The sequence below is a fragment of the Drosophila grimshawi genome, unplaced genomic scaffold (assembly GCF_018153295.1).
Source record: "Drosophila grimshawi isolate 15287-2541.00 unplaced genomic scaffold, ASM1815329v1 contig_311, whole genome shotgun sequence".
Classification (NCBI taxonomy): domain Eukaryota; kingdom Metazoa; phylum Arthropoda; class Insecta; order Diptera; family Drosophilidae; genus Drosophila; species Drosophila grimshawi.
Genome location: NW_025063098.1, coordinates 909,328 through 1,051,918, shown reverse-complemented (window position 1 = coordinate 1,051,918; position 142,591 = coordinate 909,328). Strand labels below are relative to the sequence as shown.

The 142,591-nt window shown below is 37.7% G+C and overlaps 14 protein-coding genes and 4 non-coding genes across 26 annotated transcripts; 10 read left to right on the top strand and 8 right to left on the bottom strand.

Annotated features, from left to right (window-relative positions):
* Positions 1–54,761: 54,761 nt before the first annotated feature.
* Positions 54,762–59,809, bottom strand: LOC6563056 (insulin-like peptide receptor). Its single transcript, XM_001990676.3, has 7 exons — positions 58,967–59,809; positions 57,937–58,474; positions 57,726–57,873; positions 57,121–57,516; positions 56,835–57,051; positions 55,850–56,109; positions 54,762–55,784 (listed from the first exon to the last, which is right to left on the bottom strand). The coding sequence occupies exons 1-7, from the start codon at positions 59,483–59,485 to the stop codon at positions 55,199–55,201; spliced, it is 2,664 nt and encodes an 887-aa protein (XP_001990712.2). The 5' UTR covers positions 59,486–59,809; the 3' UTR covers positions 54,762–55,198.
* A 17,787-nt stretch (positions 59,810–77,596) lies between these two features.
* Positions 77,597–78,774, top strand: LOC116805444 (polycystin-2-like). The gene is made up of 4 exons (XM_032737395.1): positions 77,597–77,721; positions 77,783–78,155; positions 78,217–78,429; positions 78,495–78,774. The coding sequence occupies exons 1-4, from the start codon at positions 77,607–77,609 to the stop codon at positions 78,763–78,765; spliced, it is 972 nt and encodes a 323-aa protein (XP_032593286.1). The 5' UTR covers positions 77,597–77,606; the 3' UTR covers positions 78,766–78,774.
* Positions 78,775–78,880: 106 nt separating this feature from the next.
* Positions 78,881–80,446, top strand: LOC6563057 (polycystic kidney disease 2-like 2 protein). Its single transcript, XM_032737396.2, has 4 exons — positions 78,881–79,008; positions 79,683–79,925; positions 80,015–80,277; positions 80,339–80,446. Exons 1-4 carry the CDS (start codon positions 78,886–78,888, stop codon positions 80,442–80,444), a joined length of 735 nt encoding a protein of 244 aa, XP_032593287.1. The 5' UTR covers positions 78,881–78,885; the 3' UTR covers positions 80,445–80,446.
* A 1,400-nt stretch (positions 80,447–81,846) lies between these two features.
* On the top strand, positions 81,847–83,516 carry LOC6563058 (V-type proton ATPase 21 kDa proteolipid subunit). The gene is made up of 3 exons (XM_001990678.2): positions 81,847–81,972; positions 82,036–82,727; positions 82,802–83,516. Exon 2 carries the CDS (start codon positions 82,073–82,075, stop codon positions 82,709–82,711), a length of 639 nt encoding a protein of 212 aa, XP_001990714.1. The 5' UTR covers positions 81,847–81,972; positions 82,036–82,072; the 3' UTR covers positions 82,712–82,727; positions 82,802–83,516.
* Positions 83,517–83,806: 290 nt separating this feature from the next.
* Positions 83,807–84,989, top strand: LOC6563941 (40S ribosomal protein S5). 2 transcript variants are annotated; one of them, XM_032737224.2, is made up of 3 exons: positions 83,807–83,872; positions 83,927–84,505; positions 84,598–84,989. In XM_032737224.2, exons 2-3 carry the CDS (start codon positions 83,945–83,947, stop codon positions 84,763–84,765), a joined length of 729 nt encoding a protein of 242 aa, XP_032593115.1. In that variant the 5' UTR covers positions 83,807–83,872; positions 83,927–83,944; the 3' UTR covers positions 84,766–84,989. The 2 variants fall into 2 exon arrangements, with proteins under 2 accessions (XP_032593115.1, XP_001990715.1); XM_001990679.3 differs by having other exon boundaries at positions 83,815–84,505.
* A 50-nt stretch (positions 84,990–85,039) lies between these two features.
* LOC6563942 (V-type proton ATPase 21 kDa proteolipid subunit) lies at positions 85,040–85,816 on the top strand. Its single transcript, XM_001990680.2, has one exon. It carries the CDS (start codon positions 85,149–85,151, stop codon positions 85,770–85,772), a length of 624 nt encoding a protein of 207 aa, XP_001990716.1. The 5' UTR covers positions 85,040–85,148; the 3' UTR covers positions 85,773–85,816.
* On the bottom strand, positions 85,776–86,813 carry LOC6563943 (RRP15-like protein). The gene has a single exon (XM_001990681.2). The coding sequence runs from the start codon at positions 86,688–86,690 to the stop codon at positions 85,821–85,823; it is 870 nt and encodes a 289-aa protein (XP_001990717.1). The 5' UTR covers positions 86,691–86,813; the 3' UTR covers positions 85,776–85,820.
* A 630-nt stretch (positions 86,814–87,443) lies between these two features.
* On the bottom strand, positions 87,444–89,171 carry LOC6563944. Its single transcript, XM_001990682.2, has 6 exons — positions 88,888–89,171; positions 88,593–88,829; positions 88,388–88,528; positions 88,170–88,325; positions 87,655–88,110; positions 87,444–87,592 (listed from the first exon to the last, which is right to left on the bottom strand). The coding sequence occupies exons 1-6, from the start codon at positions 89,101–89,103 to the stop codon at positions 87,464–87,466; spliced, it is 1,335 nt and encodes a 444-aa protein (XP_001990718.1). The 5' UTR covers positions 89,104–89,171; the 3' UTR covers positions 87,444–87,463.
* A 296-nt stretch (positions 89,172–89,467) lies between these two features.
* Positions 89,468–90,545, top strand: LOC6563945 (RNA transcription, translation and transport factor protein). Of its 2 annotated transcripts, none has more exons than XM_001990683.3 (3): positions 89,468–89,622; positions 89,680–90,009; positions 90,086–90,545. In XM_001990683.3, exons 1-3 carry the CDS (start codon positions 89,562–89,564, stop codon positions 90,439–90,441), a joined length of 747 nt encoding a protein of 248 aa, XP_001990719.1. In that variant the 5' UTR covers positions 89,468–89,561; the 3' UTR covers positions 90,442–90,545. The 2 variants fall into 2 exon arrangements, with proteins under 2 accessions (XP_001990719.1, XP_032593628.1); XM_032737737.2 differs by having other exon boundaries at positions 89,524–89,622; positions 89,680–89,997.
* LOC6563946 lies at positions 90,455–90,977 on the bottom strand. Of its 2 annotated transcripts, none has more exons than XM_001990684.2 (2): positions 90,712–90,977; positions 90,455–90,642 (listed from the first exon to the last, which is right to left on the bottom strand). In XM_001990684.2, the coding sequence occupies exons 1-2, from the start codon at positions 90,884–90,886 to the stop codon at positions 90,527–90,529; spliced, it is 291 nt and encodes a 96-aa protein (XP_001990720.1). In that variant the 5' UTR covers positions 90,887–90,977; the 3' UTR covers positions 90,455–90,526. The 2 variants fall into 2 exon arrangements, with proteins under 2 accessions (XP_001990720.1, XP_032593629.1); XM_032737738.2 differs by having other exon boundaries at positions 90,455–90,663; positions 90,712–90,964.
* A 471-nt stretch (positions 90,978–91,448) lies between these two features.
* Positions 91,449–101,421, top strand: LOC6563947 (putative uncharacterized protein DDB_G0271606). Of its 6 annotated transcripts, none has more exons than XM_001990685.2 (6): positions 91,464–91,569; positions 96,831–98,963; positions 99,152–99,268; positions 100,241–100,765; positions 100,832–100,957; positions 101,029–101,421. In XM_001990685.2, the coding sequence occupies exons 2-6, from the start codon at positions 96,909–96,911 to the stop codon at positions 101,035–101,037; spliced, it is 2,832 nt and encodes a 943-aa protein (XP_001990721.1). In that variant the 5' UTR covers positions 91,464–91,569; positions 96,831–96,908; the 3' UTR covers positions 101,038–101,421. The 6 variants fall into 6 exon arrangements, with proteins under 6 accessions (XP_032593625.1, XP_001990721.1, XP_032593627.1 ...); XM_032737733.1 differs by lacking the exon at positions 91,464–91,569 and adding an exon at positions 91,867–91,916; XM_032737732.1 differs by lacking the exon at positions 91,464–91,569 and adding an exon at positions 95,253–95,328.
* A 1,119-nt stretch (positions 101,422–102,540) lies between these two features.
* LOC6563948 (dual specificity protein kinase TTK) lies at positions 102,541–104,867 on the bottom strand. The gene is made up of 5 exons (XM_001990686.3): positions 104,691–104,867; positions 104,539–104,628; positions 103,449–104,477; positions 102,819–103,374; positions 102,541–102,757 (listed from the first exon to the last, which is right to left on the bottom strand). The coding sequence occupies exons 1-5, from the start codon at positions 104,834–104,836 to the stop codon at positions 102,638–102,640; spliced, it is 1,941 nt and encodes a 646-aa protein (XP_001990722.1). The 5' UTR covers positions 104,837–104,867; the 3' UTR covers positions 102,541–102,637.
* Positions 104,868–105,126: 259 nt separating this feature from the next.
* LOC6563572 (transmembrane protein 192) lies at positions 105,127–106,387 on the top strand. Its single transcript, XM_001990687.2, has 4 exons — positions 105,127–105,390; positions 105,530–105,662; positions 105,753–106,029; positions 106,086–106,387. Exons 1-4 carry the CDS (start codon positions 105,254–105,256, stop codon positions 106,313–106,315), a joined length of 777 nt encoding a protein of 258 aa, XP_001990723.1. The 5' UTR covers positions 105,127–105,253; the 3' UTR covers positions 106,316–106,387.
* Positions 106,386–138,600, bottom strand: LOC6563573. Its single transcript, XM_032736893.2, has 8 exons — positions 138,050–138,600; positions 131,198–131,251; positions 118,506–118,527; positions 114,895–118,437; positions 114,709–114,828; positions 107,071–107,328; positions 106,809–107,000; positions 106,386–106,747 (listed from the first exon to the last, which is right to left on the bottom strand). The coding sequence occupies exons 1-8, from the start codon at positions 138,340–138,342 to the stop codon at positions 106,679–106,681; spliced, it is 4,551 nt and encodes a 1,516-aa protein (XP_032592784.2). The 5' UTR covers positions 138,343–138,600; the 3' UTR covers positions 106,386–106,678.
* On the bottom strand, positions 107,393–107,465 carry Trnaa-agc. The gene has a single exon. It is a non-coding gene; the product is annotated as a tRNA-Ala (tRNA).
* On the top strand, positions 122,283–122,355 carry Trnaa-agc. Its single transcript has one exon. It is a non-coding gene; the product is annotated as a tRNA-Ala (tRNA).
* Positions 123,136–123,208, bottom strand: Trnaa-agc. The gene has a single exon. It is a non-coding gene; the product is annotated as a tRNA-Ala (tRNA).
* A 788-nt stretch (positions 138,601–139,388) lies between the features above and the next one.
* Positions 139,389–139,461, top strand: Trnaa-agc. The gene has a single exon. It is a non-coding gene; the product is annotated as a tRNA-Ala (tRNA).
* Positions 139,462–142,591: the final 3,130 nt, after the last annotated feature.

Below are 142,591 nucleotides of genomic sequence, written 5' to 3'. Positions count from 1 at the left end.
TCACAGTGTACTTTCTTATAAATTACAAAATCCTTAGTTATGTATCCATTTTAAAAGTTTTTATATTTTTAATCCAGCGCAAGGAAAGAGGTTAATTTTTGCAATGCGTTCAATATCGCATTTTATTCGATCGACTTTATAATACAAACCGCCGAGCTTATAAGTTTCCATTAAAATATTTAAAAAAACAACACCAGCAAGTTTTGTTGCCTTGGCGCAATACAAAACCCTTGTAATTATATGCTTTGAAATGTAGCTGAATGCTTTTCCTTCATTCGAGGGACGCTGGTATTTGCGTCTTGTCAGCTTATGCTGTTTGTATTATGTGTCTGGCCTGAAAAGCAACCCCATGAATGGCGCACACGTGTGTTTTGTTTGTCTTTATGTCCTGCGCATCACCTCTTACAGCACCCATCCAGATGAGTGATAAATTATTCAGGAATTCATTACACGCGCACTGCCAATTTAAACTTTGGCCCCGCATATTGCTCTCGAGCGCTTTATGGGCTGAATTGTGCATCAAATTTAAGTGATTTAAATTGCACATGTAGCTAGTCAAGTTTGGCCACGATCTGCGGCCGCCTACCAGTGGCAACCTTCCGAGTGGCCAGTGCAACAAAGTGGCACGGCGACTGACTGGCCACAGAGTTTATTGCAACCGCAGGAAAAACATCATAAAATTATGGAAAATTAATTTAGCTGTGTCACCATCGATTGTGATGTGAATATGGATGAAAGTTGCGGCAACCGCAATTGGGAAATAATTGCATTTAGATTTGCAATGTAAGTGTGTGTGTGTGTGTGTGTGTGTGTGTTTGTGTTTGTTTCTCTTGTATGCTTGGTAGCTGTAATTAAAATAATGGAAATACTCTATAAAACACGTTTGCGGTCTAACCGTTAAAACTCGCCAAAACTAGCATAACGAATTTGGCAAATTTTTCAATTCAAATTTGCTTGTGGCAACAAAACAACTCACGGCGAAAACGCATTTCCATTTAAATACAAATAGCAAGCGGTTGAACATGAATTTATCTAATTTTCGTGTTAGTCACCATGAATGGGAGATTTACCATAAAATTAAAACATATTTTCAGTGATTAACGAAGTTGAAGTATTTATTTTTCGCCATTTTCGCTATGGTTTTATTGAGCTTATTTAGCTTAAATAAACTATAAAATAGATGACATTTTCATTAAAATGATAACAATGTTTAAGAGTGCTCGTAATAATGAAACTATATTCATATAAACCAGGATTATTCAGACTAACTGATTGATACAGACACAAGTTACCCAGGAGAAACCATTGGGTTATTGCAAAACTCAAATCAATTATAGACAGGCTTTGGCTTCTCATCTGATATGATTTTCTAAAAATGCCTGGGTCACTTGAATCACCTTTATTGACAAATCCAACTATTCCAGCTTTAAGAATTCTTATTCGGCCTTTGTGCGATTAATTTCAAACTCATATGCAAAGTGCTCAATTAGGATCTATTGAGCATGAGTTACGACGTTTTTCTATAATTTACGGCTAGGGTAGTGAGATGAGTTTGACAATGATGACAACAATATTTTATATGGCTTCATTTAATAAAATTTAATTTAACGCAAACGTCTATGCATACACACATAGCCACAAAAAATATATTATTTGAGGCTTATGCGTTTTAAAGCCACATAAAATATATTATTTGAGGTTTATGCGTTTTCAAGCCACATCCGCATTTTGTGGTAAAAACTAATTTATTAAGCCTGGATGCGTTGCTGTTTTTATTGGTCATGCGTTTTCACTTTTTTGTGCTACTACATACCACAACAATAAACAATAAACAGCGAGACAACTGCAACAATAGAAGCCCCCAAACACCAAACTTGTCGGCAGCATGATAATATTTCCCCTTTAGGTGGGGTGTCCGAAACAGAAAACAATGGCCAACCATATAAAGCGTACTGTAATAGTCGAACAGCAGCAACAACAACAACAAAAACAACAACCGCAGCTCCAAACTCAATTATCATTCATGGCAAAACTTGACGATGAGAATAATTGGATAGAAGACTGGTCTTCGAGGGCAAACCAGAAAACGGAAAATGACATGGAAAATTGTCAACGATATGGCATGCAAATTCCGAGCACTGTGAAATTGTATACGCTCTTCGAAAAACTCTGTGATAGGGCATGTATAATACAGAAAATCGGACTCCCTAACAATATGTCTTGTTAATACTTTAGCAGTCAATACCTTATTAGTGTTAGACAGCAGCTTCTACTTCGTAATCACAACATTAAGTCTAAGTCTTACAAATAAATGTGTCATTTTTACTGAAACTAATTAAATTGTTTATTTATAAATACAATATACTTTTCTTTTATTAATAACATAGCTGCATTTGTGCCGCAATCCCACTACCAATATTTTTTCCTCAAAGTTGTCGCTGTCTCTTTATAATCTAAAATTTAATATTTTAAATAATCTACCAAATTTCATTTCCTTATTGTTGAATACTATACAAATTTTTGTAGTTAATACGACTTGTTATTAGTGCATATCACATGTTTAATAAATTTTGTAAATGATAAATAAAGCGAATACTTTGCTTCATATTCGAAGTTGAGATGCAGCACACCAGAAGAACAAAACAAATTATAAGCGAAAGTAAAACAAACAAGCCTGAAGCTCGCAATGCTGCTGCTGTTGTTGAGTTTCTGCGCGTGGCAATGAAGGAGATTTCGAATTTTGCTTCAAATTGTGGCAAACGAGGGATGGGCCTGCTAGCAAGACGTTGTTATCATCCGCTCGCAACGCTTTGGGCTTCGCCTAAAACTAGACAACACTGGCGCATATGAAAAAAAATAAATTTTTCAATTCACAACAAATGTGCGTCGTAGCCCGTGGTTGTTTTTGTTTAATTTTGTTTTGCATACAGCCAGCACTGGCCATAAACAACAACAAAGCAAGCGGCTGATGAACGGGAGGGCATAACGCGGGGGATTGGAATGGGAAGTAATAACATCAAGAGTGGGAGAACAATTGGTACAGCACAGCACAGCACAGCACAGCACAGCACAGCATCAGCATCAGCATCTTCATCGTTGCCAGTCATAAAACAGCAGCACACACAGCAATGTACAGCATTTCCCACATGCCACACTCGGACAAGGATACCGAGTCGTGTTTTCTTGCTGTTGCTGTTGCTGCTGCTGTTGCTGTTGCTGTTCATGTTTTTTTGTGGTAAATGTCTTTCAACGTTTGATGTGGCACTGTTCTCACACAAACGTGAACATCTTCGTGCTGATCAAGCATTCGGGAAATAGCCGCAGCACTTGAAGAATGCAACCATCGTGCACTCAATTTTTGAAAGGCACTCTATATAAATATATATTTATATAATGGTGATTTTTATAAAACTGAGAAACATTGTATTTTTGTAAGAAATTATTATAAGTAAATGTACGTGAATAGTGTTTTGATCTATAGAAACTTCACCACTTATAAACAACTCAAATTATGTTATATAATTCGCTTTTTATATTGTTTATAAATACTTAAGATTTACTTAAAGCACAACATCAATTCAATACAAAAAACTAACTGCAATTGTTTGTAGTTCATGGCAACAATTAAAGAAGAATGACTTTTATCAGCAGTTGAAACAAAAACAATTAAGAACTAACAATATAAATGCAATCTGAATGAATTTATGTTGTTTGTAAGCATTTTTGTTTTTGATCAATTTTTCAATTTTTTAGTTGAAAACCACAAATTTGTTATCTCCTCTCAAATCCAGCATGTAAAATTCAATAATATTTTAATTGAAACCCATAAATAGATAAACAAACTCAGTTTATCAAACGTAAATAGAATAAAATATTTATTCTGTAAATTTATTTATTTCTAGTTTTGATAATCTACTTGAAGAATTTAATTGCACACAATCCTTAGTGAAATTGTGTGCTGAAAATAGTGTGGCTGCAACAATTCTATATAAATTTAGCCAATTATATTGAGGCATTCTTGCTTTTAGCCAGCAGCCAAGCCGCAACTGTGGATTGTTTAATTTTCTTAGCAACAGCGCCTGAAAAACTATTATGCAAAATAGTCACAAAAAAAATGACATCGAAAAGCATAACAATTTATGCAGTGGCAATCAGCTGCGACAGCGACAGACTCGGAGGCAGGCATCGCAGTTCTGAGCCAGCTGCTGCTCTGTATTTGAATTTGGCTTCCGGTGGCTGCTAAGCGCAACAGCAACTGTATAGCTTTGGGACAGGGAGTGGCACATAAGTAAGCAGCAACGTTGTATTGCCGATGCTTACTTTGAGCATAGTTTCCCGTTGAAGTGGGCGCCGCTTGCACTTACAAATCATTGAAAATTCAACACATTGCTAATACGACATGTTGTCGCAATTCTGGCAACACTGTTGTCATCTATGCATAGTTCTGTATGCTTTTCCGCGCGCGTGTGTGTGTGTGTGTGTGTGTGTGTGTGTGTGCGTGCGTGCGTGCGTGTTTGTGTGTGCCACATTGTGTTGCACTTGTTATTAAGTACATGTGATTTGCATGTTTAGCGAAATTAGCGCACTAACAACAGCTGCACACAACGTTGAATGGTGATCCACAATGTGTGTGCGAGAGAGAGAGAGAGATGGAGAGGTGAAGAGAGGGGGAGCGATATGGAGAGAGAGGGAGAGGGAACTTTCTGAATAGGTGCCATTGTCGTTGTTGTTGTTTGCATTTCAGTAACCTAACTGCAAGCTTACGACAAATACTGCACATACGCCATGTGTGCCACAAACACACACGCACACACGCACACCCTCACATGCCCAGGCACAAGCACATAAACCATTATTTATTTGTCGACAGTGCTGTGTGCACTTTTCGTACCCCTGGCCACTTTAAATTAACTTGAATGGCCGGCAATGTTAGCAGTGCGAAACCAATTCATTTGTCGAGTTACCTTTTCCTTAATAAGTCAATTATGTTGTTGCCATTTTTTCTTCTTTGGTTTTTGCCTAATGCTTTGAACTCTTTCCATCCACTTGGAAGTCGTTAACTCGTTTGTGTTTTACGAGATTTTCACAGTAGCTGAAAATATTAGGTTTATTTGCTGAGTGAAGTCTAGTCGCTGCAATTTGTGAATACATTATAAATTTATATTCTAGCCGAAATCACAGACAAGTTTACTCAGCATATTTCTCTATAAATAAAATATGTTCGCTATTTTGTAAGCAATTTCAATTTCGTTGCTGTTTTCTTCGGCTTTTCAAAGAAAAAGCATTTGCCTCGAATGCATTCATTTCCAAATAAGAAAAACGAAAAAAAAAAAAACTTAAAAAAGCAAGCGGCAATAAAAGAAATTATGAAGATTAATGACTTGAGATTATTTGCCTTTGTTTTCAACTCAAAAGTAATTTTTTCCTAAATAATGTAATGCGTTCTTTTATTTTTGTTCGCTTTCATGGGGCTTAAAGTGTAGATAGCCAAAGTGGCTTACTGAATTTAATGAATCGCAAATGCTAAAAGAATTCATTTATTAAGTAAACAAAGTTGCCACTGCGGCTGACCATCGTCAGTAAGTAAGCTGCTTAAAAGTTGCGAGAGTTATGAGTCTTGTGAATTACAGCTAAACAACATCAAACGATAAATAATACTTGTAGACTTTGCCGGGCAATAACTTAAATGGCACTAAAAGCAAAATGCTTGACATGGAGTTAAAAATCCACTCAGGGGCATGGCCCAAAGTCAACAAATTCCTTTGGCTTCCAGCTAGTAAATTAGCTTAGCTTGTTGAGCCAGCCCACACTATATACGCATACGGGTATCTTTCATCCTTATTCGCATAAAAGTCTGCTAAAAGCAATATTAATGAGCTGATGGCGTTATTGCATAAATTCATAATTTATTCTTAGCTTTATTACTTGTAACAAGTTGGTAAAGGCTTTACACTTTTCCGGATAAACAAACACTCAGTAATGAACAGCTCAATACGATCGCAGTAACTACCAGTTATGTGTAGGTGACATCTGTTAATTTTCGCAAAACAAAACATCCTCAGAATTCTCTTTACTTGTGATTGAAACTACTAAAATTAATTAGGTTAAGCCAAAATGCGTGTTTACAAGTTTAACACTCTATCATCAAATATTTGTGCTTGTGAAATCTTTAGAACTATTCAAAACTTCAACTTGCAACAAATCTCTTATCTCTAAAAGTATCAAAAGAAATTAATACAAAAATTCTGCCTTAAATAATTTGTGAATTTTCTTTCATAGTGTAGTGATGAGTTTAATATAAATTGAATTCAATAAATTACACTACAAATATACATTTCATAAATAGTTGAATACATATATAAATCACCTATAAAGTCAACAAAATATTAATTAACAATTTTCTGCTTGTTTGATATTTATCTATTTGGCATTAGAGCAAGCTAGAACGAAATATAATTTTCTTAACGATTTATTATAATATAGTTGGAGTAAAAGATTGAGATTTGCTTAATAGTTTTTTAGCTCGACTAAATGGGGTTTCATTAAAAAGTGCGACACATAAATTTAAGTTGTTTACTCAAGACAACTTTGAAAATATTTAAAACTTTTCATAAATTCCATGCGTGCCACAAAACTTTTTAGCGCTTGCAATTAAATTAGCTGCCTGAAAGCACACACTCCCACACAGGTATGTAGGTGTGACTCGTCTATATTTGTGTCTGTGCAATAACTTTTTGCGTTGTGTCATGTTGGCATAGTTACGTTTTTTAGTTTTATGTTTGTGTGTGTGTGTGTGTGTGTTTTGATGGTTTCCTTTATTTTTTTATGACAAAAGCTAACGATATTTTTTTATTTTTTTTTATTTGCAACGCAGAGTCAAGCGTCAAGATTAAAGCATTTCCTGTCATATTTATTTTACAGTTATGTCACCCTCACTTCCATTGCCCGAGTTGTGCACAAATTGATTAAAAATGCTGCCAACTCTTTGCTAGCAAAGCCGCTGCCCAACAAATATTTTAGTATGTTTAATGGCCACGCCCACTGTCAGCGAGGCCGCCCTATTTGTGTTGCCGCTTCCCATATGCATTTTAATTTGTAGCCCAGCCGCACAAGAATATTTTCCATTTTAATAATTGATTTTTCGCGTGCGTATACGGCAAAACTTTATCCATGGTTCGGTTACCCACGGCGTATGAGTAATGCCTATTATAGCAGCCAGCATGCACACTCGCTCACTCACTAACCACACACGGTTGATGGTTGAGTGTAGTACTCGTCTGTCGACACGTGCGCATTTTAATAAGTAATCCAGCAACAGACCCAAAGTCAAAGGCATATTTACTTATAAGCACAACCAGCACAGCCAGTGCAAAACTCTCGCATTGGCGAAGACTGAAATCTGAAATCTGAAATCTTGGCAAAGTTTTCCATCTAATACTATGTGGAAGCATAAAGCAAACTGGCTGCTACTGGCTGGCATGCGCTTTAATTTCACACAAGTCCATTCCAAAGCTGAATCCAAGAATAATGGCTTTGGGCGTATGCGCTGTCTGCGTCCTGTTTTCTACAAAGTACTTTTAATTCAATTTTGATTTCATGCAACACTGGCTTTTAAGCAAAAAAAAAACTTGAGGCTTTAATCGAAGGTAATACAGATTGAAAAATCTTCAATATTGTGAGTTTCTGTATTGTAATTAACTAGCAATTATGTTATATCAATTACAATTATTTTAATTACAAATCTTTTATTTAATTTTAGTTACATTTAGAAAAAAAAACTCATTTTTATGTTTACCTTTTAATCGGTTTATTTAAATATATAACTATCAGCCGTTTTGTCATTCAAATGTGCCAAAAAGTAATTTTTATAATAATAATAATATAAACCCAGCTGAAATCGTTCTGAAATACCCCTTGAGCCTTTTTAATTCCATCGCAAAAGTTTGTGAGACCCGCAGGGAAGTAAGAATGCTCATATTTGCAAGCATGTGGTTGGTGGCAAGGTTTGCCAACTGCATTGCTTTGTGTGTCCAAGTTGCCAACTTGCTTATCAAGTGATGAACACATGTAGTTTATTTTCGATTATATATATATATATATACATGCCGTGTATGTCGCTTGAGGCTCTGTATTTGGTCAGTTGCAAGAGTCTTCATAATCAGCTCTGGCAACTGCTGTGGCTGAACTTGACTCTACATGAAAGTGTAATTCTCTTATGTACATCTGTGTTTGAGTTGTCCATCGCTCCAGGCGGTGCACTTTTGCAATTACAAGCGTTACCTACATACTTGCTGCAAATAAAAGACATCAGCTCGATGCATGGCCCTTTTGATGGAAATGGCTACTTTTTGAACGGCTGGATATATGCAGTGCTATGCTGTGCTGTGCTACGCTGTGCTCCGGCCGGGCTTAAATCTGTGTGAAATAGGTCAAATGCACTCAATGGAAACCGACATGTGGCATGGCAGGCATGCCAGCTGCATGACTTTGCCCTTGCCTCCACCCATTCACCACTTATTCTGCTGTTTGATGGCACTTTAGTCCAAGCCGTTTTCGTTTTTTCCCTTTTTTTTTTCTTCTTTTAAATTTCCTCAACGCGCCATTTTTGATCAAGTGCATTTCAGCAGCAAAGCTAACGAAGTAGAAACTTAAGCTGCCGACTCTTTTCGACTGGACGCTGAGCCTTGCACTGCCCTGGGCAACAGCTGAAGCTCTCCATACTCTACTCAACTCGCAAGGGCATCACAACTGATGCATACGAAATGCGACACAATAATAATAATAATAAACATAAAATAACAATAAAAAACGAATATTGAATTGACATTTACCTGAAGCGAGGGTTATTTCCACCAATTTGTAAATACTTTTCATACGAAGAGTATGTTCAGTTCGTATATCAAAAGTCAGAGTTTTCACATCTGAGGACTTTAATATTTTTTGTATCACTAGGGTATAAGAGTCGTGTAGGCGTGACGCAAGTGGTAAGTGGGTCATTGAGCGCACATCATGTTGCTCTAGGATAAGAGCCAAATCTCTACAGTCTTCCATGCTGACTGGCAACATATTCGGTCGTATAATCAAAATGTGGCTAAGCGTATAATCCAACAAAACTATGGACACTAATTAATGAAAACAATTAGTAAATTAAGTTAGCTATTTCCGCTCGATGACAACGACAGGAATAATAATAACAATAATAATAATAATAGCAAGTATAACAGACAATTGACCAAACATAAGCGGCAAAATAACATAAACATAAAAACGCAAACGTTGGCAATAAACGGGCATACAAATGCCCAAAATTTATGCTAATTGGACTTGTTTACCAGTGCGTGTGGCTTAACGTGCATAAATCTAAATCCATACAACCACACTGGCTCTCTCTCTCTCTCTCTCTCTCTCTATATATATCTCTCTCTCTCTCTCTCTGTCATTCTGTACTCGGCTTTCTCTTTCGTTCTCTTTGTGTCTTTCCGTATTCATGTCTATTTTTGTTGGCTAATACATATATTGTATATATTTTCAGCATTTAGCTGACATCTTCAATTTCGTTTATTTGTGTCTGCAATGCCAAAGGCGGGTTTCCTGAGCTTAGACCACCACAATCTCCAGCTGAATCTCCCTCTCTCTCTCTCTTATCTCCTCCCCCCTCTCTCTCTCTCTCTCTTTCTCGCTCTCTCTTTCTACACATATATATATGTGTGCTTTGATTTCTTGTGTCAACGCGAAAACAACAAATAATAATTTTGCTATAACCAAATGTGCTCGATTGAGAGATGCTCTGTAACCCAGATGAAGAGTGCCGAGTACAAATTCATAAAAATACCGTGTGGGCCAGCAGAATTAATGAAAACTTTTAAAAGCAATCTAGCCCATATAAAATGTTAATCCTTTATATTATTTATTATGTATTTGAAATGAAAAGTTAATTCAAATTTTTCTTTAATAATTTAAGGGTTAACAGCTTACGCCTTAAAACTGTTGTGGGCATTATTGCGAAATATTAACTATCGACCATCTGTTGTAATAAGTAGTACTCAATTATACCCCATTTTCGACATTCTTACATACAGGGTGCTTAAAACAAAAACACACAGCAGACGAATGGGCAAATATTTGTTTCGAAGCCAAAGACAAGCGACAGCCGAGCCAAAAACAAAGACAATGCAAAATATTTGATTTGGAATTGTGTTTACCAAGTAGGAAAATGGGAAAAGAGCCGATTTGGCATTCAGATTTTCAACGCTGAGAATGCGCTTGCCACCGAAGTTCCCTGCGAATTCGAAGCATCGTCTTCGGCTTGGCCTATAACAAAATTGTATTTGCATGTCAATTGCGCTTGTTTATCTCGCGTTATTATTTTTGACATTGCCACAAGACATAAGCTGAGCGGGCAGACAGACTGATTTCGCTGATTCGATGTCTTGGATATAATGAAAATCTCTAGTCAAGTCATGTAGAGCACTTGGAAATCATAATTTGCATATTAAGCTGATTGTGTATAGGGTCTAAGAACTAAAGGCTGACGACGTCAATGTATTAATGAAATACCAGCTAAGAAAAGGCTAAGGCTAAGCAAATTCATATTCTCCATTACCGTAATAAGTTTTATACCGATTCACTCTTAGTGGCTTAAAATCTTCTTAAATATAATTATATACATAATTTTAATTAAAAATATCATAAAACACAAATTGATGGGTTTTAGTTTGGGCATCGTTTTATGAGTTTGTTAAAATACAATCGATAGCGATAACTGGGCCAAAGAATAATTAACTTACCCACTCTGAAGCGCATTTCGTTGAATACCCATCAAAGTGGTCGTAAAAAGGTCACTTGCCAATAAACCGAAATGCAATTAAGAGCCATACATCATAAAATCAAACGACTATCAACGATAAAGCATAGTAGTTTGATAAAGCGCAGTTTGAATAGATTGATGAAACTATTTACCACAAACTTTTCTTATATACCAGATACATATAAGGATGGCAGGGGACTGGGTTACTATAAGGATGGCAGGGGACTGGGTTACTTTTTTTCTTTTCACCGCATTCCTTTGTGTTGACGGCATGTTAATGATTGAAAAACTTAAACGCAAATAGCAGTAGCAATCTGCAGTCTGACTTCGGCAAAAAACCGCAAAACAATTAAAAAGTGATTTTAATTGAAAACCAGTTTAAAACAACAACAAATACGAGGAAAAATGGGTTGCATATCCGGCAAATGGCAGAAACCAATTAATAAATTTGAATGGAGCTATTATATCAAAATACATATTGCATATGTTAAGAACATCCAATGGCATATTTTTATATGAATGTATATAACACCCGTAAGTGAACTGATGTGGAGTTCGGCGAATATTCCATTAGTGGCAGTTGAAGGTGGCTCTTTAAGCTGCCAGCACGTACTGTACATAGATTTTTATATGCCTCATGTTTTCTAGCTTAGCATTCTACTTAATACGATGCCCGGCAGTAAGGTGAAGTCATAAATTGTCGGCCAAATCCACTGAAATTCGAACACCTGTTCTGCGAGCTAAGTATTATTGATAGGCATTAAAATCACACGCGTGTACAACAACAACACAACGAGTACTCAATAGCGCACTACGTGCATAACATACGCATAGGTGTTATACTTGATTTGATTAGTACAAGGCATTTGGCATATTGTATTGCTTAACAATGCCACAAACATCCACAATATACAAGCATTGCAATATACTTGGACTTGGATTTGTACAGAGAAACTTGTTCCCCGAACCGTTTCAGGATGAGCCTTGCAAAATGTTGATTTTATCCAGGAGCAACAACTTGAACCGAACAAAGTTGAAAGACAGCAAAAGTGCAACGAAAGCAAATGCAGATGCAAATTCAACTTTGTAATAACAAAATAATATTCATCACTTACCATAAATATACATTATATATTATGTACTGCATTTTTCATTTATTGAACAGTTTTGAAATTAAAAAGTGCTTCAATCTAGCAATCTGGGGTTAAATTAAAATTTATGCACTTTGCTAATTGTTCTTTTTTTAACATGTACAATTTATTAGTTATTTGAGAGGTTATCTCCTTAAAGAGTGCATAAGAGTGCTAAATCTGATTTATTTAGCTGCTAAAAATACCTAAATGAAACTCATGTTCATTTAGAAAACCATACATTTTTACAGAGCATATAGCAAATATATACATGAATAGAGCTGTCTTCAAAGTAAAAAGCAATAAATTGTATAATATTATTTAACCATTCGAATAGGTACAAAATAGTTGAATTGTTGTCACGTAAACGGAAAGTTGTCTAAAAATCAGTTGACCCCGTTTGTCAAATGGTCGACTGGCCACAATATCAATTTGCAAGACAATGCAGCTCGGTCCCTGGGCAATCCCAGCACAGAACTATCTCTCTCTCTCTCTCTCTCTCTCTCACTATCTCTCTCTGTGTCGTTAGTTAGCATATCTGGCGTCAATGCATTTTATTGCACAATTCTTTATGGAAAGGACCTTTTGGCCAGCTTGTCGGCTACTGGTGCACTTGTGTACTTGCTCTTTCAATTTCTCATCTTCATGTGGATACACACATATATACATATACATATATATATATTGTTATATAAATGTAGTTTATCTGATGACCACATTTTTTGTCCCAGTCCCGTTTGCACATTAGCATTCTTTTGTGAGTCTCTGGTCCACTTTTTATTGGCCCTTATGGCATTTGTGGCATAAACTGCTTTGGCATTTGGCTGGCAAGGCATATGGCTCGCCACTTGAACTTAACTGAATTTCCATCCTTTGATTTTCCTCCTCCTTCGCTCTACTAAATTGATTCTTTGTTCGTTCGCAACTTTATTTATTGATTTTGCGGCAGCAAAAATTTCGAATTTAAATTCCGCACGAAATGACAAATTGCAAACTATATCAGCAAAAAAAAAATCAGTAACTACTGGCATCATTTTTTTTTATATTTTTTTTTTACTGTGTATGTGATTTTGTGGTTGAGTGTGGTTGTGTGCTTGTGGTATCCAATTTTATACCTTTAATGGCCTTTATTACGCTTCACTTTTTGCAATCACTCATTCGGACATGCGGCGTTGCACAATTTGATTTAAATTAGTATAGTTCGGTTTAGTTAGACTGCATTCTCAATTGCAGCAAATATTTAAATAAAAAATAAATAGCATCTCACTTGCATTAACCACAACATGTAATTAAGCAATTAAATTTGGCTAAATATTTACTGAATGATATTTCCGCAATTTAGATTAGTATTGATTACAGAATCTAGCAAACTTTTAAATTGCAGTTTCCGATTAGACCATCAATACAGAGCCTTAATCTATCAAATAAAAAGTAATATTATAAATTAAATTATTAATTTATCGATGCGCATAAATAAATCCAATTTACTTCTTTTTACTCATCGCATCTATTAATTGAATGCCAAATGTAAAGCTCGAATTGAATGAATAAATAACATCTATGGCTATTTCCGAATAATATTCATGGGCTCAAAACATTTAACTGCCCTTAAGTGCACATTTATGCGGTTAACAAGTGCCAAATTTTGCATAGCGTTGCCATATTTTTAGGTGTGCCAATGCAATTATAGGGTTCCAAAGATTGCGTATACGCAGCACATGCCAAAAATCGTATATTCAATAAGAGCTGGCTGTGGTTTTATTACCCAGCCAAACGAGCTAACGGTTAACTGTATTCTTGCCAGCCACCTCCTCAAGTGGAATGGAAAATAATTAGACACTCAGCATTATTTGTAGGCAATCAAATTGAATTTAGTGTTGTCCAAAGGCACAGATCCAGGCGCTGGCACAGGCTCAGGCTCAGGCTCAGGCACTGGCGTTTGCCTGGCCACGCCCTCAACACACACGCATGCTTTTGTCTTTGGTGTGTGTGTGTGTGTGTGCACGTGGCTAAGTGTGTGTCCTTTTGGACACTTCTTTCTGCCTGACAAGCTGTTAATTCTCATCACGTTTAATGTAATGGCAGCACGTTAACTTTGAAGCGCTAAATTGGAATTCAATATGTTCGCTAGCAATAAATTGTGCGACTTTCTCGCGCCAACTTCCTCTCTCGCTCTGTCTCTCTCTTTCTCTCTCTCTCTCTCTCTCTTTCTCTCTCTCATTCGCATTCGCTTTGTCTGTCCATGTGTATCTTTCTATATTCGACTTTTGGCGAGCGAACTTTATCAGCCTTGACTCGTGAATGCGCACTGAATTATGGCCAAAAGCCAACCGAAACTTGAAAACTGCCAACAGTGTGTGTTTTCCCCAAAAGTCAAATTTCCACTGAGTCATCTCGATATTATAGATTATTATAATGAATATTTAATATGACTTTCCCCAGAATTTGAAACAAACAACAGAAATTACAACATGAGAATATTGTTCAATCAACTTATAGCGACTACAAAATGCCCTGAATCTGGATAAATGGCAACTTCCCGTTGCGCATTCACTTCCTGAGTTTTCTGGCTTTTTATTTAAGGAGTAATACAAATATCGTATCTGTTAATGTTGCTGTTGACTGTCAGCAACCCATCTGCGAGAATTGGTTGTCGTGAGTTTAACATCTGCGAGCTGGTATCCTCATTACGCATCTTAATTGTCTCATTTCAAGTGCCAGCATATAAAGCTTTTTAAATTGGTTCAGTATAATTTCATACACACTTCCAAAAGCTATCCCCACTAGGCTGCATAATGTGTGACTTTTGAAGTAATATGATATGATATGATATCTAACTGGTTATGTTTCCAATTAAAACTTAAATATATACACTTGGCTGACGAATTTTCAAGCAGTTTCTAAAATAGGCAGATTATTAGATTCTGTATATAGTATATATAAATAATATATTTATCTAAATATTTTAGATTTCAATAGATTTTGATTTACTTATAATACTTTTTAAGATGATCAAGTAAAAGTTGTCGTTACTTAATACTAATAGTACTATAACTTTGTAATCTTCACTGTTGGCTAGCTTTGTAACACATAGCAGGGTATCTACTAGTTGAGTGCGCTCATTCATTCTGCATTGGTTCTGGATGTGAGCAGATTACTTTATGTTAAGTGCAAGCAATTGGACAATTATAATGAATAGTCGTATCGTAAATTGCGAAACACGTTGACCGCCACACTGTGCCAAATATATATAAATAAGTTATTTAAAGCTTGAGCGCAATGACTTGCATGACTTTTGAGTTATTTGGTTTTTGCTTTATGTCAACCATTAAGTTCAACCGGGCCAACTGCTCATCTGCACTTAAACCACTCCACAATTCGGTACTCGGATGCCCGAACTAGTTGGACATTTCAACAGTTGGACACTTTAGATACTTGAGCGGTGTCCGAGGGCTTTCAGTGCGACACTGCATGTGACAGAAAGTAACTCTCCGTCTCCAGCTCCATCTCCGACTCCATCTCCATCTGCCATTATATACTTGACTATATATCATCTCATACTCGCACTCACACTCAGTTGGTGGCACTCTCGTCGCGTGCCAGACAGTCACACGGCACATTAATAAGTTCACTTACACTTCCAGTCCAGGCCACATTATTCATGCCTTCACGACATAATTACAATTTGAATTGCTTTTATTGCCACGAGCACGACTTTCATTTTTGGCGCTCTCCTTGCCCATTTTGTAACTGACAAATGAAAACATTTTGCTGACATTTACGTGGGCTTCAACAACTGCTGACCGGCTCATTGCCCGCACTTCACTCATGGTTAATTAACATTTTGCGATGTGCCAACAGCTAAATGCTTCGCCTGTCTCCGGTGCTCTCTTAAATCCACATTTCTCATACTTTCTTCAAGGCACGGAAAAATGGGCTCAAGGCAGTTTCATTTTGTCGGCTTTCCTTTTATCTTCGTATTATATTTAATTTTATTTTTTTTTCTTTGTGTTTCATAATATTTATGTAGAAATAACATTTCATGCCAGCTAATTACAAGATTTTCATTGAATTAGACTGTACCTGGCACAAGGCAAGACATTCGCTGCCTTAAATGGTTTTTCTCGCTTTTGGTATGACCTAAATGCCACTTACTAAAATATTTACATACTTACTTCGGGCCATTTTTACAATTAAATTCTAATTGAAACTTTTGGTTTTATTTCTCAGAATTATGTAAGCATTTATTTTAATGAGCTCACAATTTGGAGGGAAAACTGTTCAGCAGGGAAAACATATTATAAACAAATGAATCAACATTAATTCTCGGTTGATACCTCATTTCAAATTGATCGATATGTCAAAGTGTTTCCAGTTGGTTCTGTTTTTGACTGACAACTGAAGCGGTTTGAATCAGGACTCCACTTCAAGGTCAGTGATAATAATTGAACTTAAGTGCTCGAATTTAAGTCGCTTTGCCCAGAAGGCCCTGAAGAACTGTAAGCAGCAGCAACAGCAGCAACAGCAACAACAGCAACAACAACAACAACTGCAACATCATTAGCTGACGGTCGCATTTAGAGAACGCAAATAATATAAATAAACTTTAGGCTAAGCCCACTTGGCTCTCTTAAGCTGTTAGTGTTGCTTCTGCAAATGGAGGTGCTCCCCAAAGCATTCCGATAACCATTCGCACACAGCTAGGCCGGCCCACTTTCGGCCCCCCAATCGCTGCTGCTATTTGGCACAATTCGAAGCCATAGATTACAGCGCATTCTGACTGTCTGTGTACTGTTATATTTGCCGCTTCTTCTTTTATATTTATTACCCTTGCAGAGAGTATCATTGCTTAGCCATGCCATCTGTTACACTTTCGACACCTATATAATCTTGGCTATAATATTTATAACACCCTCAGTAATCTTGGTCAGTTCGGTGAAATTAAAAACGTTGTTGAAATATTTCTAAAAGTATATACCCATTAAAATAAAGTGTATAATATAGCTGTGACAGACAAACGCAGCAATCTCATTTAATCCAATATAAAAATACTCCTTAATGAAGATTTCCAATTATGCATTTCTCTCCTCTCATGAATTTAAGTAATCTTTCGTATATTAGGGTATTTACTATTCGAGCAAAGTGTTTATTAAGTCGTTTCTTGCTTGTTTTCAATTCCTTTAAAACGTTTATTATCATCATTGCCGTATCTGGCGCACAATCAAGATAAATCGCTGGCAATTGTGGATATTTTGCATTTATTTGTATTTTATGGACAAGTCGCCGCAATGACGCATTTATTGATTTTGTTAGTATTTTTTATTTTGTTAGTATATTGCAAGAAAACCAAAAAAAATAAACAATATAACAAATATACATAAGTGAAATAATATTTTCACATTTTACACTCGCAGCTTCCTTTCATTTCGAGGGTAGTTACAACAGCAATAAGACAAATCCCGACCGTTCTCAATTTAGAATATTTTCGAGAATTGTGTGGGGGGCGTGTGTTTTTTAGATTTGAATATTTAATTTGGCCGAAGGCGGAAAAGGAGGGGAATGAGCGTTGCTCTTAGTTACTTGTTCAAGCAAAAGCCAATTAATTAATAATGTCAATATTCACGGGTCATGGTCTGAAAATAAAAAACAAAACGGAAAATGGAAATATCGTGAAATGTTGAATGAAAAACCCCTGCCGAGCAAAAGAGAATTAATGAATAGAAGCAAATAAGGAAATGAAATAACCTTCAAGTGAGAAACAATAAAACATCCATTATGATTTAATGACTCCTTGGCGTCGAGGTGTATATAGGTGTTAATTGGTATTTTCATTGTCAGATTTCGTCCATTGAACTCAGTCCATTAAGATAATCAGTGTGCACCGGATTGAGGCCCTATAAGGTCGGGCTACCTTTGAAGTAATATTGAGATGTTGTTGAAGGAGAATTAGTTAGTTTGTTTAGGGTTCTGGTTTATAATTTGTATGGAATTAATACTCATTTCGAAAAAAAAAACACATTTTTGACTTACTGCAAGAATTTCATTGACATCTCTGTCGCTTAATTATTAATATCTTGACCAAACTCAACTAGAACAAATTTATATTAAATTCAAAATCGATTTATAAATAACAAATGAGACTGCTAAAGCTTAAAAGCCTAGTAATGAAAGTTTCCATTAACTTTATCTTTAAATTATACGATTGTTAACTATAGAAAACTTATAATTAGTTTGTAGTTGTTAAGCAAGTGCGCCATAATCAACTTGTAGTATATATTAAATGAAATTAAATTCGTGAAAAATAAATGTAAATTTGAGTAAAAATTAAACGAAAATGTTTCTAAGCCAGCGCTCTCGCTCTCTCATTTGCATACAGAACCATGTGAAATTCCATTTACCAAGCAGCCAACCGAGCTTAGCCGACTCGGCCACCAATTCTATGCAATTTTCACAATTACCCATACGCAGCGTATGCCCGCAAAGGTCATTACTTTACCTTGTGCCACTGCGACTGCGACTCCGACTGCGACTGCGTCTGTTGTTGGCCAACTACAAGTTGGCGAAAACACGAATAATTTCCATAAGCTACAAAATTTATGCTAAAATAAGCGTCACATAAAATGCAAATAGTTATTATTAAACTTTTTTCTCGACCGAGAACTGCAGGTAGATGGATGAAAAGGCTGTTGGGTGGCGGTGGCAGTGGAAGTGTAACTCACCTGTATTTAGTCTCGTTTCGCTGAGTTCCTCATAATTAAGTTATGGGGAACGTCTTTGCTGAAAGACGTAGAGGTTAGGTTACGGGGGCCAAACGCAGTACAACTGGGCCACACATAGTTCATTGCATGCCACACTCATTTTGGCCCTCGTTGGCTATATATAGTAAAATGTGGTACAACATGAGATTATGTTGATACTAATGTTAATGATGCTCCATGAGATACACATCTGGCGTATCTAAAAGGGCGTTGCTCCTGCTCTTCTACCTTAATGTTTAATGATAATGATACATTGCCGTACTTTATGGCTGTCTGTCAGAGTGTGCATGTATGTATCTATGTATGTAGGTGTGTGCTTTTGAGAAAATAATGAACATTACTGTGCGTATTAATTACTGCTATAATTAACAGGCGACAACAACTGTGCATGAGTCTGTATGTGGCACAATAATTTGCGTAGCTCGCTCATCGGGCAATTTATTATTTGTCATCTGTTATTATGTCATTAAGGGCTTTTTTATTGCCGTACATTTTTAATTATCATTTGATCAGTTTTTCTTTTTTTTTTTGTCGAGAATTGTGTTCATTTTAATACTGTTTTACACGGCAATTAAGTTGTAGAGCTGAGGCAGGTGGTGCCAATAAAATCGAATGGCCCATCAATTTGAATTGAAAATGGAGCAGTAATTGAGATTCACACAACGGCGGGGAAAGTATTTTTAACTAGTACTCGTTTCGAAGTGGCACAAAAGTGGACTAGTTTGTTAAACTTTTGATTTAGTGCAAAAACTTTCTAGGATAATTCCGATTTCTTTAATAATTAATAAGTGTGATTACACTTAATGCTTAATTAATATTGTCACTTTTAATTCAGGTAAAACAAATTAAATTTGCACATATCACTTTTACAATTTATATGCTCAGAATTTATTCAACTGTATTCGTGTTATTTACTTACTCAAAGTGATACAAAGTGTTGTCATTTGCTGGTTTATATTTCAACAAAAATTGTCAGCCTTGAAAAAGCCATACAAATAATAAATAAATTTCAAAGTGATACGTCGCATATGAAATTCAATTGAAAAAAAGTAATAATAATAATGAAAATATTCACGCATAAATCGAATTTAGCGGCAAACTGAAAAATTGTTATTGCTGTGGAAAAATAAAACAATTTAATTAAATGGTTAAAATTTTTCCAAAATAAATAACCAATTTATTCTTAATTTTAAATGAGTGTTGTCAAAAGAGCTTACGGTAAAATATATGTCGCATTTTTAATTAATATTAGAAGCAAAATAAAATAAATTCATGGAATATATATTCTGTATTTCACTCAGTTTAACAATGAAAATGCTATTCGAGTTGAAAAATAAATGACCAGTTCTGTCAACCTCAAATCACCTCGCCTCGTCTCGCCTCTTGCCCAGTGTGGTTCCGGCAACAATCGACTTTTCCGTTCATTAATATTTAATAGGGCAACCCGGTTGCAAAGTGCCCATCCAAATAAGAAGAGGTTTAAGACAATGTGCAGGTTTTTGTTTTCTGTTTTTCGACTTGCCCCAAAAATACACGCCATAGTGATTGTGTGTGTGTGCATACATAATTCATAATTTTGGAAGGTAATGGCTCTTTATATAACGACTCAAATAAAAAATAGCAAAAGCAGTAGTTACTGCTGCCACATAACTAAGATCAATTTGATGTTGCAACTATTAGCACATTAAAAACTATTTTCTGTCCATTATACTGCCAAGCCGATTCCGATTCCGATTCCATTCCCCATACTTTGGCATAATGTAACTTTTTCTTAATGTTTGGTAAATTTAACTTTGGGTTACACCCAGCTACTTACATAAGTGGGCGGGGGCAGAGGGAATCAAAATAAACATGTCATCACGCAAGAGAACTTTATTTTAATTTTAACATTGCATGTCAAACTCTGCCTCAGCTTTGGCTTGCCGATTTCCGTTGCCTACTTTTGTGCGCCTTCTTTTTTGCTTTGCTCGTAGCAAATAAATCAAAGGCAGTTTACTCTTTCGCTCTCTGCTCGGTTCGTTGTTTTCTTTTCTTTTTTTTTTTTTTTTGTTTTTAATAGCCACGAATCACGTGTTTGGGGCTATTTCATAATGGCGCGTGTGCCAGCCACGATAAGAAAATATTACATTGTCGGGTGCCGCTGTTCTTTTTTACTTCCTTTGACTTGAGGCATTTGGGCAAAAGTTTGCCAAGTGTGATAAGTGACCGCCTAATGGCATATTTGATTGTTTACGAAATGCATTTAGTGTGCCCCAGAAAAGGAAAAAAAAAATGATAAGATTCGAGTTCATTAATGCCTACCTTGGGGCGTGTCGTAAACTTATTATTTGCACAAATTCAAGGGAAACATGGAAAACAATTTGTTCGCCTGTCTCTCGTGCAAGCGTCAAAGTCGAAGCTAATCCATCACAAATGTCAGCCAATAACTTGAAACAAAAGTCATGACGGAAAGCACAATAAACACATTCACATATAATAAATGTTTATGTGTAAACAGGTGTTCATCATTGCATACACATATATTTATATTTCGTCAAGATTGATGCTATCATGGTTTTTGGGATTCGGTTGTTACATATCTATTGAGAATTTCCTTCTTTTCTCAATTTTTAATATGCAAGATTATTTGGCAAGTGTTCATTACTTTAAACAAAAACTTACACTTTAAAACTTCTCTTTAAGTTGCTATTTTTGTGCTCTAATTTAAATACATATAGTCTGCAGCTATGAGTATATGATGATTAGTTAAATATAATTTAAACAATTCTGAGATTATGTGAAGACAGCTCGTCTATTGTGTCTGATTACTGAAAACGATTCTGACCAAGTCCAAAAAGAAGTTGACGTCCGGTTAGGCAAGAAAATCCAAGCGAAATATTGGATTGTTGAGAGAACTATTGGAATATGTTCCACAAAATATTGTTTAATTTTTATGTAATTATACTCGAATGAAATCCTAACCTAAATTATTAATACAGAGCCCGATAAAGCGTGAGAGAGAAGATAAAGAAAACAAAGGCAAATCTCCAAGCATGTGAAGTGAGTTAAATTCACTTATCTTTTATCTATATCTTTTCATAACAACGAAAACAATAATAATAATAAGTGTAGCTCTCAATTATTTTTTTCCACATTCTGTTGTATCTCATTTATAGCACTTGTGTATCACAACAGCGAAATTAAGATACAAGTATGGGCCAATAATTGTGTTCGGATTTAAAAAGGTTTGGCCAAATTGAAAGGCTTGCGTGCTTTGGGACCGTCAATGCCAAACAAAGGAATACGAGTACAGAACAAAACAACAATAAACAACAAGAAATACACAATACAGTTCGTCATTATGGGTTAGCTTTGAGGATGGGTTGGGTAAGTCAACTGGTTGTCAAAATTTAGTTGCGCACTTGTGCAATTACCATAATGATGTCAGCCAGCGCACAAATCAAGCGACGTCGTTTATTACAAGTGCGAGAACTTAATTAAAATGCCAAAACAAAGGCGCGTAGATGGCTGGCAGGCGGGGTCAGAGTAGGATTGGATTGAAACGGAAAAGTGTGTGGCACATAAACTATGCACAATGCCAAGTGAAAGTGCCGCTGGTGATGACTGCTGCTGTTCAAGGACTTCCGCTGCTGCTGCTAAAACAACAAACGTGGAGGGGGTGATGGACGAGAGGCAGCAACGCTAAGTTGGTTGACTTTTATGATTGCTTGCTCTGGCATTGGCTGGGGCAAAATGAAAATGGCAAGTTGGCCATTGCCAGTGCCGAAACGCTGCGCTGAACACCAATGCGTCTTTTCACACAATTTCAAATCCCAACTCAATTTGAGTAATTTTGCAGTGAATCCTTTTGACTGCGGTTAGTGTGCGACTGCGGTGTCGTAGATGCCCGACCAATGGCATTTCGTCCACCAGCCAAACTCATCCCAACATCATTGCGATCATCATCATCACCATCGTCGTCAACATTGGCAGGCAATGCCATTGTCCAAGTTCGCCACGCAGGGCAAGTTGCTCGCTTCTGGTTATTGGTCGTCTGGTGGTCTCGTGGTCTGGTGTCCTGGCTTTGTTAATTTCGTTCACACATCCCCACACACCGTATTACACTATTCTCACACACACACACACACACACACACACACACACACAAACACACACATGCATCACAGCTTACCCGCTTTTGGCAAACGCATTTGGAACATTTGCTTCATTTACTGCGTCGTTTGCCGCATTTTAATTGCTTCTGCTCACACACAAATGGCAGAAGGACTTCACACACACACACACACACACACACAGACACATATATGGGCACAAAAGTTTGTCAATCTGCAATTTGAATTCGGAGCATCATCGGCGTCCGCTTCCTGCCATTTTCGCGGCTGCGTCTGTTTGACTCATAAACCTGCGCGCCATTAAATGAAATGAGTTTCTGACGAAATTATCTGCTCGACTGCTTATTGACGCAAAGAGGAACACAAAACCAAAAAAAAAAAAGAAAAAAAAAGAAAAAAGCGATATAATAAATTCAGTCTCGTTCGATTTTAATGTTTAATGATTAATTTCAGTCACATACACATATATATATTTATATATATATATATATATAGGCAGTTAAGTACATACATGTGAGCGCCCGCAAATTGTTTCATAACTCAGTTAACTAAGCAGTGAGGTGCCTGCAGCGCCAGCTGAAAGTTTAATTAAGTTACTTAGTAAATCAAATCAAATGAGAAGCTTGCGACATGGATTACTAGAACGCTTTCACTAGGCACCGCTTCAGGCTGCAGACAGCTCCAGCTTGTGTCCTTCATTTCGCCAGCAGGTGCTTAATCCTCTTGACTGGCAGCGTTTGCATCGCTCTCAAGTGGCATTATAACAAATTACAAGTAATTAAAGACTCAATTCTCATTAACGACGACTCTTGCCAGCAGTTGCACTTTTTGTTACAGTTTCTTTTCCTTCTGCTCTTTTGTTACACAGATCCTTCCAAAAAAAAAATGCACACTTTCTGTCATAATACAATAATGCAAGTGCATTTAAAAGTGCTTAGAACAATTTCCGCTTATTATTAAAAAATTCTGTGTTTTGCTGTTGCTATTCAAATAACTTTTATAGCACAGAATAAAAGATAAGAATATTGCTCAAAGGAAATATGTTTGTATATTAGCAATTAAATTTCTAAAATTTAATATTAATAAAGTTTATTTTATGCTTTTTCTGCTTGGCACAGTTTTTAAGACAAATAATTTGAAACTAGAACTCAATTTTTTTCAAAGCACTCAAAACTCTTAAAACTGAAAGCTGCAACAAATATAAAATTTAGTAAAATGCCAAAAATGTAGTTCAATTATTGGCAAATCCGGAAAAACTGCCAACTGATAGCACTCAAAGTCAATTTCATTTTGATTATTTGTCACAGTTAAGAAGTCTCACAGAAAAGCTCAACTCATCATCCCTCTCCTTATCAACGACTTTAAAGTGCTTACGCGCTTTGATTTATTGAGTTCATCGGTGGAAAAAACTCATTTGATAAATGATAAAAGTTTTTATTTGCTTATGGTAATTAAAAAATATTGTTTAATCGCTTTTTACTGTCATTGCTTACTGGCAACTCATCATTGACAATATTGCTTCATAAGTTGGGGTGAGAATGGATTTGCTTTAGACAAGATACCCAAAATGAATGGTATTTTATAGACTTAGAAATATAATATTGCTTCTAAAAAAAACATCTCACAAAATTATAGTATTTTTATAGTCTTTAATTAAAAAAAAACAAAGCAGAATTTCAAATACAGTTTTCTTCAAAGTCATTTCATGACTTAGTCAAGAAATGAAGGAACAAACAGAATAAATCGTAAACTTTTTTAATAGAAGATGTGAAATTATTATCCCGTTTTTATAATAAAAAGCTGAGTGACTGGAAAATTCCAATTAAAATTCCCTATTCATTTTGTATGCCAATTTATTTTTATCTTTTTACTTTTTATATTTTTATGTACGCATATGTTTACATCTGTCAAAAATATTTATTGCCGATTCATTTTTCAGCATTTTTCTGTTTACATGACCTGAACGACATTTAACACTATCACTTAATTTTTTGCCGCTTTTGCTAGCGTTTCACTCTCAAAAGCAATGACCCGAATATGCAATGCAATTCAATATTATCAGCAATTGGAAAAGAGAACAGAACTCAACAGCATAAAACAAGAAAAAACCTGCTTTGGCAATCGGATGGTTGCATAAACATGTAGCCCAGTTCTTCAGAGTGCTGCTTTTTCATTTGGCCCCTCCCACATTTTAAATGGCAGCGACCCGAAAATCAATTTGAATGCGAAGTCTTCTGGTGCTTGGCCCAAAGCCTGCTTAAGCGATTTGCTAATAATAGCCAAAAGCCGTAAGCTTTCGCCAACGATTTGTATCCAATATGTTTGCGGGCTGTGGGGCTAAACGGGCGGCCAGCAGCAGAGGGAAATCAGCTCTCATTAAATATGCATAAGTGTATATGTGTGTGTTATTGGGTGGGAGTGGGAGTGGGTGTTGTGACGCCCACTTCCTCACTTTAACAGCAAGCAATTACAAATGTTGTGCGTAACTGTATCTTCGGCTTGGCTCGTTTCGGATTCGACTGTCTGTCTGTTTGTCTGTTTGTCTGTCTGTCTGCCTGTCTGTCTCCGTTTGTCTGGGTGTATGCATATTTATATATGGATGTGTATGTTTGTGCGTAATCTATTATGCCGCTGAAAGTGGTAATTCCGGTTAGTAAATAACGTGCACGCCCAATGCCAACGAGTCACCCCATCGAGCTCGCTTTACATTCGGCATTCGAAGGCGTCGATTCGATTTTAAGCCACGTCTAGGCAAAAGTCAGAGAATGGCCGACGGGCAGTGGCAAATTTTGAAAGTTGTGTGTGGCAAGCAGCGGGAAAGGGGTAACGGGGATTATGGGGCGGCAACGAAGGACAGACAACAATAACGGTTTCGGGCACCAGGCTCAACCGTCTATAATTCCTGTGTTAAAACCCATAAATCTATTGGGCCCTACTTACGTATGCGCCATTTCACACCGTTACCGTTAGACGCACACGCAAACATTTACATATGTACATATACATACATACAGCCGGCCATATAGCCATCCATGTATATGGTAAGTGTAGCTCCCCATCAGCAACTATATAGTCGGTTATCGATAGAAATGGCGTGCACCTTTCAGCCAAATTGCTTTCCGGTCGATTTTACATACTTTTTCTGTTTCAAGTAGCGCTTTATCAATATTAAATTTATCCTCCTCTCTGGCATAAAAATGTTTTTCTTTTCGTTTTTGTTTCTGTTTTTTTGTTTCATTTTTTAGCTTCCATTTCACATTTTTAAGCTTGATTAATTTGTTTATTATTGGTGCCACCTTGTGCGAAATTTAATTGAGATCAGAAATAATTTCATTGCAATTTAATTAAAAGTGTTGCTGAATGCTGAGCATTGAACTGGTAAATTGCTTGTTACATTTTAAAAGTTGATTAATTTTAAAACTTCAAATTGTGTGAAATAAAATTAAAAAGCTGCAGCTGACTATATCCATTTAATACTCGTATAATACTTTGATTTATTTTTAAGGAACTACAATTATTTATATAATTTTGGATTTTATTTAAAGCGAATGATTAAAGTATTTATGAGTATTATTTGTAATCAAAACAAGAAGTAATTTGCAAAAATTATTTATTTTTATTTTTTTCACTGCTTCAAAGTGACAGACGAAATTTATTATCTCATTTTCTTAGCAAATTATTTGTTTTGTGAGAGCAAATGAAGTCCTTAGTGATATATAGTTTAGAAAGTAAACGTTAAGGGCCACGCTGAGAAAGCGTGTATAGATTTATCATTTCTGGCCTTAGACAAACTAATACCACTGCCTAAATAACTATTAAAGCTTGTGGCCAAAGCACACACAAAAGGCCACGTTAACAGTTTTGACAGCTTTTCAATTTGGTTGGCAGACAAATTAAAAATGGTTCGAGAACGACGACGACGACGACCAAGCGACGCCAGCTGAGGTTTCCAAAGACGAACAAACGCAATTGTTGTTGGCACAGTGAGACCCGGCCCGAGCAGGACAGTAGGGGCCGAGACGAGCCAAAGGAGGACGCACAGAACCTGCACGTTTGAAAGCGTGTTACGAATATTTGTCAATTTTGTCATTGGTTGCCCACAAAAAAAAAAAAAAAGAAGAAGACCGTGTGGCCTTGCGCTTGGGTGGACATTCTTAGAGCCTCTTTGACTTTGGTTCTAGGTCTAGGATCCGTCTGCCCCTGATGCCCTCGATACCCCGTCGCTTCAACAGACCCTGAGGCTTTACCAATTCGTGCGTTTTGTTTGGCTGTTTGTCTGCTTGTCGCTTGTCTGCTTGTCTGCTTGTCTGTATGCCTGTCATTTAAGTAGTTTTGGCTGCTGATTAGAATCACACACGCACACAATTCATACACATATGCCACAAGCACACACTCAGACACACATGCACACATTGAATGTTTTGTGCGAGGTGCACATCATAAACATAAAAGTGAAATGGCAAAAGTAGTGACAGCGACACATAAATACGCTTACATATATTATATATATATATATATATATATATATATTTGTAGGATACAAATCCTCTTTTTATTGTTATTTAATATTTTTTTTTGCGTTTTATGAAATTTTAGTTATACACGCATATGAACACACAACTGAGAAAATAGCTGCGCCACTTGGAATGCTTTTGCGTACAGCTGCGACGTCTTCCTTGTGCCCCCAGTCTTGTCTCCCGGTCCATGACATTATCGGGCACGCGTGTGTCAACTGCCGACGCTGCTGACGACAACGACAACGGCACTGGGGGTGGAGAGGTGGGGAGTGGTGCGGGGGAGTGGAGGACAACATCAGCGACATTTATACATACACAAATACACGAAAAGGTACAATAATAAAAACCAATAAAAATGACAAATAAAAAGATTTATGTGTTTTGTATATTTCTGTGTGAAACAACTTATTTTTTCTCTACTTTAAGATGGCTTTTTGTACACTTAAAAAAAACACTTATGAACAGACAAAAAATAAATAAATATATATATACATATATATGTATAAATGGATATAGATAGAGTTATTTGCATCTATGTCAAGCATACAGTATTAGAATGGGCTGTGGAACTGAAGTTCATTCAACCTTCTCTGCCTTGAATACATTCTTTTCTACAAAATTGTGTTTAAATATTCATTTAAGAAATAATTATAAATGTGTTTCATCAAAGTCAAAAACTTTTTGGTTAAATAACTTATTGCTTATATTATTGTGACAATTGTGACCTTGTCATTGAGACGAATAAACTGGTTGTGGGTAGGCTAGAAAATGTCTTTCTTGTCAATTTGCATATTTAATGGATGGGAAACAACACAGCGCAATTAATTGCCTATATGATTTATATATATTGTGTGTACTACAGACAATATTTTCCACGCAGTCTCGTTTGCTTTTATGCATTCCATTTAAAGCATTGCTTTGCGATGCGGGCTGAGATAAGAGAAAAACAAGAAAATTAAATTCAAATAAAGTCAATGTTATTTTCTACATGTGCGCCCCGAAACACTGAAAAACAAAAACAACAACATAAAAAGAATAATATGCAAATGCGATTGTCTGGCATACTTTTCGGGGCACAAAAGGTGTATGTTGTAATGAGTTCCGAGTTAACAGAAGCAGCAGCAGCAGCAGTCCTTGAATCTCATAATTAAATATGCAGTCTACAAAGCGAGATGTCTCTGGTATATAAAGCATAACTAAGTGCTGCAAAAAGCTTCAATAAATATCCTAATATTCCTAAATGAATATAATTGTTCCAAATTGTAATGGGGCAAGTCGTTGCGAAAATGTTGTCAATTTGCGACTTGGATTGCTAGATATTTGTCAGACCATAAAAAATTTCGATTTTAATAGGAGAGTCGGATATCTTTAAACAGCTATCTTTAAAGTAACCTAGATTTATTAAATTCTTAATTTTTCCTATTTATTTTCTATAGTTTAAATTGTAACTCTTACCATAAAATAAGTATTTATCAAAACATTTTTTGGATTTGTGCACTGTTTTTAGTCCACATTAAGAAATGAAAATAAATAAATAAGTGAACTCTATAAAAAGAATTTCTTTTTCACATAAATAAATATATTTTTTTATATTATTAAGGTCATTGTTCTTAACTTAATTTTTGAGTTCATTGAGCTTGCACCCCAATTGTATTTCAATAAGCATCAATATCAATTTACTGTATCTAGCAGCAACACAAGTATTGTCATTTAGAAATTTGTTTATTTTTCATTTTGAAAGCGACTCAGCTTTGAAATAGAAATAAACACAAGCAGCAAACAGCAGCGTAGACAGATGCCAACATCGATTTTACTTTGCTTATTGGCACAGAACTAGCAAATGTGACAGCTGACATATATTTCTCCAATATTTTATGGAACGGGAGCCTATCAAGTACAATAGTCCCCTGCTTTTCTTCTTCCATCATTTATTGGCTGGAGTATTAGAAGTGGCGCCAGTTTGTTTCAATCTCTCCCAGTATGTCGTTATATATGTATATATATATTTACATCTGTCTACTATTCCCCTAGTACGCTACTCTGTATACATTTTGCTAACGAAAAATTCATTTAAATCATGTTGCCTGTTAAGCACACAAAAAATGTTTATTGAATATTTGTATGATTTGCGACAAACAATTAGATAGCAACGTTATAAGCTTTCCAATCATTTAACAGCACTACAAAAAGGACAAGCAAACAATCAAAGGGATGTACGTACACACTTCACATAAATCTATATGCATATATACAAACAAAACCAACAACGAGATCTAAACCAAATCAAACACAATCAACCTGCCTGGCTTAAAACCCTGCTCCTATGCTTTTCAGACCAAAACAACACAGCATCCACATCCGCATCAGGAGAATAAGGCCAACAAAAACATAAGCAAATAAAATATAAAAATTACGAATTGAACAAATAGCAGCAACAATGATAGCAATGTATTCGGCATGCATAAAAAGTTATGAAAATGTGAAAGGCAAGCGGGCTTACAGTTCGACAGTACAAAACTGAACTCAAACAACAACAGAGTGTTATTGTTGCCCCACCATCGACAAATACACAGATACATCTGCACACACTCATCCCCCCTCCCCGACCATCCCCCTTATGTGGTCGACAAACACACTCGCACGCTAAAGTGGGGCACAGATCCTACGGGTGAAGGTACCTCGACTTGCCTGTGGCAAGTGGGGTGGTTGAATGTGGCGGGCTTTGGATTTGAGTGGAGAAAACCGCTGTTCAAGAACAAAACATCTCTGAACTGTTGGAAATGTGTGAGATGGCTAAATTAAAAAAAAAAACACACACACATATAAATAAATCAACAAAAAATGAGTAGTCAGACTACTCGACCTCTATATAAAATGAATATTAAGTGAATTATTTATAGCTGGATTTGTCTGTTAAAAACTATATTCCCGCTCCTGACGCCACATTCGTAATTGCTACCTCCTCTTCATAATTAACTTTGCATATATAAGAATATATAAAACTAACTTTTTCTCATCCATCCAAATTAACCCAATGCATTCATTATCACCATTTCTTAGTTCTCATTATAAAATTAGAGTAAGAATAATTCACTTCTAAATTAAACTGAATATGCAATTATTAGCGTGAAACTGATTATATTAATATTCGAATTATTTATATTAAATTTAAATTGCAACATGAACTATACGATTTAATAAATATAAATACATTTTAGGGTAAAGATAAACCCTTTGTTAACATTATTCTTCTTCTTATTATTTATATTATTATTGTAGCACGCCTCTTGTAATGTAGTTAACACGCTGTTAGTGAGACTGTAACTTAACATCGGTACCCATCATTGATATCGATCGATATATATTACGTCATTATCGATATCGATCTATATTAATCTTGTGATCGACCATGTGAAGAAGAGATCAATCGGTTGTGAACAACGACGTGTTTGAGGAAGAAAAATAATTTAGCTTTTTATTATTATTATTATTATTATTATTATTATTATTATTATTATTATTATTATTATTATTATTATTATATTACATATAAATTACAGCATGCGATTTACGATTAAATAGATTTAAATGCATCTCAGATTTAAGATAAGCCCTGCTGCATATTTTCTGAAAGGTATTTTTACCATTTACAGACAGAAGTTTCGTTTGAGCTGCCACAGACACTGCGTGGCTGCAACCTCTGCTCCAACTATCTGCCGCATGTGAGTTCCGTTTTTAGTTTTCCGCGCTCGCAGACGCAGTTCCTTTGCACCTTGTGCCCTTTTTAATATAAATATACTTCTGCTCTGTGTGTCGCTGTTTGTTTGTGCATTGTTTGCATTTTCTTTGCCTTATTTATTTATTTTTGCTCTTTGGCCAGGCGCAAAAGTTGCACTTGCGTTTGGCATTTTGGTATTGTTTTTCGCTGTGTGTTTGTCGAGTAAAAATAATTTACTTAATATTGTTTGCAAAGTGTTTCAGAACACCAGCGACTTTTAATTCTTATGAACGCCGCGAGAAAGTCGTTTCTCAGATAAATTAGCACAAAGTTGTTTGGCTTGATTGCGATTGAAGTGCTTTGATGATATAACAAACCATGTGAATAGCCTCTTGGCGCGTGAGTTGAATCTCAGTCGCTTCCTTGGGTTTGCAAGCTATGTGCGGAAAGCACTATATAAACTAGATATACCCTAAAGCAGTGCTTGGGACTCTCAATGAATCTTGCTTAAATTATGACACTTTACATATATATATAATATATAAATTGTGTAACTGAAATTGAAAGAAATTCAATTTTTGGGACTGGCAATGAAAGTTGCTTCAGTTCTTTGAATCTTTTATAGATTTTATAGATTTTAACTAATATTGAAATTGACAAAAATTATATGATTATTATTAAAGAATCTTGTATTACTTTTACTAATTTGACTGTAAGGGTATTCCTGCTTCGTTGATAACTGCCTCGTCCAGACAATGGACTTTCTGAAGTTTGTGGCGAATAAAGTTTCGCAGGTCAAGGGGCATTCAGTTGGCAGTTCCAGCACCCACATATACTGAGCACTTACAATGGACTTATTTGTTGTCGTCATTAGCCGCGTTTGTCTGAAATTAAGTTAAGTTTATGACAGAGCAGACAGGCCATTCTCCGCCAACTGCAGACCTCCAACTGGCTATGCTTTTGGCTGTGTTCGTTTGTGGGTTTGCCATTATGGTTTTATTGTCATCAATATCACATGTTTATATATACATACATATATCTTGTATGCCATGTGAAACAATTAATTCGGTTGGTTTTTATTTACTTTCTTTTAAGTGTTTCTCACTGTCTGTATTTCTGTATTTAGTTCTGTCTTTGGCGCTGTCGTCCTTCATAGTTTTGATTTTGTGACAGCGACTGCTCTTGTCAAATAATAGAAATATTCTTATATATAGACATGCATACATATATATATATATATATATAAATATTTGCCTTTATCTGTGGCTGACACAACGTTCATTAGGTCCTTCTGACTGGCTGGCAGGACGCAGAGGGATTGTGTGTCTGTACGTTGACTTTAGTTAGCCATTTTGTTAGCGGCCTCATCAACTTTATAACAAAATGGCGAGACTCGTTAAAGTGGTTTCACTTTTTAACAATGGTTGTTAGTAAAATGTCAACATCTTATGCACAAGACTAAGTACATGATTTTTTTAAATGAATTTGAGCACCAAATTTAAGGGCTCACATATATAATTTTCTACTCCATCATAATATCTAAATATTTATTTATTGGGAACTTAAATAATCTTTCTTTAAATTACTTTGGAAATATTGATCAACCTTCTGAAAGGCTGTAAAACATTGATTTAAAGCTAGTACAATAATTACATAGACTTTCTACATACTCTTATGGCATTATTATTGGCTTAAAACAACTGTTCAAACATTTTAACCAATTAAATATAGTCGAAGTTAAGTAAAATTGTTAGACATTAGTCTCTGAAAACAGCGCCTTGTCGATTCTATTGTCGACTGCAAGTTTTCATGGCACTCTTTTTTTATTCTTTTGGATTTTGCTTATCGCTTTGCGAATTTTTCTGTTTTTACACTTATTGATTGCCGGCACTTAAGTTGAATTGTTCGATCTCAATTTTACTTGTTCCCAGTTGTTTTCTCTTCTATTATGTCGCTACTTTAAACCACATAATATTTGTAAGCAGCTGAAATTATCCGGATACCAGCAATTTGGTGTGTTTGATTGTTTCACAGATTATCGAGCAATTCCTAAAACACCAAACAGACTCATTAGTTTAACCAACAAGCTGTCGAATGCCATTTCGTCGTTCCCATGCTTAATCAGGAAAATAACTATGCTCAAGTTTGTGGCAGCAGCTAGATAACTTAAAGCCTAAGCAGCCCACAAATGACAACAAAATGACAGCAATTGGAGGAGAAACACGCGCATTTTAAAATCATCAACATTATCATCAGCATTATGGCAGTTATGCGGCAACTGTCGGCTCTTTACTGGTGCCTGCTGGCTGTCGACTGTTGGCTGTCGACTGTTGCCTGTTGGCTGTTGGCTGATGGTATATGGCTGTACTCTTAACTGATGCCGTCGGCTGTTGCTGTCATTCATTAGACTACGCAAAATGTACCAGAAATGTGCCAAGAGACCAACAAAAAGTAAAACAAGCCAGCGCGATTATCTTAGCCACGCCGACGATTATATGCCCTGGCAGACCTGCTGCCTATCCACCTGGCGGCTTCTAACTTCCATTATAAATCTCAAAAGCCGAAAGCCATTTGTTGTAGTTGTGAAATGGTGATGAATATTAAGTAAGTCTGGTCCACATATCTAAACAACAAAAAAGTTGTTCATACAAGAAAGGCAGCTATATTATATAGTGAACCGATCCTGTCGACTCCGACACAGGACGTCTCCTTCACGGCAAAATTAAAATACCCTCTGCTAGTGTATAGGAACTGCGCCATAGAACACAAAATCAAATTACACGGCAAAAAGGACGACGACGACAACGACGACGACAACGACGACGACAACGACGACGACAACGACGACAAAGAAGTTGATTTCAACACGGCAGCGACGTGGCACAAACCTTTCCACGCAAAAGTCACACAAATTTCTGCATGTTGCTCTTCGGTTCAGTCGGCGACACTGCGACAGACAGCCAGACTCGATAACTATCCATCTAACCATCCAACCATCCATCCAACCATCCATCCATCCATCCATCCATCCATCTATATATCTATCTCTCTGTCAGGCTAGTATATCAGTCTGTCTGTCTGTCTCCCTCTCAGTGTCTGCAACGGAATTCGAGCATGTAGCTGCAGCTGCTTCATTTATTTAATTATTTCCGAGCATGACTCCTTCCCCTCTTTGGATTCCCTTTTGCGTTCCACATTTTCACTCTGCAGTAATTTAGTTTATTGTTATTTTTGCTTATACACTCGGCAAATTGCATTGTTTACAGGAAATTGCAGAAATTAGTTTTCGACGACTAACAGCGCATAATTGTGTGAAATCTCAGAGGTACATCCAAAGCGCTGATTAAAGTGGAGTCTCCAAGCTGTCATATATATATATATACATATATAATTTGTCAGCTGTAAACAGTCATAAAGACGCTCTCACATAAATAGATACATACATATATATATGTATGTTTAAGGACATTGCGCAGCCATTGCAAAAGCATAAAATAAAATAATAAAAAATACGCAACTCAAACAATTTTCTTCTAGTCGTGATGCTGGCTTTTGTCTTCGGCTTCGCTGGCTGCCGTTTGCCTGCCACTTTTTATGACACATTGATTTTATGATTTTTAGCACCCAACGGTGTAAAACTTGACAGCCGTGTCCTGTGAGAGCACCACCCGTACTCACAACATGGCCTCAAAGTGTGCCGGGCCTGAGACACTGGTGGCGGTACAGTTTGCTCGTAAGGGTTTTTAAGTTCTCTTAATAATAAACAATGTTGATTAATGTTGATCTCTTTATGCGAATGTCCTTAGCTCAAATTATATTCTTAAGATTTATTTCCGTTTTTATGCTTTTGCTCTCAAGTTTAGTTATATTGTTCCAGACTTGTTTTAACACTTTTTTGTTAAATATTCTTTTCTATGCTTTTATGGGCTGATCAAAATTCTCAATAAAAATTAAGCTAAAAACATGACATTAAGCTCTCTTTCTTTCTTACTTACTTAAGCTGTTTATTTCTCAGATATTCTCTTCTATTTGCATAAACAATTTTATACTCTTCACTGCATTCATGGTGTTGTTTAGGATTCCCAATAAAATTTAAGCTAAATACATTACAATCTCTCTCTCTGTCTGTCTTTCTCATTCCCTTATTCAATTTGTACTTTTTTATCAAAATTCTAAGATATTATTCTCTTCCATTTCAAGAAACAATCCCCGCCTCTTCTACCACCTCTACACTTATGTTATTGACAAACACTCTTAATAAAATGTAGGCAAAGAAAAATAACAATAATCTTTCTTCCTTATTCAGGTTGTTATTGTTGTACTTTGTTTTTTTTTTTATCAAAATTCACAGATATTATTCTTCTATTTATAGAAACAATCGCCTACTCTTCTCGCTACATTTTGCAGGTCAATCTCTCATATCATATACTTTCTCCCTTCAAAAATTATTCACAGACCATTTAACCACGCGTCTTCGACCCCCAACTCAGCGCATTCAGGCAGTCAACTAAACTCAACTCAACTCAGCTCAACTTAACTCAGCTGCCGCCAAGCGTCACATCAGGGCACAACCAGGCTGCGGAGCAGCTAACACTTGCCTCCATTTGCACAGCTCTTTGCGTAAATCTCAAAACACATGCTCCCAAGTTGCGCAGCATCATCCATCAAAATCATTTTATATGGAAACGAGACGGGCAACAATTTTATGGACGCACTTTCTCTGCAGACCCCCTTAACCCGTTGCAAATGCTCGTTCTTGGCTCTGCTTTTAATGCCTTAACTTAAACACGAAAATGGTTCGAATGCTGATAGCTCTACTCCTGGCCAATAGTCATGCTTTGTTTTGATTTTTTCGAAAGAGGAAAACAATTTTTTTTACATGCTAGAACAAGTTTGTTTTATGTTTTGCCATTTTTTTCTCTCCGTTTTTTTGCAATGTTTTTACGAGCATTTTCCTATTGCCGTCGGCTTACAAACCTGTCACAAAAATAGGTAAACAACAAAATAGATAACTTTGTTGTTAGCTTTGGGAAAGTAGTCAGTCATTATTAGAACAATGCTTCATAACATTTTTATAAGATCGATTATAGGTAAATGTATAATAAATTGTGCTTACTTGGCATTTTTTAATATTGTTATTTAAAGTAAATTGTTGTTTAAAACAAAATGTTTTTTTTTTCCGGATACGCAGTTTGTTTTGTCAGAGTATATGAACTTCGGCCCATGTGGATGGGATGTGTTCAGCATTTGGCTGAAACACCAGCGAAGCGTGACATTTTGGGTAGGTGTAGTTGTAGAGCCAATCCTAAAGTGAAACCCATACCAGCGAGTATTTGCAGCACGCTCAATCCGTTCACATGTGTGCGCGAATCACGCACGAAAGACTTTTGAATTGCCCCCCAACAAAAACACTGACTGACTGACAGTGGGACAGTGGTTTTTATATTTTTATTTTGCCGAGTAATTCATCATGGCAGATTCCGGTTTGCCAAATACGCAGCGCAAATATTTTCATAATTCGCTAACTAAGTCAAAAGCCGCACACCGAAAATCAATAAGTTTGGCGTACGTGTTGTGATCCGTCTCTCCACAGGAGCCATCGAAACTGTTCAGATACGAGTACAACTACGGGATACGAGTACATTCAGCCCAGGGCATTTTTTGTTGGTTTTTTTTTTTGGCTTTTTTTTTGTTTTTGTGGCCAAAAGTTTTGTTGAAGTGGCTTAAAGCTAACACCATCGAAAACTTCATAAACGTGAAGAATTTTCATACAATTTTTTTCCCCATTGTATACCCTTATCGATTGTGTTATTTTTTAGTTAAGACTTTAAATGGAACAATTTCGAATGTAATTATGAAAAATGGGATAATCAAAAGAATGCTGTTCAAATCAACAGAGAGTAACACTGATTCTTCTTTTACATATAATTTAATTATATTATATATATTTACAAGAAATACAAATATTTTTCAAGGAAACCTACTTATGAAATATTATTATTTTGATCAAATAAAATATACTCTGCAAAGCATTTAAAATTTAAAGCAAGGATATTCAATATTCGGTTAAATTAAAATATTTATATACCTGTTTTCTCATGTTTATTATTTTATTCTATTTTTTTTTTGTGCATTTTTTTCTTGTACATTTTTGGGCCAAAAAGTTTTGGCATGAGCGGGCACGTGCTGGTCGTTGTAGCTGGAGAGTTGATACAGCAACAAGAACATCAAGTGTACTCGTAGGATGCTTATACTTATATATTTATTAATGGCCACTTCGATAAATCTAAAGCGAGCAAACGCCTAAGCGTCCATTGGCTCATCATCATCGTCATAACAAAAGCTTAGCGAAGTTTGCACAACTTTTCCAATAATAAGCTCAAATGAATATGAGCCGAGAGGCGAATGCCATCAACCAGCTAGAGATATCGACAACTTTTTTGACATGTGGCTCAGATAATTTTTTGTTGGTGGCAATTTGATTAAAGGCCCAATCACTGAATTGGGGGAGCCCCAGGCGAAAGGCAATTATGAATCGACAGGGATTCAGTTAAGGGAATGACAACCAAAATCTTTGAATAGCTAAAAATAGACTCCACAAAATCTGACTCACATACATACATACTTATATGCAGAAGAGAACTGAATTCATTGAACTAAGACATTCAGTTCCTTACATATACCTCCCATTGACTCCCCATAATTTAGATATACGAATCTAAAGATTATTAATTCAAATTTTGTTAAATTTACATGCCTATGCAATTTACAACGTAAGCTTCTAGATTGAAAAGATCATTTGGCAAAATGTGTGGGGAAAAGATTAGCATACATTACTAAAATCGAAGTGCATTATTTTTAATTTGTTTCAATATTTGAAGATGTACATACAATGTATAATAAGGTATAAAGTTGCTACTTAAGCAAATTTATAAAACACAAATCAAATCAATTTTGAACATGATTATTTGTATGGAACAAATTTTGTATAATTTGTATCCGAATTTCATGGCAGTGCTTCCTTACTTAATTATGGGTATTTACTAGCTTCACGATTTCAATGACAATTAATTCTGTGAATAGCAATTAATTCATTTGATAAAAGTTCGAATTCCATTAGAAGTGCGGTGAGGTGGCTCTAACTTTTTGGCAATAAGCCCTCATCTAAATAAGTAACTAGAACTTAAAATTTCTCCACTTTGATGTGATATCCGCTAACAACCGCCCTGCCCTGCTTTGTCCTACCCTGCCCTTATTTGCAAATAAGACTACTTATCGCATTGCGAGACGCTGTCAGTTAAGTTTGTGCCAAGTGTTGACAGGACTTGTTTGTTTGAGTCGACAACAAGCCAAGCAAATAGCAAAGATGAACAAGAAGCAGAAGAAACAGAGCTGGGTAGCCTCATTAGGTGCCGTTCGTGTAGTCCTGTTTAGTCCTGCGGTCCAATGTACAAAACGCTAAGCCGAAACGGTTACACGCGCCCCTCTGCATTTACGCATTTAGGCATTGTCAACATTTCGTGTACGAAGCAGTCGAAATCGTCTGGCAGAAAATGAGTTTACTCTTGGGCCACCCAGGGGACCAAGTCAACGAGAGAGAGAGTGAGAGAGAGAGACGTGGCAGGCAGGGTGGGAAGTGTGCTGTCCAGGAACAGGAAGTTCACTGTCATAGTTGCTGCCATAATTATCTTGTTTACAAGGTGAAGGTAGCCTGGCCAGAACAACAGCAACAGCAACAAGCAGTGTAGCAGCCACTGGGCCTGGGCTTAAAATTTATGACTGTACAACACATTGGGTATATTAATTTGAATATGATTGCCCTTGGGTGCCGGTTTGCTAGTTCATAATATCAAGTCAACACACACAGACACACACACACACACACACACACACACACATAGACACGCAGCTCTGCGATTTAGTGTACTCATAAAATATTTGTGTTGCAGATTAGTAAAATGGACAATTTCGTTGCTGTTGCTTTTGCTTTTGCTTTGCCTTGCTTTACTACTGCTGCCATTAATTACAGTTTTCACTCTCGCTTACAGATTTTACATATGAACACACACACACATACATATTTATACACATATATCATGTGTGTGTGCGTGTTCACTGTGAGTTGCCCTGTCGTTCCTCGTCCATTAAAGTGTCACAATATTTTCTGACAATTATTAATTATGTCGTATGTCGGCAGCGCTGTCGTTGTCAGCTTTTCTTGAATATATCTACATTTTAGAGCCTTACAACTTCTGCCAAATATACTACTACGGTTCATTAGCATGCTGTCGGCGATTGCATGCATTGCCCGTAATTGACTTCTCTGGCATTTTGGGGTCATATGGAAAACTGCTTACTGGTCACAAAAAATCAATGCTTTTAATTGATTACATTTTTGCAATCGAGTTTTGAGCGCGAATTATTCACTTTTTACTGCTGCAAGCCGGATTGATCAATATGTTTAAAAACACTTAGTTCAGCAAACATTTTAAAACTATTTAATTGAGATATATTTAATATGGGTAATATTTAATTGATATTGACTGTAAGTTATTTTATTACTATTGTTTGATGGCCTCTTAAAAATGTTTTTTTTAGTCTGATACATTTTGAATCCCTTTTGGACTCATTGATTTTTATTCTCAGCTAAATGTATCCAGTCAGCTATGGATTTCGAAAATATTAATTGATTATGTGAATCCATTTTTATCTATCTCAGGGCAAGATAATTTGATCGATTTGATTGATTTAGGATAGTTTATAAACAAGTTACGAATGGAATTAAAAAAAAAAACAATTAATTAAGTGCAGTAGCTGAATAAACTTAAATAAGATATATTAAATTTTTACATTATTCGAAATTAATTAAGAACCCATTTTATAGTTTACTAGCTGCATAAGATATACCACATTTTTATATCACACTCAACATCCTTATATAGCTCAATGTGTGTTCATATCTTGGGTACAAGCTAAGCTGTTAAGTTTAACTGAGTATTTAAACTCATTGTGTTATGAATAAACTGTTAATCGTAGACAAATTGCTTATTAGACGCTGATGTTTGTAATTATCCTTACATGCACCCACGGTAATCCTCTCGTCTACCTGTCAAAGGGCGCACTCACTCGTCTAAATATTTCTTGTGATAGAGTTCACAGACTCTAGCTACAAATTAATTTATCATTACCACTCAACGTTGTCTCAAAAAAAAAAAAAAAACGAAAAGAAAAAAAAACCATTCTACTCAAACCCTAAGCTAGCCGATTTCACAAACGTCTGGCAAGTAATCGGGGAGAGGAAGAACAAGAACATGATGATGACGATGATGATTAACCCTTCAGTAAGTTCATTAGCCCCCAAATGGGTTGAAATAATGCGCCAGTTTTTGCTCGCAGCTAAAAGCAAAATCAACAAGACCAAGCGACTGCAAAGAAAATACAAATTAATGGCAAATTAATGAAATCTATGGCGGCAAGCAGAAATTGAAAAGGAGAATGCTAAATTGCCAGAGAGAGATAGACAGAGGGAGGCAGAGAGAGAGAGAGAGATAGCGAGAGATAAAGAGAGAGAGAGAGATGGTGCAAAGAGAAGCAGCCAACCCGAAAATGCCGGCAAAAGCAACTACTGGAAATGTGTCAAGCCACCATTCATTCCACTGCATCACCACCCCCGTCGACAACCTCTCCCTATCCTCTATGGTGTGCCCACAGTGGAGCGTGCAAAAGCGGCGACTGAAGGAATTCGCAGTAATTAAACAATTTTACACTGACGCAACCCTCCGGGGTCCGGATTCTGGCAGCGCGCGCTCATTACGGCAATTTTTCAGCTCAAGTGTTGCATTTTGTTTGCGCCAATATCCGGGGCAGGGGAACCCTTCCTCAACATCCACAAACCCCAACATGGCAACTCGCTCGTTGCAGCTTGCAATTTTATGAGTGGCTACAAATTAGCTGAAATTAGAGACGAGGGCACTGAAACACTAGCAGAACCATCCAACAAACCGGGCTACTTATTAAAGCATCTGCAATTTGACTGGTTCTCTGGCAGTTTTTGTTAAAGCTCAAACTGGCTCACCACTCACCATTCAGCTTGCTGAAGGCTCAAGGCAAAAGGAATTAAGTGACTGACGTTTGTTGAACAGACAAGCCGACGATATTAATTTACTTGGCCAACCTGGTTGCCCGAAATGTAGGCCAAGACAATGGACAATGACAAAAGCAACGACAGAAATTGAATTAGATCCGTGCCCAGGCAGACAGACAGACAGACAAGTAAGCAAAGCCTCTTCCATATACGTCGGGATGTGTGTGTACTGTTTGATCAAGTGGACATCTGATTTCAAGGATAACACAAATCAAGCTAGCAAACAAAATGGGGCCAGCAGACAAACACCAATACATACATACAAAGGCTAGCAAAAAAATAAAAAGAAAACATTTAACAACTGCAGCTGTTGAGTGGAACAGTTTTGTTTATAGATGAGAAATTATTTTTAGATCGCGTGCTGAGCTAGCTGAAAAAAAACTTAGTTTATTGTTATATTTATTTACTAAAACTATAAAAAATAAAAAACAAATAAAATGCTTATATTTTTCTATATTTTCCTTATATGCTCTTATGTAAACTGAAAATGAAAGTATTTTATATTCTTTATCTAGGTTTAGATATAGCTATATTTAAAGTATATTGCATGTATGCAATGCAATCACAATCATCAAAGAAATAATAATTTATAAAAATATAATTTACACTAACAAAATGAAAAAGGTTAACCACAAAAATTGATTATTTCTCATACGTAGCCAAACTTTGGTTGCGCCTCATTAATTCAAGAATTACATTACTCGTACTCATCTTGTGCATGCCAATTAAATTCGAAAAAATCAATAAACATAAGCAGCGTAATCAGAAAATTTAAAATTTAACAAATTTAAAAACTGTTCAATATAATCAATAATTTATGAGCCAAAAACCGTTTACATATGTCCAAGTATTTGTGGCTATTACAGATTTAAATATTAAGCAACTTACAGAAGCACATACAAATATTATTTTTGAGCTCACCTTTCCCTGGAAATAAATACAAATATATTCAGTAAATATAGACAAACAATTGGCAAACATTCACAACTGTTCATTCACTCACCCAATCACTTTAGTTCACTCACTGCCCACTCCACACGCCCACTCACCCTCAACAACAATATATGGCCTCGGCCTTGGGGGCACAATAAGGCAAAACTGTAAACCATCGCCAATGAAGCGCTACACACAAGAATGTATTCCCGAAAAAAAAAAAAGAGAAAAAAATGTAAACGAAAGAAGGAAAACTGAAACGACAAGCAAACAAAAGGAGCAAATAAATGCGCTGGCCATCAATCAAAAGGGCATTCCAATGCCAAATAGCAGAGGCAAACGGAACTAAGCGGAAGCGGAAGCATAACGAGCAGCTCTCATTTCTCGCACCGGAAAAGGCCTGGCAAGGTAGACGACAGCCGAATGACCCACCGACAAAGGAAGTGCCGCCCATGACGCTTACTAAATGCTGGGCAAGACGCTTGGCCAGACCAAGGCAAGGCAAGCGAAGCCAACTTAGGCTTATGGTTTAGCTTGGTATTAAGTCTGGGCCTGAGTGTGACAATAAACAAGCTGGCGAGCAAACGACAAACAAATAGACGGCCAACAATTTTGTTTACACAAACACAGTGGCAAATGGCGGCCACATTACGTATACGCCACCGGCACCACAAAACAACCAAATGCGCCCTTTGACACACTCAACACACACACACTCAACACACACACACACTCAGTTGCCAAATAGTAGACAGGGGTAAGCATAGGCAGTTAGTTGTTGTTATTTGCGGCCTTGGTGGCAAAGTGGAAACACACGCGGCCAAACTGCGAGACGCATAAGCAGACATTGCCACATTGCCACAGTGCTACAGAGACACAGACAGAGGCGGCACAAACACACACGAAAACAAAGCAAACAGAAGCAGAAGCAGACACATCTGACATGGTTAATGCCACGACAGTTGCCCACAGTATGTTGCCAAAATATTAAAGCTCATAAGTAAAAAGAAATCAATGGCTGCTGACTCAGCTTAATAATTCACTCTAATTTCTAGACATCTTAAATATTCTAATATCCCCTCTGCCCATGCATTTAAATTGATTGAATTTTCACATAGATTAAACAGAGTTGCAAATCAATACAAAGAAACACATTCGCTTAATAAAAGTTGATCACAGTTCAAAACATTTGGCATAAAGATAGATATATTTAATATTTTCATCTCTGCTGCTTTTAAACATATGAGTGACAAAACTAATCCTAGCATTTATATATCTATATACATATTGCAATGACTTTTATATTTAGCTTGAACTCGTCAAATTGTTGAATCAACCACGTCAAAGTTTGCAAATCTAGCCTAATCTGACCACAGATCGCACGGACAATGGATGCTCGGCAAAAGATAGATAGAGAAAATAAAGAGGTGGGGGGAGTAGCAAAAAGATATGCGGCAATTCATTTAAAACTCTATTTTCATCAAAAACTACATACAGCCAACATCAAAATTTCATTATATTCGATATGGAAAATGAAAAAACAAAAACTAGATGAAAATGGAAACGGAAACGGAAACGGTAACTGAAACCATGACAGTAAAGTGGTGATAACTTGTGGAACTTAGGACAGATATCTGACCATTGTTTTAGCCAGAAACTTGATCTATGCTGAAGGACATTTCTTTGTTTGTCTTACATTTTGTTTTGTGGCTTTTTTATTATACGCCAGTTGCGAACTATAATAACTTTCTGCAGTTATTGCTGACTGGCTTTGGCACATAAAAGCGACCTAGCAAAATCTTGATACCCATCAAAGTTGGCAACAAGCTCAAAGCACGAATGCTGCAAAACTCATTAAAATGTGTTTGTTGAAAAGAATAAAATCTTTCGGCAACATTTACCCAGTCAAATCCTGACTCCGAAAATAATCATACAAAAGCTGCCTCTCTGCACCATCTGCATCTCCCCTCGGGAATGCTACAAAAATGCAACGCACCGCAAAATACAATAACTCATTCAAAGCCCAATTTGTTTCCGGCCTGTTTCCCCAACGAATTAATTATGATATCAGCATAACAATTTGCATAACCTCAAACTGAAAGGCAGACAAGCAGACACCCACAAACACACACCCATATATATATATATATATATATGGATATATATAGTACAAGTGCAAACACACACACACACAACAGAAATAAAACTCGTTTTTCCCAAATGCCATATCAGCTCAGCAGATGTATCTTTGCCTATACAATATAGCAACCATACTGCGCTCACACAAAAACCCATTCCCATTCCCGAAGCTACAGATACAGCGTCTATATTACAATATAAAATTCATACGTTCATTCAAACATATTCACAGTCACACAAACATTCTGTTGATACTCTACACTTTGTGGCATCTTTTAATATGATTATGAATTGAAGATAATAAATTATTAATATATTTATATATAACTGGGATCAAATTTGTTGCTTGATTGCAAATGGAAAATATACCCAAATTGCACCAATTTTTAATATTTATATTTAACTCATGCTTAAAGAGAGAAAAGCAATAGTTTTAACATTTCAAATGCAACATTTTCAAGCAAATTTATTATATCTTCCACAGTCGCCATTTGGCTTCATTAACTCTTGTAGAATTATAAATAAACAGGTGACATAGATCAAAGGTTCGATGTTGAAAAATGTCATATGAATTGCAAATCGATGGCAGTGCATTATGCATTCGTCAATGCTCGATTCTATTTTCCATTTATTTTTTTAGCCATATCTCGATGTGGCAGTGTGTCTTTTGGTCTGATGAAATTGCATAATCGCTTCCAGTTGTTGCACAATTATTGAAATGTGTCTGCTTGCCGCCCACAGCAAGGGCGTTGGCGCAATGGATGTGGATGAGGGCTGGGTTGGAGGAAGTAGGTTGAAGAGGGGCATGCCGCAGTGGCACGCCAAGCAGCGAGGCGTAAAATTCACTCGACGCTCGGAGCGGACGCGGACTTGCTGCAAAACGCAAAACGCAAAACGCAAATGAAATGCCATTTTTCAGTACAAAGGCAATCAAAAATTTATGGTCGACGACAGGCGACGGAGACACATTGGGAGCAGAGCGACAACGTCGATGTTGTCATTGGCTCTCAAACATGAAACATTTAATTGCCAAGTTGCTGCAAAACGCTTGCAACATTATGGAAACGATAACAGGACAATTGGCTTGCTTGTGCCACATTCCTTGACCACAAGCAAAACAAATTTAGCAAATCCATTTCACTCAATCAATGGCAATCAGATGACCCGAGTTTCTCGCAACTTGACGACTGTGCAATTTGGTAAGAAGCAAAGCAAACATTATAAATTCATCGAGTTGGTCATTTAATATGAGCACTGATTATGTGTTGGACGGGGGTGAGTGGTGTAGTGGTAGTGGTATGCATAATGCACCCTGTCATAAAACTGGAAATCTCATTTGCAAAAGTCATTGATGCTCCCTGCCAGGAACACTGGTTAGCATTATCAATGCTGGCAGTAAAAGACTGTCAGACAGCCGGAGAGCAACAGGATTGGGTATCGTGGGAGCGAACGGAACCATAGACACATTGGAGCCATGGCACAGCAGAGCACAGCACAGCACAAGGCAAAGGCTGTCAATTTCAGTTAACTGTGGGATGGCAAGCCAAGCTAATCCAACAGTACAAGGCAAACTGAAGGCAACTCAACAATACAACCGCACACAGAGGACAACGACAACAACAACGAGACCAACAACAGCAACAAAAGCAACAACAACAACAGCAGCAACAGCAACAACAACGAAAACGAACATTTTCACATGCAACTTCCGTTTCCGATTTGCTTTTGTCTGCGCTTCTTTTTATACACAACGTTTAGCCTTTGGACCCTGCCACTGACACGGATGTTGATTGCAACCAGCAGAGCCCTCGATTGGGCAATGTGGCATTCATTGCGATTGCTTGTTAAGGTGTGTCTCAGTGTCTCAGTGTCTCAGTGCCTGTCGAACATGTGCTCAGCCATTGTGTTTCAGCCCTCAAGATTAGACCACAATTTGATTATAATTTACAGCTCTCAGTAGCTAGAAGCATCCACACATCACCACTCAGCGCTGGAGACTTCAACTGACGTCATTATACTCATATTTTGAAAATGGAGAAACTTTAACTAGTATAATTGTTTGACAAACTGAATCTCATTAAAAGTTGAAGCTTTAATGCTAACTTTGTTGACTTGTTTGTGTTATTTAAAGGAGTATTTCATTTATTGCAGCTACTCACCGTGTTGACTAATTGGATTACATTTTACCTTCATTAAATCCAAACTTTTTTTTATTGTTTTGCTGTGTCCTTTTCCTGAGTCATTGGCAACTGTATTCCCATGACGCCTGCAGTACTGTTTACTGCTTTGTTTTTGTCGACCAAAGTATTTCTGAAATCTATCTAAAATTCCATTCAAAAGACGAATATCTAAAGTGCCCGCGGCACCTTTTGTCGTCCAATGCAAGTATTTTGAAAGCAACCGAGCCAGCTTAATTTGCCTCAACCGACTTACCAACTTAAAAACAACACAACGCCAGTGCTTCTAACTATCACATCTACTTACACACAGCATGAACTATTCTATTATCTGTGGCCCCCAGCCAACTTTGAAATGCAGTTTGCTGTTGCAGTTCCAGTGTCTCATCAAATAAAAGTCATTTGCACTTTTACACAAATTACTTGCAGCCACAACTCCACTCAGCTGGACCAAAGTCAGCACAAAAGCCACATAAATCCCAACGTAGCTTGCTGGTTGATTATAAACCTGAAATGGAAGACATCTCACAACATATTTAAACAAGGTGCAAATAAGCTTTTGCAGCACCGAACACTGCATACTCTGTAAGTACTGAGTACTCATTTTAAGTAGAAAATATTTTTAGCTTTATTAAATTATCAATTCTGCCCGAATAAAATTAAATAAAATAATAAAATTGATTTCTGATTTGTCGGAATCAGGATTTTCAAATACTTTCTATAACATATTTATTTATTAAATGTCGACTAATTTCAGACGACATGAAGAAATATAAAATAAAATAAACATTTTAATATTTAAATATAAATTAAATAATATTTATGCTGATCAAAACTTAGAATGTAATTTTAATTGATATAAATTGGTCAACGCAGACATGTTGTTCATTTCAAAAACGAAATCTGATGTTTAATTATGCTATTTAAAATTAAAATGTAAATCTCCGAAATTAAGGAAAACTATCTGATGTGTTTCCATTTTTAAATAGTAAGTATTTTTAAATAATCCTAGTATTTTGACTTTTGGTCACAAGTGATAAGTGTGCACAAATTGATTGTTGTACAATTGCAAAGAAAATGTTTTATTAAGGGTGCAACGATTGCCAACCACAATCGCAGTAGTACAAACGATGGATAGCAATCAAGCAGTGCTTTGCAGAGAGCAGATGAGAATGGTGTCTTCCATATTTATTCCGTCACTCATTTGCAGACTTTATTTTAGTTTCCATTTGCGCAATTTCCTGTTCGCTGTTTTGTCTAGCGCTTCATTATGCTGCGTAATAAAAATGCCAAACGGCGACAAATATGGCAGGATATACGATACTAATGAAGTGCCACAGTGACCAGGATGTGCCCGTGTGGATGGCAATAGGGAAGGAGAATGTTATCGTGTATTGGCAATTCGACTGGTTGGTAACCAAGACGCACACAATGGCCAACATGGAAATTAGATTTCTGTTGCAAAGTTTGGACAATCGATGAGTGTTACTATTGCCAATTTCAGTGCAATCAGCCTTAGTGTAGAAAATATTTTTTAATTAAAATTGCGGCAGGTCGCGCACAACCTACCGGCGATCAGCCGTTGAAACATAAATGCAAAACTTCTGACGAGTTCTTAGAAGTCGCAATCGTCATTCGGGAAATGGAATGCAAAAGTTTTTTGGTACAGATGAAGTGAAAGTTTGCTGCAGAAAGGCCACACAGCACAGGATGTCGACGGGAGATTGGCGCCCAAACGAGCAGCAGCGAGAATGGCAATTGCAATTGCAATGGCAATGGCAAAGGCAACTGCAACTGCAACGGCAACGGCAACGTCAACGGAAAATACACAAAACTTAAACCAATGAACATTAAGATAATGCAACAACAAGAAGAGATTGGCTAACCCTGGGGGACAGCTGGCCTGTGTCCCTCGCCAACATAATTCTGCATTCGACCTTAGAGCAGCCCGCAAAAGTTTTGCTTACGACTCCAAAATGCATTGGGCCAAAGTCGGAAACTTGCGCTTGCCACATTTGCCAGTTTGCATTCGAGCAGCAACATAAAGTTTTCAGCTTATGTTGTGATTTTTATTGTTCACAAGAAATATTTGTAGAATATGGCAGGAAACAGGGCGAGCGGGAACTGAGTGTCACAATATGAAGATAAGTTTTATGTGGCGCGGAAATTAAGAAGTAGGTTTATAGTATCACCTACCAACCCCAAGGAATTTGCAGTGCATGTCCTGTGTCCGGTCGCAAATGACTTGAGGGACTTCTCAATGTTAACGAGCAGTGCGAGACTTTGTTGCCGTTTGGAGAATGTGATTAAACGTATTAAGAATTCATTAGTCATTGGCTCATTAGCCAAAATGCCAAAAATGGCAACAGTCTCGGCCATCATTAAATATGCATTGAGTCTATTCATTCATGGCATTACCATTTCTTCCGCAAATATGGACCATCTATTGAATTTGAACTCTGTGCCCTAAGCACCTGCGAAGCCCGACTAATGCCCTGTCAATGCTGTGATTTTAATTAGACAAGAAGGACAGGTGCCGTCATTATGATAAGTCATTGATAAAAGACAAAGAACGTTGTCCAATACAAATGCAATTTAATGAAATTTCAATTTCAGCCCAATATACCAAATACTTAACAGCTGACAAATTTGATTTATGACTTTAATAATTGGAAAACACATTTAGAGAAGAGCAATTGGCACAGCTACAAACATAAATTGAATCATATAATTACAATTTTAAAACAATATGAACTTAATAATATATTTCAATATGTAGGTAAATTCGAAAAAACGAATTTCTGGATTTATTCTTTAATATGAAATTTTATATTAAATATTTATTTTATTTTTTTAATAGCTGATAATATTAATAATAATTATAATGGGTAATAGCTGATATTAAACAATTAAAAAGCAAAAAATAATAAACAAAAGTTTTTATTTTCTACTCTGCTAAACTTGAAATACTTTGAACTGGAACCTTAAAAAAAAAATAATAATACAAAATACATTTAACTAGAAAATTACAAGCAAAGTTCTTGTTTTTAAATTTAGCAAACACTTTCGGATAATGTTTTAATCTATTTGACTTTAGTGAAGTTTGTTAAACAAACTTCGTTTGATTCGTTCACAGGTGCTAAAGCGAACCCTTTTTTGTTTTGTGCCATTGTCCTAGCAAGTCAACACAGCTGAAACGTGTAGACAATGTTGCCATACACACACACACACACACAGAGAGAGACACACACACTCAGGCAGGTCTAAGTAGTAGCTCAAACACGTAGCACACGCACTGCAACAATTGCAACTCCACTCTCAACTTGCTGACTGTCGCTTAATTAACTTACTTACCTACTTACATGTGAGTAAAAAAAATAAATAAAAAAAATATCATTGCGATAAGTTTGGCAAACCTCAGCAAAAGCCATAAAATGTCGTGAGGCAACTTTCGGCAATTAATTACCCGCAAAACTTTTCAATTACGAACCAATTACGCCCAAGCAACAACCCATTTGGCACACACACACACACACGCACACACACAGAGAAACACACACACACACACACACAGTCAAGTCAGTAAAAATTGATATGATATTGAGCAGCATCGTCAGCTGTCGCCACATACACGTACTCAACTCACCTTTCTCTCTCTCTCTTTCACTTTCTCTCTCTCTCTCTCTTTCTCTCTTACTGCTGACGGTATTTGTTTGTGTATGTTCGAGTCTGTTAACGGAGGCTAGCCGATGACACGTTTTGCCAACACATCATACAACGTTGATGATGCCAAAATGAATGCGTTCGCCACAACGGAAATGCAGCGAAGCATCGAGCGATATGTCCTCCTCCCAAATGGCCGACAAATATGGCGCCCAAAACAATGGCCGCCTGCTGCAGCATTGAATAGTGTTTTTGTGCAAATTTGCACGGAATTGCAATCTAGTCGTCGCTGGGCATGGCGAATCGCGCATTGAAGCGGGAATTGGGAATTTGGGAATTTGCGGCATGGGGCATGGGGCATGGTGCATGGTGCATTGGGAATGTGACATCGGGCTCTAAGCAATTGAGCACTATGGCCATAAACACATATGTACATTCTAACAGCACCAATGGATATTGGATTTTCGGCTGTATTTTGTCGACATTTCAAATTGAGCTCTTTATTAAGGTGTAATTTTCAGTATTGCACGCGTTAGTCAAAAGCAAAGTTTATGATTCGCTTAAATTGGTCAACAGTTCGCTATTCAAATTTGTTGACGCAATTTATTGGAAATTATTGAGCCAATAGAATGTACATTCTGTACGGTTTGTGATTAAAAATTTCAAGCTCGAGATAAACTTGAAATCAGTCATTTAAAGCAATCATTTATCTATGACTTCAAAGTTTACAATTTTCCAGAGCTAACAAATATAATGACAATGTCACATCTAATTTCAGATATATAGAACTTAGTTTATTAGTTGACAACTTAAGATTTTACAACATTTCATTATAACTTTAAATTTAAGATAATATTCGAAAACCTAAATTTGTTTTAATTTTCTTACAGCCTAGCTATATTGAGGCAGTTCATTTTCCTGATAAATAATAAATATATTTAGTATCTGCTTCTGCCAATCTGCCAACTTTCAAAATGGCATGGCAATAATAATATAGAATTATGATCTTATAAAGATAACCACCTAGAAGCAATGCATGTACACAAAAGGACAGCTGCTAAATCTGAGTTTTTCAATCGATCGACCCAGCCAGAGTCAAGTAATTGACAGCTATTGACGAGGGCAGTTCCAGCTTATCCACAAATTTAGCCCCAAACGAACTTTAACCTAATCGATTGTTAAGCGGTTTATATTCAGTTAACAACAACTGGCCACAAATTGTCACTCACCTATAATCGGCTCTAATGACGTCCGATAAACGAACCATATTTATCAAATCGCATGTTTGTCGAAAATGAAAAGCATGCGTGTAATGACCCCAAAAATGAATGAAATTGAATTCAATTGACCAGAACAACTGTATATATATATAAACATATGTATATGCACATGTGTGTATATTTACTGTGGTCATTTTATCAATTGTGTATAAATCATTCAAATGTCAAGAGTGGAAAAAGTCGCCTCAAAAGTGTTTTAACCGGCATCTATTTCGAGTATAATTAAAAACAAAAAAAAAGTGGAAAAGCAAAGGGAAAACAAAAACAACAAGCTATCGCAACCATCTAAATTGTGTCATGTTGAACTATAAGTGACGTGAACAAAAAGTACACATATTGTATTTCAGGCATTTGCATTATTTATGAAACAGTCCGATTGGGCCGAGCAACACACGCAAGAGCTGCTAAGCTATATAAATATATACATATATATATATATATATATATATATATATATATTTACCACATATACATACCATTTCTCTCTGTTGGTCCTTCAACTGTGTAAGCTCAATGGTATCAAGTGCGCAAACGCACTCCAGCTGACCGACTGGAGGAGAGAGCGCTGCCATGGAGACTCTTAGATGAGTGCAAGTGATACTTACTAGACAGGTATATCGATACGATTGTTATCCCTCCAGCTGCTCATTTCCATGGCATCGCAACTTGAGTGCGACTTAAACGAAAATCAACTGAAATGCCAACATCAACTATGCACGTGTGATTACTGGTGCCACTTTATATTATCCGGAAGTATTTGTCTAACATTGCCAATTGGATTTGCTATGTGAGTGGGGCCAAAAAGACTGGATAACAACATAATGAATTGCAAATGAACTCAGTCAACGTGATCGAAATGTAACAGTCAAAGCTAAAGCGAGGTCAGGCTCAAAATGTAGCTGCTTAGCTGCGATGCTATAAAATTTGTATTGACTGACTGACTGACTAACTGACTGACTGACTGACTGACTGACTGACTGACTGACTGACTAACTGACTGACTGACTGAAATTTGATTACTGGATGGTTGCACACTAATAGAAATTGAAGTATAAACTTTGTTTTACAACAACTTTCTATTAGCTTGAAAGTTATGTGCAAAAATCAATATGCAATTTGAAACTGATTGCGCCTCCTGGTTTGAAATTTGGGATAAATTCAAATTTGCATTCGATTAAACTCATTTTAATTTCAAGTTTCACAACAAATTATTATATATATGTATATGTTTTGGAAAATCAATATAATATCAATATCAATAATATATAATTAATAAGCTATGAATGTTGTGTGGAAGAAACTATAATTGTTGACAAATCAGTTAATGATAAGAATAAACCAATTAATTATTATATATATATATATATATGACTTTTAAAGTTTGGAAAAGCAATTGTCAGGAATAAGAGAGAACATAATCAGCTTTAATCACTATAATTTTTAAATAAAATGTGTTTTATTTTCGATTAAATTACGATTTATTCATTGAGAACGTTAAAAGTTGAAGATAAATGAAGATTGATAAATGGATCGAGTTTAATTATTTAACATTCGAATAATACAACATGTGCAAATATATCGATAAAAATCGTTTTTAAAATGCTAAATTATAAAGCCAGTTTACCTTAAGCTTCAAAGTTTTATTTTTGCCATACTCCTGAAGCCAAACGACATAATTTATAGCGTGCTCATTCCAAAGAGAGATAAATTTAGTTGGCCATCTGATTTAGGAATTGAATTGAACAATTGAATAAAATAAGATAATAATATAAACATAGTGAAAATAAGTTATTTCAAAAGCCATTTGGCCATTGGCAGATCGTTGCATCAAGGTTTAACTGACATTAACTGGAGAAAACATAGAAAGTGTGTTCATATATCAATAACATAGTGTGAACTACTTGTTCATCCCCTGTCCCCTATTGCACTCCAGAGGGTACCCTAATGCACAGCAGCGATGGGTAGCCGAGGGCTGGGAATGCCATATCCCAGCAAAATCCAAATGCTTTAGCTGCAATCCCCGGCTCAGACGTGTAGACGCAGGCAAACTGAAATGCGTTGTCGATGTCGATGTCGATGTCAACGCTTTTGGGGTGTGTGTTGTGGTGCATGGTGCATGGTGCATGGTGTATGGTGTGTGGTGTGTGGTGTGGCAAGGACAATTGAAGTGCACACGGCATAAGCTCAGCACAGAATTGTGCAGCACTCAGTTAAATTGTCCAACTGACTGACGTCGGTTGCCCCCAAAACAGCAACAGGAGCAGCCTCAACACCTCAACCTCGAGACAAACAAGCACACACAAGATACACACGGAGAGTGCTGACGATGGCAGTGCATGGATAATAAACGAGTGCAGGGATAACGACGAAATGGGAGCACGGAAGTGTGCACCAAAATGGCGCAACAGTAAAAGTGCCGAAGACATTGAAATATTCGAATACAATCGGTTTAGGATTTGACGGCAGGAAAGGTGCTTGAAAACCGCACCAGGACTGAAAACAGTCTGAGCACCAGAGACCTGAGACCAAAGAGCTGTGTGTGTGTGTGCGAGTGTGTGTGTGTGTGTGTGTGCTGAGAGCTGAGTGCTGAGAACTAAGACACCAGACCAAAAACTAACGACATTGTGGTCGCACTGTCAGCGACAGGGACTCACTCGAAGTGCAAATCCTTTTTCGCACACGGCTCACAGCAACAAAACAAAACGTGTCCCGTTACGTCACTTGCGCCTTCGTCAATCAACGGCCATTGAGCGGGACACGTTTTGTGCAAGTTTCCTGCCTGCTGAGCCAAAGTTCAACCACAAACAGGGCGACACATGACACGTACTCAACTCGACTCCGGAACGTCGTCCTGTGCTCTCGCCTCAACATCCAGCGTACTCGGCATTATTTTTAGTTTTCCTCCTTTTTTTTTTTGGCTCTGTTTTTCTTCTTTTTTTTGTTTTTTGTTGTTTTTTGGCAGTGTTTTAAAGTTTTAAAGCTCTTTTGTGGCATATTTGCATATTAAGTGGCATGCGTTGAACGCTTTGCAACTGACGCATCCAACTGAAAGGCAGGTCCTGTGCAGGTTAGAGAGTGTTTTGTGGAGTGGATGTTGTTGCTCTGGCGTACTGTAATTTTTGAATCCAAAAGGACGATGACGACGAGGAGGCAGGTGTTGCTGTTGTTAGTTTGGCGTAGGCTTATTGTTGAGCCCTCCGTAACCGTAATTCCAACTTGCAAAATGTCAGGAATCTTTGCCTGCCAGATTAAAGCTCTTTGCGCTTTAGTGTGTGTGTGTGTGTGTGTGTGTGTGCGTGTGTGTGTGCCTGTCTGTAAATAACTGTTAAGACTTTAAAGCCAGCATGTAATGCCGACGAGCTAAAATGTCAAATTACCATAGATAAAAGGATTTTCTGATTTAATTTATATAGTTTGAGGAACTTTTGCAAATACACTTGAACATTTTGCCATTATCATACTCAGTTAGCAGTCGGTTAAGAATTAATTAAAACAAACAAAAATACTCAGTTAACAACTACTATATATATCACACATACATATATCGACAAATCCAACATCAGACGGAACATTTGCATTTAGTTATTAAACATACTTCAATACAACTTAGTAGCCTGAGTATTTTAGTTTACAGTTCACAAAAGCTAAAGCTAAAAATTACAATCGATTTAAAATGTATCTTAAATAACTGGTAATCAAAAATAAATTGATAAGCTGATTGATTGCTACAAACATTTTTCAAATTTCCCTGACACAATAATTCCACTGAGTAAAACAAAAATATATTAAAATAATGATGGAATAAAACATCTAATTGTTGTCAGTTGCCATTCATAAACTGTTCGACCTCAACGCTGATGGTCTTCAGTAGCATCTCGGTGGGATTGGAACAGCCATTCAAGACGCCCTCAGCACAAGCTCGAACCGAGATGCGATAATACTGATTGGGTAGCAGGTCGGTCAGCTTATGGGAATGCTGTGTGCCGGGCAATTGAATGCCACTCAGCTCCTCCTCCACAATGCATTTCTGTTCCAGCTGATAGCTGATCGAGGCATGGATATCCTTGCATTTTGGCTGGGCATGTTGAATTAGATAGTCCGCAATGCCCGTATCCTGAATTTCGCGCATTTTCTGCTCCAAACGCTCGCGATACTCATCATAATGTTTGGCTGCCTGCTCAGCTAAAATCTGAGCTGCCTTCCGAGCCTTCTTGGCTTCCAAGGATTCAGTTTCATTCTTTTTTTCCGAAATTGTCAAATTGCCGTTGATAGCTGGAGTTGTTGCATTGGTTTCTGCCTCGCTGCTCTTATTGATGGGCTTCGCATTTAACGAGGTGCCAGCGATCAGATCATTAAAGTCCAGGACCTTGTCAAATTTGTCTGTCTTAATTTGGTTTTTGCGTCGTCTGAAATGATTGAAACAGGCATCACTCAAGCTGTATAAATGGGATGCAGAGCATTTAATGCTTACGAAACATATATCAGATTGGGCAGCGCATCATCATAGGTTATTTGCTCCTTACTGTAGTAGTTCTCATCCTCTGGCTGTGGTCCCGAATCATATGATACCAGATCATTGCAATCGCAGTCCAGAAAGCTATTATTGCTTGCCTTAAATGTGGCATAGTTCCTGCCACTCTCCTCCGTCTTGGTCAGATTATGCACCTCATAGTTGATTATGTACTTGAATATGTTCCCATTGGGACGACGTGGTGGCCACCAATTCAATAGCTACAAGAACAAGGAATGGATGAGCATAGGCAACGGGATGAGTTATATGATAAATTATCAGCGACTTTTATTGATATTAACTATAATCTGTAGATGTTAAAAGCATACAACATCCTACAAATAAAACTATAATACTTAGTTGACCAAATATACATCTAGCCAAAAATGATTACTATAACATAATCATATAATACAATTGACAATTGCTGTTTCGGATATCTTAGTAAGCAGGAATATTTTTAGATACTTCTGCAACCGAAATATGGTAAAATGATACAATGTGGCCGATTCTAGACAACTACTTAACATATCAAAAACAAGTTTGAATGCTCTACTCAAAAGAGATCTCGATTTGGAAGTACTTCGCATAAATTGTTAATTTGATGAACACCATCTGTCTTCTAGATGACTATAATCAAAGACGATTTATATAGGTAATTCTCATGGGAAAGAACAGACTTAAAATACTGATCAGTCTCTTGACAGGATATTGTAGGCTAAGAAGTCACCTAACTAAACTAGGTATAATCAGCAGCGGCTTGCTCATACAGAGACACAGACGGATATGGCCAAATTGACTCGGCTATTGGTGCTGATCAAGAATATATCCCATCTGCTTACTACACACTGTTGCACAAGTTTACTATAACCTTTTGTCTCAAATTTAAGTTTATACTTAATAAAAGAAACTAAAGTTTTCGATCCACAAAAAGAAAATGACTTACAACTTCCGTACTGTGATCGGAGCTGCCATGAAGTCGACTCACTGGACTCGGCTTGCTGGGCAGCGTGCGAAAGTAGAGTATCTTGGAGTATGCATCAAGTTGCATGTGGTAATCGGTACGTGTGAGAGTCTTCACAAAGTACGCATACTGAGTGTGGGGCTTCAGGTTGGCGAGGACGTGTCGACGATTCTTGCTGGTTGAGACGTCCATTAGCCAGCTAATAGAAATGATTGGAGCCACATTTAGATACTCTCGATTAGTTGGCCAGTTATCACGGCCCACTTACTTGTCATGTCCACAGCCATGGCGACCATCGTACTTGGTGACATTGCGCTGGGGTGCCTCCATATAATGATATGAGTAGCCGAGCAGTGTTTCCATATCGTCACATTTCAAAAAATTTGTCGCAATTCGTACCGCTGTGGCATTAATATCCTCAACCTGGGCATCCAGGGTACGCACAAAATTGCCACAAATGACGCGCTCTCCATTCGAGTTGGGCGACACATCGACTATGGAGATCTTGCGGATGCTCTTCAGTGAGGACTGCAGCTTTAGCACCTTCTCATAGCACAAACTGGGATTCAGGTGAAAGAAAATTGTGCCACGCTGTATGGCCACCTGACGATTGGCTGGCCAAATGTGTTCCATGTGATAATTGTTCACAACGAACAAGGCGTATCTGAAAGTGCACAGTTTGTGATTGATCAATAAATAATAAATATTTGTATTCAATTTAATGCATATCTCAATATTTATATTAATTAAAATTGACTTAAATCGCTCTAAATATAGTTTTTTTTTAACTTGCATTGAATTTGTAATTAAATTTTCGAGCAGAAACTATGTTTCGAAAAATGAAATTTAAGATTAGATGAGCAATTTTCTTACTTGTTTTCAATAAGCTCATCGCCGCGTATAGTATCCAAGTTTTGGAGGAAGGAGAACGACATTAGCTGAGCTGAATGCACGACTTTTAGATAGCCAGTAATCTCTTTGATGCTGCCCAACGCCTGCTCCAAAGCAGATACAATTTTTTCTGTCACATCAAGTGTTTATTTTATTATTCGTTTTCAATGATAGGAATCTATAATTGGCTCACCCTTTATATCGACCAGCTCGATGATGAGCGATCCATTGATGGTTACACAATCACGCAGTTGCTCCAGATCCGCGCCACGCTTCACATGGAAGACGCCCCTGCACTCCAGCTGACATTGCAACATTCCATTGGCCTCGATGACGGGCTTGTGATTATTGGGGCAATGTTCCACACAGCGATAGCCACTCGTCAGGGGAATGAGATTAAGCTGTCGGCATTCCTTGTGCGAGATGCACTGCCTCTTGTGCAGCTCATAGCTGGCAATGCACCGATCCACACAGCTTCCATTCCGTTGATAATTGGCGCACAGCGTACAATTCTGCAGAGAGCAGCCCGTAATGCAACTGGACTGGCAACAGTTGCCAGACATATCGCAACCATTGCCACCACAACTCTCCGGACAGCCTTGGCGTCGTGGCGGCTCCAGGCGCACCTGATCTGTTTCCATATTCCAGCAGTATTTTTTCTTATTTATCCGATTCGAAAAATCCGCGGAGAGGCCGCCACAAACTGGGCAATGATTTGGCGATTTGTTCAGCTTGAATATAAGAAAAGATTCAAATACATTCATCGATTTTCGATTTGAATTAAAATAATTTGAAATTTCTTAAATTAATATGTGCCTAATAAATATAAAAATAAGTATAAGTAGTTTTATAATTATTGCACTAAAAAGAGCCTCAACGAAAGTGATGAATTTTCCATTAGTAAATACGGTTTTAGGATTATTAGATTAATGTATAACATGTAAAAATCAAAATATTAAGAAAAAATATAATAATATATAAATTATTAATTAAATATAAATCACGTTGCAAAACACTCACTATCCCAAACTATTTTATAAGTGTCTATATAATATTATATATTTTATATTTTATTTTTTATGTATATATTTTATAAGTGTATAAAGTCAATTGGTTTAACGTGAGCATCTGCCGGGATGGCTTAATCTCATAATTTTATAAGTGTATAATAATATTGTAGAACATTGAAGTTTGAAGCTCAATTAGCGTTTATTCGAGCTCACCTTAATGGAGAAATGCTGAGCTGTGACATTGCCGAGTAGATAGATCCAGTCAACGGTCTCCGCAAAGCACAACATGGGATTGCTTTCGATGCGAATGTAACCGTTCTGAATGCGCTGCAACTCCACAAATCCCAGCTCCCTCAGATTGCGATTCTCGTAGACTGTGAGGGCATATTGATCGAACAGCAGCTTCTGGCCGCGTATCAATTTCAGCTTTGGGAACACGGACTGCAGCGTAAGCAAACCGGTGCAACGATAGAGCATCAGATAGTCGGTGATCTCGGTTACCTCGCTGCGCAACTCTGTCAGACTCGCATTGCTTGCCAGTTCCAGGTGCACAATGCGCACGTGGCCCACAACAATGCTGCAGTTGCGCATTTGCTGAAAATCCGAGATCTGGCGCAGTTCCATGGAACCGCATATGGATTGTGATGCGATGGTAACAACGGGCGAAAGCAGGCACAAGCAAAGCAAGTGCAACAGCATATTGAGTCCGATCGACGATGCCAACTGACACATTCAATTTAGAGCACTTGACCCGAATGGCCTCTTTATACCATTTATATATATTGTGTATATATATATATATATATGGGGGAAAGGCCGTTTTGGGGGGCAATTAGCGCCACGCTATAAATTGCACACTTGAATGCCAATGTCGTTTGATGAAGATAATGTTCGTTCACAATATATATAGATATGTGTGTGTGTGTGTGTGTGTGTGTGTGTGACTATTTTGTATACACGCTTCCGAGTGTGGCACTAGCTCCGTTAGCGACGACGTTTCGGTTTCAACTGATTTAACCGGCGAGCAAAACAATCTACAACGGCGATTGGATTCGATCTTTCCAATTAGCCAGAGAGACCTGCCCTCAGTTTTGGCGATTATTGTTTTGTTTCTTCTTCCTCGTCACTTTTTTGCTGGCCCTGCGTCAGTAGGCAAGTAATCAACTCCTGTTCTCAATATCTCTCACACCAGCTGCAAAATGTTTGTGCTGATTTTACTTCTTTTTTATACCCACAATCCATTAAAAATGTGTAAAACGGGTATAATGGTTTTGTGCAAATATATGTAACAGGCTGAAGGAAGCATCTCCGACCCCATAAAGTATATATTTTCTGGAATAGGCCCAAGTTGCATCAAGATCGGATAAGAAATGCCCAAGTTATAGCCGAAAATATATTCCCACATTGATCTCATTTCAATCAGTAGCCGCAAGCATTTTCTGTATGCATGAATGAATATGCAAGCGCATGTGTTAGAAAGAGATGGCATGATAATCGACGCGAGCGTCAATATGTTTTTGCGTGTATTCGGCAGTGTCCCGTTACTTATGATTGCCTGTACGTATTTATGTATGTATGTACATATATGCAATATGTTTGTGTGCATTCTGCAGAGTCCCGTTACCTACGATGCGTGTACGTATATATGTATGTACGTATGTATGAATATTCACGTGTTTGTCGGCAGAGCGCACTTGCAATAAATAAAACCAGAATATGTTTAACAACTGGATTGAGGGTATATCGAAGTCGAGCTCACTCGATTACAGCAATCGTATTTTATTTTTTTTTGCAGCAGCAGCAGCAGCAGCAACTGCCTAAAAGGTGCGTCTGCGTGTGTAGCAACTGAACAGCATTTCGTTCCCCTCATTATATTAATGCAGCGCCGCCTCTGTCGAACTTTTTCAGTCGCTTCTCGCCTCACGTGTTATTTGGTTCGTCTCTTTTTGGGCATCTGTTGCTGCCCTTCAATCTCGTTCTCTTCCTATTCACATCTGCAGTCAACTGAGAAACCAGTTCGCCGTCGTCGTCGTCTTTAGCATCTGTTTTGCTGTTTTTGCATTGTTTGTTTCCTTTGAGATGCTGCGTTAACTGATAACAGAAATGCGTCGTTGCGCAAAAATTAAGTTGCACCGGCGGGCATTTCAATTAGAGCAAAGAGTAGTAAAAAACAACAGTTGTTTAGAGCGAACAATTATCGATTTCACTCGACTCAATGCAAGTAGTAAAACTAATGCTTAGAATGTGCAATTTAAAATCGCTGGCAATGCTCACGACTGAAATGCAATTGAAAATAATTGAAGTGAAAACAGAAACACAAAAAAGAAAAAAAGAAAATAAGACAAAAAAAAATGCACCACAATGAAACGAAACTGTTCAATTCAGACAAACCAATAGCTATACATACTATACAACCTACACAAATACATATATGTTTTAATTGATATGTATGTTTGTGTATGTGTAACAACATAAGTTTTATGCGATTTTATATTGATTAGCAATAACTGTTAGCCGCCAATGCTAGGTGTATTTTTGTGAATTCAACGAAAATGTCGCTGAAGAAGTGACTATAAAAAATTCAATTTTATATACATATTTAAATTTCCTTATATTTAGGTCAATAATAACAGAAAATATAAACTAATAAATATAATAATATAAAATTCGACATATGTAAATAAGAAAAATGATAATGAATAATAAGAAATTAATATAATTGCACAGGTTTGTCTTACAGCAATATAAAATAAGAAATAATGTACCTAATTATGATCTATAAAATCTATTGTGCCTATAGCTATTCCGTCAACCCTAATTCCTGTACGAATGCGAGAAACTTGGTCATATTTAGGGTTCCTTTGTGTCCTCCAAGATTAAAACATGTTTCCATCACACCAAATAGCTGGAAATGTTTTGTTATTTCATAAAAGGAGGCGGAATTGTAATTTTTCATAAAGTTTAATCTACCAATCCCCCCCACTCCATCTCTGTAGCCTGCTTGTGAGTGTGCCCAAAAGGGCACCTAAAAATATATAATTACGCCCAAGAGCGCAATGCGACAAATCCTATATGCGGGCACCTATGAAAATGAGATGCGTGTGAAAAAGCCAAAAGTGATATGAGAAATTCATCGGCACAAGGCACAAGGCACAACCCATACATACATCAAATAACCACACCCACGAAATTCATTTGCAGGCGACAAACTGAGCGCTGAATCAATTTCCATGAGCATTTTGTGGGCTGTGGTGATGAGTAGCGTAAATTGAATGCAGCATACTTTCTGGCCGCCTGTCAAACTATGTAGCATGTAGCATGCAGCATGTAGCATGTAGTAGAAGTAGTTGCTGGGGCGCACCAATTATTGAATATGCCAGCAATAACGACACGGATGGACGCAGCCACACGGCCACAGGCCGGCACAACCATCTAACAGCCACGAGCCACATAATCCACTGGCACGCGGCACTGGGGAGAGAGAGACACCTTTGGCATCGTCGCCAATGGAGGCGGCAAGGCAAACACGTAACGGCATTTTGTGGCGCGTGATGGGAATCTATAGCAGTTCCATTCACTGTGAAACGTGTGCATATGCCTATACATAAATACTAGCATCATTTAAGAGAGCGCCACGTGGCGAGTGCTCGACTAGCACATGGCCTGTAATAACCCGACAAGAATATATATTTATTTCAATTGAATAAATTGGAACAACAAAAACTTAAATAATAATTAATAAAAAAAATATTCAATTTTTAAAGTTCAATCAGAATAAAAATCGTCTTGTTTTTTAGAAATTCACCTCAAAAAATGTTCTTCTCTTTTAAAATAAAATAAAATAAAATAAAATAAAATAAAAGGCTTCTTTTTACTATTCCAAAATATTTTACTTAATAATCGAAAATATTTCTAAAAGTAGAAATTCAAGCCACTATAATAAAAAAAAAACATTCTTTCTAAACTTCAGAAAATATTAAGGAAATTAAATAATAAGAATATATTAAAAGCTATCAAAATGTTTTATATATGTGAAATCCTCCTACAATTTGATTATTACTAATATAAACAAGAAAAAAACTTTTTAAATTTCGGATAAATTTATATTTTAGGACACAATCTTTCCCTAAGGAACTATATTTACTGAATAATATGCTGAGTTGCCCTCGCAAGAAATTCAGGACGATTTTAGAAAATATTCCAATATATATATATATATATATATATATATATATATACAGGGTATAAGAATGGCTTTCCACCACGAATTTCGAAACGTGTGCCTCTTGAGCACTCCAGAAGTCACTTCGGCCCACGCACGTCGTTGCATTTAAGTGCCAAATTAGGGGCGGGAACACCAACTGCACATGGCAGCCATCTATAAATCTAGCATCTTATGCAGTTGATGGCATGCCAAATCAATGAAATGAAATGCTTCCTCATCATCATCATTGCTCCTAAGTATAAAGCAGCTGCAGGCGCTTTAAATTAATTGAGTTTGCACACAGCATAGACTGCAGCTGCAGCTGCAGCTGTTGCTGGATCGGAAGCGAGGACTACCAAACTGGGGCCATCCTGTCCATCGAGTGCACTTGTGTGTTTTGACATTGAGGCAGTCTACGTCAGTCAGTCAGTCAGTCTGTCTGTTAGCGCCAAATTTGATTGATATGACACCGAGCGAGGCCTGACAGCAGTCAGAGACTCGCAGCGTTTCTAATAAACTACGAGTATGTCGTACTCTGAACCAATTTGACATTTAGTTAACAATATACAAACACTCATACATATTCGTGACGCGCATAGTCCGCATTTACATGCAGCACATTCAAGCAGCATTTCCAACATTTGAGAGTAAGAATAAAAAATTATTTTTATGGAAAGGCTCAAAAAACTGACTGCAGCAAAAAACCGAATAAATGTCAAGTTTCATCAAGATAGCTTTAAAACTGTTGGATTTAAAATGTACAACTTCCCCAATGAAATTATATATTCCAATAAACCTCCAGAAATACATACAACCAAAGTTAATAACTTCAAATACAAGGCCAAATAAATTATATAAGGAATTTAATATTCTACCACCAATAATTTTTGTCATTAATTTGCATAGAAACGGAAAGACAAATAGATGACCGAAAATGGCAATATCGACACGACTAGGAATGCTGATCAAGACAATACATATTATATGGCGTCGCACACGTCTCCTTCAATGTGTTGTAAACTTAAAAGCAATACTAAAATAACCACTGCGAAGGTATAACGAGCGTCTTACTGTACGTAAGATACAGCTTTAATCTTTCCGTTCTACTTTTTACCGACTATATGAATCAGTTTTCAGACATTCGGAACATACCATTTTTATTTGTAAAGATAGAATACAGCCAAATTAATTAATATACATATGCAGCAGTTACAACTAAATTGTATTTCTTTATTCAGAACGATTGCGCTCTTCAAGTTGGCGGTCACACCATTCATATCGATATCGATCGTTATCGATAGCAAGTTACTTACAGATTTTATCTTACAGCACTAAGCAGACGATGCACAGAGGCGCCAAATCGACCCGAAGGCAACGCGATGAAATTTTGCAAGACTGGTGTGTCGAGTAGCGAAGATAAGTCATTATTACCTGCCTTCGCTGAGACATGTTCTCTGGTAAAGTAAAAAGCAGGCACGCATATTTTCTAGTAGGTACTAATGGGCTATGAATGTGTGCAAAAAGAGCAGCAACATTGCTAGCGGATGGCGTAGACGTTCAAAGGTGTGTGACGGTGTGAAAGACGAAACACGAATTTAAAGAAGAAAACAAAATAAAAACAACTCGACATGCTTGTGCGCCATGAGTTACACACACACTCACAGACACACATCCATATACATATACTCACATACATGCGTTTGTTTCTTTATTTTTTTCTTATTTCTGCCGTAACCTGATAATTATGTACTTTAATCAAGATAATTAATTAAAACGATTAACGTTTAACGCTTTGCAACAATATTTGTTATATATATATATATATATACATATTTAAGCGCATGATTTTTTTTTATACTTTTAATGCTTATGATATTTAGTTTTGTATAAATACAAATAATATTACTATTATATTATTGTTGTACTCGTATTACTAACTAGCACGAAATACCAACAACACCAAAGACAGCAGTAGCACTCTATCCTTGTCTTTTTGTGTGCGAACTGACACTCGATTTTAAATATTTTAGTTTTTGGGCATGCGATGTAATTTTTTGCAAAATGGGGTGGCTTAACTGTTAACCAATTTGGTGACCATAGTCCGTAAAATGTGTGGTACAAATCTAAAACAGGGTATCATTGTCTTGACTTACAAAATTCTTTGATTCTCGACGATTACACATATACGCACACATACAAAGATATGAGATCAACGGGATCATGTCACAGTCCGACGGCTGTTCGAACAAACAATTTCGCATGTCGAGACAATGATACCCCTTTTAAGATTTCCACTAGGCAATGTCGTTAGAAAACAGACCTACAAATTGCAATTTTCGCTTAACAAATATGAAAGTAGATTCTTTCGCTTGATATCTTCAAATATGCGTTAATAAAAATTGAAATAGTCGACGTCACTAATCTGATCGAATATTAAACTCGCGTGATGGAAATCTAATCCAATCTATTTCAAATCGACTACAAATCTGTTTTCTAACGACATTGCAAATCTTAGAAGGGGTATCATTGCCTCGATAACGATCCTCAAGCAAAGTCTTGTGTGGATTCTGTGTAAGGTTTTCACATTGTTCGCTGTCAATGCATCTCGGAGTAAGCATTGCATATTTTACAGCTGTGCACATTATGCCAAAGCCAACATGGAAACAGCTGCCCCAAGCCGTATCTGCTGCCCGCAGCCCCTTTGCATTATACAGGCGCTTTATCGTCGCACATACACACACACACACACTAACACACACACTAACACACACAATGAGACACTCAAATCTTCAAGTTTATGCAAAAGGTGCACAATGCTGCCATTTGCTTATATTCCATTCTATATTTTTATTTCAATATAAATTGCGCCCTGTGCTAGCCAGCTGCCATCCAGCTGCCCCTTTACACATCCTCTATCCACACACACACACACACATAGACACACACACACACACCTTTCCACCGTTGCAATATTATCTTGCATTCTCTCATTCTTCGTTGCCTTCGCTTTTTTATCATGGAATGCAAATCGTTTGGCGTTGGGTTAAACATTTTTTATGCATTTTTCTGCCAGTCGCCTTTTGTACCTTAAGCGTGTAATTTATGTGAGGATGTGTGAGTGTATGGCAAATACTTTACATGTACTGGCACAACAATTTGCATATGCTGCTTACATAAAGGGCAGGTAAAAATTTTCTATTAGCCGCAACAAAAAAGGTTAATTTATTGGCCCAGAGCTTGGACTTTGGCGAACTACTGCTGTTGGCCAGCAAGCAAGTTGCAATCAGCCCCAAACAAACCTGACAGACACTTCATTCCCAACATTGCCATGCCAAAGAAAATTTGATATCAAAGTAAATTAATAATGCAAAAAGGTTTTCCGAGTCGCTGGAATTTTCACTTTGCGTGCAACACTGGAATTCGGTGGCCCCGCAACCACTTCCCGTTTCCGTTCCCCATTCCAAATTCCCATACCCGCCCACGCTTTTAAGTAATGAGTGAAAATATTTGAAAAAGCTTAACCAGCCATGCACACACTGTACAGCCGGAAACTTTGTCCGACAATCTGTCTGACAGCCAGGAATTCAAACAATCAGCCGGCTGGCCAACGTAGCCAAAGTTTTGGGACACCGAATCGAAAAACACTGCGGGAACATCCCTCATGCCCAGCAAATATTCAAATCAAATTAAAGTCGTTATTAAATTTGGTCGCTGCCTGCGAACAATGCGCGCTGAAAGCGTACTCCTTAATGCCATTGTGGTATGTTGATGGCCAGATTAATTGCATATCTGATGCCAGCTAAGAATCTGCTTGCGAAGCAAACCTTTTAAACCCAGTTCAGTTTGCATTAACCATCGCGCTCATTTATTGTTCCTTTGTGCTATCGACGGTATAGTGGGGATGGGGGGCGGTGGATTGCTGCACTTGACTGAACAGACCAAAAAAGGGCACTCTCATCATCGACTGGGATTGGAAATGAAAAAAAAATAAATAAAAAAAAAAAACAAGGCCACTGGCTGCTGGCTGCTGGCTGCTGGCTGCTGGTAACTGGATATGCAAACGCTTAAAGGCAGAATTTAATGAACTTTTATTTATACAAGTATTGTGTTACGCATGTGCTTCTATTTATTGATTTAAGCTTAAGCTTTGCACAGACCTTATCAAGAATATGGACGTTCTATTTAAAGAGTATTTCAAAAATAGAAATAATTTAATGATATAAATAAATAATTGTATTTGATTTGTTTGTGCCATTTGGTTTACGGTTCCCTTATCAAATTTACTTATTTTACGTCGACTCATTTTAGCTGACATGAAGAAGTACAAAAAATAAAAATTAATTAATTAAAAATTCGAATTTCGCTGAAATTACTTCCTTATTTAATGTTGACTAACATCATTCGACACAGAAAATACAAGGAAAAATTAAACAAATGAAATAATAATTTATGTTAATTATTCCAATTTTATTTTTCAAGACTTGCTTTAAATGCAAAAATGGTTCCATTGATTAATCTCATTGCACATCTCATTTCAGATAATAAAATTTGACTTTTCCTATTGCATTCGAATTTAACTAGGAATATGATGAATTTTGGTAATTTCTTAATAAATCCATTGTCGACAATAGCTACTTTAATATAATATGTAATTTAGGTTTTCTATTAGTATTCATTGCATTTAAAAATAAAAGTCAAATTGCAAATGTAATTTCCTCTTACGTTTGTGGGAAAGACTCAGTACACAAGTAATACATTTATTCAAAGTAAAAAAAAAAATAAAGAAGCAAAACAGTCCGTAAACAAAAGCGCACCTCAAATTTGTTAAGATTAGCACACAATTCGCATACAGTCAACACCATTGCCATCGCCATCACCATCACCATCAACCTAGTCGTAGTCCTCGTCCTCGTCCTCGTCCTCGTCTTCGTCGTCATCGACATCGTCATCGCCAACACCAACGATGTCATCGGGAGCCGTGGCCAGGACGCAGCCGGGTGTCTAATCTAATGGCTGCCGGCTGCTAGGGCAACCTGACAAACATTGACATTTTCTGTTATGTAATCAGACGCCCGAAGGTATGCAACAAAAAACGTGCTCCCCCAAAAACCGACGACGTCAAAGGAACGCAATAAATTGTCGCATAAAAATTGATGTTTTATTTTCAGGTGCGTTTAGCGTTTCTTTCTATACTCTGTAGCCAAAACAAAATATGAGCATATTCGCCAGATAGTTCAAGCGACCGACTGTCCTTTTTCTGGCTCAGTGTCTCAGTTTAATCATCAAATTTGCTGAATTCTTTTAATTTGCTGCGCTTGAAGCACATTTTTGCTAAGCCAGCTCTGCTCGTTTCCACGACATTTTGCACTTAGAACAGAGAATTGCGCAGTCGGTAAATCACGCTTGCAAATCTTTTCCTTTTTCCTCTTCTCCCGTGCTCCCGTTGCCGTTGTTCTAATGCTTTAGCGCGTGAAACGTGCACGGAAAACTCAAATTTTTGTGGTTAGCCCCAAAAGAAAAACACAAAAATAACAACCAGAAGAATAATAGAAGAATATATTCTTCTCAAGTGTGCGCCAACAAAATACCCTTTACAAAGTTTGAGAGTTTCAAAATGTAATATTTTTGTATATTTACAAAGAAGTAAGAAATTTTAATCAAATTATTTGTTAACATAGTTTGTAACAATGAGAATTAAATATGTAAGATTGTTCCCATTCAGAATGTCAGATTAATTTTTTTTAACAAGCCTTTTCTATTTAACTATATCTCTCCAACCATCCAACTATATTTGGAAAGCATTCTTGAAGTTCAACTAAATAAAACGAATATTTAACTTAAATTATTATTCTTTTTATTATTCTTATATATTTGATATCTCTGTTAAACAACATTTTATAATTAACACGTATTCAGACGAATATCGTTTCCAATTTTATATAATCTATTTTGTATCTAGTATTTTCGAGTACATAACTCAGAAATATTATATATCTTTTAATAAATTGACTTTTTAATAAGAACAAGATGTTCAAAATGGTTAATCAAAATGGTTTTAAATTCCCAGCATTTTTTGTATTTTTATTATTGATTTTTCTTGATTTTAAATAAATTACACCGTTTACTATTACCTTCATCAATTTTCTTTCTCACAGCTTGAATTTCTCGTGCGAATAAATTGAAATTGCATTTGTCTCTTAAAGTGTAAAGAAACCCAGTATGCTCAGAGTTGTAAAACAGGCCTCTGGCAGAATAGAAGAATTAAATTATCACTCTTTGCCTGTCTATGAGATTGTTACTTAACCAAAAATCTTTGGCCCGCTTACGCCCTGCATGATTATTATGTTGGGCGTAGCATGCTGAATGCCACTGATAATAATTTGACTCGGCATTTAGCTGAGGCATTTGTATCGAGAGTGCTTACCAGGCCAACCGAAAGTGGTATGCCACAGCTGCCAAATTAATATTTGCCACGTGCAACATGAGCGAAAGCACAAGTGAAAAATGCCATATAATCCATAACTTGCCCGCTGCCAACACAAAAGACGACCTGAAACCTGTTAACCAAGTGTTGTGCAACGCATTAGCCAAGACTGTTGCCAACTCTAGTGTTGTATTATATTATTTGTATTATTATTATTATTAATTTTATCGCTTGCCTTGGGCGATGTGCTGCAAATGCCACCAAAGTAGACATAGTTTGGCTACAGTTGTGTAACATTTAATAATATCACAAATGAAGATTTTCATTGCCTCAGTTCTTTATTGTGTGCTTAGAAGGTGAAACAAATCGTAAATGAATTCATCTCTGAAAAACTTATTTGTTCAACAAGTTCCTTTAACCAATTCAATCAGTTATGGATACTATTATGCTATCCCTATATCAAATAGATTTCATAGGAAAAATCGGTTGCATTTTAAACTTATAGCAAAGTTTAAGTTACGCTGATTTGATTTCTTGGCCGTTCTTTCTTGGTTTTTAGTTTACATTACTTTTTTGCCACTGTTTTATATATATTTTGTTTAATCTCCAACAATTTGCGTAAACAGCAAATTGCAAATATAAATTTACTAGAAACCAACAAAAAAAGAAGAAACCATCAACCAAGTCGGCCAAGAAATTTGTAAAAAGGCAACAGACTCCGCAATCAAACCACACCATAAAATAACGGCGCTCAGCCTTTATATATATCTACTGTATACATATATATATATATATATATATGTATTATTTACTGCCAGGTCTCAAGTTTGGCCCGGCGGCTTTGAAGCTTTGCAGGAGCAAGTAACGAGATAGCACGCCGGAAATTTGAGCAATGCAGCCAAATTGCGTTAAACCAAGCAAAAACCGTGAACAGACAACGTGCCCTGAACCCCGCCAGCCTCACCTCACCACAACCAAACACAAACTGAACACTGAAAACATAAATTCTTGATTGCAATAGATGACGGCGACTGCGACTGCGACTGCGACGTCGTTGTTCTCATAGTTGTCAAAGCCAATGTCGTTGTCATCATTTTGATGTCTCCTCATGAACCTGTGCCATATATCACTTAAGAGATAGTATTTCAAAGGCCAGCCACGCCCACTCGACTGTGAATGAGGAAACGTTGTGGACGCTGGGGAGAACCGGCAAGCAGTTAAATTGCGTCCAAACAACCTAACAAAGGGAACACCTGACATCTGCGGCACATAAATAAAGACATCATTGTGAATTATTATGCGCCATCATCAGCGATGTCTTTGCTTGGGTAAGGTTGCTGGAGGATGGTGGTAAGTTAGGGTGGAGGAGGGTGGGCAGTTGGTGTATTGAATGCCTCAACGTTCCACCCTTTCGACATTCAACCGATCCGATCACTGTTTTATTTATAATGCTCAAGTGAGTGGAGGAGACTCTAAGTCATCGTTGAGCTCTCAACAACAATTCGGCTCTTGTTCCATTCCCCAATAATAGCCTTGTCGTCATTGGGGCCAAATTAAGTGCTTAAATTTCAATTAAAACTTGTGTCTTTCGATTTCAATTGGAAATTTCCTGCCATTAAGTCGAAATATCTGCGATACTTTATTGTAATTAGATGCAGTCAAATTGAATGTCGGTTTGTAGATTTAAAAACAATTTACTTTGCCAAGGAATCAAAGTTAAGATCTTTGGCTACCTTTGTAAGCAGCACATATAATTTTAAATAAAATTGACTTATATTAAATTTGGTTAAGGGGTCAACAAATATATATATATATATATATGCATGTAATAATTAGAGGACAATTATAATGGGTCTCAAGTGGGAATATCAAAAATCTTGCCATAATATTTCTTGAGCTTTACTCATTGTTTGCATTATGAATTGAATCAAATCACAATTGCCATCATCAATAATCTTTTAATGCTTGCTGGATTATTGTCACGCAACAAAAATCCATTAAAAAAGTTGTATTTGATGTGTTTAAAAATGATTTGTTTCCTGTAAATAAATCGTTTATTCAATTGCCCAACATTTATGTGTTATAATATCAAAATGTAAGCAATTCAATGCACTTTTTATTGTGCATTCTGTTTTACTTATTGCGATTATTGCAAATGACAGATAGGAATTCGAGAGGAAGAAATGGAGAAATGTGTATTTCTTGGGCTCACAATACATTTGGCTGCCATTTCTCTCGATTGCTGTCTTTGATTGCAGCTGACCTACTTGCTGCCTGATTACCCATCCGAACACACACACACACACACACACATCGAGAGGCACTCATACACTCACAGTGAGCAGAGCAGAGCAGAGCATACTTTACATAACTTACGGCACATTCCGCATTCTTCACTGGCAAATAACTTTGCATATTTGGCGGCGCCTTTGCCGCATGCCTTGATTTATGCAAAGTTTTCATTGCTGCTGTTGAAGCTACTTCGATTAATTGTTGGCAGAGTTTCCACAGTTTAATACTTCTACATTCCCACTGCACATGTGTCACAAACATACATATTTATATATATATTTATATATGTATGTGACAGGCAATTCTCTTAGATAACCAAGCGACTCGAAAAGTATCACATTAATTTGTAATTCGCTTAAAAGTTTTTGTTTTCCTTTCAGTTTAGTTTTGTTTCGTTTTGAGTCGTTGACTCGTCTGCTATTTGGGCTCTTGCGTGCGGCTTTAAATGCAAATTTTCGCCATTAATATGAGTTTGATGTGCAAAACGTAGGCATTGCGAGCTGGAGCATAATGAGATTGCCAATCTTAGAAATACATACTTACAGGCAAGTGTTCTGCCAGCGAACCTCCTAAGTCTTTTGCATATCAACTTTGCTTTAAATCTAACGAAAATTCTATTCAGAGTCGGAAGACACATTTGGCTTCGGGTTACTAAAGTTTTCAGTTCGTTGCAATGATTTATTTAATGTACAATATGATTATTTAATTCTAGCCACACATCGTCTTTATAAATAGACTGTCTAACCATGAAAACATTCTAGCAGTAAATTGGTTATTTAATCAATTGGAATCAATCCTGTTCTGATTTTAGTCTATTTAAAATAGACTGGGTCGACCGACAAGATCGGAACGGGGTCCAATAAATAAGAAAATAATTAATTAAGAAAGAGCTTAGCTTCTCCAGGAATATTCTATTTTTCTTTTATATAATTTTCTTTTGTTCATCTTAGATATTCAAAGATGTGTGTGAGACTTACAGATTCAGGTTGAGGGTGTACCGTAGGAGAGCCCTCACGACTAGAACATTCTGACTTCGTTTCAAATCACTTATTGCAACTGTGCTTCACAACATTTGAATCACTTAATCCACATAGCCTTGTTTGTTATCTTAAGCTCAATGCGTGACTTACAACAAACTGTTTTGTTTGACAAATATGAATAGGTATTTTATCTAAAGGATGACCCCCCAAGGACTAGAGTCAGTCAAGGGTTGAACTCATTCTATTTTGGATTTTGTTTAATAAACCTTGGATTTATTAGAAACAAATCAAGTATGCTGTTTTCAATTCTTGGCAGTATTTTCAAAAACTGTTTCATAAAATGTTTAGAAGCCAAGCCCAGACAAAATGGAAAAATGAAATGCCGCCCGACTTGTTTATCTAATGTTCATTCTATTTCTGTATCTCATATGCACTGGCATTTGATTGTACACCATTTGCCAGAATCTTCTCCGGATATTACTTAAATATTTGTTTTTTCTCTCCTTTTTACTTACTTGCCGAACTACTTTTGGTTAGCGTAAGCACATCTCACAGTCAAGTCAAGCGCGCAGCGAAGCTGTCAACCGCCAGGATACGCCATGGATGAGCACACACAAACACTCAAACACACTCACACTCGTTGGGTTATATGAAGAGTAATCTTAATGCACCTGCAAATGCACACATACACTACACACACACCGCACAGGTCCTGTAGCTAATGTAGTTTACTTACGCTGAAATATTTGCATTGCTCTGCCTTGCGGCTAGTCAATTTTTATCAGTGCTGTTAAATTTGCATAAGACATGACAGTTGACTTCTCTCGCCTTCTACTTGAGCTGTTAGTGGCAGGCAGCACAACTGGCCAAGTTTATTTACCCAAAAAAAAAAAAAAAAAGAAGAGAATAAAAATGCAGCAACAGCAGCTGTAGCTGTAGCTGTAGCTGTAGTTATCGTGCTATTTGCCAAGTATTTGCACACTAGTTGGCCTTGTTGGCAGTCGGCGCGTGCTTTAAACTGCATTTTGGAGAGAAGAGCCGGTCCCCCAAAAAGGATGCGGACAGTTAATGGTGCCTCTCGGCTGGGGCGACGAATAATTAAGATAATTACGCAGAAGGAGGCGCTGCCTAGTTGCTGCTTGCTGTCAGGATCAGCCGCAAATTGCCGTCATCATTCTTGACTACCTTTTGTTGTGGCCAGGACTTATGACAAAGGCCAAAATGTCATGTACAAAAGATAAAAAGGACACGGCGGCTAATGAAACGGCAGCAAAGCGTAATAACGAAAAACACAACAAAACGCACAAAAAAAACCCAACACGAGTTTGAATGCTCTAGTCGAGAGAGCTCGAACAGGAGATGCCCTGAACCCAATTGTTAAACTATATAGAAAAATTGGCTTTTAATTGATGATTTGTAAAAGAAAATATATTTTTTGTATGCGAATTTAAATCTTTACAGTTGATATCTTAAGGTAAATTATATAAATTTATAATTTTATTTATTTTGTGTTTATGATTGCTTATTTTATTGCTGTGTGATACATCGATTAATATCGATAATCGAGGAACGGGGTCAGTTATCGATCAAAATGATACACTTATGGTATACGAGAATATATATTCAAAATCTGACAGTTGCACATGGCTAAATCGACTTGGCCATTGCTGCCAATTAGGAATTTATATACACTTATTTTACTTGTGCCTGTTACATCATTTTGCAGAACATAATTACACCCTTTTACTGCAGTATTTTGCGTGCAGGGTATATAGAATACAAATATCAAATGAAACATTGTGCACAAGAAACAGCAAAAGGATTGTTAGGCACATTTCCATTTGAAAACATCCAGTCACCCACCGCTCACCCACCGCTCACCCACCTCTCTCTACTCCCAATCATGCTCCGCATTACAAACTCTATTGTTCTTTATGTTGTTGTTGTTGTTGTTATTCAGCTGGCGTTGCCTTTGTTAAATTGAAACAATTTGTCACTCTCTTGGAAAAGTTGCCAACGGGCTTTGTTTTTGTTAAAGAACGGCTGTGCGGGGCTGTCCATCCATTTGATAATGAAATAAATGAAGAGTAAAGTAAGTATGGGCGTAAATATGTACAAATATTTTCTAATTTTCTGTGCAACGCATTGTAAAATGTAAAATTAGAGCAAATGTTTGCCATTGTTGCGATATTCGCGCTTATAAATGCAATTACCGTGCCGACTCTTAAATAACAAAAAGCAAATTGCCAAATTAACATTGCTCGCATTGTTCGACTCCTAATCTAAATTACAAATTCAAATTACGTCATACAAATTTTTACAAATCGTATCTGAACTCGCTCAAATCAATCAATGGCTTCTAATCGATTTTTTTCTTTAATTTGTGGCACTTTAGCTTGAATAAAGAAAAACTTTTCCATCGATGAATTGGTTTTTATAACCAAAATATACATTTCTATTTTGATAGATTTTTAATTTAAGCACTAATTTCAGGCTATTCCTTGCAGATAAAGAATATATATACTTAGAGCAACAACAAATCTATCAAAAACAGAATAAATATATTCAGGGAATATCGTGAAACCAACATAAAATAATTTAAAATCATTACAATACTTACTTTAATGAGAATGCATATCATATATGGAATACATACAGAATATATATACATATATATATATACCCATTTAAATTCCACTTAATCTGCTCACCACGTGTGAAATGTAAAAATAAAAGAATAATAAAAAATAAAAACAGAGGGAAAAATCAACGCCGGTTAAATTTTATTTAAATGTCAATTTCATTTGCATAACTTGCGCGATGAGCATTACATAACATTAATGCCAGATGGCCACTTAGCGCAAATAAAATCAATTTAAATTGTTGGCCTGCCCGTTAAGGCAATGAAAATGCCAAAACCAATTCAATTTCTACCCTGGCCACAACTTGAGCCACATGCCCCACATTGATTCAAGCAACAGCACAAAAAAATCGACAGACTGGCTGAGGGGGTGAGAGGGTGGGAGGGAAAGGGACAGATGAATTCAGTTAGCCAGGTTGTTGTTGACGTAGCTAACCCCGCTGGCCAAATGCCTTATGATAAGCCCAGGGATCCGAGGTGCAAGTGGCCATTTGATCTGGTGGCCCCTTTCGATTTGCAGCCAGCTGCCAAATCGGCCCAAATGTCTAACATAACAGGAAATAAATTCTCAACAGCCTTTTGTGCCCGGCCACCTGTCACAGCCACGCCCACTCAGTACTAGTTTATTTTGCTCAACTTCTGCTTGACCAGAATCAGGCAAAATGTTTGCTTAAATGCGGTCACCTGGCTTCGTCCTGTTGCAGTTGAAGGTATCCTTGCAAAGGGTCCCTTAACTATTTAAATCGAAATCAAATTGAAATCTTAAGAAATTCACAGTAAAAGAATACTTCGATTTAGTATAATATAATATTAATATAATACAACCATTTAATACTGGAAAAAGAATTTAATTCAAATCCAAATTAAACTTTTAAGAAACGAAAAGTAACAGAAATTAAATTTATGGATTTAGTAGATATTAGAAATATTTTTAGAAAAAATAATTAAAATTGAAATATGAAAAGAATATTCTAAAACAAATATTTAATAGTAGGAAGAAATTAGTACAAAAACTTTAAATTAATAGTGAACAATTTAAGAAATGATTTCACATTATTGAAAGCTGTTTGACAAAATCACACAAAAATTCAATTCTAAAAGGGTATATAAAATTCGTATATGCCTTCAATTGATTGCTCATTCTTTTTATGTAGTTGATTTTGTTGTGCTTTAAGTGCGTTGCAAGAGTTGCAGCTGAATTTTGTTGTTGTTATTGTTGTTGGGCATTGTGGTGTTCATGTCTGAGGCAGCTCGGCTTCAAATGCAACATTTCACCGGCGAGTAGGCGGAAGTGCTTTTATGTGCCAGGCTGCATCCTGTCTATAGAAATCCCTAGTTGTTTCTGCTGCCCCAAGTGGCTGCTGCTCTTGCCGGGGCTGACCGGGGTATTTAACAACAATGGGTGCGCCTCTGCATATGCAACACATTTTGCTGGCTCAGTGAGCGTTGCATGCCTCCAGGCAGCGCCCTTCAACTTGACATATTCACTGTAATAAATAGCCCAGGTAGCTTTAGATAAGAAGTAACCACAAAGAATTCCACTTCGCTTTTAAGATGAACTCCTTCGTTCAGACAGAGCGGAGTCCCAATATTCTTTAACTATTGCTTCTTCTTCTTCTTTTCTTAATGCAACAAGAACAACAGTATGTTGCAACTTGAATGCCACTATGTGGTTACACTCAGAAAAACAAAATCGCACTGGAACTCAGTGTTTTTTTTTTTTAGAAAGAATTTAAATATACAAAAATTGTCTTAAAATTAAATGTTTTTTTTTTACATTTTCCAGAAATATACTTCGTATTTCTAAATAGAAAATATTTCTAAAGAAAAAGATATGCAAATTGATTTTTTAAATTCAGAAAATAATAATGAAATTTAATTTATTGAATCGCCTTAAAATCGTAGGATTTTTTCAATTTAAGTTTAATGCATTTATAACTAACTAAACTGTTTGTATATGTGAAATATTAAAATACAAATGCTTAATAATAATATAAATAACAAAAGAGTTAATGTTAAAGTTCTAAGCACATAATAAAACAGGAAAATTAAAGCTTCTTTTTTTTAATTTGAAATATATTCTCAAAATAACAAGCTGAGTTTTCTTTGGAGCCAAAAGTATGACAGTCTTCTAAAATTAAGGCTGATTTTTATTTTATACAATATTAACTTATTTATCGAATGAGCCAAACATTCGATAAAAGTGTGCTTTGAGTTTATGGTATCAAAGATTGATTGACAAGTTGTCGAGCAAAAGAAAATAATAATAATAATTTGTGTGCTTTATCGATGTTGAAAGAACAGCTTCAATAATGCCGCATCAATTGTCTACGAAGGTGTCCTACAACCATATCAGCGAGGCGAAAGTTCGAAGGATAATAACTCAATTCTTAATTCTTGTTTTGCTCTTCATCTGCACCCACATTGGTAAGTGATCCTGAGTTGATTGTCAGCAAGGCTCGTTACTCAATTCAATGTTGTTCCCAAGTCTCCGAATCGATGCATTCGCAATACGTTTATTTTAGTAATATGCAAGCGGAGCAGACGTTCGTTAAGGATGTGCCATATAAGAGAGAAATCCACTATGATGCATTCCTCTTTGACGATATACGAAACACCGAAATGATGTTTGTTTATTTCACATACAATTTCCTACAAATTATACACGAGGATGATCTAAATGATGCCACAAGCCCATATGTATTGAATTTGGGCCTAATGGTTGGCGCACCGAGACTTCGGCAAATACGCATCAATCCGAGGGATGAGTGCCATCATGAGATATCCTCGGAAGATGTAAAGAAATGGCCATGTTATGGCGAATACACCTCCTACAACGAATATAAAGGCTACCATCAGGGGTATGCATTCGTATTGATTTGAATCGAATTTGAATCCTTAAATTCGCCTTATTTGTATCAGCAACGATTACAAGGACGATGCCAATTCTATTTGGACTGATTTTTATATTTACGGCGGCGGCGGTTTTTCAAAAACATTCTTTTTTAACTATGATAGAAATTTGGATTTGCTTCAGCTACTTCATGACACTTACTGGGTTGATCGTGCCACTCGGCTTGTTGTACTTGAATTCAGCACATTCTACGATGCCAACCAGATGTTTCAGATTGTCAAGTCTGTATCGATTCACTATCCCTCTCTCTCGATAATACTATAATTCTTGCTCAACTCGAGTCTAGATTGATATTCGAAATAATGCCAACGGGCCTCGTTGTGCCCACAGCGGACATTCGATGCATACCCTTGAAATGCTTTCTATCCATGGACGTTTTTCGCATCCTTATCGGCATTGTCTTCTATTTGATTGTCATTTACTACACGTACACTGAGATCTACGAAATCTGTGCGATCGGCCCAAAAGCGTACATCAGAGATGCCTATAATTATACCGATCGTGTTTTTTTGCTCGTGCGTATGTCAAATATCGATAATTCAATAATTTGGCATTAGGCATTCGTTTAGTCATCGTACGTGGTTTTGAGCTATAATATTTGGCACACCCTCGAGGTGAATGCAATCTATGATGCTTACAACGCCGATCGGGAGGTATATATCAACTTGGATCGCCTGATGCTTGGCTGGCGATTCTACTCCATTTCCATGGGCATTCTCACATTTTCGGTGTGGCTCAAGTTCATCCGGTTCATGTCCTTTCACAGATCGCTGCGGCGACTCTCGAGCACGATTCAACTGGTAAGTTGTGGTCGCTTTCATATAAATATATGCTTTATTCTTTTCTTAAACTTTGAAATTCAACCTCAAATGAAGATCTAAGATTAAGATAAAAAAACATTATTCTTTTCTTTTCGTGTTTAATTAATTAAATTTAAAAACAAAATTGCTTCTTCTTTTCGTTTCTGAATTTTCTTTATTTTTAAGCACTATGAAAAAATCTAAAAAAAAAAGCAAAACTTATATAAAACTATTAGAAATATCCCTCTAATAATAGTATTGAAAAAATAAGTCTAGTCGATGATAACTGACTGTGGTATACTCTGATGCCATAGATTGGTTGATTTTTTTTGTAGATATATAAGGCAGTTAAGGTGTCAGCAAGTTAACTGAGGTCTGGACAAACCTCCGGTTATATTTAGCTATATTTCGACTCAATCAGGATTTCTCCGAATGTTATGAACAAGGGGATCCCACAGACTGACTTCAAATTTGGAATATAGGTTCTCGTATAACTGCTCGAACAAAGGCACATACTCAAACATAAACCTAATGGGATCTCCCAATTATAATTTAGTTCCGAAACGGTTTTTTTCGGAATCAATTTCAATCGGTTCCGGTTTAATCGGCTTCCAGTTTACAACTGATTTTAATGATTCACGTTTCTTTTCTTTCTCAATTGCTGTCATGTGAAGTCGTTAAGAAACGTTCTCGGCTTCTGTTTTATATTCATTTGCATTGTTTATGCCTTTGCCCTGTGGGGCACAATACTATTTGGGGATCAGCTGGATCTCTTTAAATCGGAGTTCTCAACGGTGATGACGATATTGCGCATTTTAATGGCTGATGTTGACTATGGACCGATGTACCAGATTCAACCTGTACTGGGACCCATTTACTTTGTCAGCCTTGTTGTTGTCATCTTTGGCATCTCACTGGTAAGTGCAAATAATAATAACAATTTAATTGTCAGTTAACATTGTAAATATTGAATGACATTTATTTGATGATGAAATTTATTTGACAGAATTTATTTGTGGCAATTTATCTGAGCACCTATTTAGATGTGAAGGCCAATACGGTTGTTCACGATACTTTAATATTGAAAATGCTTAAGCAGGGCATTAAGGATTACTTTAGAATTTGGCGCAGTCGCCCCCTCCGATCTGATGAGATTAAGACATCTGCGACGAGACGGATAGAGAGGGATACTCCAGTGGCCGAGGAGGTTGCAAAGGAGTCGACACTCGGGCGACAACCAATAATAACACTTCGCGAGGACCTGGCTGCGTATGTGGTTGTCCCTGCAACTTTTCGGAATTTTTTATTTTTTAATTGTTTTCATCAATAGCTTTACCGAACGTTCCATTCAAATGGAAAACATGTTAGAGAGCTTGGTTGTTACCATCGAGAATATTGCGAAATTACAAAACCAAAGGGAGAAAAAGGCTAAATGAGATTAAACAAAATTTAATAAAATAATAAATAAATGAAAATAAATAATTGTCATAATAAATAACGATTATTATTGTTGTAACTGTCATCGACATGAGAGTTACAAATTTGATTGCATTTAGCTTGATTTAAATTTGTGAAAGTTCGACTTTAATTGTAATCACGTTCTTAACGCCTCCCCCGCCCCGCCCCGCCCCCTTAGTCGAGTGAAATGTATTCCTAGCTGCTGGCATATTAAACCAGGAGCGTGTCTCTACCCAAGAGATAAAGAGCACGCAAAAGTAAGTGAAGAGGAAAAGACAGAGGTTAATGGATTTTTCTTGTGATATTTGACTTGAGACACACGGCGATGACCCAAGCTCACAGCACATTTTTTGGCTGTTCCTTACTCTGCCCCTGTACACGGAAAATAACAAAGAAAAATAAGTCATGTAATGTGAAAATATTCGAGCAAGAATATATATTCGATTGAGTGCGTTCATTCTTGTTCTGCGCTCTTAATTTCATTCTAAAAATAGTATTCAGGAAATAACATTTGACACTGGATTTCAAAAAAAGGTTACTTTATATTTAAAGTGCATGGGTTTTTTCTCTCCGTGTATAGGTGTTTTTGGCTTTTATTTTATTTCACTCTTTTATATGCAGGATTTTTCAAGTGAAAAACTTTACATTTATTATCAAGATGTATGCATATCTCTGTCTCCCTCTCTCTCTCTCTCTCTCTCTCTCTCTCTACCTCTCTATCGCTCTATCTCTGTCGGCCATTTCGTGGGACAACAAACAACACATTTCGTTTAATTGAATGTTGCGGCTGTCGCTTGTCGTTGACAACAGGACAACAACAACAACAACAACAGCAACAACAGCAACAATAACAACCACATTTGTCGTGGCCAAAACAACAAGACGGTTCGGGCCGGGCCATAACGGGACTTTTGTGTTTGCCGGGCACGCGCCTTAAGAGAACCAAAAATTATAATGTAGTGTAAATATTTAATGGTGATGCGACTTTAGATTATGTTGCTGTTAAACGTGCTGCTCCTGCTGTGACTGAGACTTAAACTGAGACTGCGACTGACTTGGCCAATTTAATGAACTGTAAATGTCGGCCGCAGCATAATAACTTATTTGTGTGTACAAATAGGCAAAACGAAATGACAACAAATATTTTGATGTAATTTATATATTTATATTTTATGTGTGTCATCAATTTAATAATATCCTCAACGCTATTCACTTTTATTGCAATTGCAATTTGAAATGTGCGCGCGCCGCATTAAATCGCCATCTGCTGGCGACTTTTGGCAACTTGCATAGTTGTGTAGCAAGCAGCTTGAGGTCGATTCGTTAGCCGACTAAACGTACTCGTCATTTGACATTTGGCTGCGCTATCGAACATATATCGAATAACGTGATTTACTCGATACGCTATGATAGAGAAAATGTACGTCATGTGATTGTGGATTCTTTTTTTCGCACGAAGCAGTCACCTGTCGGCCAAGAAAAATACAATTACGCCTGCAAAATTTGGTAAATAGCACTTGAAACAATTGCAAATTAAACCAATTATAGAGTGCCCTTTTCAACGAATAGAGAGACCAGCCAGACAAAGAAAACCAAACCGTGCAAGATGGCGCCCCAAATACGCACAGTCGTAACGCAAACATTTCTATGGCTCTTCCTCGCCGCTGCTACCATCCTAATCCTCTACTTTGTTATGACTGGCAAAGGAGAACGCGTGAGCGTTGGCTGGTTCCTCGCCTCCTCGAGCCCGTACATGTGGGCATGCCTGGGCATCGGATTGTCTGTGTCGCTATCGGTTGTGGGCGCTGCCCTTGGCATTCATACGACGGGCACCAGTATTGTGGGTGGCGGCGTTAAGGCGCCCCGCATCAAGACCAAGAATCTGATTTCGGTCATTTTCTGTGAGGCTGTCGCCATCTATGGCCTGATCACGGCCATTGTGCTCTCCGGCCAGCTGGAGCAGTTCCAAATGGAATCGGCGCTCGAATCCAGCGGCATCATGAACCAGAACTGGTTTTCGGGCTATCTGATTTTTGGTGCTGGTCTTGCCGTCGGCCTCGTGAACTTGTTCTGCGGCATTGCCGTCGGCATCGTTGGTTCCGGCGCAGCACTCTCAGATGCCGCGAACGCTGCGCTCTTCGTCAAAATTCTGATTGTGGAGATTTTCGGTTCGGCCATCGGTCTCTTTGGTCTGATCGTGGGCATTTACATGACTTCGAAGGCAAAGATGGGTGACAAGGAATAAGCGGACGCTGCAATGAGTGAGTGTTAATCTCTAATTAAGATATATACATATATATTTATATATATAAAAATTAAATAAAATTCTTTGCAGCATTTGTGTCACGCGCCACCCCATCCAAAAACAACAACAACAATCAGTCATCAAGTCATTCCGACAACTAAAGCACAACAACATCTGTGTTCCTCCATTGGAGTTTTTCTTTTTTTTGGAAATTAAGATTCGTTATGCGCAGTTACAGATAGTGAGATAGGAGGAGAAACCTTCACGACGACATGGGACTTTAGTTACTTATTAAGTTAAAAAGAAAAGTTAATTATCGAATTTTTACGCTGCGCACATTGCGCCAATTCTCAGCATCAATCCAACAATTGTGCGTTTAATGTGCGCCGTGTAAAAATTGCATTCGATTTCTTCTATTCTAGTTAAATCAGTTTAATTCGTATTTGTGTACGAGAGACAAGTGTGTGTGTTTATCATAATATAATGCTATAATTTATGATAGGTATGTAGTTGTTTATATTATTTGTTCATTTTTTGGCACTTGTATTCTAAAGAGAAAAATGTATTATATTAACTACAAATACAAATAATAACTATATAAAAAACTGTATATTTTATGCTACGGCTAATTCAGAAGTAATAGAAACTACACAAACCATATTATTATTATTACTATTATTATAGAGAATATTCCATATTAAATAAATGTGTTTTGTTAACAAATCCCCAAATCGTCACCAACTCTAATCAGTTGCACGCGCCCAACTTCTATAATATATATATATATAAATTCCCCCAATGTATGCTCCCACACATATAAATATATTTATGTTTTATCGGTTACTAAAGACATTATAAATAATCATAACAGCACTTTGAAAATTATAAAGCGATCAAACTTTAAATTAAACACATACATATATATCTGTAACTAAATGCCAATTGTTTAACACAAACGGACAGAGGGGCAGTAATTGCAATTTTAAAAATGTATGCATATTTTTTATTTTATTTAAAATCAACAATTGCAGAGTTGCCACAATTTGCAATGTGGCAAAACTAATTATCCAAAACAGTCACACTGAAAGCTCAACGAGTCTCTTTTATCATTTGCTCTCCGACGAAGCAGTTGCATTTTCTGCATTCCGCTGCAAAACAATAGTAACTTTAAAAAATACGACAACTTCCACAGATTTTAATAGATAATTTAAGCAGCAGCAAATATTGGGAAATATGACTGACTTCGCTGAGACACAAAATGAAGCAGATCCGTCGCAGCAGCCGCCGTTGCCGGCTGAGCAAGAAAATCAGCATCAAGTCGAAGATGCCGTTTGGGAGGAGGATGCGGCTGCTTTAAACGAGGCGACAGCAGCGGCCGGCAACGAGTTTCCCGAGATTAAGATCTTTGGTCGCTGGAGCTGCGATGATATAACTATCAGTGACATCTCACTCCAAGACTACATTGCCGTCAAGGAGAAGTTCGCACGCTTTTTGCCGCATTCGGCCGGACGCTATGCCGCGAAACGTTTCCGCAAGGCGCAATGCCCCATCGTGGAGCGTTTGACCTGCGGCCTAATGATGAAGGGACGCAGCAATGGCAAGAAACTGCTCGCCTGTCGCATCGTCAAGCACGCCTTCGAAATCATCCATTTGCTCACCTCCGAGAATCCGTTGCAGGTGACGGTGAATGCCATTGTGAATGCGGGACCACGTGAGGATTCCACACGCATCGGGCGAGCTGGCACAGTGCGTCGCCAGGCTGTTGATGTTTCCCCGTTGCGTCGCGTCAACCAGGCAAGTATTCAAATACAATACAAACTGCATTTTCGCACACTCAATTTACTCAATTGGTCGATAATACCTATCGAATCTTGTTTCCTGTGCAGGCGATTTGGCTAATTTGCACTGGGGCGCGCGAGGCTGCATTTCGCAATATAAAAACAATCGCCGAGTGTCTGGCGGATGAGATGATTAATGCAGCCAAGGGTTCATCCAATTCGTATGCCATCAAGAAGAAGGATGAACTGGAGCGTGTGGCCAAGTCCAATCGTTAGACACAATTCCAATAATATATAGAAACACAAAAGTTTAACAGAAACAATAATGTAGCGTAAGTTTTTTGCAAACTAGTTTTGCAAGCCAAATATGAATTTTTGACGTCACTCGCTGACGTTCAACGGAAACTGAACGAATATTACATGAAGTATTTCAAATCAAATTGTTCATATTTGATAATTATGAACCAAAATGATATCTAAAATATATTTGTACAGAAAAATTTGTTTGATTTTTGAAATTTGTGACGTCGCAGTCGCTGGCGTTAAATTCAACGAGCTTATAATTTTTAAAAAATTGTTGCTAGCTTTAATGTTATATCGAGCAACATTATTTTCGTTTTTTAGTCGAAGGGAACTCGTAGAATACCTAAAAAAAAAAAATGGGAGTATTTTTTATTTTTATTGGATTCCTTGGCGTATTTATTTTTGCCATCACCGCGTTGATTTTGGGCGATTTGATGAATGGGCAGGGAGAACGGGCCGGTCTCAGCTGGTTCCTGCACTCGAGCAGTCCGCAGATGTGGGCCGGTCTCGGCGTTGGCCTCTGCGTATCGCTCTCGGTTGTCGGATCAGCGATGGGCATCTATGCGACGGGGACCAGTGTGGTCGGAGGCGGAGTCCGATCGCCACGCATCCGAACCAAGAATCTGATCTCGGTTTTGTTTTGTGAGGCGGTGGCCATCTATGGCCTAATCAGCTCGATTGTGTTCTCGGGCAGTCTGCAAAAGTATGAATTGCGTACGGTGATCCACAGCCGTGAAAAGATGAACCAGAACATGTTTACGGGATTCGCCACCTTTGGTGCGGGCCTATCCGTTGGCCTGGTCAATCTGAGCTGCGGCATTTGCGTGGGTCTGGTTGGATCGGGGGTGGCGCTATCGGATGCAGCGAACTCGGCACTCTTTGTCAAGATACTGATTGTGGAGATCTTTGGATCGGCCATTGGACTGTTTGGATTGATCGTTGGCATTTTGATGACATCCCGTGCGGAAATGATCGACTAACTCTTGAGAGGACTATGAATTTTATTAAAAACTACAATAACTTAAATGCTAATCATCGTCGCTGTCTTCGCTACTGCCTTGCTGCTGCTCCTCTTGCTGCTGTGCCTGCTCCTCATCCTCATCCTCTTCGTCCCAGTGCTTGATCTTCTTGTTGGTCATGAAATCTTCGCGCAGCACATTCCATTCGGACTTTTTCTTTTTATTGGCAGCATGAGCTGGCTGCTCATCGTCGCTGGGCCCATCCTCGTCGTCCTCGTCAGAGTCGGAGTCCGTTTCGGACTCCTCCTTCTTGACGCGATTGTCTATCGCTGAGGATTTGGCACGTTTGCCGCTCATCAGCACATCCAAAAATTTTCGCTTATCAATGTTGTTGAGCACCGCATCCTGGCGACTGTCTAGCGGTCCAGCGTCATTCAGCTGCTTCTGCAGATCCTTTTGTTGGATGCGCACCGCATTGAAGAACTGCACCGTGCCGCGTGTGGCAACCTTGCGTAGATTACGCTCGCGCTCCATGTCCCGGTAACTGGGCTTCACACGCAACTGCAGCGGCACATTCTTGCGCTGTTGTCGCGTCAATTGTGCATCGAGCGCAGAGCCTGCCTCGGGCTTAACATCCTTCTCCTCCTCCTGTTCTTGCTCCTCTTTGGGCTTTTTTACGTCACTGCCAGTAATCTCAAAGTCATAGTCCTTCTGTTTGGATTTGCTGCTGGTGCTGTTGAGTTTTTTAGCCCGCGAGAGCATTGTCTTATTTTGTGTCGTTGGCTTCGTTGTTTGGAGCACCTTCAGCATGGAGTTGGCCCAGCCGGAGTTGCCTCCTTCGTTGTCGCTCGCATCATTGCTTTGGTGGTCATCGGAACTATCCGTCTGCTTGTCCGTTGGCGGCATCTTCTTGGCCCGCTTAGCGCTTAGCAGTGCCATTATTGCAATACAATGTTTCAATGAAATGCACTATAAACAAAAGCGAGTCTTTTTAAACACGTGCGAGTCGCAATAAATATAAATTTGAATCAGCTGTTTTTAACTGCAGTGCTATTAGGAGCACCTATGTTCGCCGAACTAGTTCATTTTACGACCCTTTTGGCCTTTCGCTAACTGGTCACACTGCGCAACATAAAATGATCATCTTAGTTTTAATTGCTTATTTTAGTCGCTGCAATCTGTGAATTGTGGAATGAATAATAAAATTTTGAAAACACTTTGATGATTTGATGTTTTTTTTCGGAATTTGTTTAAATTAATATCAAATGAACATTTACTGTATAAGCTTTATGCAAATGGAACATTTTTCTGCACTTAGCTTTATATTAGTTGAATTTTGAATATTAATCGATTCTAAAATAAAGTCAAAATCAGCTAACCAAATACAAATTTTTAAATATTAAACCTTTATCATCCCAGTACCAGCAGACTTTACATAAATATGCTAATTATAATATTAAATAAATAAGTTAATCGTAAGGTTAATTTCAGATATGTGTGAAAAATTAAACCTCAAAAATTATACTCTTAAAAGGTTTTTTTCAAGATTAATTAATTATTTATTTTAGTGCACTTTTCTTTGAATAATAATAAAATAATTCCTAAATTAAATGTATTTTGTAATTTTATATGCCTAGCTCTGTTAAAAATAAATTGAAAAAATATCTACTCAATAAATAAATATTTATAACGTGGAAATATAGTTCTGCTCTTTATTTGGCAATTTGATCATATAAACTCTTTAGCGCTGTGTCATATTCCTCCAGATCACTTGTGGTTTGATGTCCAGGCGTGAAATCTTTCAGTTGATAAATAAATATTTGAATAAACTGCTGCGTAAGCTAAAGAAAACAAGTAAACTTAACAATATATATACAAGTAAATTAATGCAAGCAGAACTAACCATGAGGATTGGGTGAGCCTTCTTGTGCACGACAAGACACTCCATGAGGACAGCCACAAACTTGGCATAAAATTCAGGTAGATGCACATGCAAAACCTGAAGCGGAATCGGAAGAATGCACACTAAAAAGCAACGTTGCATTGCGACCAACAATTGGGCACAGGAGTCGGCATTTTGCAACAGTTTCTCGGATTCCAACTGAAGCATTTGCAGAATGTGTTTGGCCCATCGATAATTGGTGCAGACATTGAGCGAGGAGCAGACGTCTAAGCAGGCAGTGATTTGATTCGGTTGTGTGAAATCGGCGGACAATGCTAATCGGATTTCCTCCTTATTTAGGGTGAAGTAATAGCCCAGATTCGTTATGAAATTCAGCAGACAAATTGACATTTTAACATCGGACGAGAGGGAGACATTTAGTGTAAGACGTTCGAGCATCTCATCGCACTGATTCCACTGTACAAGCATCGATTAGCAAGGAAATCACAATATGTACAGATATATGTAATAGCTACCATAAAACCATCCAGCTCCGTGAAATGATCTAAGCAGTGACAAAGGCAATTCCAATTCTCGAAAGTTGTGTCCACCGGGTGCAAGCTGTGCGCATCCCTAAACACATTGTCATAGATAACGCCTTGTATATTCAGCTGCTGGATATCAGCCGGATGCTGTGAATCAAGTTATAAGCAACGGATTCAACGGATACTAACATACATCTAATATATCTCACGCTATTTTGTAACATGTGTGAAAAGATTCGAGCGCCAAGCTGCTTGTACTCCGATTGAAAGCATTCACGCACATTTAGACCCACAGCTACACTGAATGTGATCATTTTTGTGGACATTTTGACATCGTTTGCATAACGCTTCTGTAAATAGTATAATAACGATTTTTATACAGTTCAATGAATATAATTATATTATTATAATCACCTGTAAATAACTGGCAAAACCATGAACTGCGCCAAGCTGACGCTTCCAACAATCCTTGTGCAACTTTTGCTCATAATAACAAAATATATGCGATTCCTCAGCATTGTGGCAGATGGACAACAAATTCCCGAGGTATTCATCGGCATTTCGCAACAGAAGAGCAGCTTCGCCAATCAGGCTGTAAATCGTTGGCGATGCGATCAATTCGCACAATAGCAAAATAAGCTGTGCCCGCAACTGCAAGAACAAAATATAGTACAACAATATCAAAATAACTGATAGCACTCAAGCAAACCTGGTGGTTTGGGACATCATTCGAAATGATATCCTTGTTCCTCTGTAGAAGATCATACAACTTGGGCAGCTCTTGTTGGAGTAAGGAATGATAGGTTTCAAAGTGCGACGGCAGCAACTGCACACTATCCAGATCTTTCTTTAAGGCAGGCAGCATGCATAGCTGCACCTGATCACTTATAAATGCCAACTCTGGATCGTTAGCATCGAAATTCATTGCACCATTAAACAAACTTAGTAGCTCAAAAACAAATTCAATTCGCTCTTCAAACAAATGTGTTATCGATAACAGCTCAGCTGCTTGACAGAAAGACCATATGTTTTATATAAAAAATTAAATGGCCACTTGTTTAATAATTTGTAACCGGTCTTATTGCTCCCAGAACATATATTCGGTTAATCTGTCAAAAGCTATATAATAAATATAATGCTAACGCTTAAGCTCGGCCTTGGGTCATCCAATGCCTGACAATGTGTCATTCATCAATAAGTATTGAGTCCACTGTTGAAATTATTTTTGAAACCGATACAGCTGCTTGTCAGAGTGACCATATATCTTACGAAAAAAAAAATTAAATGGTCACTCGGTTAAGAAATTGCAAGCTTTCCGATTGCTGTCAGAATATTTTGTGTTAATCTGTGAACTTATCTATTAAAAGAGATATAATAAATATAATGCTAAAGCTTAAGCTCGAAGCCTTGGGTCATCCAACGCCCAACAATATAGCATTCAGCAGTACGTATTGAAATAATTGTTGAAAGTAATTATCAACTAAATCCGCTGCACACACAGACCGCAAGGAATTTGCAAGCACAGTTCTTTGGCTGGAGGATCAAACGATACGTTTATATCCCATTGAGGGCCGGGACACAATGCGTAATTTGGAGGACATGCCGGCGTGGGAAGAGGGCTACAAGCAATACTGCACTGACCTGAGCATGCCACCATTCGAAACACAGCTGGAGCAGCTGACCTGGTTGGTGGGCAACGCAATGCGTCTCGAATTTCTCGATAATCCCTCCCAATATGAATCGATCAATGGGGTGACTGAAGGCCAGCCAAAGAACAACGGCGCTCAGTCGCAGGAGAAAGTGCAAACCATATTTGATGGTAAGATAAATGGTGAGTTGCTTAAGGGATTTTTAAGTAAAGTTCGCATTTACTTATTGCAACTAATTGTTTTTTTTTTTGTAAACAGTCCATGACAAAGATTTCATTGCGGGCGTGCGCACGCTGGCCACAAAGCTGCAAGTGCCCCATCATCCCAATCACTTGCTGCAACTGCAGGCTATAACGCGCATTGTCCACGAGCGAATTGGGCCGGCATCAATGAATCGCAAGGCGATCACCGGCACACCTTTCCCCTTTGACAAGGGCAATGATGTGGTCGCGGCCAACGATCCGGCATTGGATTATCCGATGCGCATCTTGCGACTGCTGCAAATCCAAAGTCTGCGCCAGCTGCAGACGCATATCAATGAAACCATTGTCGCCGTGCAATCGCTGACGGCCAACCCGAAGACTGACACCAAGCTGGGCAAGGTGGGACGCTAATGGACGAGAGACGCATCGTTGCACAACTATAATTGTAATTGTAATGAACAAACTAAATTCACGAATATACTATAATTAAATGACATCAGCGCTTAAAGAACGGATGTTCTCCTGTAATTTTTTTCGGCTGCTTTTCGGACTCGGCGGTTGCCTTCAGGAAATTTGCATCTGCCAAGCGGGCGGCGCCCAGGAAACCAGCCACTATTTTGGAGGAGAAAGTGTCTAATTGTTGTTGTTGAATACTTGTTATTTTTCAATTTTATTGTGTACCTGTAGCAATGCTCTTCATTGCGTAGTGTTCGACGGGCGAGCGACGGCGTTTGGCTTGCGAGAGCAGATAGGCTCCAATGCCGATCATGCCAAAGCCGCTTATTAGGCGACATGCGATGCAGTCGGCGGACTCGGACACATTGTCCCGATACCACGCAGATATTTTACTAATCATTTTGTTCCCTCAATCGGCTATATTTTCGAGTTTTCCAGACTTTCTTTGAGTTTGATTTTCTTTCTGTGCTTGTTTTTATTTTAACAGTTCTATCATAGTCTTGAATCAAACGTCTATCTGAACTAAATGAACGAATTTAGTTCATACACGTCCAGGTTCATTTAGTTCGTTCATTGTTGGTGAAAATTGATTAAAGCGGCTCGTATCAGCGCATTAATTAATTATTTAAATTTTAGTAATCTATAGTTTATGAATAATGATCCTAGCTAATCAAAATAATTCAAACAAACACTGAGACACCATTTGTCTGCAACAACATTAACATAGGCAGCAATTATCTGTGCACCTTAACATATGCTTTCTGGATAAATTCGTGTTTCGGTAATGCAATGGCAACTTAGGGGCCATCAATTACCGTTAAATAATAAAAACTTGCTCCTGGAATTTGCGGGCACCCTGTGTCGGAAAAAATATTATCCACTTTGAAATCCGTGGTCCTTTATTATTTAGAGTCGCACTCACGATCTATCGCCAAACTTCCACATTCTATCGACCATGCAATGCCGACCGCCACACTTTGCAGTGAAACAAACGTAAAGCAATAATACAAACACGAGTGGAGGAAAATCTTTAATTTAAATGTTTCAAGTTGATCGTTAACATTAACTCCGGCTCAAAAAATTGTAAGTTTCAATGCTCATTGGACTTGGCTAAGTTTTAAAAGGTAGCATTAAGTAAAAGTATAGGAAAATGCAGGTGAAAATTGATGCCGAAAATGAAAAAAAAAAGTTGCCGACGCGACAACGCTACGCACACTTGCAAGCAAGCACACACACACACGTATACAACACTAGCTTGCAAATGGCGGATGGAACCAACAGCAAAAACTGCATGCATGTACTCTGTGTATGTGCGTGTGTGTGTAGTTTAAGGCAGAAATACTGCGCTGTGATTTCAATGTGAAAAAGTTGTAAAATTTGTTGACGTTGCAAGAAGTTGGAAGTGTGGAAAAAGGAAAAAAACAGCAACGGTAATTGCATAAAGTAAAAGCAGGTCCACGGAACGTGTGCGTATGTTTGTGTATTGTGCAGGGCATTTGTTGTTGTGTAGCGACAACAGCAGCGACGCCCTTTTGTCTTGAGCTTTACGTACGTCGCCCTTTTGCACGGATCTCGGCTGACAGTGTCCGCCCCCGCCCACGCCTTCGCAACAAACCATGTCTTCGTTTTCTATGCGTTTGTGTCTGTGTGTGTGTATAAGTGAGAGTTTGTGTGTGTATTGGTGGTCGTCGTATATGCTCCACATCTATCAGACGAAAGAAGACGAAAGACGAAGACAAACAGCCGCACACTCAAAATCGGGTTTAGGTCACTTGGCAGGCAGGCATATTCATGCATACACACACACATACGCGCGCAAGTGTATTTGCATGTGTGTGTGCGCTTCACATACATTTCAAATGATTCGTTTTCTCAAAGTCTCGCCAATTAAGACGCTTAATAAGCCACGTTGAATATGCTTCTTCTTATTTTTTTTATATTCTTTCACTCAATGCGCTAATGTCATTAGAGTGCAAACTGATAGTCAAAAGCCGAATGGGGCAGCAGCTGACAAAATGAATTTAATATTCTTTTCTTTTCATTTTTTTTTTCTTTAAATTTTTTGATTTGCCAAGAATTTGTGGCGCTGTCTGAGTGACACCCTTTGCCCCCTGATGGCTGCCTGACTTGTTTTCCGTCTGCCATTTAGCGCTGCCTTTGTTGCGATTTTATCAAACAAAAAAAACATAATTGATGTGCTGGCCCCTATTTGTTGCACTTGTGTATGTGTATGTATATATATATATATATATGTATGTGTGTGTGTGTGTCCGCATTTGTATTGGACTTGTCTTTTGACATTTACACATTGCTGCTGCTGGCGGCAGCCGTACAGCAGATTCACGCCCCCCATTATCCCTCTGCTTCCTCCTTTCAATTACACTCAGAGACAAGCACTCTCTCCCGCTCTCGCTCTCTGTCAGTTTGAGCGCTTATCACATATAAGCAAAAGAATGCATTTTGTTTGTATGTTCATGTATAAGCACTCACATATATGTGTATATATGTATATATATATATATGGAAGAGTATATGTATATGTATAGGATGATGTATAATGAATGTGCCTAGTTTGTCATTCACATTTTTCTCAATAAATACGATTGATAATAATAATCAATAATCATTAATTAGACATCATCATCGACCATTGACTACTGACTCATTGTAAAATGCGATGAGTCGTTCCCTTGAACCTTGAACTAGTTCCTAAGTTGACTTTTACTATTAGCTAGGAGCAAAATATAAAAATAAAAACAAAGTAGCATCAAACAACTGCGAACTTGAGGCTCCCACGCAACATTCACGCTCTTTTTTCTTTTTTTTGGTGAGCGCACTCGGAAACATTGCATGTTGCATAAACATAATTAAATAAATAACACAGAGAACTTTCTAAAATTAACACTTGGCCGTTGAGGAGGCCTCTGACTAACAAAAATAGAAAAAGCAAAATTGCATTTATGAATAACAGCACAAACAAAGACAACAAAAAAGAAAAAGAAAACATTGAATGAATGATGAGCGTGTGTCAATAAATGTAAATAACAAAGTTGGGAGTGTGCGAGAGAGGGAGAGAGAGTGAGAGAGAGGCACTTGCACACCGTTACACCGCTGAAGCAATTGGCCGTGTGAGTGAAAAAAAAAGAAAAATTCCATATAGGCAGCGGCGCAGCTGCTTTTCCTTCCATCTAATTGAGCAACAGCAAAATTGGGCCAAATTTGCAGTCGGCGCAGCTTGTAACCAGGCCAGCAGTAAATTTAGCAAACGACTCAGCCATGAACAAACACACACATACATACCAATGCAATTATTTATGTGTGTATAAGTTTGTACTTGTTGCAGTTTTATTTTATGCTTTTGCCGATAATCATTTTTATAGACGTCGGAGCCGAGTCACACAGACACACACACACACACACTCATACGAACATACACACATATGTGCATGATTACATGTTGTACCTGTGTGTGAATGTGAGTGAACAGTTGAGCACATTCCGCAGCGGCGCTCTTCCGGTTGATGACCTTTACCGGCTTTTATTTGTAGTTTCTTCTTCACGGCCGCTGGACGACGCTCAAAGAAATGCTGCCTTTGTTGGCATCTTTGAAGTGAAAAAAAAATTAATTACCGATAGCCAACAAAATCTCTTTGACTGGCATCTATATTTAGCACAGCCCTGTTAAATGTTTAATAAATAAGCATTAAACATTAAAACAGCTCTGCCGACGTCATAGTTGTGGTCAGAGTTAGTAGTGTTGCCACCCTTGGGAAAGGGGAAAATAAAGTTTAAAGTAACTTTCAATTGAATTGAAAGTATCTACTTTGCCAATCTAATCATTCACACTGATATCAGCTTTCTGATTGATTAAAATCCAAAACTCTCCAAGCTTTAAAGAAGGGTACCATTTATATATAATTGATTGGAAGAAAAGCGCAGTTGACAACTCTATCAAAATAAGTTTGGCAAATTAGTAACATTTCTGTAGCACAGTCATCCAAATTATCTTGAATTTATTGTGCGCAAATAACACAATATTGATACAGTCTGATATTTGAACGCTTCACAAAATCCGGAGAGAAAGAGAGAGAGAGAGAGAGAGACGAAAAGAGATATATATAGAGAAAGAAAGTAAAAAGAAATTGTTTTTCAAAGATGAATAAACAGTAGAGTCAAAAAAATATGTACATATTTACATTTCACATAGGCAAGTAAATAAAATAAATACATATGTGTATTTGATAAATAACAATAAAGTATAAGATATATACACACTTATAGATGTGCTATTAAAATGTATAAGTAACGTCGTAAAATGTATTAAAAGTCTGATACTCAGAGTAAGACAAGCAGAAAACATGACGCTGATTCCAGCAGCCAGTTGGTGTTTGTGCTTTTGCTTGTTGGTTTGCTTGCTTGCTTGCTGGCTAAGCGAGAGCAACAACCTTGAATTGAATTCGCAATTTGTGAATTCTTCAGCAGCTCAGCTAAGAAGCGGGCAGCAGCAAGCAGAGCTTATGGAGTGAACACACTTGAAATTTCAAGTTCTAACTGTATGTATACATGCGCCAGCCGTTAGTGTGAGCGAGATAGCGCAAAAGAGAGAAAGAGAGTGAGAGGGAAAGCAAGCAGAGAGCGCACTAGCAGAGCTGAGCTTTAGCGTCGGTGCTTCGTCATTATCATCGTCGTCGCTGCTCACCGCCACCTTGTGTCATTCGCGGTTCATTCGTGTTGTGTCCATTTAGCACTCTGCACAAGAGGCGCTTCGAGTGCTCGGTGAAAAAAAAACGAAAAACGAAAAAAAAAGAAGCGATCCCACATTTCTGCTACTGCTTTAGTTTAGTGAGTGCTATTCCAATATTTTGCATACGTGTGCGTCAGCAAGTGATGCGCGTATATATATTATGTGAGTGTGTATGTATGTATGTGAATTTCCTGTTACATTTGCAAGTCTTTCTTTGGGGGTTTTTTTTGGTTTTAGATGTTTGTGTGGGCAGCTTTTGCTGATGGCATCCGCTTAGAGTTCAACCAAAAAAGAAAAAACAAGTTGCTATTTGCTTACTCATTTTCGTGAAATTAAGCTTTTGGGCCAGGCGAGAAAAAGTCTGTCATCGATCCTAGCCTCAAATATTCCACAGCTGTATGTGTGCATGTGTGTGTGTGTGTGGGTGGGTGTGTTTAAGTTGCTTACATACGGTTTAAAGTGCGACTTTTGCTTACAGCTTTTGTCTGATAAACACAGAACATGAGCATAATAAACAACATGATATAAATAAGTCAACTATTATTTACAGCACGACCAACAATATTAACGATAACAATTGCATACGAATGTATTTTTTGTTGTACCATTCACCGGCCGGCTAACTGATAAGCACGTACACACATAGATTTATATGCGTATACAGTGTGTCAAGAAAGTGTTTGGACGCTGAAAAAAATTGATTTCTTTTGAAAAAAAAAAAAAAAATTTATTATTGACTTTAATTTCTTCTTATTTTTCTACAATTAAGTGGACTTGCTGTAGATGCAGCTGTCATATATATATATACATAAATACATATATATATAACACATACATGCATAGATGAAATGTTCAAGTGAATGACGCTAATAATTGCTTCGATTTTGTTATGTTGCCGTTGATCTCTCTGATCTATCACTATGTTTAGTATACAATTTGTGGAGCAACGTCAACGTTTTCGACGTTCCCCAATTGCCAAGTCCCACATCATCGGTAATACCGATCCTCTACCACTCCAAGTGCTGATAATGTGCGGCAAATAAAAAAAAAAAAGAAATAACAACAACAAAACGAGCACTAAATAATTTATAATCACTTTTCGAGGAAGAAGAACTTTTGACACCACACACAATACTAGCAAAAACTCATTTTGTTTGATGTTTCTTTTCTTTTTTTTTTTTTTTGTTTCTATTCCTTGGAAGAATATTCGAATTGTAGGAAAGATAAAGCGCAATTTAATCTGTGCACCAAGAACAACGTTCGTTATATTGACAGCTCACTGTGAAACAGCTACAATCAAATTATAATTTTGTTCCGCTACTTAAGCGGCAAACAAAAACAAATCAACATATTTATGTACTTGGCGATTTTCTGGCTGCCACCATAAATAATAAATAAATCACAGAATATTAAAATGCTCAAGTTGAGATTATTATTTTATGCGACAAATTGAAATTTGAAATGAAAAATGTTAGCGATTAGCGAAGGACGTAATCAAATATCGTATTTTGAGCAGTCTGATTTGAATACTTGGCATTTAGTTGGCTGCTATTAATTAAGTTCTGCTAACATTTCTTTCTTTTGCATTTTACTGTTACAGTAATCTCCAAGAGTGAATCAGGCAGCAAACGGCAAATAACTAATATCATCGACGGCTGGCGACACAAACTATGCAAATATGGATTTTCACATTCTGATTGTCATTGGTTGTGTGTTTGGGGCATCGCTGCTCTCGTTTCTGTTCATCAACAAGATCTTCAGGCGCAAGACCTTCGAGGAGGTTGTCGCCGAGAAGAGGGCCATGAGCGCCAATTTGTATGCGCAGAATAAGAGTGCTGGCTCCAATCCGGCATCGCAGCGCAAGCCCAAAAAGAAGGAGCTGAAGCGCGAGAAGAAGCAGCGTCAGCGCGAACAGCAGAAGGACAATGCCAGCCAGGAGGATCAGGATGATTTCTCCGATGGCGGCCATTCCGAGGAGCAGGGCTCTGTCCAACTGGAGGAGGAATCATCGCAGCCCGGCTTGTCCAAGCAGCATGTCGAATTCGAACCAGATCCAGAGGTCATGAACGACCATCATCATCATCAGCAGCAGCAGCAGCGACGACCCAGCAATGCCGAGAAGGAGAATCATCCCAGCAACAACAATAACAACAACAATAATAACAATATCAGTGGCAAGAAAAACAAAAAGGATAAACGCAATGGAGCCGGCGGAGCCAAGTCAGCACCTGTGGTGGGCATACTGGTGAACAAGAACGATGTGATCGCTGTGCGGCAGACTCCTGTCGATGAGACGCCCGTGCTGAACAACTTTGAGGTGCGTGTGCCCAAGGATGTGGTCGAGCTGAAGAAGCAGGAGCATAACAACAACAGCAAGCAGCAGCAGCAGCAGCAGGCACAAAAGCGAAATGGTGGCCCAGCCAAAAAGGAGAAGCCAACGCTGATCAGCGCCGCCCTGGAGCAGGCCGTCGAGGTGCCGCATGTGCCCAAGCAGGCAGCAGCCCCCAAGCAACAGCAGCATCAGACAAGTGGCGGCTCTCCCAAGCAAGTGCAGCACAAGCAGGCCAAGCAGCAGCAACAACAGCAACCCGGAAATAAAAGGCAGAAGGACACAATGTTGACCGCCAAGGATCTGGTGCAGGCGCTGGATAAGCTCGCCGAGCATCAGACCATTGGTGTCTCGGCGCTGATGAATGTGTTTGCACGTGCCGAACTGAATCGTTCCGAGATCCAAATACTCATTGATTATCTGCTGAACAAGCAGCAGGATATGCCCGCCAATCATGGCGAGTGGTCCGATGACATTTGCCAGAAGCTGAAGCGTCAGCTGGAGGAAAAGGAGAAACTGCTCGCCGAGGAGCAAGAGGCATCGAGCGGCATTCAGGCCAAGTTGCGTGAATTGCGCCAGGAGATCAATACGGAACGCGCCCAGATCCACAGTCGCAGCCAGGCGTACAATGAGAAGCTGCTCGGCAAAGATCAGGAGCTGACCGCACTCAACCAGGAGCTGGCCAGTGCGAACGAAAAACTGGCACTGGAACGCCAACAGTTCCAGGCCAAATTGATGTGCGAGAAGCAGTTGCGTGTGGACATGCTGCCACAGCTGCAACGCCTGCAACAGGATCTCGCCCACAAGGAGAAGATCATCGCGGACATGACCAGCTTTGTGAACGCCGAGGCGCATGCCGAAACCGAACTCATCCAGCAGCAGGCCCAGCAGATTATGACGCTGGAGCAGCAGCGTGACGAGCTCGAGGCGCGTCTCAATAACAGCGTATTCGAGCTGGAGCAGCGCAAGCAGCTCGAAACGGAAAACTCCGAACTGAAAGTGGAGCTGCGCAATCTGAACAATGCACTCGAATCGGCCGGTGCCGATCTGACGCACTCACAGTCGGAATTGGCACGCGTCCGCAACACCGAGCTGCAGGAGTTGCGCCAACAGACCGTCTCGCTGGAGGCGAGCAATGTCAGCCTCAACAAGCAGCTCAGCAAGGCGAACAGTCATGCTGTGCAGGTCTCCGCCCTGCAATCGGAGCAGGCCCAGGCCCAGTCCGAGACACTGATCGCCCTGCAGGCCAAGCTGCGCACCCTCAACGATGCCCAGGCTACGCAACGGCAACAGACAAGCGCCCTCCACACCCAGCTGGAGGAGGCGCAACAGCGCGCCGAGCAGCTGCAGCACAAGGAGCAACAGTTGCAGCTCGAGTTGCACGAGCAGCGCGAAAAGAATAACGTAACTAAACATTAGCTGTTATTAGTAATTAGTAATAATCCCTCCACTCCCCCTGCTAGCTGTAGTTGTCATAGTTGTCCGCTTTTATTATCCTATCTGCTATCCTTTTCTGTTGCGCTCTCGTTAAGTGCTTGCTTCCATCTTTCGTTACTAATTGCCACGTGTATGTCTCTGTGTTGTTTCGTCAGGATGTGCGTATGAAAAACTGGAAGTTGATTGAAGCGTTGCAAAATGCCGAAGCAACCAGAACCACAACAAGAACAGCAAAGACGAAAACAAATACAGCACAAACCACCTCCTTAGGCGTAAGTGCATGGAACCCAAAACAAATTATTATCATTATTATTATGCATTATTATTAACACTCCACTCGCCCGCAACACAGATATTTGTGCAGCTGCCTCCAAATTGTGTTTGCACACTTGTTTTGTTGTCGTTGCTGACGACAGTAGTAGTATTATTTACTGTCTATTGAAGTTGTGCCAAAATATGTATCAGACGGCAGAAAGCAGCTTCCAAGTCATAAATTATAGATAGATATTAGCATAAGACGATGTTGACTTTAAATTTGGCATGAAAGTTTTGGCAAAACAAACGCAAATCAAGCAAAATTCATCAAATTCTGAAACCGTGTTTTCAGATCGAAAAAAGTTATCGTTAGTGAAAAACTACATAAAAAAAATAGTGTTGTAAAAAAGGTCGCTTTTATTATTATTTTTCTTTATTTTTTTCGAAACTGCGAAAGTTGAAATCCCCACATTTTATGCGTGTCGATTTTGTGAGCAGCTCAACTGTAATAAATTTGATGTAATTTAAAGGCGGCTATCCGCAAACCACCATAAAATCCCATGAAAGGGGAAAGCGCATTGAAATGGAAAAATTCAATTGTGAGAGGAAATTATCTTAATCATTGCGAAAAAGTATACTTATAAAGACCGTCGATGCGAGAAACTTATCTATTTCATTCAGCAGACCCAAAGAAATATATTTAGCAATTTGGTGAACGAAACTTTTTCGATTTGAAAGCAGAGCTTTTTCCTGACATATTTTTAATCAACTAATAATTTCATTTGGAATTTGCATATTGAAGAATGTCTATCTATATATTCAACAGCAGGCATTAGGGTATCTACCAGTCGAGCACTCTCCACTAACTAACTTGTTTATCTTTCACTATAACTACTCGTCTCTGTAACTGCCAATTCATAATTCGCTTGTAAATTGTATTGCAAAACCTTAATTCTAAACATCTTTTTTTTTTTTTTTGTAATTTACAGCAACAACACAATCAATTGCAGGAACAGCAGCAACAGTTGCAACAGCAACAGCAGCAACAAAAGGCAACCGCCGCTGCCAATGGTGGTGGCGAGCTGAGAGCCGCTGCTACCACCGGCTCGATAAAGGCGGAACAGCAGCGCATCAGGGAGCTGTACCAGCGGCTGTATCCGGATGCGGTTAAGGCGCATGCGGCCACAGCACTGAATGCCTCGTTCGATGAGTGGCTGGAGCAGGTGCTTCTCACACACATCAAGCAGCAGCAACAGCAGCAGCCGGCAGCAGCGATTAGCAGTAGTAATAAGTCCACACAATCAAACAACAACAGCAGCAGCAGCAGCAGCGATCACAACAGCACCAGCAGCAGCAGCAGCACCCACAACAATATTAGTAGCAATAATAGTAATTCGAATAGCAAATCCTTCTCCTCCTCCTCCGGTAGTGCTGTCGAGCAGCAGGAGCTGCACACACAGAACCTAAAGCTGCGCAAGCGCAACGATGAGCTCACGCAGCTGGTCACAAAGACGGTAAGCCAAACGATCTATTTACGACTATATAGCATATACAATATTTATATATCTATATATATGCAGAGCAACACGCTGGTGGATTTGGAGCAGCGTGCACGGGAACAGGATGAGCACTGGCGCGGCATTGTTAGCCAAAAGGAGCAGCTCATATCCAAGCTGCAGCAGCATCATGCCTCAAATGGTGAACAGGTGAGTTAGTTGAGCTAGCCATCTAAATCGGAACAGATTTCATTATATATATTTATCCTGGTCTATTGCAGGACATTTAATGTCGCCATGTGAGGGAGCCGCCCTTATTAAATAGCAAAACCACAACGATAATTGACAACAATCACAGCGTTTGTCGAACTTCCAAAAACAACAACAACAACAACAATTCTAACAATCTATTAAGTTTAATATTACAAATATTTGAAAAAAAAAACTAAAAAAAAAAAGAAAGAGGAGACAAAAAATCAATACGAGCCCAACAACAAGAGCAACATTTAACATTTTAAAGTAGCAAAAAGTAAATGATGGAAATAAGTAATGCTTTAAAGAATTACATTTATATATACATGTACATATATATAACTGATGAAAGCAAACAAAAAACTTGTGCAATGTTGAACATTTAAACGTGAAGCGAAGAAAGATTTGAGTGTGAATGAAAATGATTATTATTCGAAATGAGTGTGGCCCGTGTGGCTGCTGAAAGAAAGGACTTGTTGTAGGAGGACTGGTTAGCAAATACTGCAGCTTGCAGCTGCATCTATCCATATGCCCCACAAAATTCACACATTGCTGCTGTTGTGCACATGCATGCACACACAACACACACACACAATTATATTATTATTTATATGCATACATATATAAATATATGATATATACACTTATATACATATTATGCTATATTATTTGTGTTTACCTGCATTTAAAATCATTATCAAAGTGCGCGCCGTAACATTTTTTTTTTTTGTATATGTTTTATTATGTTAAGCAACTGAATTTATAAAGCCTACTTGGATCGTAATTATTCAATAAAAACAAAACAAAGCAAAAATTATAAAAGAAATGATAAATAGAGAATGTCATCAATAATAATCAATAATTGGTATTCTGTATACTTTGTTCGGTTAGAAGAGAAGTGTTCTCATGTGCATCGTATTTTTTGTATATTTTGTTCGATTCATTGTTTGTAAAAGAGCGCAAAGTATTTAATGTAGCCGCAGCAGCAACAACATACAACATTAATTGTATGTTTGTAGAGCAAATGGTTAGCCCACAACAGCAACATTTAATTAAGCATATAATATAAATAATAAACACAAACCAACAAAACACTATTTTTATATACATACAAAAAACATATATATATATATATATAAACATATAAAAACAACAAAAAAAATCAAAAAACACAATATATATTTAAATAATAAGTAAACGCAAATTACAAACACAAAACGCATCGACGTTGAAATTGTTGTGCGCAAAAGATGGGTAAATGAAAGCGAATTAGCAATTAATGTCAATACTTGTTGCGTTACAGTAAAAGTTAAATTAGGCAAAAACAAATTGAATACACAACAAAAGAGAAAACAAAAACAAAAACAGGTCGCAGAGACAGCATTCGTTATCGATTAACACTAAACGCTGGCGTATCGATAAATAACAACAACAACAAGAAAAAAGCTAAGCGCTGCAATATAACAATTTATGATGTATAATTTATGCTAAACGAGAATTAAATACACACAAAAAAAAAAAAAAAACAAAACCACATGAAAATTTCAGTGCATTATATTTCTGTGTTTTAATCTGATTAAATGTGCATAAATACAAATGGAACTTAATATTTACTTTGGAGGAAATCATGTGAGAAACTCAGCGCTTGGACGCCAACTGAAGATTCTGCAAGGGGATTACCATATGGAATGGATACTGAAGCAGCTCGACGCATGACGGACGCTTCTTCGGACTCAGCTGTAGACAATTCTTGACCATCTGCATGCAAAAGAGAAGTACTTTAGTTGAGAATGCGTATACAATTACAATATATACTCACATGCACTAGCATGATTGGATAGTAAATTGGTATGGCTGGATACTCGATGCTGGTGCCGGGATTGGCAATCGCATTCATCTTGGCATTGATGTTTCGAATGTGGCCAAATGGGGTCTTTTGATACAGCAGCAAATACAGAATGCAACCGAGCGACCAAACATCCGATTTCGTTGAGATTTTGATCTTGGGCTGATTGCTGCCACGCATCGGGCTTGTGCCGCTCGAGATGTCGGTTAATGCCTCCGGACTGATGTAGTTGAATGTGCCCGCCTGTGAGAACTTAATGATGCTTGTCGAGTCCACAGCAATATTGCTGGCAATGCCAAAGTCGATCAGCTTCAGACGGCCATTGACCATCAGAAAGTTGGCTGGCTTCAAATCAGAATGAATGACACCATTCTGGTGTATATAATTGACTGCCTGCAGCATTTGATAGAGTATGTTCATCAGATTATATAGCGGTATATTTGTGGTGAATCCCTGCAGGATCTTGTTCAAATCACAGTCCCCCTTCTCCATGACCATGTACAGCTTAGATTCCTGCCGCAACAGTTCACTGAAAATATTAAAGAGAACACAAGCCATTTATATTTAAATTTAAGTTAATTTAAGTCCGATTTATATACTCACTAATCGTAGAGTGACACAACGCATGCATTGCCCTGGAGCTTCTCGAGCAGCTTGGTTTCATTGAGATAGCCCTGTACCACAACCGGATCGGCTTGCAGATCGACCACTTTTAGGGCAAACTCTTGACCCGTATCCTTCCGACGAGCCAAGTAGACAGAACTGGAGCCGCCACAGCCGAGCTTCTTAACCATAACATACTCGTGGCTCTTGATTTGCAGCACGCTGCAACTCGACTTGGCAGCTGCTTCGGGCTTGGCAGGTACTGCAGCAACAGGTACGGAATTGGACACAGAGACGGGAACGGATACGGGTGTGGGTGCTGGCTGTTCATCAGGCACAGCTGGCTTTATTTGTTCGGTGGTGCGAAAGGCGCGATCAAGTGACTTTTTCGTTTTGTTGTATGAGGATTCTTTGGGCTGAGCGGGTGTATCGGGACTCTCGCTGATGGTGTCGCACAGCGAGAATGTGAGACTGTCGCTGGTGAAGGGCGCACCGCGACTCACCGTCATCGGCGTCTGGAAGAGCACCTTCTGTGCGCGAAACTGATTCGCCACTTCGTTTCGCGCCTTCTGTTGCGTGGTCTGCTTTGTGGACATGCTGCACACCTGTGGCGTCACGAATTCCGTCTCCGGAATGGCATGTGACTTATAAGTGCTGGTTGCTGGGCCAGCACGCAGAGGCGACTCACTATTCACCACCTTGCGTTGCTTCGAAATGATTTTCAGCGTTGGCGGCGCTGGTTTTTGAGCTGGCTGCTTTTGTGGATTGGGTGATTTTTTGGTAGTGGTGGTGGTTTTGGTGCTGCCGCTGCAGTTGATGCCCATGTTGCCGAAGCGACCAAGAAAGGATAAATTGGAGTCGCTGGCGCGCAATGGAACTGCTGCTGCGGATGAGACACCCGAGTTGCTGCCCGTCAGCTCATGCGTTGGCGTTAGCACAAAGGAGTCGTTCAGAATGGCACAATTCAAATTGTTATCCTCATCCTCACTGTCCGAATCCAGCATCCTCATCTCCGACGGACGCCTGGGACTGTATTGGAATAATTAGCTAAAACTCGAAAACTCCATTTATCGCAGCTAGTTTGACTTACAACATGCTGTAAGCCGGCGGAGTAGATTCGTTTTCCGTATGCCTTGCCTTGTCCTGGGTTTGTCCCACATTCTCCTTGTTGGCATTGTCGCTGCAATTAATATTAATTGAGAACAGCTCTCAATAAGAAACCCGCTTAAAATTATGGCTCACTTTGCATCTTTTTGGCTTCTAGCCGCTGGAGCCGATGCCGCGTCCTTTGCCTTTGGCGGCTTACAGGGCGAATTGGCGTATTCATCCTCCGAGTCCGTGCCAAATGTCAACAAATCTTTAATATGGCGCGGTGCAGGTGTAGTCATTTATAATCAGTATTTATTTTGTATATATTCTATTTGTAATAAATGGGCGACACTTCAATTTGAATGTGTGCAACAACAATCCACTCGAATTGGTTCATTTGTTTAGGGTTGTAATTAAGCTATCGATATATCGATGCTATTCATGCTGCAAATAATATTTCACTTATATGTTAAGATGTAAATTTAATATGTAAATTTATTTTAATTTGGCATTTGTAAATTTCGTATACAGATAATACAGATAGATAGCTCGATAGTTCGATACTTGCATATCGAATAGAAATGGATAGCAACGATCTGGCAACGCTAGTTGAGTGTCAGTCCCAAAAGCGCATCGACAACAAACGGGAAGCTACACGAATTTTTCTAAGGTGTTGCGCAGTTGGGGACCAGAACGAAAAAGAAACCAGAAGAACAATGAACAGCGAGGCAACTGGGGCAGCTATACAGACTGGTGGATCAGTCCACAACCAAGACACAGATGAATTGCTCGATCCCGTTCTGGTGTCAGACAACAATGGCCCATATAAATTGAAAACGGTGCCCGCATTTAGGTAAATAGTAACCTTTGCCGGCAGATGTTGATGAATCATAGAAATGGATTATGCATTTGCCAATATCAGCTGCGCAACTCAATTAACATGCGCACCAATGAATGTATACACATATTTATATTTCTATTTACGCATATAGCATTCACTTGCTTATCTCGACGGTTATTTCAAGTGTAGGCATTGGGCTGGCGGTTGGCTTTCCTGCGGATCGACGATGTGAGGCGTACTTTATAATGCTCTACTTGCGCGCCACATTCTGGGTGATTACATTTGTAAGTGCATATATATATATATAAAGTATTCAATGCAATGCGAAATTATACTTCATTCATGCCTATACTGACCTATCTCAATCCGTGCAGCTGCTCGATAAGTTTACCAAGAAGCAACACGATGATTTACGCTTGAATGGCTATCATGATTTTCATCGCGAGACGAAGAAGCAAACGGATGTTCCTCTGCAAGTTGTTTCACTGTGGAATTCGGCTCTGCTGGCCGTACAAGCGGCCATCCATCACTATTATGGCGATGGGTTTGGGACGCATTGCGCCGAAGGCTGGCTCTCGCCCATTACTTACGTCACGGTTTTTAATGTGGCCGAGAATTTGGTGCTCACCGCCAGCCATAGCTTCTATATAAGTACGAGTCTCTATATATGTGTGGAGTAACTATATTCATTCATATTTATCCTGCAGACAAGGTGCGTAAATTCAACAAGGCCAAGCTGTCGCCGGATGTTTTACGTGGCGACAATCGTGCCACTGGCTCCTTGGGCCTCATGCAGCCTGGCGGCGATACGGCCGAGCTGCTCGAGAAGCAAGCGGATCTGATTGCCTACTTGCGGGATCACACCCACAAGCTGAACCAGAAGCTGCACCAGATGCAGACGAGTGTGCGTCCAGTGAATGTGCCGCAAATTCCTTAAGGATATCAGGGGACATGCAATACGTATTCCTTAGCATCCTCATCCTACATTAAATATGCACATCAACACATATGTTTATCATTTGGATTTATCTATTTTATTATTGTACGCAGCGTGGAAGTATTTGTTCAATCAAATTCATCGCTGACACTATTGCATAGGGATTGACTTTGTTAAATTTATGATAGTTTTCAACTGTGGATGCCGAGGCAAAAATTGATACTAACAGAAATGACTTAAAAGGGGTTCCTTTTAAAAACTTAAACTAAGTCGATAACTTTAAAATATACACTTTATATATATGTGAATTTGCTGATAACTTCAAAATATACATTTTATATTTGGATTGTTGAACGTTTGATTTCAAGTGGACAGCAATTCTGATGGGATTTCCAATATTTCCAAGGAGTTGTCCTTTGACGACGTAACGACCTGAATGGAAATTAAAATGATATTTAATATTTCTATAAACATAAGGATGTTTCGAAGCTACCTTATCGCCAGCGATGGCCAGCGCCAGGACTAAACGACCAGGTCCACTGAAGCGACCCAGCTGCCTGCCAGTTTCCTTGTTCAGCACATAGATGAAGCCATCGTAACAGCCAACAAGCAAATACTGTTCACCATATGTGGCCATGGCGACGGCACCATTGCCGCAGCTCAGCGTGTTTGTCATGTTACCGCTCTGCAAGAAGTGCAAGAAACCAAAAATTAGTCAATAATAAAATTATAATTGTTTAGCGGAAATTACTCACGGCAAACTCGAACCTGAAAACCTCGTTCTTCTGTGTGCCACAATAGACATGGCCATCGATCAGCAGCAGACTGTACACATTGAGACCGTCGGGCACGGCGAAGCGACGCAGCAGCAACCCGGTTGCTGCATCATGCAGAAACACAAAATTCCCCTTGCAGCCCAACAAAATGATCTTGCGCACGCCCTCCTTGGTCGCCTTGACTGCGATGATGGACTGTCCAGTGGATAACAGAGGCATGTCCATCACTTTGTTCGCCTGCAAATGCAAAAGAATAAATTTGAAATATTAAAAAAAAAAAGATAAAAAATTGGGTTTATCCTGGAGATGCGGGGCATCGATCCCCGTACCTCTCACATGCTAAGCGAGCGCTCTACCATCTGAGCTACATCCCCGTTGTATCCGACTGCATTTTATTGGGCCACATAAACTTGGCCCATTGTCAGGAAATTCAAATCGAATCGAATAGGCAAATGTGCCTTGCATTTTAATTTGTGTTTACTGTCATTTCAAATGTGCAATGTCATCGGAGACACACAACAATTTGGTGGCACAACAAGCTTACAACCGGGGAGCTTTCGATACGATTATAAATAGACTTGTAGGTGAAAACTATTTATATATGCTAAACAAACTGTATCGTATTAGTTGGGGGCATCAGACTCCAGATAAGATTAGCTATATTCAAAAATTAATTGTTCACTTAAAATGATAGCTTGAATGGTTATAAAAAAATATAAATGTTGATTGCGTAAAAAAAAGTAGGCGTTTAAAAGTTACAATCTTAATTATATATATATATATATATATATATATATACATACTTCTAATATCTAACTTCTCAACTAATTTCTAATGCATTTCCTGAAAATCCCTGTTAAGCTATTTCTGCCTATCATAAAAACGTTTTTACTTGTTCGAAAGGATTGGAACTTTAAAGAGGTTGGTTCTTAGAATCAAAAAAGATATAACCATTTGTTATTAACGAAATAATTGTGGAATTATTATTAATGGGGGGGAAGCTGCACCGCGACCTATTTGATCTATTGTGTCCCCTTCTGAGCGTATAGCTCTTCCATCAGCCCCAACTCCCTTACGAACGTGAGGATCTTTGTTGGGTTGGGGTCTTCTATGTCTTTGCAATTCAAAACATGCGCACCTAGGATGCTGCGTCTTCTTCTAGTTAAGGCGACACATTCTGCTGGGATGTGCATTGAGGATTCCTCCTCTCTTTTCCTATATAATTTTTGCTCATCTTTTAGAAACTTTTTTAAAATTGAACAAACATTTTGAACGTAATTTTAATTTTAAATTCAATTAAACATGATAAATGGCATGTCTTTGTTATTCCTATCAGTAGATAGGGAAAGTACATTCACCCGATAAAAAAAAGAAAAAGTGATTGAACACTGATAAGCTAATACCAGTTCATATCTATCCAAAGATTAGATTAGACACCAATCTCAAACAAAACATTTGATAAGAGTCAAAAGTTGAAACGCATAAAGACAAAGTAAATAAATTTTGCTAATTTGTAGACAATTAATATTTAATGCTTTGTTCGATAATTTAGCAATTTAACAACAATAATGGAAATAATATCTTCGTAAAATCGCATTTATTCATATTTCATGTATCAAAACAATGATACTTATTAATCTTATTAACCTTCCTTGCTTAGCTTTTTGTCGTGTTTTTGTAGTTAAATTAATAAATATTGAAATCAATTCAGCTGCGCAGATGAGGCAAATACATTTTTCTGTTCCCTAGAGGGAACCGTCCCGTTCTTCTTCTTCCCACTTTCTCTTAATCGATGTACTACTAATTATTCCTTGCATGAACCCTTTCGAGTACTCTGTGATGATTACAAAGGACTCTATTATGGAAACAATTCAGAGTTTTCCATTTCTATAGTTAAGAACTCAATTTTAAACATCCTATCTCGTGAATAATGGTCTTAATTAATTAATACTAATTATTTTTTTGGTCTGATTGAGTTTTTCCTGGGTTTCCCAGTTCATGCAACTAATTTTGGACCATTTTGAATTTAAAAATACCCCCAGAAATCTTATAAATATTTATTATTTTTTAATTTATATACATCATTTTAAATTTGATTTTAAATTTAATTTAATTCATTATTTGGCATTAAGTAAATACATCAAGAAAATAAATTAATAATTAAATAAATACAACCATATAAATATTTTAGAATCGGAAACGTTGTTGAAATGGTTAACAAATCAAAACTTATGAAAAGCCATTAAGGCTAAGCAAAGAATAACTAGAAAATTGCATGGCTGAAACTCAAAACAAACAAGGGAAGGGGCCTTATGATTAATGGGGTCTACCCTCTGACTGCTGAGAACCCTCCCGCCTCCCGCCTCCTCCTCACACCTCCCACCTCGCTCGCATAGACCCAACTCTAATCAAACATATAGCGCATGGAATGGAACTATAAAAATCAACAGCATTAAAAAAAGAGTGAGACGGCAATGGAAATGGGCTGCAATTTACAAGATGTACATAGATACATACATACATCAATACATATGTACAGTTATGAATCGGGCAGTTGCAAGATGGCGTCGCTGCAATGCTGCAAGGAAGAAAAGGAAGAAAAGCGGAACACAAACAAATACAGGATTGTAGTTAAAATTGCAGAAGGCGCACCCAAAATACTCGATTGGCATTGCTTTGTTTATTTAGTGGTTGCAATTGCGCCCAGCCCTGCCACACCCACAACGCAGCCGATATGCAATTTGCTGCTGCTGCTGCTACAAAACAACAATAACAACAGAAAAGAGTAACAGTTGCTTACATACATACACACTCACACATACACACAAATATACATACGGCTTCGTCGGTGCCGGCAAATAACCAACCCGATTCGTCAGGCTCAGCCAATGAGAAAACGGCGTTGCCACTCACAGCGAAAATACACACACACACACATACACATATACAGCTACACAGACAGGCGGCGTCATTTTGCCAGAGACACAACACAACAAAACAGGAGCCAACCAGCAAGAAAGAGGCAACCAACAACAGCAACAACAACAGCAAAGCAGGCACGAAGACATTCCAATTGCAGTGCCTTGGAAGGCCTTTGCCTGCAATAAGCGAATGACAGAGAAAGAGAGCTTAGAAAGCTGGGGCTTATAAGGAGAGAGAAAGAGAGGGGGAGGGAGAGAGAGAGAAGAGAGAGAATGAGTGTGAGTGAGTGAGTGAGAGTCAGAGTATATAGTTTGTATTTTATTTAAAATTGTTTTGAGTAAATAGCATATAAACATTTTATTTGCTGCTGCCAAATTGCGAATGAGCGCAAGAAACAGCAAAACTAACACACACACACACATGCACACAGCTAACGGCTTGTGCAGCAATAACAGCAACAAGAAAGTGCAGCAGAAAGAGACATGCGCATTGCGGTGTGAGAGAAGAGTGGCGAACGCTTAACAGCCTCGTTTCCGAACCAAAGCAAGGAGTGAGCATAAGACTGTATGTGTATGTGTGTGTGTGAGAGAGAGTGCGAACGGTGCTGCTGCTGGCTGCACTGTGTGAGAAAGTGTGAGTCAGCAAAATATACAGTAAACTAAACATGAACACATAAATACTTAAATAAACAACAATAGTGAACGCCTGTGTGCGAGTGCGAGAGCATGAGAAAAACTAACGATGCCATTGAGAGAGAGAGAGAGACTGGGAGTAGAAGTGCAAGTGGGAGTGGGAGAGTAGGAAAGTTTTTGCTGCAAGCAGGCTGCGCTGCAGTTTGCTGTTGTTTGTTGCAACTAACCCCCAGCCTTGGCTATATACAACTACATGCGTACATATGTATTACGCTTTTTGGCCAAACAACGTGCAGCAATGGCCAGAAACACACTCGCACACACACACTTACAAAATAAAAACACACAACAAAATATCAAGCAATAGCAGCAAAGCAATTTGCAACAAGCAACGCCTTCTATATGCATATATCTCTATATCTATATACATATACATTATATTCGGTCTGTTGCAGTTTGGGGGCGTGGCTGTTGCTTAGGTAGCGCCACATAAATATTTAGTAAATAACTAAATTGTGCACGGGCCAAAGTACAGTTGCCACAATTCTCAACTACAAATGCAATGTGGCAAATGTGGCATCATCATCATTTTTGGGACATGGAGAATGGTGAATTATTCGCACGTCGCAGCCATAAATCGAATGCTGCCAAAAATTAAGACTTATCGCCATCGCCCTCAGCTCAAAATTGTAATGAAGTGCCAGCTTTTCAGTCAGTCGCACCACCGCACCACCGAACTGTGGCACAGCACATCCAATTTGCGTATATCGCTGGCGAGCTGCGAAGGAAAAAATAAATTCGATTTGATTTTCATTGTCTAGACACTGGGTTCGTTGTTCAATGGCTGCTTAATGCCAATTCCTTGTTTTCCTTGTTACTCTTCTTGCCTCTCTCTCCCTCCCTCTCTCTCTCTGCTGCGGCAAGGTGTGTGTCTATATGTGTGTGTGTGTGTGTGCGCCACTAGTGGACTGTTCACTTTTTAATTGAATATTTTCGAGTGTTTATTTGACAGACAAATATTTAATGAGCCGCACATTAATTAAATGCCAATCGAGGTGGGAAAGCGTCGAAATTATTTGGCTAGTGAAATGGCTAAGACCTGGCAAACAAGCCCCAAACTGTCGTTGAGTGGGGCAGATAACCCATGTATGTTGTACCCCTTGAGGTATGCAACACATTTTACAATCAGCTCAGTTTTTATAAGGGGACAATTTATTACTAGAGTAAATTGCAAAGTTGATATTATAATTGCATTAATACGATTGGAAAACGAATGATTAACTGTTGTCGATTAAAGATTAATTGTTAATTGTTGTCCATTAATCGATTCGCAACTGTACAATTTACTTGAGTCGACTGAAAAGGGTTCTATGAGTGAAAATATCTGTCAGATAGGTTTAAAATGAACTATAAAAATTCCAACGAGAATCTATAATAGAACTAGTTAGTATAATTATTATAGATTAATTATAGATTTTTGTTATAGTCGAGAATCTATATTTATTATAAGTATAATTAATATAGATTAATTATATATTCTGGTTACAAACGAGAATCTACAATTAAACTAGTTAGTATAAATATTATATATTAATTACAGATTCTGCTTTGTAAACACGAGTTGGAATTTGGGAAAAATTTTGAAAATGGGTTCAGTTTTAATAAGGCTTTGATACCATTCCCAAATGTAATTTTTGGCATCGAGTTTTAACATGATTGTTGAGCAAGGTTTGGGTTTCTAACTGGAAATGCATAGCTAATATAGTTGACAAATCATTTACTAAAAAGTATTGCTTTCAGCTTAGACGAAGTTAAGGAATTGGACAATTTTTGGGTATAGTTTGGAGCAAAAATCTGTTGTTGGCATTGGAAAATTGAAAACTTTCCTGAAATTATTTTCTTTGGGACAGGATATGCATTTTGAGGACAAACTGAGTTTTAAAAAATCAAGACTAATAAGCTAGAAGGCTGTAGTCTACACAGCTCGACTTGGAAATACCCTAGAAACAAGTTTTTTTTTTAGTTGGTTCATATTGAAAATACTTTTTGGTTAACGAAATCTTAAATGAAATTTTAACAGTTGATCAACAATATGTCTGGTATATAATATATCAATTGCAAGGTGTTATCTATTCAATTGTCTTTTATTGTTATCAGAAATCGATGTATATCGATTTTCGATAAACGGGGATAGTTATCGATAAAATTAAAAGTACTCACTCTGCTTTTGAATGAAAGAACTATTAACATAAATCGATTCTGCTTTGATGCTGATTAAGAATACAACAAAAATTAAAGGCACTCGTGTTTATGGTGCTAAAGTCTGTACCAAGCCTAACGGGACCTTGTTCACGCATTTTATAACACTGCTTCATCTTCTTACACTGTTATGATGCATTGGAATGAAAGTTCCGTTAGTTTTTTCCACGATTTTTGCATATTTGAGCTTTTGAGTTAGTTTTGGTGCGTAATTCGATTAAAGGCAGTCACTTTCTAGACTTCGGAAAAGGAAGTAGAGCTTTATTTTGAATTTATTTGAATGGGATAAGCTACGTTAGGTTAGGCGGTTGTCGACCTATATGAGGCCGACACACATAGGCCATTTGTGTTAATGTTATCAACAGTTTAACCAGCCGCAATCTTGGCTGGTCCTGAGTTTGCCATCATTGACAGATTGGGTAGGAAATGACTTCTTAAAGTGGCGAATCATTTCCTGGCAAGTGCAGGGCAGAAGCAAAAGTGCTCAGGAGATTCCTCCTTGTCCTCTTCCTTACATGTTCTGCAGAAGTTGTTGCAGTGGATTGAAGTCTGTTGGCATGTATTGCAACCAGCCAGTGCCCTTTTATGGCGCGGATTACTGCAGAGCAGTTCATGCGATTGAGATTAAATATTCTTTTATTTTGAGCCTACAGGTAGCCAGAGGAATGCATGTACCTTCCTTATAAGTGAGGTGGGGTAATAATGTGCCATTTCTAGCTAGTTCATCAGCCTTGCAATTGCCTTCTATTGAGCCCAGGCAACAGGCTGATAACATGCTGCTGGGCCATCTCATGTAGACATTTGCGACAGCTTGTTACCGATATCGAGTTTGCCGATTCGCACTAATGGATTTTATAGCTGCTTGGTTCTCAATATATATATTAACATTGCCTGGACTGATATTATGTATCTTTAGGCAGTTTAGTACTTCTTTTATGGCTAGTACTTCTGCCTGGAAAGGCAGAAAGAAAGCTGTATATTAAGTTGCTCAGAGCAGACTCCGCCTTAGTCTTATGGCCGTAAGCATTTTCTGTGCCTTGTCTTTCCAGACATGGAATGTCCAGAATGACATCTAATGCCTCACTCGGTGTGGTACGCAGAGCCCCTGTCATGCAGAGTTCGTCCATACGTTGAACTTTATGAAGTTGATTTTGAGTGGTTTGCTTGGCCCTGTGCAAGTATTGCATGGGATAATAAAGAATACATATTGATTCAATATTTTATAGTTAAAAAAAAGATTAGTTGCATACAAAACCTTGGAATGGGGAACCTGAGAAGATAGCTAAGATCCTGGCTTACAAGGAAACTAGATCGAGCAACAGACAAATATCAATTAAATAAAGATCTGCAATCTCATGCGCTGGGTGGGATAAAAATGCTACGGCATCTATTTCTATTTCTATTTCTATTTGATTTAAGGTTACAAATATCGAAACATCGTGTTCAACAAATTTGATCAGGTTGTAATTGATTGGTTTGGAAGAAAATTAGGTCAAAGCCAGTATTAACGAAGGCACACCACATATGTTGCAAGAGAGCACATGTCCTGGACCCAGGAGTGGCCAAATGTGGTGGTGATGAGATAAAACTTAACAAAAAAAAGTAATTCATTTTATTTTCAATTTCTATAAGGTAAAAATCAAGTAACTTTAATAAAATTTCGCAGCGTGTAAATACTTTATGGGTTCGGAGATGCTGTATTTGACCTTCTAAGAACTTTTGCACAACTTCATTTTTTCAACAGGTTTATGGATAATTCTCATAGGTATTTTGTAATTTTTTGACTATCCTTTTCAGAACTTACTGCGATATTATATGTAAAGATGTTGCCCCAGCGGCTGCCAATAAATGCAATGCCCCACTCGATGTCAATGGACTGCAGCGGCTCCTTCAGGTAAACTGTCTGAACGACACGCTCCAGATTCTGTTGGAGCAGATGATAAACAATCGAATAAAGAATATATATTTAGTTTTGAAGATTGATACGCACCTCGAGGGAGGATTTCTTGATGAAGCCGTCCAGTGAGGTGGTGTACAGAAACGATTCCCTCTCGCAGAGAAACATATTCGTGATTGCCTCGCTGTGCTTGGTGATCTGGCGCTCCAGCTTGTGATTGGCAATGTTGAACATGTAGACGTCGCCGTTCTCCGACGCGGCAATGATGTACACCTTGTAGATGCGTATCTGGGTGATGGGACTGGTGATGTTATGCAATCTGCCAATGGGTATGTAGCCATATTTAAAGCTCTCCATATTGCCAGCTGTTGCCGATGGAGGAGTAGGCGGCGGCGGAGGAGCGGTGGATTTGAGCAGAATGCGCGGCAAGTCAAACGACATGTGGGCGAAGGGTTCCGGCGGCGGTGGAGGTGGCTGCAATGGTGGTATCACCGCCAACGCTGCAACAGACCGAGTCAAACGCTGACGTTTGATGGCACAGCCCACAACAGCTGTTGTGGCACGTTTGTTGGCCTCCGTCTGTTGCACGGGCAACTCCTCCTCAGCCTTGATTTGCAGCGGCTGTGGAATGACTGATTCCTCTGGCGCTTCATTGCTCACTGGAGCAACTTGCTCTGCCTCGGCTAGAGGATTCCGCTTGATGCGATTGGCTGGACGCTTGCGCTTGGAGAGGATCTTCACGCGCTTGACGACTATGGCGCGACGTTGACGCAATCTGGGCTTGTTGGCGACTTCCGGCGCAGCTGCAGCTGCAGCTGGAGGCGGTGGTGAATTTGTGGGCGTCACTGTGGATGGCGGCGTTGCTGTCGTTGGTGTAGTTATCGTTGCTGCTGATTGATTCCTCGCAATCACCGTATTGAGCAGCAGAAACTTGCGACTCTGCAACTCCAGGCTGAGCATCTCCAAGTCGGATTTCTCGCGCTGAAACTTCATGATCATCTCCTCGAGGAAGCCGCGTCGATTCTGATTCTCCAACAGGCGTCGATCTAGCTCGAGCAGACTGTGTGTCACCGAATCACCCACAAGCACAATTGGCTCACCACTCTCCAAGCCGCACGTGGTCAGCGAGAAGCTGCCCGGCGACAGACGCGGCACAGACGCATCCAGACCCAAATAGTTCAGCGAGTGCAGGGAGCGATTCGAGCTGGATAGCGTGGCAGCGGCGGCGGGTGTCGGTGTACCATTGCGGGGTGGGGTGGGTGGCATTAAGGATTGCGCTGCTGCTGCCACTGCTGCAGTGCCGGCAACTGCGACTGCTGACTCAGCTGGAGTGCAGTTCCTTTGATGTGGCTGTGACTCTGATTGGAGCTGCTCGGCGTTAAGCATCAACGACGAACTGGCACTGATGATAAGCCCATTAGACTCCTTCTCCAATTTGTGCTGCTGCTTCGCGTCCTTCTGCTCCAGCTGCTGCTTGCGACGCGCTGCTGCCGCCTGCTTCTGCAGATTGACAACATTGACAATTTCACGGAGCAGAAATTCGATGCCGACCCGATTGTCGTTTGCCTTGAGATTCTGTTGCATTTTGGCTACCTCGATTTTGCTGAACGTTTGCGAATTGTGCTCACTGCTGGTCACCACACAGGAGATGAAGTGAAGCCGGCTCTGCAGACTGCTGCAGTGGCTGCTCCGATACCGTTCCGCCAGCGACTCCTTCAGCTGTGGGAGTATCAGCTTCTCAAAGCTGTCGACAATGTTGTTCGCATCGCTGTCCAGTTTCTGTTGATAGCGTCGCTTGGTGGACTCTGTGCTGCTGCTGCAGCTGCTCGATGCAGTCGAGTGATCGCTGTCAGCATTATCAGCTGGCTTATCCACTTGTGGACATTCATCCTCCTCCTCCTCCTCATCCCCCTCATCTTCGGAGGAGCTGCTGACCACAATGACGCTGTTGTCTCGAAAACTACGCGATTCCATTTGCATTTCTCTTTTGATGGGCACGCAATTTGTCTCGTCATCGTCTGTTTCTCTTTGAGCAGTTTCCTTTTGCTTGGCAATCTCTTTGATTTTGCTCTCAATTCTCTTCACTTTCGAGCTTTGCAGCGAGCTTTTTTCACTTAGCTGCGCATTGCTGGGTTTTTTGCCTGCCATTGTTTTGGTCTTCTTCTGCTTTGGAGTTTTGCACTTATCTTTACTGCACTTTTCGCTCTCTTTAATAGGCTGACCGCTTTCGCTTTCTTTCACAAACTTTGAGCTTTCACTCTCTTTAATAGGTTGCTCGCTTTCGCTCTCTTTAACGGGCTGCTCGCCTTCACTCACTTTAACAAACTGCTTGCTTTCGCTCTCTTTGTCCGTTGCTGTGCTTTTACTCGCTCTGCTCGTTGCTGTGCTTTCGTTGGCGTCGATCGCTGCTGTGCTTTCGCTGCTCTTTTTGCTGTCGCTGTCTTGCGTCCCTCTCGCTGATATGTCAATTCCAAAGCACTTTTCAATCTCCTGCAGCAGCAGCTCTGGTAACTTGATGGCCTCAACGATTTCGTCCTCGATTAGTTGCTTGGCTGGCTTATCCTTGGGCTGGTCGAGCTCAATTGCCTTCAGCTGGCGTCGCACCTCGTCGCGAAGTCGTCGGCGGGCCTGCAACTTTAGATGCTCGTTGTAGATGGTGTCGCCATTGTTGATGATATACTTGAGACTCTCCTTGTCCATGTTGGCCAGTCGATCGTTGATGTTGATGAAGTCGCTGCTGCCATTGTTGGCGCCAAGCAGGGAGTTGCTGGTTGTCCGACGACGTGTTTGAATCGTTGTTGCTCGTTGAATCCGCTTGGCTGTGATCCCGTTCTGTCGTTGCTCCTGGGTAACAGCGAGTATTTCCTGCTTGAGCAGCTCGGCCAACGGCCTCACCTGTATCTTGGGATATGTTTTGCTAGCTGTCGGTCTCTCCTCCTGCTCCTTGCTCAATGTGGCGTCGGTCTCCGGTTCTGTTTGGGTCCCTATGGCACTATTTTCTTTAATCTTCTTCTTCACGGGACTGGGTATATTATTTCTAAATAATTTCGATTTGGGATACTTGCTAGTTGTTGTTCTAGTTTTCTTCGGACTTTCTACTATTTTTGCACTTTCTTCTTTACATTGTCCGTTAACGTTGTTAACTAATAAATCTGTTTTGTTTTCTTCAGTTTGTTCTTTCCATTTCGTTTTGTCCTTTTCGCTTTCAGCCGAATTTGATCTGGAACAAATTGCACTTTTTTCGCCTTCTAATCGATTTGAAATCGTATTATTTTTACCGCAATCTTCTTGGTCTGCTTTGTTCTTGTGTCTTAAGCTTTTTTGTTTTTGTTCCTGTTCTTCTTCTTGTTCTCTTAGCGTTTCAGTGGTTTGACTCCGAGTTTCTCGATGTCTCGCCCTATAATCTTGGCTTATCCACTTTCGACTGGCGTTTGAGTATCGATCTGAACTTGTTCTATGTTCTCGCGATTTATGAAAATCGTTTCTATAATAATCAGTTCTTTCGCGACGTTTATGTTCCTCTTGATTCTCGCCCCGTTTCGAATTTGTCGTTTCTTTCCAGTTGTTGTCTTTATTATGATACAATTCGCGTGGGTTATTTGGAGAATAATACGGTCTCGAACCGTTGTTATTCCACTGCACAGCAAGGGAGCATCCAAACTATTATAGTTTTAATATTCAAGTGCAAAAATAAATATACTTACATTATTATTATATAAGTGGTTCCTGCAAGAAAATATGAGAAAATATTGTGAGTTTAGATGGAATAGAAAAATGAGAATTATTATTTACAAGTCCAGTCAATTGCAATTAGGTAAAACTCAGGCTCATTACAAAAACCTAACTACAGACAAACCAGGTATAATAATAATCAACAAAAAAAGTTAAGTTCCACAAACAATAAAGGAATAATTAATGTAATCAAGCAACGTGCTTCGCCTCTGCCAAAGTTCTCAACTCAACTTTTGTGGCACGTGAGAATGAAGGAGCGCAGCGCCCATTAATTTAACAGATTTAAAATTTATAACCACAAAAGTCCCCCTACATCCCTTCCTCCCCCACTGAATCCCTATTTGTGTATGCAAAGGTGCGAATTCCTTTGGCATTGAGCATTTTTCTACTTTTCGGCATGTCCGCTTGTTTTTTTTCTTTTTTTCGTTGTTTTGGCTCGAAAATCTCGTTAAGAAATGCTAAAATATACGAGACCACAAATCTTGTGTTGCTGTTATTCTGTTGCCTTTTGTTAATGTCATTTGTAACTTGAACTAATTAAAAATTTAAAATGTCGCCCGTCAATGCGAATTTGCATGCCATTGAAAAACCAGATTAACATTTTTGTATTTGTTGCATGTGCAACGGGAATCGAGAGGATGAAAAGCTTAAAAGGAATCTTTTCTGAATCTGAAATCCATTTAAAAGCCTGGTTTTTGAAGTAGTCTAGATTATTTACTTTGTAAACTGATTTGACTTCAGACAATTACAGCACAGAAATCAAAAACTTCCAATCAAAAACATACTTTTTAAAGTATTATAAAAGTAGCACAGAAACTTACAACTTCTTTGTATAAAACATGCATAAAGGCAACAATTGTCCTTAAAAGGGTTAAGGAGTAATCACAGCTCCTGAAAAATCTAACCCAAAACATTACTCAGTGAAAACGGCTAACAAATTTGACTAATTTTATAAAAGAAATAAAACAGTATTGTTAAAAATTAATATAAAATCAATAAATGCTCGAAAAGTTGTATTGAAATTCTTACGAATTGATTTGTAGTTTTATATTGTTGGCAATTAATGTTTCTTTCATTAAGTATATATTTGAATCTAACATAATACTAAGCAGCATAAATAGTAAATCAAGTGGTGTGAAAAAATAAATAAATAAAACTAGTGGTGAACGTCTTAATGCAGAAAAGAATCAAGTGGTTTGATTATAAGGTTACTTTCAACAAAAAATTCTGTGCAAAAAAATAAAGTAAAATAAAATAAAATAAAAAACGCAAGCGTAGTGCGAATATTTGGAACCCAAATGAAAATTAATATGCATAACGCATAGCGGAAAGAAAAAACTTAAGAAAATTTATGCAGTGATGAGTGAAAAAGGATGCCACGAGGAAAAGCTAAAGAAAAAAGTCACAACACGCTCGCCGGAAACGGGCAAAGTCAAATGTCACGGGGCGTGTGTGTGTGTGTGTATGACAAGTGCTCTAATGAGCAGGAGGAGTCATTTAAGGAGGCACCTACACAAGTATTTGTCAAATCAAGCCAAAGACTACCCCCTCCCCGTCCTAAAACTAATGAACCTTGAGCGGGGGGCGTGCCAAAACGGAGGCAAGTCAATTAAAAAAAAGAACAGAAAGTCACAACAGCAAAAAGTACGTGATGCTCTCGAGTAGGCAGGGGGCATGTGGCATGTGGCATGGTGCAAATATTTTCTAGACAGCAACTAAAAGTCGCAGACTGTCTTGAAATTAAAATTACAAAACGCTTGGATGAATTTGGATGTAGCTGCTGCAAGGCAGGTAGCCAAATACAGAGGCGGGCAAGGGTGGGGTTGGGGGCATGCTGACAAAAGTTTTTGAGGTAACATTTCTTTTACGATTCGCATGGGTGCCACCAGCAAGTAAGCAAAAGTAAGCAAAGTCGGAAAAGTGGCAATCGTGCGACTTTGTCATTAATTTTGTATATCATTGAGTTTTACGATGCTCATAAATATGAAAACGTTTAACTCTTGCCAAGGCGAATACCCTTCCCCCCCTCCCCCCCTTCTCGCTTCCCCCTCATTTGCCACACACCTTCTTGTTGTATATGAGACAAACTAATTGTTGCTGCTTACGCGTGCTGTGCTCGTAATGTCTTTTTAAGCGGAGGCACGCACCCCACATGTTTTCACAATGTTTCGCTGATAAACAACAACAACAACAATTAATGGCTTGCTGCTGCTACATGCCACATGCCCCCCATCCCCCCTCCGACCGCCTGCAGTCCTTCAGTTTGTATGTGCAACAGCTTGAGGTAATTTTCAAGTTTTCTCAGCGACTCGTTGACAGGCGTTTTTGTTGTTTTGTTTGGTTTTAATTAAAGCCCAAAAAACACACAAATACACAACACACACACACACACACACACTCAAAATATGTGTGCACAACACACTCGTATAGACAAATTTTAGGGCGACTTCTCATAATAAACAAGCATTGCTGAAAATTAACATTTAATTGTGGTTTTTGTTTAGCAGTTGGCAAGTTGAAAGTCTTAATAATTTAAAGAAAATCTTCCATTTTTAAATAGTATTTAAAAGTATTTTTTAACATTTTTTTAAGGCCAACACAATGTTGAGTTAAGTAAATAATATAAAGTGGAAATTTAAAGATGTAATAATTTAGAAGAATTTTCGAAAACAGACAAATGCATTTTCAATATAACATATTTCATTGAAAACTTTGTCGCTTTGCGTTTAGTTATATATATTTGTTTAATTTTGTAATAATAATAAAAATAAAATTACACATTTCTCAGAAAAAAAAAATAATGTAAAACTAAAGAAAAAACCGGAAATGGAAGTGTTAACCGAAATTCGACTCGATTTCCTTTGCTCTTCAAAATGTTAATACAGATATTCGATGTTAGAATACTCGACTAGCAGATACCCTGCACCAAACTTCGAAATAAATAGTATGCTTGCATATAATAGTTCTTTCAATATGAAAATATATTGGAAGGTAATATCTTCATAATTGTGTCTTTTAATGGTATCGGAAATCGATATGTATTGAACCTCGTGAAACGTTGGTTGTTATCGATAAAATTAAATAAACTTGAACTGCCCTGTGTATACGAGACTTTATATTCCAAATTTAAAGTCCCTAGCTCTTATGGTCTCTGAGATCAAGTTTTTCAAACAGACTGACAGATAGACGTGGCTAAATCGTCTCGGCTTTTATTGCTGATCAAGTATATATGTGTCCTGTATATATATGTATCTCCTGCATTGGATTTATAACGTAATGTTCGACTTTTTAAAACATCGACTTATTTCAGCGACGACTCTCGTTCTGCTGTTCTTCTGCGACTTCTTCCATTAATGATTTTATATAATGCATATATATACTCTATGGGATCGCAGATGCTTTCTTCAGCATGTAACATAAGTTTACTCAAATTCATTATAACGTTTTGTTAACTCTCGTCAGATTTGCCGTATGTTTCATTACTTAATAACCCCCAACTGAATCGAGAAACCATTCAACAATTTCGATTGCCACGCCCAGCTCAACTGCGGCAGACACAGTTGATCAACTTCCATCAAACTGGCACGCTTTAAGCCACAAACCAGTTCAGGCCAAGCTTACAGGCCAAACTGGGTCAGTTCATGGCATGCATTTCAATTGAATTTATCGGAAGTGTAATTGGTTTTTGGCTAAGAGACAATTTTATTGAAGTGGGCACAAAAATACCGTTATATGGGTGAGAAGCACACGGGGATGTAGCTCAGATGGTAGAGCGCTCGCTTAGCATGTGAGAGGTACGGGGATCAATGCCCCGCATCTCCAAAAGGATAAAACCAACTTTTTTATTCACGAGTTTTTTCCTAATATTTTTGGTTGCAAAAGTAGTGGAAAAATAGTAATGAATGAAACGCAAACAAAACACAAACATAACAAAACACTTAAAACAATTAAAAAATAGGAAAACACATAAATTTTGGTAACAGGACAGCGGCAGCTTAACAAGCTTAACAGCCAGCCAGCCAGTCAGTCAGTCAGTCAGTCGTGGAGCACAAACTTTGTCCTGTGCGCTGCAAATATTAAAACAAAAGGCTTCTCATAAATAGCACATCATGTATCATTTACAATACCCAGACCCATTCAACACACTCCCCAGAGTTCGCTCCTGCTGTGTGTGTGTGTGTGTGTGTGTTTTGCCTGCGGCTGTGGCAGCAACTCAGTCAGTTACCTCAACCCGCTGATCGTCCTGGGAGACGTGGCATGTTGTTTGGCTGGCTGTTTGGCCGCCTGTTTAATTGCTGGCAAAGTTCTGCGAATGCTGGCAAGTAAACAAACATTGGCATATTGTGCTGATTTATGTGCGACAATGTGTCCCGTGTTTTTCCCGTGTGTTCAAATCAAATTACGCGACTTGATTGCCGCCGACATGCGGGGTGCAACAATGAAGGGGCATCTAAGCCCAAAGTCGTTTGGCCGCCTTTGAATATTCATTAATGCGTCTTCTTCTCGCTAAATCAAAAAATGCAGACGTCTGCGTATTTATCGACGCTTGCAAACCAAATAAAAAAAAAGGAAAGGAAAAGAGAGTCCTTTTCCGTATTTTATTGGAGATGCGGGGCATTGATCCCCGTACCTCTCACATGCTAAGCGAGCGCTCTACCATCTGAGCTACATCCCCACACATGCCTCCCACATTCGAGTGTTGACAAAGTGCAGTGCCAGCGAATAAGACCAAAAGTGAAGCGAAAGCTTTTGGCCAGGCCAACAATACTTGGCCAACTTCAATTTCACTGATTCGATTCGTGAACTAATTAGTATTGAATAAGAAACTGTTTCAATCTTATTTTGAGCATGCTTGATTATCACATTTTGTATGTTTGATTGTTAAACCACATTATTTCAATTCAAGTTAAACAAAACGTAAATAAATAAATTGGTAAATTATAATTTTATATGTTTTCATTTGATTGAAGCATTTCAACAATCCCTTGATAAAAGAAGCATACAAATAATATAGAAGCTGTTCTATTTATAATCTATCTGTATACTATTTTTATTATTTTTCTTTGATTGCCAAAGTGAACATATTTATTTAATCTTTTGTAGATTATAATGGATTTTAAAGAAATAAAAATGTTCATAATTGCAAATCGTATTAGCCCTCTAAAATGCGTTTATTAAAGGAAAATAATTCAAATAAGAAAAAAGCTTTAAAAAACAGCCTTAAAAGCTATATTATAGAGTTGTCCTATAATCCACATTTTTTGTTTAGTTATTAGAAGCATTATAATACTCATAACAAGTGAGCTTGATGCGAATAATTTTGTGATTAAAAAAGTTTTTCATACAAAAACTCATCTTTCGACCGTTTTCATGTGAGCTATATGATATAGTAGTTCGATCTCGATGATTTTTGTTCTAAATATATATTGTGTAAGTTTACTTTAGATAACTTGTGAAACAAAAAAGATTTTTATGCAAGAACTCATTTTCTTATATGCTAAGTTTTAGCAAGTTTATCAAAAATATATATATTCCTTATGGTTTCCTTCTGCCCGCTACATACTTTGGCATAACTTCATTATACCCTTTTTAGCCATAAAAAACGCTGCCTAGTCTTTGAATAAACAATTGCACAAAGTTTATATTTTTAAGGCTATTTATCTCTTGGTTTGCGTTAAAAATCGAATTTTCTATCGAATCCAAAGCAAACCCGCATAATCAACTGCTGCCTGGCGTTTTTGTCATTTATTTTGTATTCTTTTGCTAAGCAGTTTGTCGTTTTATTTTGGGGGCAGCAAGTCTATGAAACAACAAGCAACAAACAAACAAACAATAAAATATTGAGCACATTAATGTTTAGTCAGACGTAAAATTACTTTCGAGTCTACTTTTGGGGCGAGGGGGATGCACATAGGGGTGCACACTTTAAACAATGGCAATGGGGAGGGCTGCTATAAAGACGTTAGATAAACGTTAGATGCATATTTATGATTTAGCACTCCAAATTGCGAAGTGGGAGCGAAAAACGTGGCTATTCACAGTACTCCTGACACTTGGCTGACTGTCAGTTTTCTTCTCTCTTTTTTTTTGAGCCGTGCGCAAAGCTTTCATAATGCTCGATAATGAAAAATGAAAATTTTGTTCACTTTTGCTACATTGACAAATGCGCACACGAAGTTGGGGGTCTGGGGAAAATGGGTGGGTTTACGGCACTGTCTTGGTTGTAATAAAAGTTTATGCAAGTGTTGTTTTTGTTATTTTCTGTGGATTTAATTAAGAATAAGAAAAATGAAAATGCCAAAGTTTTCGATTGCCAGATGCGAGCGTCGCGCATAAGCGGATTTGCCCAGAGACATTTATTGTTATTTCTACTTCAAATTTGAAATTTGTTTACGTTAATTAGAAGCAGAGGATGCCATCAAATTGAGACGATTTGAGGCAACCGAATTGATGGACCAAATAATCATTGCCGAGCAAAAAGAGAATGGGAATTTTTAAGATTTATTATTATGAATTTCTTTAGAAGCATTTCGATTATTTTTCTAGTGAACTCTGAGAATGGGAAATTCTCATCTGTGAGGAAATTCAAAGAAAACATAGGCTTATAGAAAGTATAAGTTTATATATAGCTGGCAAGTCCTTAAACCTTTCTTATATTATACTATAACTCTCTTTCAGAACCCATAAAATATTTATCTGTATTCTTGATTAGCATCACTAATTGAGTCGACATGGTCATGTCAACTTTGAGGTTTTCTGAATAAAACTTGGAATATATCCGTATTTTTGCTGCAGACAGTAAATATGTCGGAGGCAGCTGGGTTGAAGGACTAAATCATATATAAGGATCGGTCGAAAGTGTTACTGTATGAACAGTTTTTTTTTTAACTCACCAGTTACTCATAACCATTATACTCCTCACATTTCTAAGATTTTTTATAAGAATCGGACTTCTATATCATACAGCTTTGAAAGGAATAATTGGTCGGTTTTTTTAAATTATACAGAAATTATATGCCGGCTTCGGTCTGCAAGGCGACTTTGGCATACCTAAGAAAACAGTTCTCTCTTGTTTTTAACATTATTTAATCAAATTTCTTTTTAATAAATGATAATATTTTTGAGCAATATTCTTCAATTCAAAAAATGTGTACATACAAATTTTCACAAAGGAATTTTAATAACCTCTGCAAAGGTATACAAATTAAGATATTCTACTAGTTAGCTTATTGACTCTAAAGAACTGATTGTAAAGATTATTCATAAGTTAAAATCGTCGCTTTTTTAATAACATAAATCATTAATTAAATTAAATATTCAATTTTTAAAAGGATTTTGGGCGTATATAGTAATAACTTTTATCTTTATTGCTTTATCAAATTGAAAAAAAAAATTACCACAAAGATAATGGCTAATGATGAGTTTTTTTAAAAGAAAGATTGTCAAAAAAAATTTGGTTGCCACAATTTAAGTGTTGCATAGTGTTATTCAGTAGGTGAATAAATTGAGCGGACATTACAACATTATTTTTAGACACTAATAAATGTATATATTTATTTGTATATCAGTTGTTGACTATAATAATTATGTAAAAATAATGCTCACCTTGTGCTTGGATTTAAATTGAAAAATTCTTGCTTTGATTTATGCTCTACAAAGGACATAGGCATTCAAAAACAAATGCAATAAAAATAATCACAGCTTGCAGCTCGTCTTAATTAGCAACTTCGTTGCCATTTATTTGTTAAACACTAAATGAGCCGAGAGTTAATTACCGAAACTAAATCAGTCTGTTGATAAATCAAACAATTCGATTGCATGAAGTTAACTCAATCACAATCACAACAATTCAGTTGGTGTCAGATGCTCACACACACGCCATTGACCATGTCCAAAAGCACATTTCACACACATTTCACACGCATTCCACACACACCTCACGTTCCGCCACTTAATTGTTTATGAATTGCCTGACAGGGTGTGTAAGTGTGTGTGTTTGAGTGTCAAATATAAATCAGCCTGCGTGTTGGGCTACGAAATTCAGTGGTTTTTCATTTTTTGTTTTGTCTTTGTGCGTTTGACAGTTATGCGGTTGACAGAGCGGAAACAGAAGCGGAACTTTGTGCGTGGAATTTCGATTGAGTTTTTTTTTCGATTTATTTATTTTTGTGTACAAATTATTTGGTTACAAATATGAATAAAAAGTTAGTGTGAACCGTGTTATTATTTGTATTATTGTTCTAATAGGATATATTATATTAACTTTTTTTTATTTATTATTGCGATATATATTCAGAATATTGTTGAAATATTTAGTACATATATTATTTGTATGATATCTGTGCTTTTTTTATATAATTTTTGTAAAATGGTATTTTGCCACTTCAATTTATTGACCTATCGAAATGAGTTGAATGTTGCTCGTTCGTTGCAATTGCGCGTTCTTAATGCGAAAAAGCGGTTCAACCGCTGTTGATGATGACCGGGACAACAACACGCAATACACACAACACAACACAACACACAACACAACTGGTTGGGCCCGAGAACTTTCTGTGTGGCTGTCGTGTCGCCAAATGCCGTTAACCGACGGGAACGCTCCAGCAGTTGGAGAATTTTAGAGAGCAAAACAGCAATAGCAATAGCAATAGCAACAACAGTTGTGGTATATGGGAATGCAAAGGCAACAACAACAAGTGCAATAACACACAACACAATAACAACAACAACAACAATTACGTACACACAACCAAGTCATATACAACGAACGAGAGACGAGAGCCGAGGATCATAACGGTTTGTACATAACACGAAGTCACGGCCCGAAAGGCGGCCGCTGCACAGCAGCAGCAGCAGCAGCAAGCAGCAAAACAAAACACAGCACAAAACAATGCAAAATACAACAACAACAGTAGCAGCAGCAACAAAGTGTAACTAAATAAGATGCAACGGTTGTATGCAGTGGGGGCGGGGGATGGATGGGAGGAGGGTAGCCCATCCGCCCACGCCACCTGCTGCCGGCAGCGCACACGACGAACGAGCGAGCTGAAAAGACCGAGCGAGACTGACGGGACAGCAAAGGCAAAGGAGTAGCGCAGTCAGCGTGCTTTTCGTGTTTCCACGAAGCACACGAAGTACTCGGCACGACTGCACACGACATCAATAGAGAGACAGAGAGAAAGAGTGGCGCTAGAGAGTGAGAGAGTGCGCATGAAAAATAGAGCAAAAAAACCTGTTGGGAATATAATAAAATACAAGCAAAACAACATAAACACCAACAGCAGCAACAATAGCAACAACTGCAATGTGCAATTAATGCTCCCAAAAAAACAGAGAGAGCGATAGAGGGAGAGAAAGAGAGAGCTAGAGAGCGAGAGTGAGGAAGGCAGGAAACTGCAAGCGCAGTCTGGTTGGCTGTTGCATGCTTCTAGGCTGGGGCCTGGGTGTGAGTGTTGGCATTATTGTTTGTAAACTACATACAACAATACAATAAGCAAGACACGGACGAATGGAGGAGTCGGGGGCAACTGCACAAACTGGAACCTGACCATGGCGTGGGCAACGCAACTCCCGTTTACTAGGACCCCCAGTACATAATATGTAGTGTGAGCCAAATTCGGCGCATGGCATTTGATTGTCCTGCCTATAAAAGTCAGTTAGTCTATGTGCTTGAGCTCAGTTGAATTTCAACTACCAGCCTTTGGACTTCGTTTGAGATTGTCTATTTCTCAGCGTTGGTAAAAAACCAACATAAAAAAAAACAAAACAAGAAACAAACAAACCAACGAATATATCAGTTATTGTATCATTTGCGCCCTGGAGGAAATATTTCGAGTTCTTTGCCAATAAACGGTAAAACTCTTGGATCCCTGCGATAGCCACTGGCTTACCGAGGTGCGTATTGAGATAGTGTGTGAATAAGTGCTTCGATATATATATAGTGATAACATATGTGCACATACATACATATATATACATATATATATATAGATATATATATATATTTTTGTTGTTGTATTTATTGCAGTTTAGTTTGGCTTTGGCAGGTTTTGAATTAGCTCAATATTCAAGTCTTTTATTTTTTTGTAGCATACATTTTTGAGATCAGCAAATATATATGCAGTTACACCTGTAATCACTTTTAATATAAAATACAATTTGTGTTTACAAACTATTTTATATTTTTAGTGTGATGGTGTTTTTTTTTTTTTTTGGCTTTCCACAATCCATGCAACAAATGTTTTGAATTTGCACAACTCCAGAAATCTCAAATATTTATATTATTTTTTAAATTAAAATTAAAATTTTAAATTTTATTTACTATTATTAATTTTTATCATTTTTATATTTCTGTTTTAAATAGAATAAAAATGCTAAACTTGAATTGAGCAATATAGCTGTGTCAATATATTTGGACTAACATATTAAACGACATTTAATAAGTCGATTTTAGCTACTCGTTATGGAATATTTATTGATATTGATAGAAAACAATACATAGAAAATTGAGTATATCATTTGTAACCCATTAATTACTGCTAGTTAATAATGAATTAGGTTAGTAACTTTGACTCGCTGACTTTTCTACACTTCAAATATAACTTTTTAGTTTTAATTACTATTTTACAGATTAATATCAACTGCGATTGCTTTTGTTAAGGCGCCAACTGCTTAAAATAAGCATCGGGCTCAAGGCCAAAACCAATTTGTGTGTTTTCAACGTTTGTTCGCACAGAGCGAGCCAACTGTAAGTAGAACTACGTAATAATCGACCACGAAGATGAAGAAGAAAAAGAAGTACGGAATAATAAACGAAAAAAAGAAAGAGTCAAAGTCGAAGTCGAAGAGTAAAAACTGAACGCAAATGCAACCATCAAAAACCAATATCCACAATATATATGTAACCAATACTAATATTAATAATAATACTAATAGTAGGGCCAATATGTAGCCAAAGTAGCTAAGATATGTAACCACAAGCTGATCATACTTAATGGTAGCCGAATAAACAGCAATGCATATAGGTAGGCGTCTAACAATGGTAATAGTTTTAAGATAAAGCATCCATCTAATTAATGCACACATGTACTGTGTCGAATCCTAACCAAGCACTCCGAATATAATGATTAGTTTTCAAACGTTTCGTTCGATTTCGATTTTATATATAATTGTTCTCCCAACGAGTGCTAAACATTGGCCACGTCTGTTCTATCCGGGGCATGTGTTCTGTTTTGCCCGATCGCCAAATCCAGCCAACAAAATTATCCGTGCTTAATCGAAATGGGTGTCCGACGTTGAATGAGAACGCGTACGCGACGGCTAGCAATAAAAAATCAAACCACGATTGGGGCCAGGGTCCGGACCTTTGCCGTAACGCGATCTTCGTGCCGTGCGTCATGCGGCAGTCGCCCCTCGCGCCGGTCGGGCGGGTGGTGGGTAACATTGATGTTACACGTTGGGACTGCGTCCGCAAAACAATTCAAGTTGCATTCGTATTCTTGCTTTACTCTGAACTGCATGTTGCATGTGGCATGTGATATGTGATCTACTTTTTGGCACATTTTATGTGATTGTTTTTATTAATACAAGATTTTATCTTCTTATACAAAGTATCATTTAAAACCAGTTAATTTCCGTCGCAGGTAAATTTATCATAATTCACTTTTTTGGGGTTATATATATATATATTCAACATAAATATATTTGATATTATATATTATTATTGTTATTTTAGATCATCGAATTTAAATTTTTAAATTTTTTCATATAATATCTTCAATATTTTGGTGTTTTTATTTTCTTTTAATTTCTTTGCCTAATTTAGCAAAAGAAAACTATTTTTTAATATAATAATATATATTAGGAACAACTTGCTGGTCTTTGAGCACAATAAATATTTTGGTGCTGTTTGATAATTTTATTTTTGAATAATTCAGCTAAGCAAAACTTTAATTTTTGTTATTATTATTTTATATTGGGAACATTTTATATTAGGATCATCGATATACTTTAAACATTGTTTTTTTTTTTTGGATTATCGTTTTAAAATTTTGCATTTAATAATGAATATGACGTGATGAAATTTCCTCAAATTAAATTAAATTTTATAATTCTGTTTGATAAGATTATACACTTTATATTGCTATTTCTACAACACAGCTTGTGTCATAGCTTTCGTACAAATATCTTATCTTATTTTTCATAAATTCCCCAGATAAGTGTTAAGTTTTAAGACACTCGTCGACTTTGTAAGAATATACCTGGCATTCGGCCCAGCACCCCTCAATTGCCACATCTTTCATAGAGTACATTTTTCAGCCACTTGATAGCTGGCCGCAACTTTGTTTGGAAACCCTTAACGCCAACCTTGTTAACGCTTCTTGCTGTCACAAGAAATGCATATTTAGTCAAGTGTTAATAATGTGGTTGCCTTCCCTGGGGCAATCTAACCCAAACAGTCGCCCCACCCAAAACACCCACACACATCCCCGAAAGGTGCAAGCGTGCGTTAAAGCAAAAGAAAGCGAAAGAAAAAGATACACACACACACACACACACACACACAAGGCAAACAAACAGTGCGGCAGACAAACAAAGCTGTGGGGCAGGTACAGGGAGGGAGGGGTCAAAAAATAAAAATAAAATAAAGCACAGGAAAACTTGCCTGCGTCCGTTTTGCCAGGCCCGAGCTTCATATTTCGTTGACTTCAACTGGCGCCTGTGAGAAAAATAAATATACAAAAAAATTAAAATAAAAATGAAAATGAAGAAAAGAGGAGGGAAAACAAGAGAAAAATGCATAACTAAACAGAGCAAATCTTACAAATAGAGTTCGAGTTCGAGTTTGGTTTGGGGCTGCTGCTGTTAATTTTGTTATTCAAAATGCTGTCTGAGATTCGCGACGTTTATTTATTTCCGCATTGCAGCGACCTTTTATTTGTATATACGCTGACGAAGGGTATTATCATTTTGTAGTGCAGTTTGTAATGCATTGAATATATAGTTTATTTCATTTAATCGATATCGATTATCGATTTGATGCTGCCAGCTCTTATAGCCTGTGAGATCGGCTTATACTCTGAAGATTCTCGTACACCACACACAGATCAAGTTATTTTCATGTTATCGGTCCCTGTGTCGAATATCGATTTAAATCGATTTGCGACAACAATAAAAGATGCAATTGTAAGGCTATATACTTTCAATGAACATATATTATATCCAGTCATATTATTGATCAACTGTAAAAATATTAAAAGTAGCTGTTTAATGATTACTTGATTTTAAAATGCACAAAATAATTTCTAAAATCATATATTAATATGATAGTGATAAGAATGTTCAAGTAAAAATATATTTAGGTTTAGAAGGCATTGATAAGGCTGCTATCTTTTCCAAGCGACGATTTAAATATATAAAACAAAAACAATCCTTTAAACCTCGCTCGCCTTTCACTAACAGTATTCAAAACTCGTAACACTTTGGTGCAGGGCATCTCCGAATCGAGCTCTCTCGACTAGCTCATTCTTATTTCTGTTTTTCTTTTTGTCCCTGGCGACATCTTGGATGCCATTGTTAAGAACGAGTAAGTGATATGAGGATGATTTTTAGGCTTAGGCCTGCATTTAGTTGATAATGAAGTTTTATTCTTTTAAATTTGGTGGGCCATAATTAGAATTGCGTATAGCTTGTAAATGTGCCCAAGTCAAGTGATAGTCTGTGGGGCTAATTTGCACACAATAAACAGGGAGTCAGACTCGAAGTCGGAGTCAGTCAAAGCTCAGTGCTGTCAATGGCAGTCTGGTAGATACTTTTCCGGGCGCGTCACGTAGTTTTAACCTCAATTGGCCAAAAAGTTATTGGCTAGGTGAGCTGACAGGCGGACAAACGGACAGACTGAGCGCACTCGCACGGAAATTTCAATGACAATGGCCAGTCCCGTAGCCGGAGTCAGCCGAGCGTGAGCCGAAAAGTATCTTACGGATAGCCGCAGGAGCATTTCCCCCCTGCTGACGCCACCCACTTAAAATTTATGTGTTAATTTCAAGACGGCCGCGACCCACCGATTTTTTGCTGTTGTTCTTTTTTTTATTGCTTTGGACGGGACAGCATTTTTCAAAAAAACTTTATTCTTAGGGGTTGCTGAGGGATCTGGTCCAGGTGCTGCCAGGGTCAGCACTTGGTGGTAATAAATGAGCTAATAATATGCGAAATGTGCTTTTGAGTGACCCTAAACAATGGCCGAGGGGGTGACGTGCGTGGGTGGATGTGTTCTCCAGAAATTGCTGTGAAATTGAGTTAAAAAAAGTTTTCGACGGTCAGCTAAAAAATGCGCAAAAGTGTCGAAAATTCCGTTGCTGACATGAAAAGATTTCTTTATAATTAATTTCTGTTCGCATGTTGTTTTTTTTTTACCTGTCCACAAAACATGTGACGCGGTTCAAAATTAATTACGTTAATACCTATGGTCAGCATATTTTTTGTTTTTCCTTCCTTTTTTTTTGTTGGTTGAAAAAGGCAATGGCAAATAGCAATTACCAGGCGGCTTATAGAGGAATTTTGAAAGTAACAAGAATACAATTCGATGAAATTGGTTTACTCTTACTAAATGGTAATTTTAAACGCTCCTTAAACTGGCTGTAAATAACAACATTTTAAAAATTTGATTTTAACGATTTAATAGTTTTATTTTGAAATTATTTAAAAGTTAGCCTCGTTGCAGGAAATTTAAAAATGAATATACTAATAGAAAGTTGGCCAAATTATCTTAGAATAATTATTGCATGTTTATTTAGATTTTATTAAGTCAAAAGAAATTTGGATACGTACTACCAGAAAGCACTCCTCCATTTGGTCCATAACCAATTCAAATGTTCCTTGCCGCATTACAAATTTGGTCTTTTTATTTGATGGCAGAAATTATTTTCTTGGACTTAATTCCTGAGAATTCCGCCCAAAGACTCAACAGCTGATGCCTCAAGAGTTTTATATATTAAATGAGTTAAAGTTCTTGATCTTAATTTTGATACAAATATGTTTTACTTTCTTCCCTTTTACATTATAGAATAATTTTCTTAAAACCATGTTCTTTGAAATTCCACTTAATAAGAAAAGTAATCTTGAAAATTTACATTAAAAAAGAGATTTATAAAAAAAAACTTTGGAATCTTCCAAGCTAGTATCAAACTGCTTTTACTTTCCTTTTTTGTGGCTGACAAACGCAATGAGAATATTCAGAGATTCTCGACAAAGTAAAGAGCAACGTTAGACATTTATGACTAGTACAATGTGGCAGGCCAGGGGGCAAATAGCAGCAACAGTAGCAACAGTAGCAGCAACAATAAAAGCCACAAACAAGCTCAATGCCAAAGTGTTGACGAGTTACGAGTTAAAAAGAAAAAAATACCTGTCGTGGCATGTTGTAAATTCCAATCAATTTTGTATAGCTTGCAGTGAGGTGAGGAAGATGTTCACTAATTTGTCGAAAAAATTGAGTAGACATGCATATCCGTAACGGACAACGGATATGGTCAAGATGCAAAAGCAGCAGCAGACTTTGTGTCCATTCAGGCTATCAATTAGAGTTTTTTCTCTTTGTGGCTTTGTCTTAGCATGTTTGGTTAGCAAGATGGAGCTGTCGGAGCTGCAGGCCATGGCCAAGGACAACGTCATTGAGACAAGCTTGCAGCAAACCAACAAACAAACAAACGACAACAACAACAAAAGTTGTCGATGAGTCGCCTTCTGTTGTTTTTGGCAACATTTGCGGCCTAATGGAATTTGGCGCTGCCTAACTGGCAAGCACAAAAAAAATTGGCCAAGCAGCTGGGGTAGCTCCTTGCTACATGTGGCACATGAGTTGCTGAGCTGCTGCTGCTGCCCCGAATTGAAAATCGAAGTTAATATGCGCTGCAGACTGTGAAACAAATCATTTTCAAGTTGTTATGCGATATCGACACGTTTTTGCCATTTTATATTTATTATGAGTATTTTCGATATTTTGTTTTATTTTTTTTTCCTCAACAGCTGCCGCAGTACATAGGAAAAATGTGTGGGAAACCAGACTGGAGAGGGAGCTTTGGGGTTGTCATAAAACCTAATAATTTCAGAATATTTCATGTGTGTTTTTAGAGTCATTGGGTGAGAATGAGCCAAAGTTTGTTTAGAAATGGCAAATGGCAAATGGGGTTTTGAAATGAATGAAGCAGCAAGTGAAGATAGTTTATAAACATTTTAGTTGTTGCTTGGAAAAGAAAGCAGAGTTGTCAATGTATTCAAAAATCTGTAATCTGAGTCAATGTTTTCTATTCTATTGTTAGTGATGTAAATATAATTATATAATTATTATAATGGAATAAATTACATTTTAATAAATTGCTTGAGAAATTATTATTTCGCGAATTAAAATCAAATGATCCCTGAACAGCCACTTTCAAAATAGAAAAAGTTTGAATGCTCTAATCGAGACATCTCGACTTGGAGAATTCAGCTATTAAATACATAAAAACCTTGCCGTTTATAGATTTTAAGTCTCTATCATGCCAAGATCGACAGACACAACTTCAATATACCTCTTTATTGACATTGACCTTCGTCAATGGGTTCAAGAAGATCTTACACTTTCTGCATAGTAATACCTTGCTTATAAGAAAACTAAACCCAAATTTGAGACATGGTTTGTGCAGCAGACTCAACAATGCTGCAATATCCACATCAAATAGCTCATTCAGCAGCCAAAGCTCAACAAGATGCTCGAGTGTATGCAAAACAGGACAAAGTAAAAAAAAAGAAAGAAATGCGTTAAGGCAAGCTATTTTAGCACGACTCGTGTGTTATATCGCATAAAGTGGCATACACAACACATTATGCTTATGCGACAGGCGGCAAGGCTGATGAGATGCCACGACCTGCCCCGGCCCATAAAATTAGCAAAGCACGTGAGGCCAAAAGCAGCACTGTGCTTGATAGCCTGCCTCATTATCATAACATTTTCTGCGAACGTTGGCAGTTTGTGAAATTTAGCTTTGGACAGGGTATCTAATGTACATATAGACGACGTCCTCATAGCATGCTCCTCCTGTTGTGTATATGTTTTTTATATGTATGTGCGTAAAAAGTTGAATTTTATGTAATATTATGTGCAATTTGCTTAGCTGTACACAAAAAAATTGGCATAACTTAGAAACAGCTAACAAAAAAATAATAATAATAATATAATAATTCATTTAATTTTACACTTAAGAGTTGACAAAAAGAAATCTTAAAAATATTCGAAAATAATAATTAGTTTGTACCAATTATAATGCAATTCAATATGAATAAATTGATAAATAGCTATTATTAGTGTTTTTACTTACTGTTGAAACAACAACTATCTTTATATTTTAATATTTTTGGTGGTATTCTACGATTTTTTTGATAAACTAACGAAAACAGCATAGTTTAAAACTCGGTTGGACATTATGGGAAAACAAAAATAAACACAATAAGCATTACAATTTTTTTTATTTTTATATAATTCTACAATTAATAAGTGTTAGTCAAGCTAAGTGCATGTGAAACTGAAAACTATACGATCTGCAAATATTTTAGTATACACTCAGCGAAATTCGATTAAAGCTACTGGATTTTTTCCTTATAACATTTAAAATGTTGTACATTTTTTGTTGATTCATAAAAGTAACTGTTTTAAATACACGTCAAATAAAAAAGGAGTTAAATTTGTAATATAAATATAACATTTTTTATTATTATTTTTTTAAGTGAGGGTAACGTTTGAAATTCAATTAAAGGCGGTGCTAATAAAATTAATATAATATGGGGAAATGACATGAATATATTAAATTAACAATGTGCCCAGCCTCCAGATTTATTTATAACTAAAAAATTCGATTTTACATCGATTAAACAACTTTTTTGAACCCAGGTAGTGAGATTTCGGACCATTCCTTAACGAAAGCCTGCTCAACTGTCTGAAACTGTGGAGTACCCACTTAAACTCGACGGAACAGGTGTCCCCGCATGTTCTTTATGGGGTTTAGGTCGGGTGATCTTGCTATTCACTTTAAAAGTTTACAATCTTTAACCCGAAACCGCCCATGACAGGTTCGCGGCACATGTATTGGAGCATTATCCTATTGGAATAAGGCATTTGGGTCTGGTTGAATCACCATAAAGTTCACCAAAACTTCGTGCAACAGGTTTATATAACACTCCGAGCTCATATAGCCTGCAATTTTACAAATCAGGGAACTATTGTGATGACTGAATGCAGCCCAGATAATGAGTGAAACACCGCCAGAGCTTCGAGTAGTGAAAAATCCCTCAGACTTCTTTAAATTGTACAAGTACTAATTTAAATCATTTGGAATATCGAAATAAAATTTTATCTCAGCAGAAAATAACACATTTGGCCACTCCTGGGTCCAGGACATGTGTTCTTTTGCAACATTTAATCTGGCTATGTGGTGTGCCTTCGTTAATACTGGCTTCGACCTAATTTTCTTCCAAACCAGTCGATTACAACCTGACAAAATTTGTTCAACAAATCACATAAGATTGCAGATGTTTGGCTGTGTAATAATTTTAGGATGTTGGTTTTTTAACGATGTTGTTGTTGTAGTCTTCTTTTAATTTGAACATCTTATCAATCAGTATAGAGTGTTATTTCTTTCCCATTCCAAATTTTTGTATGCAATTAATCTATTAAATTATAATTAAATATGTATTCTTTATTATCCCATACAAAGAAATTCCATATAACGTCCTACTTCCTTTCCGAAGGCTAGAAAGTGACTGCCTTTAATCGAATTTTACACCCAAACTAGCTCAAAAACCACAAATATGCAAAAATCTTTGAAAAAACTAACGGAACTTTCATTCCAATGCATCATAACTGTGTAAGCACCGTTATAGAATGCGTAAGCAAGGTCCCGTTAGCCTTGGTACATTTCTTTTAGCACTGTCAACACGATTGTCTTTAATAGAATTTCATGTATCGGGAGACAAACACTTCAAATTAAACAACAAAAAAAGTTGACACAAAAAATAAATAAAATAAACTACTTTTCTAACCATGTATTTGGCAATAGGCAACAATAACAGCAATTGCTGTATCTTATTATTCGTTTAAATTGTTTTTGTTTGTGTATTTTTTAATTTGAATTAATTAATCTGAACTGAAATATTTTTCAAGTATTTGTATTGTTTGTGAGTACTCAGTTTAAGAATAATACTTCTTCAAATACTATTTAAGATACCCAACTTTATATAAGGGTCGTGCAAGTGTTAATTATGTATATTATTTCTTTAAATAACATTTTTGAATTATGGTTTAAGTTAAACAATAAAATCTTAAGCTTTTAGCAATTTTATTTTAATTACAAAATGTGTTAAATAAAAAAATAGCAAATTATACTGTAAATATTCTGAATGAAACTCAATTCTTCGATTTATGCTGTATGAGTGTGTATGTATATACATATGTATGTAAATTTGTATATATCTGGTAGCTTACCAGGTGCTTAGATTTGGTCCGCTTGCATGATGATGACGATGTTGTTGTTGTTGTTGGTGTTGTTGCTCCTGATGCTGATGTTGACCACCTGTATGGCATCTTTTGGGTTCGAAAGACATAGCAGGAGCATCATCGGGGGCCGAACATGGAGCCGAAAACGCCTCGGTGCCGGCAGTTGTTATTGTTGATGTTAGTGTTGTTGTTGTTGTTGCCGCTGTGTTTGCGTCTGTTGTTGCAGGCGATGCTGCAGCGGCAGCTGTTGGCGATGGCAGCGTTCCCCGACGTTCTTTCATGTCAAAACTTAACAATATATATATACATATACACTACATATGCGTAAATATCAACTTAAATCAATATTAAGGCACATTTCCTGACTGATTCTGACAACTAATTCCAAGTTGCGCGACATTTTTGTACTTGTAGTTCTTTGAAACCGTCGATGAGTGCATCACAGACGCAACAGTTGCACTTGCATTATGTCTAATCGGTTTGCGTTTATAGAGTTGTTATCACTTGGGTTTAGGTTGGTAGCAAAAATATGCGTAAACGCTTAAAAACTATGCACTATAAAACTTTGACTTTTGTTATGTCTGCGAGAGTTCTCATTCGAACAGCTGTGCGCAGAGTTGCTTCGCTGCGTCAGTGCTGCCACCCCATGTAGAAAATAAGCGCGCCAAAGTACAGATTTGAAATACAGGCTGCGAGCAATCAAAATTGTAGCATGTTTTTTTGAGTTTATGCAAATGCTGCTTGCTTATTTCTTTTCCCTTGAGATTTTCGTTTGTTTTATCGTTTTGTTTTGTCGCAACCTTTATTTACACTGGCAGAATCGTTACGGCTGCTGGCGTTGATTTTTCATTTGTGTACCATTTGCTACCGTTGTAGTTGTTGTTGTTGATTTTATTTTTGGATGGGTGGGTGTAACGCACTTTGAAATTTCCATAATTATATGCATCAGATGGCAGGTGGCTGGAGCGAATGCTGAAGACGTTGAGCACAATGGAAGCACAAAACAACAATGCAAAGAAAACCAAACAATACAATAAAAAGAAAAATTTTTCAAATGTGTATTTTTGTATATCTTTTGTTTTTTTTTTTTTTTTGTGGCAGACTAAACCTGCGCCAAAGTGTAAATATTGACAGTTCTTAAAAGCGAATAAATAATAAAGCGAAAATGCAACAGAACAGAAAACAAAATGCGTAAATTAATTTCTTTTGTGTATTAAGGGTGCTGCTGGGTCGATTTGTGGATTGTTTCATTCCAGATCGTTCCCAATGAAAACTGCATTCGACCCCACTGCGGAACGACATGCGTTTTGACTGGCGACGATCATGAGGGGATGTAGCTCAGATGGTAGAGCGCTCGCTTAGCATGTGAGAGGTACGGGGATCAATGCCCCGCATCTCCAACCGCAAAATAATAGTCCGTCGGTGTTTGACTTTTTTGTTTAATTATTTTCCTTTTTTGTGTAATTAACTGCGGCTGTGCACATAATTTTCAGTTGAATGCACTCGAAATGGACGGCAATTATTTGCATTAGCGTTTTGTGGCCGGCCACTAAGTGAATGAATAGTCCCAGGGGTGGAAAATTCGCTGAGAGGAGTGTTGGAATCAGACCAAAGGATAATGGGGAGTGGGATATCAGATTAAGAGAAATAGTATTTTTTCTTAAGACTAGCAGAGCTTGTATAAAAATAAAGATTTTTATAAACCATATATAATAATAATAATACTAATAATGATTAATCTGAAAGAAGACATTATCTTGTTCATACTTCAAAACCTTTTCCTAATCTTCAAAGATAACAAAAAAGTTTTAAAATAAAGATTATTAATTTTTATTAAACTCAAAACAACTTGTAATTTTAAAGATAGTAAGCAATAAAATACGTTCATTTGATTCTCAATATTCTGCAAATTCTGCTATTATCTTAAAACTGCACTCTCTATCAATGCCTATTAAGATCTGCCTTGAAGTCCTTATAGATATTGAAAGACATCCATGCACACATCTTTAAACCCACTGCCATTATACTAATGGAGAACACCCGAGCCCCGTTTAGCATTCAGAGTTCGCAACCTGTTCAAATATTTAATTATTCATAACTTTAAACAATCACGGCGACGTCGGCGTCATGCCATATAACCCGCAGGGCTACCCCAGATTTACCCCCTCCTTGCCCAAAATGTCGTTTACGTCTCAACAAACACAACAACACACAATACAAGGGATACGTCCACCCACCAAACCAACATCAAACTGTTCAACCTGCTTGCGCTGCTGCTGTTGTTGGTAATAACATTGTCGTAAAATCATGTTTGGCTTATCGTTATCCCAGTTGGGGAGCCGAGGCCAGGACGCGGCAACCCAGGATGCCCACGCTGCCCAGGCTGCCCAGGATGCGTGGAGTATGCGAGTCGAGCGCGCGCTGCATTTAAATGCCGCTGAAAATGGCGTGAATTATAGTAGCGTAGGTTAAATGCCGTTAGACAGCCACATAAACTACAACAACAGCAACAACGGCAAATGGAACCCTTTCGCTGCTTGACAGGACTCCCTGTTTTTGGATAGATTTCAAAAATGTTGCATACTCTGGCAAAGTTTTTGCCTGTCGTCTGCTTTTAATTTTTGTGAAATTATTTGCATTCGTATACGCTGACTGACAAACAAAAGTTTACTACTTGCCACAGCACTCCTGCCTCCTGCCTCCTGCCTCCTGTCCCCCGACTAGTCCTTGGTCTGCCTGTTTTCTTGTAATTATCGCTTTTGTTTGTTAGTTGAACTTTTGCCAGGTCTGTTGCCCGGCGGCCAACATACGAAATTAGCGCGGCAAAATTACTAAACAATATTTGCTAGCAGTTACTTCCTCAAGACGTTCCCGTTTGCCACACACAAAACTGCGGCAACATATTGTCCTTTGGCTTTGTCGTCATTTTCTAATTGGCTCCAGTTGCTGCCAAGTTTTCTCGCCAGCCAACCAACCAGCAGGATTTGTGCTTAGTTTCGGCTGCTAATTCAATTTTAATGCTTGATTTCATATTAATTGAAATATAAATTTCCAAATGCGTCTTGACAACAAAAGGGTTGCATTTGATTGTAAACACATTAAGGAAGTGGTAACAAGTTAAGAAAGTTTCAAGATGCTTTTCTTTATGTCTTTTATGTCAAATTTAAAACTTAATTAAAAGGAAAAAATGTATGTATAAAATTTATATATATATGTGTGGAACTGTTTATATAAGTATTAGATATTTAAATATTTAAATGGCTGAAAATAAATATTTATTATTTGTTTAGTTAGTGGATTTAGCAGCCAGGTCTAAGTTCGCTTATTTCTAGTAGATATCAAGTTAGATTGTTATAGTCGACACAGCTATAGGATAGTTCAAACAGACGGACATCGCTAATGATGCTGATCAAGAATATATATATATAATTTATTGGTTCGGAGAGGTCTCCTCTGAAGCACCAAAAAAGGTATGAAACAACAAAAATAATTATTTGTCAATATTTTCAACATATTTTCTGCCATCTTCCTTCATAAAGTGACAAATGGGAAGCCAAAGCGAAATGAATACATTTTATTCTTAAAAATTGCAGAATGGTTCATAATATAAAATAAAGTTGTTGTTTGCTTTCTTTGTTAGTGGAATTAAATTTTAATTAGTTTCAATATTTGTTACTATATAATACAAACTATATGGCTTAAAATGATTCTGAATCTCCTTTTGGCTGTAATTAAAATTAGATAGCATCATTTTTAAAATATTTTAAAATGATAATAATATTGAATATTTTAAAATACGTTTTCGGTATATGATATATGAAAATATCTTGGAAATCTAGAGATTGATAAACTGCCCACTCCAAGACGTTCAAAGAGCATTGCTATTGTGGCTAATCTTTGAAAATTCCTTAAAATGAATTAACTTAATATTAAAAATTATAAAAATAATTTAATATTCTAAAATGTTAATAATATTTAATATTTTAAAATACAACGTTTCGCACAAATTTTGAAAATAGCTTGGAAATATGGAGATTATAAACCTGGCTACTTCAAGACCCTCAAAGAGCATTGCTATTATGGCTAATCTTTGAAAGTCCTTAAAAAATTCGATAACTCAATATTTAAAATTATAAAAATAATTTTAAATTTTAAAATGTGTATAATATTTAACAAATGAAAATACGTTTTGCGCATACTTTAAAAATAGCTTGGAAATTTAGAGATTAAAAACCTGCCCACTCCAAGACACGCAGAGAGGATTGCTATTTTGGATAATCTTTGAAAATCCTTAAAAAATTAGATAACTCAGTATTTAAAATTATAAAAATAATTTAATATTTTAAAATGTTGATAATATTTAATATTTTAAAATACGTTTTTCGTATACTTGAAAAATAGCTTGGAACCTTCGAGATTAAAAACCTGGCCACAACACACTCACAGAGCGTTGTCTCTGCTATTGTGGCTAATCCTTGGTCCCCAAACCTTTTCAGCAATAATTTGTTATGTGCGTAACGTTTATTAAAC

What these genes read in the sequence shown, in the direction of transcription:
- LOC6563573 (XM_032736893.2), bottom strand. Translation starts at nt 138,342, where the DNA reads ATGAAAGAACGTCGGGGAACGCTGCCATCGCCAACAGCTGCCGCTGCA. An exon ending in TCAAGAAATCCTCCCTCGAG is followed by an intron (nt 114,829 to 114,894) that starts GTGCGTATCAAT and finishes CTGCTCCAACAG; the next exon opens with AATCTGGAGCGTGTCGTTCA. An exon ending in TGGCCATCGCTGGCGATAAG is followed by an intron (nt 106,748 to 106,808) that starts GTAGCTTCGAAA and finishes ATTTCCATTCAG; the next exon opens with GTCGTTACGTCGTCAAAGGA.
- LOC116805444 (XM_032737395.1), top strand. Translation starts at nt 77,607, where the DNA reads ATGCCGCATCAATTGTCTACGAAGGTGTCCTACAACCATATCAGCGAG. An exon ending in CTTCATCTGCACCCACATTG is followed by an intron (nt 77,722 to 77,782) that starts GTAAGTGATCCT and finishes GTTGTTCCCAAG; the next exon opens with TCTCCGAATCGATGCATTCG. An exon ending in TATAAAGGCTACCATCAGGG is followed by an intron (nt 78,156 to 78,216) that starts GTATGCATTCGT and finishes TATTTGTATCAG; the next exon opens with CAACGATTACAAGGACGATG.
- LOC6563572 (XM_001990687.2), top strand. Translation starts at nt 105,254, where the DNA reads ATGAACAGCGAGGCAACTGGGGCAGCTATACAGACTGGTGGATCAGTC. An exon ending in AAAACGGTGCCCGCATTTAG is followed by an intron (nt 105,391 to 105,529) that starts GTAAATAGTAAC and finishes TTACGCATATAG; the next exon opens with CATTCACTTGCTTATCTCGA. An exon ending in CATTCTGGGTGATTACATTT is followed by an intron (nt 105,663 to 105,752) that starts GTAAGTGCATAT and finishes CAATCCGTGCAG; the next exon opens with CTGCTCGATAAGTTTACCAA.
- LOC6563942 (XM_001990680.2), top strand. Translation starts at nt 85,149, where the DNA reads ATGGGAGTATTTTTTATTTTTATTGGATTCCTTGGCGTATTTATTTTT.
- LOC6563941 (XM_032737224.2), top strand. Translation starts at nt 83,945, where the DNA reads ATGACTGACTTCGCTGAGACACAAAATGAAGCAGATCCGTCGCAGCAG. An exon ending in CGTTGCGTCGCGTCAACCAG is followed by an intron (nt 84,506 to 84,597) that starts GCAAGTATTCAA and finishes TTTCCTGTGCAG; the next exon opens with GCGATTTGGCTAATTTGCAC.
- LOC6563057 (XM_032737396.2), top strand. Translation starts at nt 78,886, where the DNA reads ATGCTTGGCTGGCGATTCTACTCCATTTCCATGGGCATTCTCACATTT. An exon ending in TCATCTTTGGCATCTCACTG is followed by an intron (nt 79,926 to 80,014) that starts GTAAGTGCAAAT and finishes TTTATTTGACAG; the next exon opens with AATTTATTTGTGGCAATTTA. An exon ending in CTTCGCGAGGACCTGGCTGC is followed by an intron (nt 80,278 to 80,338) that starts GTATGTGGTTGT and finishes TTTCATCAATAG; the next exon opens with CTTTACCGAACGTTCCATTC.
- LOC6563056 (XM_001990676.3), bottom strand. Translation starts at nt 59,485, where the DNA reads ATGTGTCAGTTGGCATCGTCGATCGGACTCAATATGCTGTTGCACTTG. An exon ending in GATGAGCTTATTGAAAACAA is followed by an intron (nt 57,517 to 57,725) that starts GTAAGAAAATTG and finishes GTGCACTTTCAG; the next exon opens with ATACGCCTTGTTCGTTGTGA. An exon ending in CCGATCACAGTACGGAAGTT is followed by an intron (nt 56,110 to 56,834) that starts GTAAGTCATTTT and finishes TTGTTCTTGTAG; the next exon opens with CTATTGAATTGGTGGCCACC.
- LOC6563943 (XM_001990681.2), bottom strand. Translation starts at nt 86,690, where the DNA reads ATGGCACTGCTAAGCGCTAAGCGGGCCAAGAAGATGCCGCCAACGGAC.
- LOC6563944 (XM_001990682.2), bottom strand. Translation starts at nt 89,103, where the DNA reads ATGAATTTCGATGCTAACGATCCAGAGTTGGCATTTATAAGTGATCAG. An exon ending in GTTTTGCCAGTTATTTACAG is followed by an intron (nt 88,529 to 88,592) that starts GTGATTATAATA and finishes TACTATTTACAG; the next exon opens with AAGCGTTATGCAAACGATGT. An exon ending in CACACATGTTACAAAATAGC is followed by an intron (nt 88,326 to 88,387) that starts GTGAGATATATT and finishes CTTGATTCACAG; the next exon opens with CATCCGGCTGATATCCAGCA.
- LOC6563945 (XM_001990683.3), top strand. Translation starts at nt 89,562, where the DNA reads ATGCTAAAGCTTAAGCTCGAAGCCTTGGGTCATCCAACGCCCAACAAT. An exon ending in CAACAATATAGCATTCAGCA is followed by an intron (nt 89,623 to 89,679) that starts GTACGTATTGAA and finishes CTGCACACACAG; the next exon opens with ACCGCAAGGAATTTGCAAGC. An exon ending in ATTTGATGGTAAGATAAATG is followed by an intron (nt 90,010 to 90,085) that starts GTGAGTTGCTTA and finishes TTTTGTAAACAG; the next exon opens with TCCATGACAAAGATTTCATT.
- LOC6563946 (XM_032737738.2), bottom strand. Translation starts at nt 90,886, where the DNA reads ATGATTAGTAAAATATCTGCGTGGTATCGGGACAATGTGTCCGAGTCC. An exon ending in AATGAAGAGCATTGCTACAG is followed by an intron (nt 90,664 to 90,711) that starts GTACACAATAAA and finishes AACAACAATTAG; the next exon opens with ACACTTTCTCCTCCAAAATA.
- LOC6563948 (XM_001990686.3), bottom strand. Translation starts at nt 104,836, where the DNA reads ATGACTACACCTGCACCGCGCCATATTAAAGATTTGTTGACATTTGGC. An exon ending in AGAAGCCAAAAAGATGCAAA is followed by an intron (nt 104,629 to 104,690) that starts GTGAGCCATAAT and finishes TATTAATTGCAG; the next exon opens with CGACAATGCCAACAAGGAGA. An exon ending in GTTGTGTCACTCTACGATTA is followed by an intron (nt 103,375 to 103,448) that starts GTGAGTATATAA and finishes TAATATTTTCAG; the next exon opens with TGAACTGTTGCGGCAGGAAT.
- LOC6563947 (XM_001990685.2), top strand. Translation starts at nt 96,909, where the DNA reads ATGGATTTTCACATTCTGATTGTCATTGGTTGTGTGTTTGGGGCATCG. An exon ending in CACAAACCACCTCCTTAGGC is followed by an intron (nt 99,269 to 100,240) that starts GTAAGTGCATGG and finishes TGTAATTTACAG; the next exon opens with CAACAACACAATCAATTGCA. An exon ending in CGCAGCTGGTCACAAAGACG is followed by an intron (nt 100,766 to 100,831) that starts GTAAGCCAAACG and finishes ATATATATGCAG; the next exon opens with AGCAACACGCTGGTGGATTT.
- LOC6563058 (XM_001990678.2), top strand. Translation starts at nt 82,073, where the DNA reads ATGGCGCCCCAAATACGCACAGTCGTAACGCAAACATTTCTATGGCTC.